General features: G+C 40.4%; 1 pseudogene; it reads left to right on the forward strand.

The window, feature by feature from the left end:
* Nucleotides 1–37,140: 37,140 nt before the first annotated feature.
* Nucleotides 37,141–97,154, forward strand: LOC136883153 (insulin receptor pseudogene; annotated as a pseudogene).
* The last annotated feature ends 39,281 nt before the right edge of the window (nucleotides 97,155–136,435 follow it).

Consider the following 136,435-nt stretch of genomic DNA (forward strand, 5'->3'; position numbering starts at 1 on the left):
GGGATAGTAACTACTTAAGGCCACGGCCTCTTCCTTATCTCCTCCTTATCTAACCCTTCCAGTGTTCCCATCCCCCCCTCCCCCACAAGACCCTTTTCAGCATAGCAGGTGAGGCCGCGTGGGCGAGGCACTGGTCCTCCTACCCAGTTGTATCCCAGGGTAAACTGATTAAGAAAGACGTACTTTGCGCTTAAGGCTTTTACAAAGAAATGATTTAAAAAATGGAATCTGAACATAATTCCCTGGCTTTTTCTCTGCTTCTTTTACCGTCTGTGATTAATTCCATGAGTTTCCTGCCTTTCCTAGCTGATTTGCATTATATGTTTGCTCCCATCTTTTAAGTCGATTTTCTCCAAATTTCGTGGCGCAGTCGAGTCATCATTGGCATTGTGAGCGCTTTCTCTTTGTGTTCAAGCCTTCCTCTCTGTTCTCCTTTCCGATCACACCATTTCAATATAAAAACGAAGTATCAGGTTAATATTTTTAAAAAATGCAGATACGTGTACAAATTCTTCAAAACATTATCAGGGTGGTCTCCATACTTGCAAAGAGACGATGTTATATATATAGATGTATATGTATGTTGGGTATTCAACCCGAAGGCTGGTTTGATCCTCCACAGCTCCGCCAGCAGATGTTATAGATAGCCTAGGTGTCATTGAAGGTTCATACTAGGGAAATGAGGAGTGAGGTAGGTTCCCGTTGCTTTCCTCACTGCCAGAAGTTGCTATTACATATCAGTCTGTCAAGCTCACTGAAATGCATGCACCAACCAACACTATGAGCGATATTTTCACACCATTCATAGCAGGGACTGGCTGCGTAAGAAATGTTATTACTAGCATTGCTCATACCCCGGTCACTTTCATATTCTCAGAGCCAAGAATGAGACTGAGACAGCTCAATGAAAGTAGCAAATTTATTCTATCCCATACCAGAAGACATAGTGCTCTGTAAACGACTACATCCTGCCAGCAAAGGCATGTATGGAGATATAATAATAATAATAATAATAATAATAATAATAATAATAATACCGGGTGAGTTGGCCGTGCGGTTAGGGGCGGGCAGCTGTGAGGTTGCATCCGGGAGATAGTGGGTTCGAACCCCACTGTCGACAGCCCTGAAGATGGTTTTCCGTGGTTTCCTATTTTCACACCAGGCAAATGCTGGGGCTGTACCTTAATTAAGGCCACGGCCGTTTCCTTCCCACTCCTAGCCCTTTCCTGTCCCATCGTCGCCATGTGTCGGTGCTACGTAAAGAAAATTATTTAAAAATGAATATTTTTGTACAAGTCGCTTTACTTCGCACCGACACAGATACGTCTTACGGCGGCGCACAGTGCGGCGATCAGACGGGAGTAGTGGACAAAAATCAAAATTAAGTTTTCTTCGCGTATTTATTGTCTATGAATGCGTTCATTGGCCAATTAAACCTAAACAAACATGAACTCTACAACTGTAAATATATAGAAAATACTATCACGTTCGAGAGTCCCTTATCAGACTTTACAAGGTTCTTGTAAACCTAAGTAATCATCATCATCATCATCATCATCTGTTTACCCTCCAGGTTCGGTTTTTCCCTCGGACTTAGCGAGGGATCCCACCTCTACCGCCTCAAGGGCAGTGTCCTGGAGCTTCAGACTCTTGGTCGGGGGATACAACTGGGGAGTATGACCAGTACCTCGCCCAGGCGGCCTCACCTGCTATGCTGAACAGGGGCCTTGTGGAGGGATGGGAAGATTGGAAGGGATAGGCAAGGAAGAGGGAAGGAAGCGGCCGTGGTGTTAAGTTAGGTACCATCCCGGCATTCGCCTGGAGGAGAAGTGGGAAACCACGGAAAACCACTTCCAGGATGGCTGAGGTGGGAATCGAACCCACCTCTACTCAGTTGACCTCCCGAGGCTGAGTGGACCCCGTTCCAGCCCTCGTACCACTTTTCAAATTTCGTGGCAGAGCCGGGAATCGAACCCGGGCCTCCGGGGGTGGCAGCTAATCACGCTAACCACTACACCACAGAGGCGGACAAACATAAGTAATAACGCTGAAAATATAGTGAAAATGAATTCATTGTATAACTTCAGCATGTCTAGATTTTCCTCCTATTAGTCATCACCATCACAGTCTACGAAATCATAGTTGTCCATAGAGGTATGGAGCTGGTCAGCATAATTTCGAAAATAAATGTCCAGATCTATCGTCGTTTTCTTCGCGTACTTCATCTCTGTGAATACAGTAGGGTCCGATACAATAAGCATACAGATAGGGTCCTAATAAGTGTTTCATCAATGCCTATTATTTCAGAAGCCTTCTTAGGATCAGCGAAGAACGTTCTGGCCGTATTACCATCATTGGAGGACCCAAAGCCTTGTTTGAGTCTTATCAACAATGAGGCCCATTTTCTCTTTAAACGCAGTTTGGATTCTCTTTTTTATTTCTTTCTTTCTCAAAATGGCTCTTTTTTTACTGGACCCCTAACCTGCCAGGATTTGAAGGGTAGACGATACGCAATATGTAATAAACATTCAAATGTTCTTATCATGGCACGAAGAGGAGATAGAGCGAATGAAAGGAGATCTTTGTTTGCTGGCTTATCACAAGTTTTGGTAGAATTCATTTCCGTTGGTTTCGAACCACAAATCGAACAATTTGAGGTTGCGGTGGTTCCACTTCGATTGTTACACACGTTGCCATCTATCATAGTTAAACGCAAATCAAAGATGACATCTAATGTACAGTCACCAATGACCAAGGTACAGTTCACAAGTTTTCATGTCAGATTCTTGTAAAACCAACTCCGACGATTCTTTCGAGAATATGAATGCAATAGGTCTACAATACGATTTTGATCCTGGACGATCGTTGCACAACAGAACTGTTCCCGCTATTACACCAATCAATTGAATAGGGACGAAGGCAATCCAAAATATGTATTCATCCCTATATTCCACACCGGAATAATTGAATTTCTGGTTGTAAATACTGTAACCTCCGCTGCCGTCAAATTCCCATGTACAGATCAATTTGGCTGTTACATCCTGTTCTAGATTAAGCGATTTGGAAATGCTTTCAACAGCTTTATACAAAACTTATTGTAGGTCTACCTGTGCATATGTTTCGGTGACTGAAATACAGTGGGGCAAAGGTTCTTCCTTTGCTTGCCTTACACTGTATAGGCTAGGGAAACAGTCTGCATGAATGCTGTTGACGACCGACCTCAAGTTGCTCTATTGCTTTTCGGAAAGATCGAGATCTACGAATAAGGATAGGGCTTTCATAACGGATAGGCATTTCAATTGTTCCGTATTTCTTGGAGTGTTTTCTTTCGCTGCTGCCTGTTTAGCAGCAAAGGAAAGTTACCTCTGTAGAGTTAGTCCTTTGTTTTTAGCGAAGAGTCCCTCGAACTGTTTACAGGGCCTACCAAGAGCACAGCAAGCTCCATTGGTCTTCACTTTACTCTAGCAGCGAGCAGTTATCAATGTTGTTACATAGTCTGGGAACGTATACGGACGATTGAACCACTCGGCATGTTTAGCTAGAAACACCGACGGAACCCTGCGAGTCATCCGCAAGTCACGTGCATTAATTCACTAAATTTACGCAAACTGTTGTACAAATCTTCCGTCCAGTTTATACAAGTTTATAAGCACTACCTAGGGATGGGCTTGAGCGCAGCTCGAGCAGCTCGAGCTGATGACGTCACAGCTCGATGTAGGTCGAGCAGTACTCGAGCAGGAGTATGGCCCGCCATCTATGAGTGATTTCCTTGCACTAAATCAGTTGTGTGGCAATCTTCTTTGCTCTTTGATGTTAAATACCGCATGTTCGTTGTAATAAAATAAGTTTATATCGAAATACATTGAATTATTAAAGACTAATCCACTAGAATTACAAGAACATAATACCAGCCCTATGTGTCCAGTGATGCATTTTCGCAACATGCAATATGTACGGATTGTGAGATGTAATTAAACAAATCCTGAAAGTTCAGTTATATCCTATCGGACTCAGGACTTCAGTTTTGTTCAGATTTTCTTATTATTATTATTATTATTACTATTCTCCTGTCCCTTTCCCTAATTAGCATATACGGCAGCAAAATAATTATAAATTGAATGGATACAAATTAAATATCGAAGGTCCCGTCATACAAATGGTGTATTGTATATAAACACATCTTCGTGCATTAGAAATAGTATCATAGCACTATAATACAACTGAAAAGTATGTTATTCAAATGATGCATCCAATGATCAGAAGAACCAGAAATGGAAGTAGCGACCAAATAACGACAGGAAAACCACAGAAATATTATCACTATGCAGAGCTCATCTTCATGTCGAGCAGTCAGTTAAATTCGATAACAAAAAATTATTCTGGGCATATATGGGTTTAATAAACTGATGCATTCACTACGACTTGTGGTACGTCCGTACTTCTCTAGAATGATCGCTAATTACTCTACTACAATGTAATGCCGGAATGTGAACACTAAAGGGAATAAGTGAAGGCGGAAATGTGGCCCGAGTCACAACACACACGTCCTGGTTATAGCGCATGCAATAGGGCTCTCTAAAGACAGAGGGAAGTCTGTGGAAGTCTGTGCTGCTCGATCTTGCTCGACCATGCTCGACACACCAGTTCGTGACGTCAGCACTCGAGTCTGCTCGAGCAGGCGATCGAGTGGCACATCCCTAGCACTACCATAATACCTTTCAGAATTTCCGCCTTCTTTCGACTAGCATCGGTAATTGACATCCAACTTTTAAAAATGCAATGGTGTTTCATGGTGCATTCTCTTTAAAAAAAAATGCGTCATAAAAGTCAAACTTGCGGACAAATACACACAACTTATTGATAAACCTAAAGAGAAATGTTAGAGAAAGATATTACTGCAGAGATCTCGAAACATGTTTTGGCCTTTTCAAGATATCCCTGATATACAAGATAAAACATGTTTACCAAATGGTCGTCGTCAAGGAAAGCACGTACCTGTACAGAAACCGTCCTCTTGTAACAAGAAGCCTCTGTCTTCACTGTGGTCTCAAACACCGATGCACACGCTGGACGAGTTGATTGACAAGTGGCAAGGTAATGACTCGGGTTGGTCGAATAGTGTCGCTTGGAGCGCTCACTCTGTTGACTGTGCGAGTTGCATCTGTTTGCAATGTGGGTTTTCTATCTTAGCAATCAATTGTAATTCATTCCGTACTACGCACACTTAAGATACAATTGTTTTTTTAATTGGTCGACGCACTGTGCGACGATCGGATAGTCAAAGGGAAGGATCTAAGTTACAAGTGACACTACTGTCATCACACTGTAGAGTGCGTGCAAGTCGCCCATCGTGGGCCAAGTTAATGAATATTAAATTTTAACGACCTAGACCACCATAGCTCAATTGGTAGAGCAGCCGAGGCGAAATCGGGAAGTCGTGGGTTCGGATCCCATTGGTGTCCTGTTTTCCACTTTTGTTCTGCACTTAAAATCTCTTGATCAAGTACTATATGTACTATCCGCACACTTTATCTTGGTGCATTTACATCCTAGTGCTGAATCGGTCGACCTCGGCGATCTTCGAGATTCATACTGGCAACCTTTGAAACACAAACTATGAATCGCTTAAGCATCGTTGTGCGACATCTGGCGTAAACTTTACGTACTGGTACTGTTGTTGTTCACACATCAAAGTCAAAGTATAGAATTCATGCTAGGAACAAGATTCACATCGAGAGATATGTTTTATAATGTTATATAATGTGTATGTGACATAGTTGTTGGCTTAAGATGATAACGGTTTAGAAATTTCATATCGATCGATCATATTCTCGATTCAATTCAGATTTCATTTTCATTCAGTTGGCAGCACCAGGCAGCACTATCGATACCGGGACAGCTCCCTCCTTACTGCGCACCCCGTACACAAATGCATCAAGATAAAGTGTGCGGACAGTACGGAACACGACCTAATAGGTTGAAAATTAATTTCGATTAAAATATAGTCGTGAGCATTCAAGAAAATGTTTTGATAAAACTCTTGGGCTCTCCCGCGTGGAGAAAATAAGACACCATCTGAAAAAAGAGGCCGCATGGCTCGGAAAGCAGAGGTAGGAGACAGAGAAGAAACAGGCGTATGCGGTATTAGTATAATTTTTCCACGATACTGTTCAGAAATGTGGAAGGTCTAGAGAAAAAGAGTGAGCCCTCATCTGTCTATATATATATATATTAACAGTTTTGTCTGTACTTCTTCTTCATTTCGAATCGCCTTTGGGGTACGTCAGATCAATCACTTCTTAGATGCTTGTGCTCTTTTCTTCTCCCAATAGTTCTTCATTCTAACTGATCTCCTCCTCCTTTCCTCCTCTGATATCTGAATCGGTTTTCTGGTGTTGTTCTTAACTTGGAACCTCTTAGTTTTGTCTTTGGTCCACGTTTTGGCTGTACCATTCTTTAACATGAGTTCGGTAATCTTAAGATCTCTCAGATCCTTTTCAACTTCCTTAAACCAATTGTTTTTTTCTTTCTTTTTTTCTTTTTGTAAAAGAAGCCAAAGATCTGTTTAGTTAATCTGTCAGGATTCGTTCGGAATATGTGTCCATAGAAATCAATCCTCCTTTTCCTCATGGTATCCGAGAGTCTCTCCGACTTGACGTAGATAGATTCGTTTCTATAAAAAAACTTGTTTGTTATTTTGGAATGTGGGACCCATGATCTTCCTCAATATTTTCCTCTCCTTGATTTCCAATTTCTCCATTTGCCCTATCCTCCCCATGACTAGTGTCTCTGTTGCATAGAGTGCTTCCGGCTTAATTACTGTGTTATAATGCCTTATTTTGGTGTTCCAAGAGAGAACTTATTGTATATGTTGTATGTGTTTCTGGTTTTCTGGAAAGCTAGTTCTATTTTGGTCCTTCTCGCTTCCATTGCTTTCCCTTCAGGGTTGTTCCATTCAATCCATTCACCTAGGTACTTGAAACTCTTCACCACCTCTATGTCCGGCTCCATGGCTAAATGGTTAGCGTGCTGGCCTTTGGTCACAGGGGTCCCGGGTTCGATTCCCGGCAGAGTCAGGAATTTTAACCAACATTGGTTAATTTCGCTGGCACGGGGGCTGGGTGTATGTGTTGTCTTCATCATCATTTCATCCTCATCACGACGCGCAGGTCGCTTACGGGTGTCACATCAAAAGACCTGCACCTGGCGAGCCGAACATGTCCTTGGACACTCCCGCCACTAAAAGCCATACGACATTTCATTTCATCACCTCTATTTTTTGAGCTCCTACTTTAATTCTCTTAGGAGTGTCAAGTATATTCGTCATGATCTTCGTCTTTTCGAAAGAAATCTTAAGTACTATCTTCCCCGCCTGCTCTTGTAATTCGGCGATTTGTTCTTTTGCTTCCTCCCACGTTTCTGCGAGCAGCGCCAAGTCGTCAGCAAATTCCAAACACTTAATCGTGATTCCTTTGTCTTTTGTTCCAAGTCTTATTCCCCCTCTCGTTCTTGCATTCCATTCCCTCATAACTTTTTCAAGTGCACAGTTGAACAACAGAGGGAAGAGACCATCCCCTTGCCGGACCCCTGTTCTGACCTCAAAAGGTTCTGATATTTCGCCCATGAATCCGACTTTAGAAGACGTATTCGTGAGCGTCTCCTTGATGATGTTTAAAGTTTTCCCGTCCAAGCTAAACTCCTCCAAAATATTGAACAACGACTCTCTATCTGTGGAATCGTAAGTTTTTTGGAAGTCTACAAAAGTCACTATATACGGTTTCGCCCTCTGCTTCTGGTATGGTAAAATGATTCTGAGGTTTAAGGTCTGTTCAGGGCAAGATCTTCCTCTCCTAAACCCTGCTTGATACTCCCCCAAGTTGGCGATCCAACTGAGGTTCAGCTCTTTGCAGTAATGCTATGGACAATATCTTGTATGTCACATCCACCAGTAAAATCCCTCTGTAGTTGTTGGGATCCGATTTCGAACCTTTCTTTGTGAAGAGGGTGTATCAGGGACATTTTCCATTCTTCTGGAATAACCTCATTCTTCCATATCTCTTCAAAAAGTTTTTGCATTTTTGCTTGCATACTTCCATAATTCAGCTGTTATCTGATTTTCCCCCGATGCCTTGTTATTTTCCAGTATTGTCTGGATCTCGCTTATAGATGGGGGTTTAGAGTCAGGGTTGGGGGGGTGACTTCGATCCACCATCGAACGCCATCTTTTGGCATGGATCTTCGCAATTCAGAAGTTCCTTGAATTTTAAAAGGATGTATTTTTGTACCAGTGGTGTCCACAGTAACAAGGAAATACACTTTTTAATTTTCCGTCATTTCCGTATGTCTGTCTGTCTGTCTGTATGTATGTATGTATGTATGTACCAGCATCACGAGAAAATGGCTGAACAGATTTTCGGTATGAAAATCGGTATGTAAAGTCGGAGAATGAGCCACTACAATTTAGGCTATAAATAATTTTATTCACACTGAGTGAAATGGTAGTGTTTCGGTAGATGTACTGGCACGTAAAAGAACTCCTGCAGGCCAACATTTCGGCACCTCAACTCTTCGAAAACGATCAGAAAAATAGTTAGTGGAATGTAAAGAACAGTAACATTGTTATTAATTGTTCATTTATAATTCCAAACATTTTTATTTAGTGAATCCCGTATGTGCAAAGAATCTAAGTCTTTGTGGAAAATTTTGAAAATTGATGGCAACTTCAGCAGATGTCAGTAATAATTCTACGACCTTTTAAACTGGGCGAGTTGGCCGTGCGGTTAAGGGCGCGCAGCTGTGAGCTTGCATCCAGGAGAGAGTGGGTTCGTACCCCACTGTCGGCAGCCCTCAAGATTGTTTTCCGTAGTTCCTCATTTTCACACCAGGCAAATGTTGGGGCTGAACCTTAAGGCCACGGCCGATTCCTTCCCACTCCTATCTTTGTCGGTGCTACGTAACGCAAATCGTTAAAAAAAAAAAAAAAAAAACCTACTTTGAAACATAAAGGAAACGTTCTAAAATAAAATCTAGTAACACTTCAAAATAGAAACTAAAGGTTTAACAACAATTCTTGTGTTTTGTACCATATATAGACCCAGTTAAAATCGTGCTACATAATATCACATCTGCACACTACACAACAATAATTGTCTGCAGAATGAAAGCTGTAGAACAGATGCAAATACAAACAGTAATGCCAACTTAATGTTTCCAGTTATTATATTTCTTCAAATGTACGGTAATTGTAGTTGTCACTGAACACTAATGGGTTAATATTAGGAATACTGTTCGTTTATTTGAAATTATTTTGTGCTAACTTATTAGGTAACCGTCCTGCTTCATGGCTAAATGGTTAACCTTCTGGCCTTTGGTCCAGAGGGTCCGGTGTTCGATTCCCGTCCAGGTCGGAGATTTTCACCTTAAATGGTTAATTCCCTTGGCTCGGGGACTGGGTGTTTATGCTGTCCCCATCATCCCTGCAACTCACACACCACACACAACACTGTCCTCCACCACAGTAACACGCAGTTACCTACACATGGCAGATGCCGCCCACTCTCATCGGAGGGTCTGCCTTACAAGGGTTCCACCCGGCTAGAAATTGCCATAGTAAGAAATAGATTAGCCCGCCTGGTGGCCATGGTCGTTAAGGCGTTAAGTCTATGTGGTCTGACACCGTGATTAGTCGCCCTTTGGAAAAATCACCATCAGAATGTTGGCCGGCAGGGTAGGAGAGGTGGTGGCATACAATTTCTAATCGCTCGATTGCGTGCCAAAAACCTGGATTCACTTCTCTCCGTTAGTGTTCATATGGAATGAGGGCATATGCAGCTGTTCTTGGTAATTCTTCCGTCGGATAGAGACATAAAGCCTTGAGCAGACCTCTTGGTGCTGTTCGACAAGAGCAGGCTATGTGCCGACACCATGTTTCACCCTCTCCTTTCTTACTATCATAAAGGAGAGGGCGTGTAAGTCTCTGGTAAGCCCCCAGTTAGAGTATGGGACACACATCAGGACTACTGGAAGAGATCTACAACCTGCGACAATAAAGTTCGGTGAATTAAGTCAGAACGGTCGATCCGGCAACACTGTGACACGCAACGCTGCACCTGCGTAGCGGCAGGTTTTAACCACCTGCTCTCAACGTTGTTCAGTTGACATCGTGTGTGTGCCGTGTAAGACCTGTTTGACACAGTGCGTGTTCAGTACGTTGGTTCTGAACTGCGAACAGGAACATGAACGACCAAAAGATCAATGTACAATTTTGTTTTAAGCTTGGCAAGACACCGAAAGAAACGCATGCGATGCTGGTACGTGTTTATGAAGATCAAGCACTGTCCTTGAAGTGTGTGTACGAGTGGTTCGCCCGTTTTGGGGAAGGCCGGGAAAGTGTTTCTGACAACCCCCGTAGCGGGAGACCGGTGACCGCTGTCAGTGACGAAAACATTGAGAAGGTGAGGACATTAATCACGAACGATCGGAGATTAACTCTGCGCATGATAGCGGATGAACTGCAGATTAACCGTGAATCCGTGCTACAGATCGTCACCCAGAAGTTAGGGAAGAGGAAAACGTGTTCTCGTCTTGTGCCATTTCACTTGACTGACGATCTGAAGCAGGCACGTTTAGAGGCTTCACAGGATTTTGTCGAAACGGCGGATGTGACACCAAATTTCTTGAACTGTATTGTCACTGAGGATGAAATCTGGTGTTTCAGGTACGACCCTGAAATGAAACGGCACAGCATGGAATGGCGTTCTCCGGGATCCCCTCGTCGGAAAAAGGTCCGAGCCGAAAAGTCACGCATCAAACTCGCTTTGAAAGGAAAGGGATTTGACGACATTCCTGACATCCAACGAAACGTGACGAGGCTTTTGAACACCATCCCAAAGGAAGCCTTCTTGCAAAGTTTCCGGGGCATGTATCGCCGATCTCAGCAGTGCATAGTTATGCGAGGGGACTATTTCGAAGGACAGTAAGGTCACTGTCGTGCATTGCTCATCTGTGTTGATAGTACAGGACTATTCACCGAACTTTATTGTCACACGTTGTGTTCTAAAGGAAAACAGCACGATTTGTTCTGGGAGGTTTCCGACAAAGGAGTAGTGTTACGAAAATGTTACAAACTTGGGGCTGGGAAGACTTGGGAGTAAGGAGACGAGCTGCTTGAGTAAGTGGTATTTTCCGAGCTGTCATTGGCGAGATGGCTTGGAATGACATTAGGAGACGAATAAGGTTGAACGAAGCTTTTAAAATTAGGAAGATAAAGTTTGAATTCAAAAAGATAAATTGGTTCAAACATTCATTTATAGGACGAGAAGAGTAAAAGATTGGTATAATTTATCAAGAGAGGTGTTCGATAAACTTCCAAGTTCTTTGATTTTTTTAAAGAAACGGCTAGGTAAACAGTTGATAGAGAATCTGCTACTTAGGCGACAGCCCCAAATGCACATCATTGATGACTGACATCACGTCATTCATTTCGCCTCATTAACTCCTGTGATGAGGTTGACGTCACGAAAGGCATCCAGTCGTAAGAACTCGCTACGAAGATTTATCTCTCTTCATAGCAGACCCCGTAGAGAAACGGCAAATGGTTTGGACATATTAAGAAACATGTTAAACACTTGTATTATTCATAGTTAAAAAATAAAATGGCTTTTAGTGCCGGGAGTGTCCGAAGACAAGTTCGGCTTGCCATATGGAGGTCCTTTGACTTGACCCGCGTCGTGATGATGATGAAGGCGACACATACACCCAGTCCCCGTGCCAGCGGAATTAACCAATTTTGGTTAAAATTCCCGATCCTTCCGGGAGTCGAACCCGGGATCCCTGTGACCTAAGGCCAGCACGTTGATCATTTAGTCATGGAGCCGAATTATAAGTAGTACAGAACAGTTAAAAGACGTGTGCTCTTCTAGAAAGTTAATACAATGAAGAAGCAAGAGATCTATAGGAGGGATTTTGAGTGTACAGGACTATACAGTTTGTACGTAAGTACAGGCAGAAACTCAAGGGATCGACTGAAGATGCCGGCTGGCAGAGACTGGCTGTGCGGTTTCACTGTGGCTAGTCCACCCACCCACTCTCTCTGGATCCAAAACGTGAAGGAACTAGGTGAATGTCAGAGTAGAGGTCCCGGTTTCTCTTTATTTAGTTCACGTTTAAATTGCGGACCATTCAGTGTAAGAGCATATTCCTGGAACGGAAGTCATGAAATGTGTGCCCCTTTGTGTGAAGGAGAGCTATTTGCGTTTCGTATACTCTATAGCTGTGCTTCCCACGTGTATGTGCCAGCTAAGTTTGACCCACTTCATTAGTGCTCATAAAAACAACAAGGTACTGACTTAGCACGTTTAATGTCGTGCTAACTGCGTGTTCATTAATGAACCACACTTTGAAAATATCGAGTGAAAAGCTTACTGTATTGCCTAGCTCAGGCATCGTCAACCCAGAGCGAAATGCCTTCGGAGCCAGTTTGCTCAGTCCTTGGGAGGGGTGAGAGCAGATGAATGAGGAACGGAGGGAGAGTTCGTATTTGAGTGACAGTACCATAGTTGAATAAGTACACACACACTGACTTCTATACTGATATTCCACAAAAGAGAAACCGTAGATTGGACACACATAATGCAAATATGTTAAACATGATCGAATCCACATATTTGTGCAAACAGCTGATCTTAATAATGAAGATTTGTAAATCTAGGCACAGGAGTAGTCTCTCCGATCTAAAGCTAAATCGCGCTTTGCGACTTGACAGTAGACAAACAGTAGTATAGAAGATTCATACAATACAATCTGAAAGAGCCCGAAGGTCCTATGGAGCAGACGTACATCAAAGATGAATTTTAATTTCTTTCTTTCTTTCCTTTCATTGTCACTAGTACCAAAAAATATTATGAAATGTATGTTCCTTTAAGAAGTATATGTAAACAAATTACATAAATTGTATTTTCTTGAAGTAAGTGCCCTAATACTTCGGTTTATAAACATAATGACGATACATTTTTTTCCGGAAATACTCGCATGATCTCTCCAACTCATCATTGAGGGAAAAATCCAAGGGCGAGCGACGATCTGTGAAGAGACTGCGAAATTCCTGGCTTAAAGACTTGTGCCAGTAGTGTGGACGAATTTCTATTGAAATCTTTCGAGCCGCTGTTCCGCGACTAATCATAATCACCAATCTTCGAAGGGAGACTGCGTCCGAAGAAGAAGAAGAAGAAGAAGAAGAAGAACTCCAGACAGATCCTCAGCCCAAAACCATATTTCTGTTAAAAAGTGAACAGTATTCGGGCATCCTTTAGGAAAGAATAGCGCCGAATTCAAGTGGTGCGTCCGAGGGTGATTTTTATTTTTTCCTTCGTCTGCGAATAATTTTCCCGTCCTGTCTACTCGTATACTCCATAATCTAACCTATTGATTCCACATTGGCCATACTTAATAATAATAATAATAATAATAATAATAATAATAATAATAATAATAATAACAATAATAATAATAATAATAATAATAATAATTTGGGTTCGGAAGTATGAAGTAAAAACGTACAAAATAAGCAAACAAATATGCCCTTCAAACGAGCTAAATATTACCTTAAAAGGGTAAAATATGACTTTATTACTTGTTACCTATCCCTAAGATATTAGAGTATTACTAAAATTTAGACGTGTCACAAAGTGATAAACCATAATAAAGCAGACACATTTAAACATGCAAACTGACGGGGCTACAGTGGGTAATAATAATAATAATAATAATAATAATAATAATAATAATAATAATAATAATAATAATAATCATCATCATCATCATCATCATCTATGGCCTGAGCTACCGTATGCAGACATTTCAATTTGACGCCATTTGACTGTCTGCTCGTCAATAGAGTAGGTAAATTAAAACTTTATACATTCATTCAGTATCATAGCTCTGAGGCTAAGTTCTCATTCTGTTACTCAAAAATGAAGTACTAGCTTGCTTTATGGTATCTGTCGGCGTACGTTCGTACAGCATATCTTTCTCAGAATCATCATGTCCTCTAAACCTGGTACCTATTTCTTTCTGGAAAGGAAAGAAACATACAGTTACTCCCATAAATATTCGGTCAGTCTGATTCTTCACACACTTTTATTGGGTAGTTATTCTTACACTATAATGATAACGTTAAATACAACTAAACATGTAGTAAAACATAGTAACACGTTCTACAAACATTGTGATGTCATTCAAAATCTTCTGACAGTCATTAGTACGCCCTCTGTCGTACATTAAATAAAAGCAATAATTCCAGTGCCACCTCAAAAATATTCGGCCACTATACAAAAAGCAACATAAACTCACATAATTCACAACAATGTTACAGATTCAGTACTTTGTAGGTCCACCTTGATGTTTTAGGACCTATCCCAGTCGATTCGGCATACTGGCGATAACTTTCTTGATATAATGCCGCCCATTCTTGTAGCAGTCTCCTCTTCAAGTCTCTGAAGAAACTTGGCCGTCGCAATTGCAGAGCTGCCTTCATTCGACTCCATACCTTCTCGATGGAGTTTCAAGACCTTCGGGCAGTTGTACAACAACCACTCCCTGACAAGTTACGACTTGTGCTTGAGGTCGATATCTTGGTAGAACTTGAAAGTACACTGTATATCAAGTTGTTCCGCAAATTGTCGCAAATTGTTTTTGAGGATAGCCAAATACCCCCCGCCCCTTTTTTTTTGTCAAAGTATCTTCAATGAAACTCCGTGCACCAACCCCGTTCGATGCTACACATCCCTACACGATTGCTCTTCCTCCACTTTTTTTTTTTTACCGTTGCTTCTAAATTGCTTGTTCTCAGTTCCTCGTGACGTTTCCTCCACACAAATTGCTTGCCATCGGACCCGAAGACGTTGAACTTTGTCTCATCAACAAATAACACATCCTCCCACCAAGCACTGGGTTTTCGTACGAAGGTTTTTTCGAACTCTAGTCGCTTGTTTTATTTACTGCACTAATGTATGGTTTCCTCCTAGCTCTTCTCCGAAATAACTCTTTCCTTCGCAGTGCTCTTCGCACGGTATCAGTACCCACTTTCTTTCTACACTCCTCTAAAACAACTGATGCCAGTTTCGGAGCACTAATTTTCGGATTTCGTTTTCCATTCTGAAGCACAACCGCTCCTCTCGTTGTGTTAGCGTTCTTCGTCTGCCTGTCTGGGGAATTGAATCAATTCTGTCTTCATTTTTGCATCGTCTTATTATATCTCCAATTGTTGTTCTGGTTATGTTAAGCATCTGCGATACCTTCATATGCAATTTACCTGGAGCACGATGGAATATCACGAGCCTGCGTTCTTCAAAAGTGGTATTGTGTTGTCTTTGCACCCCATTTGATACCATTCCGCAACACTGCAGCAAATGATTTCTGCACGACGTGTCTCGCGACACCGCACTCCTGAACTGAGCATTTTGCAACGCTATCTGCCCTGTCTCCGTCAATGAACACAACGGCAATCCCGGCCTTTTCAGGTGACCGAATATATTTGAGGCGTGTCATTTCACCCATGTCCACTATGGCCTTTCTTTTACAGCATACTGTACATCAATGTTCCCTGATTTCTCTTCGGCCTAAGCAACCAAATGTAGTTTCATAACTTGGACACATTTGGTTTCACATTCGGCTCATGGGTGCGTTATTGTCATCACTTTTTCGCGGATTTCATCAGTGGCCGAATATTTTTGGGAGTAACTGTACATCTACTACAGTATTTTGAAATCCTGTGTTTGAAAAACGACGCAGATAACGCGCACCTTGTTAAAAACGGCGCCTCAATTTAAACGAAAATGCTCTGAATATAACTAAATATGACCTTATGTCAATAAAATCAGCAAAATATGGCCAAAGCAATAAAAAAAACCGGAATATGCATTTATATGCAACATAAAATTGCTCTAAACGGGACCAGGAACCCATCATTTTTAGTTTTCAAGTTTCGGTTAAAATGACCTCAGGAATGAAATGACTTTTCCTTAACATTCGAACTTATAATAATAATAATAATAATAATAATAATAATAATAATAATAATAATAATAATAAACTAATAATAATAATAATAATACGAAAAAGAACAAACTACTTTTATAGCAGCATTATCCCCATGTACCGCCACTCTATCCTTGAAACCTGTCTGGTGCTCCGTTCTCCCTCGATAGCCAGCATTCACGAGCGAAACAATTAGTGCATGCTCCCTAGAGCAACGAGCTAATGACCCATGACCTAGCTCAGCTCGGACTGTGTGACAGTTAGGAAGAACTCGTGGACTAAACAGCTCATTAACGTCTTCCAAGATGAGTGCTGTCCAGCCAGTAGGCTGTCACGTGGTCTGAGTAACGACTTATTCAAGCAATTTTGTATGGATTTCTTGATCGGATTTTGTGTCTCTCGTAGAAAGTGATTCAAAGAATGGTGGTAAAACTTCATAAGGATCTTACTCCCGAGCCTGGCTCGGCGAGTTGGATTCGTGAGCCAGATTCGTATGTATATTTTACCACACATGCAAGAACCGACGACGGACTTAGCTCGTATATTTTAGTATCCACAATGAGCTCATCGAAACAAGTTGCAGCAGCAGTGATAGTTTTCTTACACAAGTGTGGTGTATTTGCGAGGACATACAAGAAAAAAAGTGGGTTGTGGGTTGGTGTATCTCGTGAAGAAAAGTAGGTCAGACGTATTGAAGTGTTTGCTTGTATAAATCACCCTCGGACGCACCACTTGAATTCGGTGCTATTCTTTCCTAAAGAATGCTCGAAAACTGTTCACTTTTTAACATATGGTTTTGGGCTGGGGATCTGTATGGAGTTCTTCTTCTTCTTCTTCTTCTTCTTCTTCTTCTTCTTCTTCTTCTTCTTCTTCTTCTTCTTCTTCTTCTTCTTCGGACGCAGTCTCCCTTCGAAGATTGGCGATTATGATTAGTCGCGAAACAGCGGCTCGAAAGATTTCAATAGAAGTTCGTCCATACCAGTGGCGCAAGTCTTTAAGCCAGGAATTCTCAGTCTCTCCACAGATCGTCGCCCTTCAATTTTTCCCTCAATTATGAGTTGGAGAGTTCATATCGTTCACATCTCATGGTGTGCCCGATGTACTTGAGCGTTCGTTCCTTGATGGTTCTTAGAGGCTCTGGAATTATTAACGTAATCAATTTTCCGACATCATTGTAACGATGGCAACCAGTGTTCGTCTATATAAACGAGGTCAGTAGTGACATATATATTTTGCTATAAGACCGGCCGTTAAATTTAAGTAATTAGGTGGTACTTTGACATTGACATGCTGGGAATTCCAAAAACCTGGAACCCGTCACAACAAAAGAATTGTTATACATAAAAGATCAGTGAACAGGAATAGAAGGGGAGGAACAAGAGCAGGTATTACTGCTGTGAAAGAAGGACTAATACTTAAGATGGCATGAAATGTACTCTACAGGGTGAAGCGAAAATCGCACGCTCGGGCGTCGCAGCGCGACTCCTCACATGCCAGCAATAAAAAAATGTCTCTCACAAAAGTTCGTCCTGCGAGTATATACGAGAGAAAAAGAACGTTGAAGAGTGGCAATCTGGCAACACTGTAACCATATGTAGGGTAACTACCTCTGTCAGCACACAATAGTCGTGCTGTACAGTTGGTGCAGTGGATAGAGTTCTGGGTTAGCATGGAGGAGGTCGAGGGGGTCGATCCTGGTTTGAGGCGTATGTTTTTTATTTCGTAAATGTAGTCCAGGTGGTATGGCATCTGGCAACTTAATCGTCAACAGCGATTGCAGCGCGTCCTCTAGAAACCATTTGCACTTACATATTACGACCCTAGAAATGGACGAACATTCGTTTTCATTGGTCAGCTTTGAAAGACGCCCTTTCCACGTCGTGGGCGTGAATTTGTTCGCACCTCTTCATCTACTAGATGCGTTACAACGTGTTCAGCTTTACTAAATTTTGTAAATGTAGGATACATGTGACCTAAGAAATGTTGTCTTACTGTATTACAGTATGCAGTGCCCGATGGAAATGAGCAAATAAAAAACTGCGCCTCAACCCAGGATCGAACCCTCGAGCTCCTGCATGCTAACCCAAAACTCTATACACTGCACCAACTAGTATGTGCTGACAGAGGTAGTTACCCTACATGTGGTTACAGTGTTGCCAGATTGCCACTCTTCAACGTTCTTTTTCTGCCGGATATACTCGCGGGACGAACTTTTGTGAGAGACATTTTTTTATTGCTGGCATGTGAGGAGTCGTGCTGCGACGCCTGAGTGCGCGAATTTCGCTTCACTCTGTATAGTGGCCTGCCTTCAGTGAGCAGTCGGTACTTCTGTATCAGTATGTGATACGTTCGGCGTTTATGTTTCAGCCATGAAGTAGTGTAACGTGTATCATAACTCAGATTGCATACAGGCAGCCCACAACAAACGAAGGAAGAAAGGTCCTACGAACATTGGTCGCAAACCCAATATCGGAGTTAGGATCCGTTGTCACTAGAATCAGTGATCACGATCTTCCAGTAATTTATGAAGGGTCTTTTTTCCCACACCTATGGGGTCGTGGGTGACATCTGTGACGCACGCGTGAAGTTGGTCCTGCTTTACGGCCGGATGCCCTTCCTGACGCCAATCCTATATGGAGGGGTGTAGTCACTATTGCGTATATCTGTGGTGGTTGGTAGTGTAGTGTGTTGTCTAAATATGAAGAGGAAAGTGTTGGGACAAACACGAAACACCCAGTCCCCGGACCAGAAGAATTAATTAAAGGCGATTAAAATTCCCGACCTAGCCGGGAATCGAACCCAGGACCTTTTGAACCGAAGGCCTCAACACTGACCATTCAGCCAGTGAGTCGGACGGGGGTCTTATGCAATAAAAGACGGAAATGCATTCCTACCTAAACATTGGCCATAAACCTGCTAGCGTGTTGTGTTATGGTCTTATGATGGGGCACCGGCCCATCTCATCGTAGGGTTAGGCGACACTTACACAGGTCTTCAATGAGCAATGGATTGGTCGGGGAAGGCCAGTACTTGGCCTGCCCGTTCGCCTGACCTTAACCCTTTAGAGTTTTGGCTTTGGAGACATGTAAAGACTAGTGTGTATGCGATCCTTATAAATGATGGCGAGATACTACGAGAACGCGTGTCCAATGCATGTGATGCAATCCGGCAATAGCCAGGGTTGTTCCAACGAATGCCTGATTCCATGCGACGTAGGGTGGAAGGCTGCGTTGCAATGGATGGCGGTCACATGTTGTGAAGAGTACATCAAAGCAATGGTGATCATTGATGGTAGCGGACTATACTGCGAAGATATTGGGTTTGAGACAAATGTTTATAAGACCTCTTTTCCTTCGTTTGGTGCGTGCTGCCTTCTCTGTAAATATTGGAACCTTTTCCAAGGACATCCTGTATAAATCTAAGGCAACAATTAAGTGTTCGCTGAAGTTTCGAAGTCTGCTCCTTTGTTGCGTATACAGGAATAATGTCACAGTGGTAGAGGATGGAAAGCACCATTGATTGTATTAGTTTGACTCTCATATCACATGGCAAAATATTGCTGTTTCTTTTAAGAGAATGAAGTACCGAGAATATATATATATATATATATATATATATATTTAATAGTATAACATCCGTGGTGCGCGATGTTATCACATCTACTGGACAGCTCTTATGGTCTTACAAATATGAACAGTGTGTTTCACAATCAGTTGTATTTCAAAATAGAGTAGAATGCGGACACATCCGTTTTATTGACATAAATATGTCTTATGACTGGGCGTCATCTCAAAATTTGCGTCATGAAATTAGCGATAGAGTTCCTACTTGCGACGTTAAAGCAAATTATAGACATATGAAAATGAAAACGTACAACCTGTTTTCTAGTCAATGACCGGGTCAGGGATGGAATAAATGAATAGGAATAGGAATTGAGCCGGCTGTTGAAACCTGTCGCACTCCTCTGGGGCAATGATTAATGACTGACAGATGGAATAAAATGATAGAGGAGAGTTTGCTGGACCACGGAACCCAGCGGGAGAGGCCGACGCGCTGCCGTCTGAGTCACGGAGGCTACTATAAAAATATGTATACTGTATATATAAGTCCAAAGCAAACTTAATGGATTGCAGTCGAACGAAGTCAGGTCGTGCAAAAATATTGAATTAGGAAATGAAGTCTTAAAGGAAGTAGATGAATATTGTTTCTTGAGTAGCAAAATAACTAACGATGGAAGAAGTAAAGAGGATGATCAAAGTCTAACTCGGTTTCATTAACATAAAGTGTATTGACAAGGAGGATCTAACCATAATACTATTTTGAATAGTTTTTAAGGATGATCAAAGTCTAACTCAGTTTCATTAACATAAAGTGTATTGACAAGGAGGATCTAACCATAATACTATTTTGAATAGTTTTTAATTAGTTTAGACAAGTCAATACTGGAATATGGTCAAGTTTATTAACCTACCTTTCGATAAACCATTCGTTAGGCTGGTCGCTCAACAAATACCCATCCGTTGTGGTTGCACCTGCTTCATTGGGACACGCAAACCGTGCAGTCTGGATATGTATCGCTAATTTCAGGTGACCCCAAGCACAAGACCATGGTGTATGCCGCCCCATAAATGATGTGGATATGTCGCAGGATAATAATTGTAACTTCAGCCTTTCTCTAGAAAAAATGTCATTTACTCAATCAAACTCAAAATTCTTGGCCTTTTTATAATAAACCTGAGGTATTGCAGCCTAATTGTAAAACGCTGTCACATGTAAATGACAGTGCAAAAAGCTCTGTACCTATGTTTGTGAAATGATGAAAATACCTTATTCCATATTAATTTGTATTTCATTTGTTGAAAGATGTATTTATAATCGTTTGCTTTTCCCATAGAAAAAAAATGTCTCACTTTGAACATTATAGGGATTAGAAAGATATTTTTGAAGACTTTTGCCTGAAGCGTGGCATTGTATGGAAGTGAAACATGGACGATAACTAGCTCAGAAAGAAAAATAATATAAGCTTTTGAAATGTGGTGGTACAGAGAAATGCTGAAGGTGAGATGGATAGATCGAATCACGAATGAGGAGATACTGAATCGAATTGGTGAGAGGAGATTGCCTAAATTTGACCAGAAGAAGAGATAGAATGATAGGACACATCTTAAGGCACCCAGGACTTGTGCAGTTGGTTTTTGAGGAAAGTGTGGGCGGTAAGAACGGTAGGGGTAGACCAAGGTATGAATATGACAAAGCAGATGTAGGATGTAGCAGTTACGTAGAAATGAAAAGGTTAGCACAGGATAGGGTGGCATGGAGAGCTGCATCAAACCAGTTTATGGACTGATGACTCAAATAACAACACAATAATTTTCATTTATTTAGCTTGAATTTAAAGAACTATTATGTCACCATTTATAATATCAATGAATATACAGTTAATAATGGTACATTAGGAAACTGCTGTCACATTACATTTTCAATATTGAGATGATGTTAAATGAGAATCACTTTTTAAATAAACTCAAGATCTTAAAATTTTATCTTCTTTTCTGCCCTAAATGATTAAATGCTAGTTTATATAATGGATTTTCATTTGTATTTTTTTCATTTAAACTATAATCCATTTTTTGTGTGCAAGATACGAGTAAATATCTACTTTTTCCAAAACGTTCATGGATTTACCTTTTTGGGTCGAATTAATTCCGTGTCACCACTAATGTCTGTGAATTTATTATTATTTTCTATCATGTGTTTCCCCATTGCTGAATATCTCTTATGTTTACAGCATTAATATGTTCCTTATATCTATAGCGATAGCCAGTCTTCTTCCTATTTGTCCAATGTATTGTTGCTTACATGTTTGGCATGTCAGTTTGTGAATTCCTGACTTATTACATATACACTTGCTCTCAATTTTATTTGAATTAAAAATTGTCTTATTAGTATTATTATTAGTTTTGTATGCAGTATGAATGTTTCCGTTTTTTAAATTTTAAGTTGGGTTAATTTTAAAATAAGCTTAATATTTCGCGAACTCGAACGCGACGCAATAACAATCAGAGGAATTATTTAGAAGGTAGATGGCAGAGTATTTCCGTGAGCCGTGTATGTTCTTGACGGGTGGTACCTTGGGTCGGGGGTTGGCGCATCATTTGATTGCAATTACGTAGCAGTTAAGTCTCAGCAAAGCAAGTTGGCCGTACGATTGGATTCGCGCAGCTGTGAGCTTGCAGTCAAGAAATATTGGGTTCGAACCCCCCTATCGGCAGCCCTGAAGATGGTTTCCCGTGGCTTTCCATTTTCACATCAGGCAAATTCTGCGGCTGTACGTTAATTAAGGCTACGGTCGCTTCCTTCCTACTCCTAGCTCTTTTCTATCCCATAGTCTCCATAAGACCTGTCTGTGTCGGTGAGACGTAAAGCAAATTGAAAGAGAGACAGACTCAGCAAAGTATAACATATTTGTTTCATTTCTCTAAATTAGATTCATGTTCATTTTACCAAAATTCGTAATTATATCTTCAGCATTCACAAATACGTGTTGTGTGGAATGTTTAAGTTTATTATTATTATTATTATTATTATTATTATTATTATTATTATTATTATTATTATCATCATCATCATCATTTGCGAATTGACCCCTAAGGATCACGCTACAATTTCATTTTATCTTTGTCTGAAGTTTCCTCTTCCTCCAGTACTCCGTGATATGGGCGCTATGCTGTTTTTTATATTATTATTATTATTATTATTATTATTATTTTATTCCTGTTCGTCTGTCCAGGCTCTTCCCGTCTTTGTTGCAGTTCTTTCAGCTTGAAACCCTACCAAATTTTAAATCATGGTCCGAAATGTTTTCCTATCTGACATGTGAACTTCCTGGATGTTGGACTTCTCTCTAGATCTTTATGAACTTCCTTAATCCATGCCCGTCGTTGTCATCTTGTTCCACAGGCAGTCGAATAACTTTTTGGTTAGTCTGGTTTTGTCCATTCTGTACAAATGTCCGAGAAATTATAAGCTTCTCTTTATCATGGTCTTATCATCATTATTATTAGGCTATTATTGCTTTTGGTCATAAGTGTACTTTCAAATGTGAAACTATCGAAGAAATTCAATGAATAATATTTATTCTCTACATAATAAAAAGCGGGTTTTATTTCCACCTAGTTCAATACAGTACGGTATTATTTAATCTTGTCCGCCTCTGTGGTGTAGTGGTTAGCGTGATTAGCTGCCACCCCCGGAGGCCCGGGTTCGATTCCCGGCTCTGCCACGAAATTTGAAAAGTGGTATGAGGGCTGGAACGGGGTCCACTCAGCCTCGGGAGGTCAACTGAGTAGAGGTGGGTTCGATTCCCACCTCAGCCATCCTGGAAGTGGTTTTCCGTGGTTTCCCACTTCTCCTCCAGGCGAATGCCGGGATGGTACCTAACATAAGCCCACGGCCGCTTCCTTCCCTCTTCCTTGCCTATCCCTTCCATTCTTCCCATCCCTCCACAAGGCCCCTGTTCAGCATAGCAGGTGAGGCCGCCTGGGCGAGATACTGGTCATACTCCCCAGTTGTATCCCCCGACCAAGAGTCTGAAGCTCCAGGACACTGCCCTTAAGGCGGTAGAGGTGGGATCCCTCGCTAAGTCCGAGGGAAAAACCGAACCTGGAGGGTAAACAGATGATGATGATGATTATTTAATCTTTAGGACTGAAATAAAATATCTAATAGCATGCATGTTTCGACCGTTTTGGAGCATCATCAGTGCCTAACTAATAAGGCAATGCATTTAAAATAAAAATAAAAACATAGTTAAGAAAATCTTAGAGAATTATAATTTATCACTTAATCTTAGATGAATTTAGATGAATTTAAAATCGTTCATTGAATAAGTCATAAGAATTGACCGTGGTGTTGCTTGGATTATTGTGATGTTATTTTAACAAGAGAAAAGCAAGAGCTTGTACAACAGAACATTATAGTGATAAGGAGATTCTCTTAACTAAGTTTATAAATTGTTTTAAAACTGCATTGCCTTATTAGGTAAGTAAAATGAAATGTCGTATGGCTTTTAGTGCCAGGATATCCCAGGACGGGTTCGGCTCGCCAGGTGCAGGTATTTCTATTTGACTCCCGTAGGCGACCTGCGCGTCGTGATGAGGATGAAGTGATGAAGACAACACATACACTCAGTCCCCGTGCCATTGGAATTAACGAATTAAGGTAAAAATCCCCGACCCGGCCGGGAATCGAACCCGGGACCCTCTGAACCGAAGGCCAGTACGCTGACCGTTCAGCCAACGAGTCGGACATTAGGTAAGTACTGATGGTGAACGAAAATGGTCGAAACATGTATACTATTAGATAATATTTTATATCTATCCTAAAGATTGAAGAGTAGTGTATTGATCTAGCTGGAATAAAACCAGCTTTTTACTTGTGCAATACAGTCAATATGGACCATCAGATGATTTTATTTATTTTAAATTTATTAATGTTAAAAAAGAGAAGTTCAAATGTCATGCGGCGGTTACCGCTCCACCTCCACCTCTAGTGTACGCCATTGCTTGTATAAAATGTTAATGCTCACTTTTGTTCTCGTTCTCCTTTACCCTAAAACTGATAAGGCTTCAAAATTTGTTGGAAAATTGTCCTTTGTCGACCGTTCAAATTCATTAATTCATTAAATGCATTCTTCCATTGTATATTGAAGACTAAAATGGAGAAACTGGGTGACTAATAAAAATGCAAGAGTACGTAGACATATTCTAGGTCTAGTGACACTGTTTATTAATCATCTTTGTAAAATATATTTCTGTTGAATCGCAAAGAGGCATAATTTGTCAGGATCTTATTTCTTGTCAGTTACTTCTCTGAAACAGTCGCTTGTGCCAAGTGATTTTGTATTTACTTTGTGCGTGAGAATATGTTTAAATAGCATGTGTTGTGTGTCTCGTTTAAGAGCTACTGTATCTAACTAGTTTGTAAATATACGCTGCAACATTTCACGTTGGCTCAGACGGCTCGTGGTTATTTCCGTCCTCGACAGGAGAATGTAAACAAGGTCGCCGACACTGAAGAGAAACCCGCCAATTGGGACAACAACAGCATAGTTGTACCCATCGTATCGTTCAAGTAGTACTACAAGACTGCCCTCCAAAATTGTATTCCATTTTCTTTCCGTCCACATTTCCTTCTGTTTTCTTTCTTCTTTTTTAATGGTCAGTGCGTTTCGTTCATACATAGACGAAAACCACCCAAATATGTCAGTTCCTTTGTATCCCGAGCCTGTGTCGAGCAGGCAGGAAAGCTGGTTTGAAGCCACCTCTACATTCAGTATGTTCACATTTAGACATCCTCCATTCATTATTTAAAGAACTGGATCGGCAGTTGCAGAGTGGGACTCGGCCTACAGGTAGTCACAGCTGGTCCGTGGTTCGACGGCTCTATCGTAGCTCTACGCCTCTGTATTCGGGAGACGAAGAGGGTCGGTGGTCCTGAGAATAGTTTTCCGTGGTTTTCCATTCTCTTGCACTAAGACGAATGTTGGGAGAGTTCCTGGTATAGGCCACGGCCACCAACCCCCACACCTTCTCCGAACATTTCCTTCGCCGTATGACATCTCCCTGTCCTGAGAGACGGCGTTACTGTCTAAGAGGCCCGCCGTCCCCTTCAGGGACGGAATTACAACGTTTACAATAGTAGTAGTGGTACACAACTGTCATAAAATCCGTCCCAGTGGCCAATTTGTTGTCAAAAAATGGAAGATGACAACTTTTGCGACTTAATAAAATTCCAAGCAGTATTTCGTTTTGAAAACTGTGCGCTTATTGCAGATGATATCTTGGAATTAGAAGTGAAAATAACCGAGCTGAAGAATAGGATTAATGTAATGTATTGTAATTAATGTAAGGTAGATGGCAGAAAACTATGGTAAATATTTCGCTTGTAAATCGGGGAATTGATGATTGAAATGCATTAACTGCAGCTGTCTTAGACATTTTGCAAAATATGTAAGATGCTTCAAGAATAGACTACAGCATTCTGTAAATCATGTGTACATTTTTATGTGATGCTGTCATGTGTTAGTGCAACCCTCAACCCAATGTAAATTGTAGTATTAAGGCATCTGAATTATTTAAGGTAGGTGTGAATTTGTATATGAATATACGTATTTACAATGCTAAGATAATAGTTAGTAATTGGACCGCTCAATCTACTATAAGTCATAGTGTAACATTTTGAAATACTTAAGGCGCGTGTGAATTTGTATATGACGGTGTTGTAATGTTAAGCTAGTAGTGAGCTCAACATATACTATCGTAAGCCGTAGTGTTAAGTACTAAAAATATTTAAGTTGTGTGTGAATTTGTATATGATGATGCTGGATTTAGAATGTTAAACTAGTAGTATTTCTTGTAATATTTTCTTTCCATGGAATTGCTTGTTGTACTGTTATTATTATTATTATTATTATTATTATTATTATTATTATTATTATTATTTATGGAGAATAATAAAAACTAATAATAAAAATTTGCTTCTGAAAAAAATGCTATAAAATTACAAAAGATGCCTACTTTTAAAATATGAGAACAGTCTGATATTAGTTTTTGAGGGAAGTGTATCTGGAATATGACAAGCAGATTAGAGCAGATGAAGGATGTAGTAGTTACGGAGAATAATAATAATTAATAATAAAAATTTGCTTCTGAAAAAATGCTATAAAATAGCTATAAAATTACAAAAATGCCTACTTTTAAAGTATGAGAACAGTCTGATATTAGTTTTTGAGGGAAGTGTATCTGGAATATGACAAGCAGATTAGAGCAGATGAATGATGTTGTAGTTACGGAGAAAAGAAAAGGCTAGCACAGGATACGGTGGTGTGGACAGCTGCATGAAACCAGTCTATGGTCTCAAACAACTACACAAAGAATGTGTATGACAGTGAGTACATAAATGTCCGCCTCTGTGGTGTAGTGATTAGCGTGATTAACTGCCACCCCCGGATGTCCGGGTTCGATTCCCGGCTCTGCCACGAAATTTGAAAAGTGGTACGAGGGCTGGAACGAGGTCCACTCAGCCTCGGGAGGTCAGCTGAGTAGAGGTGGGTTCGATTCCCACCTCAGCCATCCTGGAAGTCGTTTTCCGTGGTTTCCCACTTCTCCTCCAGGCAAATGCCGGGATGGTACCTAACTTAAGGCCACGGCCGCTTCCTTCCTCCTTCCTTGCCTGTCTCATCCAATCTTCCCATCCCTCCACAAGGCCCCTGTTCACCATAGCAGGTGAGGCCGCCTGGGCGAGGCACTGGTCATTCTCCCCAGTTGTATCCCCCGACCCAAAGTTTGAAGCTCCAGGACACTGCCCTTGAGGCGGTAGAGGTGGGTTCCTTCGCTGAGTCCGAGGGAAAAACGGAACCTGGAAGATAAACAGATTAAGAAGAAGAAGAGTGCATAAATATTAACACAATCCCATGATTACAAGTAAATCAAATTGGGGTTGGTAGAACGGTTTACTTATATCAAAAGCCAACATGGTACAGTATTTGAAAAGACCCTTTCCGTTCCAACATGCACATCATACTTTTTTAATTTTATACAGTGGAGTAGGTGACTATTGTAGAACCGTGCGAGGTGGCTACACGGTTCTGATCGCGTAGGAGTGAGCTTGCATTCGGTAAATGATGGGTTCGTATCCCAACGCCGACGGCCCTGAAGGGGGTTTCCGTACTCGTCACCTAAGGCAAAATATCGACGCCTTATTCTCTTTTTTAATGGCTCGTCACTGCTGCCGACTTGACTAGTTACATATTGAAATCACGAGACATAACAATAATAAACTAACGTCAATATAAGTATAAACAATGGAGGTTCCCTTACCAAGTAGCCAACGGCCGTAGCCGTGTTGAAACACCGGATCCCGTGAGATCTCCGAAGTTAAGCAACATTGGGCGTGGTCAGGAGTTGGATATGAGATGAACGTCGTCTCCTGATCCTCTTGTTCCGACAGAATCTACTTCATAAAATTAACTGTTTTAATTAGGGTTGTTTATAGTCGCTTTAACTCAAAGGTCTTATCGCGACTCTTACAGGTGATTACAGAGTAATAATACTGTAATTATCAGGAAATAATATAAATAATTGTATGTAAGTACACTAGTGTCCAAAAGTTAAGCATAAGTTACGAGTAAGCAGGGCAACAGGAAATAGAACGCAAATTGCACGACATATGCATCTAGCAAACTTACGTGTTCGCTCTGTATAGGAAAGGAGTGTTCCCTGCTTTGACTAGCGGCGTAACCGCAAGGTAAACACAGCCAGTACCTGCGCCCCATATTCCCTCAGTCGTGTTTGCCCTGTTATAGCGTGCGGAGTGTAGCCTCGTGGTGAACGTCTCAACATAATGGCACAACGACGCCATTTGGACCCCGTTTTGCAGGGTAGAATACTCGGCCTCCTGGAAGCAGGCCAGACACAGACCGAAGTCGCCGTATCCTTGAATGTGCAAAGTGTCATTTCCAGGCTTTGTGGACGATTTCGAGACACAGGAGATGTTAGTCGTAGGCCAGTACCAGATCGACCAAGGGTAACCACCCAACAGCACGACCTATATCTGGCCTTAATCGCCCGACGAAATCGGAATGCACCAGCAAGACAATTGTCGGCGGAGCTTGCAACCGTTTCAGGGGTTGCCGCTTCCCGGCAAACTGTGTACCGGAGGCTCAGAACAGCAGGCCTGTTTGCCCGACATCCAGCGGTGTGCGTTCCGCTCACTCCAGCACAGAGATGGGCCCGTTTACTGTGGAGCCGCCAACATCGAAACTGGACCATGAATGTATGGAGGCATGTACTCTTCACAGATGAATCCCGCTTCAGTTTGCAGAACGATTCCCGCCGCACATTAATCTGGAGAGAACCGGGTAGCCGATACAACCACAGGAACATCGTGGAACAGGACCATTATGGTGGTGGTGGCGTCATGGTGTGGGGCGGCATCATGTTGAATGGCCGTACGGACCTGTACATCTTCATGGGTGGTCCGAGGAACACTGTTAACGCTCGGAGATATAGGGATGAGGTACTGAGACCACATGTTAAACTCTTCAGAGGTGCGGTTGGTCCAGACTTCCCCTTAATGGACGATAATGCCCGACCGCACCGACAGAGCTCGATAGCTGTAGTCGCTTAAGTGCGGCCAGTATTCAGTAATCGGGGGATAGTGGGTTCGAGCCCCACTGTCGGCAGTCCTGAAGAGGGTTTTCCGTGGTTTCCCATTTTCACACCAGGCAAATGCCGCGGCTGTACCTTAATTAAGGCCACGGCCGCTTCCTTCCAATTCCTAGGCCTTTCCTATCCCATCGTTGCCATAAGACATATCTGTGTCGGTGCGACGTAAAGCAAATGGCAAAAAAAAATACAACGACCGCACCACGCTGCTCTGGTGGATGAATTTCTGGCTGGGGAAGACATTCATCGCATGGCCTGCCCAGCGAGCTCTGCGGATCTGAATCCTACAGAATATGCCTGCGATGCATTGGGGAGGCGAATTGCCCTTTCAAAGGAATGGGATCAACTGCTGCAAGAGCTCTTGGCCGTTAGGGGTAACCATACACCCTGTTAACAGAATATTTTGTTGAGGAAGATATTGCCAAGTTTTATTAGTTTTTGTCAAAGGTGTATCTTAGCTATCAGAACCTTTCTGACACTTTTTTTTTGGATAAGTTGAGTGACATATGGTGTGTGAGTAAGCTTCCGTTTGTTCAGCAATCCGTCTGACATTCCTGTCAGGCGGTATGGCCTCGTTTAGTGATTATGCTTAACTTTTGGACACTAGTGTATATTTATTTGATTTTGGAGTGCAAGCCAGTGTCCGTGAGGAAGTTGATGACTTGATTACTTAGTGCTGGAGAAGCCAGCGTCACTTCCATTTCCGTAGGCTAGGGCCACACTTGCGTCATTTCACGCTGCGTTTGCGTGAAATCTCGCGTCAAAAATGCGCAACACTAACTTGGACGGGAGCGGCCACACGCAGCGTGGAGCCCGCTCGAGAATGGGTTGAGGTCCATTTTGTTTGTGTGTTTTCCCGTTCACTGCGTAGCCACACTTGCGGAATGAACACGCTGCGGTATTGCGCCGAATATTGTGCGTGGTCCATCTGTGTTCGTTTTGCACTTTCACTTTGCAGAATAGAATTAGACAGTGAATTAATAAGTTTGGAGGCACAGAAGTACCCGTGCCTTTTCGATACAAAGAACCAAGAATTCAAAAACAGAGACGTGAGGAGAGATGCGTAGTTATCAGTAACGGGCTCTGTGTCGGGAGAGACGTTGTTTCATTTACTAATAGTATTTTTCAACAAACTCGTGTACTGATGTCATTCCACGCCATCTCTCCATGACAGCTCGGAACATACCACTTAGTCGAGCAGCTCGTGTCCTTTCTCCCAAGTCTTCCCAGCCCAAACTTTGCAACATTTTTGTAACGCTACTCTGTCGGAAATCACCCAGAACAAATCGAGCTGCTTTTCTTTGGATTTTGTCCAGTTCTTGAATCAAGTAATCCAGGTGAAGGTCCCATACACTGGAACCATACTCTAGTTGGGGTCTTACTAGAGACTTGCATGCCCCCTCCTTTACATTCTTACTAAAACCCCTAAATACTCCTATAACCATATGCAGAGATTTGCAGCCTTTATTAACAGTCATATTTATGTGATCACTCCAATGAAGATCTTTCCTTATATTAACACCTAGGTACTTACAGTAATTAAAACTAAGAGGACTTCTCGTATTTGTGAAACTCACAACCTGACTTTTAACCCCGTTTATCATCATACCATTGCCTTCTGTCCATTTCACAATATTATCGAGTTCATTTTGCAGTTGCTCACAATCTAGTAACTTATTTATTACTCTGTACAGAATAGCATCATCTGCAAAAACCCTTACCTCTGATTCCACTTGTTTACTCATATCATTGATATATAAGAAAACATAAAAGTCCAATAATACTGCCTTGAGGTGTTCCTCTCTTAATCATTCCAGGGTCAGATAAAGCTTCGCCTACTCTAATTCACTCTTTTGTCTAGTCCAATTGCACTCATTTTTGCGGGTAGTCTCCCATGACCTAACCTATCAAATGCCTTAGATTGATCAATCGCGATACAGTCCATTTGACAGAATAGCATTCCAAATGTGTTCACGGGCATTCTGTAATACTCAAAAATTTCTCTTCCTTGTCTTTTAGTTGATTGTGTAGGAGCACAAATTGTCCACTACAGAGCTCGATAGCTGAAGTTGCTTAAGTGCGGCCAGTAACCAGTATTCGGGAGATAGTGGGTTTGAACCCCACTTTCGGCAGCCCTGAAGATGGTTTTCCGTGGTTTCCCATGTTCACACCAGGCAAAGGCTGGGGCTGTACCTTAAGTAAGGCCACGGTCGCTTCCTTCCCACTCCTATCGCATCGTCGCCATAACACCTATCTGTGTCGGTGCGACGTAAAACAGCTTGTAAAAAATGTCCACTTAATGACCTGTCATTTATTATAGGATGGATCCAATTATTTTCTTTGACGACGACGACGAACAACCAACGCGGTAACGCACCAACGTTGGTTTTTTTAATGGAATTCCTTCCATATGCAGAGCAATGGCGATGCTTTGCTACTTTACAATATACAACACACTTGGATGGGTTGCCACGCGTTGTTGGTGGGGGGTAAGGGAACGGAGGAGCGGAAAGGAACTGGCCACTCAACCGCACGTAAACTCCGGCTCAGGAACACCTCTGCGGAGGTTCGGACCTGCCTTCGGGCAGAATAACCCTTACCTACCTACCAAAATCACGTCGTGCAAACACGCAAATGTGGCCACGCGCCCAGTCGTCTAGCTACGTGAAAAACGCGCAGAAATCCAGCTGTCAAAACGTAAGTGTGGTCACCCACCTTGCAGGTCATCCAGCTGCGTGAAAATCACGCAGAGACTTACGCATGTTGTGGTGTTGGCGCCAATGGTGATACCGTTGACATTCTGAGATGATATCCTTGACAGTGAGGGAACAGTTACATGTACTGTAGTGCAGGTGGGAGGTTGTTTCTTTTCAGTTGTGGGTGATCTTCGTGTATCCTATCCTTAGTCGGGTGATTAAAACTTGTTCATGTCTGGTGAAGTTTTGAAGAGGATATATTCTCGTAGATATCATTTTAATTTTTTGGAGGTTGCTAACGGAACTTGTAAACTAGTTCATTTTCCATCGCTCGTATAGTTTGATTTTCATGTAAGCTATGACAGAATGTCGAGTGGCAATTTGAGGGTCGTTGATTCATCAACTGATTCGTTGCTTGGTATACCTCTGTGAGATGGTATCCACATTAAACATTATTTCCTTCAATCTTGATCTTGTGGTACAACATTTGAATTTCTTTAAGAAGGAGGTGTGTATTGAAGTTAATGCACTTTTGGAATCAGAGAATATTATACATGAGTTATTGCACCTTGCTGATTGACAAATTATACTCCAGTTATGTTGGCCTAGTAACATGGATATGTTTTTGGGTTGCGGGTCTATTTGGAATTAGCGTCATCACTTGTAAGCATGGCGATCAGTATTCGTCATCTATGTATACTGGGTCAGTAGCGCCATCTATATGTTGCTACAAAAACGCAAGTTTCGTGTGAACGATTTTTGTTGAGAGCGAGTACTTGCGAGTCCCGGGACGAAAACTATGACCCTCTACTCATCTGTTTCCGCGACATGCCGATGAGTCGGAAAATCTCTATCATGTTCACTGGCGGGCGAAAAGCGATCTGTCATGGAGAAGAAATTTTTTTCTCCTCTTCGCTACTCTACTAAATCTACCAAAAGTCTAATCATGAGATCGGAATACATTTTGGGAAGAATAAGAAGAATAATTTGAGGAGGCGGAAAGCGTCTCTGCTTAACAAACGGGCCTTTTCAGGGGGAGATTAACTTAGATTTTTTAGAATTAAGGTGATTATATCAAATTAGGCCGAAAAATGGTGAGGTGACCAGTTAAAACAGGTCGTAAATTAGCCAAGGGCTATGATGTTTGAGAGTAGGAGTTTGAGAGTTTAAGAGTAGGATGCCCGGATCGGTAGAATTATTGAGGAGGATTCCAGACTTGGCCATCTTGACTATTGTATTTACCTGAGATCTTTTGAGCGGAATACTTAGTTCATTTCGTATATTTTTATTAGATCTCAGGATAGGCGCTTTTTTTCATTCGTCGGAGGGTTTTATTTTGGAAACGTTGAAGTTTTAGCACGTCGAATGCTACTGCCTTCGTAACATACAGGCCGTATGTAGAAGGTGCGCCAAGCCCATCCATTGATCAATTGAGGCGAGCTAACCGAATGTTACAAATTGTACTTGTGAATGTAATTCATAAGGACTGGGAGAATTCTTTGGATAATTGCGACATAACTTTATATTTAAATGTATTGCATATTTGTACTTCACATTTATCACATCAGGATTTACGTAAACAGCTGTTATTATGATAATTAGACCTCATAGTTTAGGTTAGGTATGGTATCTTCATGTGATGAGTCATATAAATTCAAGGGACGTAATGCTTCTCGTGGAATTTTTTCATTTGTTATCAGTAACACGTTTTTGTGGAAATATAATGCAACACATTGCTTTACGTCACACCGACACAGATAAGTCTTATAGCGACGATGGCATAGGAAAGACCAAGGAGTGGGGAGGAAGCGGCCGTGGCCTTAATTAAGGTACAGCCCGGTGTGAAAATGGGAAACCACGGAAAACCATCTTCAGGGCTGCCGACAGTGGGGTTCCAACCCACTATTTCCCAGATGCAAGCTCCCAGCTCTTGCCCCTAACCGCACGGCCAACTCTCCCGGTGAAATACAATGTGTTGCGAATTTAAATACAGTATGTGAAAGTTCGCAGTCCATGAGACTACTTGTAATTAGTACCATCATGCAGGGAACACCATGGGTCGTATTTACTTGCGCGTAGTACCACTATGTTAGGTACGCACTAGGTTTGTGATTAGTAGCGACAGTGTGTGAATCAGGATGAGGGGTCTTACAGTACCTGTGATTCGTACTCCTATATGAGCAACACCATGGGATGAGCGACACCATGGTTCTGCCTTGTCTATGCTTAGTTCCAACTATGTGAGGAATACCACAGAATAGTTCGGGTGCCTGTGGTTAGTCCACCTATGTGAGGAACGCCATAGGTTTGCGTTGTCTGTAAATAGCGCCGCAATGTGCGTAACACCATAGGTCTGTGTTACATGTGCGCATTACACTACCTGTGAATAGTACCATAATGTGTGGAATATCGCGAGTCTACGCTACTTTTGATTAGTACCGCCAAATGACAAATAGCATGGTTCTACTTTCCTAGCGATAAGTATCATTATGAGGGGCCGGTGATCTGGATTTTGGACTCGTTTCGACTACAAGCATAATCGATTCAGCATCGTGCTATAGAAGCAGTTCCGTGGTCAGTAATACTATTGTTTTGTGCCAGCCGTGCTGGCCTTTGGTCACAGGGGTCCCGGGTTCGATTCCCGGCAGGGTCGGGAATTTTAACCTTAATTGGTTAATTTCGCTGGCATGGGGGCTGGGTGTATGTGTCGTCTTCATCATCATTTCATCCTCATCTCGACGCGCAGGTCACCTTCGGGTGTCAAATCAAAAGACCTTCATCTGGCGAGCCGAACATGTCCTCGGACACTCCCGGCACTAAAAGCCATACGCCATTTCATTTTGGTTTTTTTTTGTGCCAGCTTCTGTGCATGTGAGGCACTGTGGGTCGGTTCCACTGATCGTTTTAAATTCATATCCATCCATCCATCCATCCATCCATCCATCCATCCATCCATCCATCCATCCATCCATCCATCCATCCATCCATCCATCCATCCATCCATCCATCCATCCATTCATTCTTCGTCCTCACACTTTGAATTCTGGTCAGTGGAGGATTTTGGACTTTTAATTTGTCATAACATTTCGTCTCATTTCGTACCATTAGGGGCCGATGACCTCGATGTTAGGCTTCTTTAAACAACAAGCATCATCATCATTATCATCATCATCAAAGTTCGCAGTTGCCACAATGCTAAGATCTTGTGCGTATCGCGGTGAAAATACAACTATACAAGTAAATATGCACTAATATTTTTATTTTCTTCGTATGGGAGCAGGTTACCTTTAAAAAAACGAAACTCACAACCGAAAATGTACCTGTTATGAAGAATAAAGCAGTATATTTCACTCATTTTCCCGAGCTGATGATGAGTTGTGCTTTTGACTTTCTCGTTACACAGATTTACAGCAGGGCGTTTTATTGTTGATACAGAACAAGCATAAAAGTGGACAGTAACCAATCGAACCTACATATGGTTATTTCTTAGGTTAGTAATGTTGAGTACCCGCTGCCACTTCTCTCCAAAATTAATGGGAGTAAAAACAAAACCCAGTCTGAAATTGTAGAACTAAATGCAATTTATAAAACCTCCCGCTAAATTATTTTAGCATTTTTATGCGTACATTTTAAAATTTTAAAATTAAACTATTGCTTATAGATAACATTTGTAGATGTTGGAAGCAATGCACGTTAATAATTAAGGAATTAGTCCTCGGCACTTTTCGTGAATGTGGAAAGTAACAGATGTTGCTGGTCGGTGTATTAATATTTGGGATAACGTGGGCTATTCTTAAACAAAAAAATGATACAAATGTTTGTGTAGAAGAAAGGGTCTCAAGAAAGTCTGCGAAGGATAGTGCCAAAAGTGCTAAGAAAAAAAAACCTACTGTATTATGGAGGTAAAGAGTTTATTCTTATTGTTATTTGCCTTACGTCCCACTAAGTACTTTTACGGTTTTCGGAGACGCCGAGGTGCTGGAATTTAGTCCCGCAGGAGTTCTTTTACGAGCCAGTAAATCTACCGGCACGAGGCTGACGTATTTGTGCACCTTTAATTACCACCGGACTGAGCCAGGATCGAACCTGCCAAGTTGGGGTCAGAAGGCCAGCGCCTCGTTCGTCTGAGCCACTCAGCCCGGCATTATTATTATTATTATTATTATTATTATTATTATTGTTGTTGTTTTACGTTGGTTGTCTCCATATTTTTATTAATGCATAATAATTATTATTTGTTGGGTACTTTGACAAATAAAACACTCAAGCTTTGACCGCATAGATCGCACTTCAAACCTACTTCTTTCAAAATTGCGAAGACCTGACTTACGAATTACGATACGAGTACAGGTGTTAGAAATCTCACCTTTTATATTAATACAATATTTGTGAATATTTCATTATTACAGGGTACAGACGTATCAAGTGTTTGCATTGCACGGGTCGGTCGGAGGCAACAGCTCGCCTCTTTGCGTGTCGTCATCGGAGCTACAGTACGGCCTGTACATTACGAAAGGAGTGCGGATACTGTTTACTACCTATCACACTTGGTGCTGATTTAAACATCGATCTGAAGTCAGCGCCTGGTCAGAGTTTCTTTCCTCCATGCGTGATACGCTCGCCCTCGAATTAAGCAAGCACTCAGCCACTTCCACTACGTTCACCGATGCTGTGTTCAATCACCACGTAAAACGCTTAACAACCCAAGAGTACGTTTAATACTTTTGCTATCATCGTCCATTACTGAGTATAACTAATGTATCCAAACCTATGTCTGTCCATTAATATGTAAATACATTTTTGTTGCACTCCAACAGTATTGTAATTTTTTTTCTTCGCGAAAAATACTTCATTCTATCTCTAAACTCCTGTACTCTATTATAGACACTCGCACTTCGCACACGGAGAAGCATTGAATTGTGGATATGAACTTGCTTTCTTGTCTTCTAAGTCCAAAAACATAGCCATGAACATACATATGCTTTTCCGTGTAGCGGAGAAAATGTACTTTTTTCTCTGTCCTAATTGAGTGATTTTCTCTGTTGCTGTGCAGGTCTTGTTCCTGGAGGTGACGGACCCTGAAGGCCAGTTGATAACTGGAGCAATGGCTCTCAAGACACTGATAACCAGCTACTGTAAGAAGTTCCGCAGCCGGTGAAATGCTCCGTTTTACGACAAGCGATAATTATTTTTACGAGGGGAAGGGTGTGGGGAGATGACGGAGGAAGCAGAAGACAAGAGAAGTTGCGTTGTGATAACATCAGTGTGTTCCGTGAGGGATTATGTGGAAGGCGAAACCTCCAGACCTAGTATGGCCACTTCATGTGGTAATACTTTGTTGCTGTCTGATTATTCCTTCCACATTAGCCAGTGTTGAACGCGATAATAAGGCGAGTGGCGGTAGAGTCTGTAACAGTGTCGACATTCGCAATTCTATTAGTTCCTTTAAAAATTTGGAAGGATGTCGTGTGGTAGAAGGTTTCGTCCAAATTGTCTTGTTTGATCAAACAAATGAGACTGATTTTGAGAACATATCCTTCCCAGAACTCAGAGAAATCACGTGTTATCTACTGCTCTTTCGTGTGAAAGGTTTGAAGAGTTTAGGACCATTGTTTCCAAATTTGGCTATTATACGTGGAAATAAGTTGTTCAAAGATTATGCGCTTGTGATTTACGAAATGTTTCAGTTACAAGAAATCGGTTTATGGGGGTTAACCTCTATAGAAAGGGGTGACATACGGATAGAAAAGAACCCCAGTCTTTGTTTTGTGGAGTCTATAGATTGGAGTTTGATTTCTAGTGGTGAAAGGGTGATTGCTATGAATGAAGATGAAAAGGTATGTCGGTCAAGTTCCGTGTGTGCCAATAGTAATTGTGAGGGAGGGTTGTGCTGGGGCAGTAACCGCTGCCAGAAGGTGCACCAAGAAGGATGTCATGAAATGTGTGTTGGAGACTGCACTGGACCCGGACCCAGAGACTGTTCTGCCTGTAGACACGTCCTGGTGGATGGCGAGTGCGTCAGCTCGTGTCCTAATAATAGGTAATGTATTATTTATGTGTTTATAAAGTCTTATACAGAGTGCTCGTCATAGTAAATAGTATTCATTTGCTGCACTACCCATAGTGCATATTTTTAGAGAATGAACGCGACATATTTGGCGGGAGTTCCTATTGGCTGATAGGTGACACCAAATACAGTAGAGACAATACGCGACACTTACGGATTTAGCCTTGTTAAAATGGGAGACAATTCGACGGTGGCGCTCCTGGTGACTTGACCTGAAAAGTCGCGCTAAATTCAAATATCAATGGAAATGCATATACGAAACTGGATAAATAAATTACGTCTAGAAAGAAAGTGTTATTGAGATATTAACTTCGAAGTTGCTAAAGCAATTCTGGATAAATGAATGAAGAATTATTTTAAAAGTTATTGTTTAAAGACTGAAATTAGACATATAAACAAGATGTGAAGTGGACTGCTGTGAAACGGCTTGATCTTTCATTTATGCATTACTTTTTTGCTATAGCATTCCTGCCTGAACTTTTACGGTTAGATTTGTCTTTTTTCTCATTTAAAAAACATTGTATCATCACATTAAGACACTTGTCAATACAAATATTGGCACAATCCTTACACACATGATGCAATGAATTAACGTTTAAAAGCTGGACAATCTTCCTCTTAACATGAAGCCTACTAACATAAAGAAAATCTATAAAATCCCGGCTTTAATCTGAGAAGAGGGATAAATGAAAGAAAAGTATGAAAATGTTGTCGATAGTGATGCTTTGAGTAATATTTACGTACAATTAGAGTAAAAATGTAACATACCCTTGGCTGTATAGTCGAGGATTTTTCAAGTCGCTGGCTTGGAAATGATCTGAACAGATCTTATAATTCTTATATAAGCGTAACGTCCCTTCTTTCTTATACACCTTATCCAAATCACTTCTGTGACATTTCAAAACCCACAGATCACACCTACAACAACACATCGGCATTGAAAGTTAACTGCTGCACTATACAATAAAATATGCGTGTTATATTTTAAGCCAGTTAAAATATGGGTCGAGCAGGTCAGAAGATTATGAAGTACTATAAAAGTCTCTTTGTCACTGGAAGAATATATATGCAAACACAATATTACTTACATTTTCTTGTCACGAGGTAAACGAAAGAAAGACCGCGCATTCTTCTCTACATCATAGTTACTGCAGACAAACACCGCACATATCTTTCCCCTTATGTTGAGAGGAGGTATCAAGGAATGACATACGCTGCTATTTAATTATGTCAACTCCCTGAAAACGCATAAATAACACCAAAAACTTCACACACAAATACACGTGCTCTTACGACAGAATCAGTAGTTCTCAGGTCTACCCGCTAGGGAGAGCTCTAATAGCTGTTACCAGCGTATATTTTGTTTGCCATCTCCGCGCTGCAACAATGGATCTCGTCATTCTGGGAATGGTGTTTCGGAACAACCCTAAAAAAATGCAGGAAATTGTTTTCATCAAGCGCTGGCCTAAATTTTGGTCATCTTGCTATTTAACAATGACTCACTGTCTTGGTCTAAACAAATTAATTATCTCGGCTTAATAATGGACCGTGGTTTCACGTGGTGCCACGGCATGCCTGAAAGCCTTGAGACCTCTGCTATGTACAATCGCGATCACAAGCATTCCGTGTGGAAAAGGAAACAGGTAAGGTTTGGGCTAAGATTTTGGCCAACCATGAGGATGAACTAGTAACCAAGGCAACGTCACATGTGTTCGTCTTCCAGGAGGTGTGGCTTGCGACGTTGCGCACACAGAGGTCACTCACTCCCACTGTTTTTTTTTGGGGGGGGGGGGAACTGATTAAGATGTTTCTATGGTTAAACATTCTGGCTACACTGGCTTTTCCTAATCAAGTTAAACAATTAATTAACTGTAATTTAATTGCGATGAAGTTTGCACGATGTAATCCCACCCCAATATATGGCATTTTTTTTTTTTGTACAGCGCTGACAATAACTTCATAGGAACGGTTTTCCAAACGCCATTGCGTCTCTGATAATCATAATTATTTAATGCCAGGTTATTTTTACTTTGGTTCTTGAGGATAAAAATTATTGTTGTTATTAATAGTAGTGGTAGTAGTATTTAACAGGGCCTATATTGACGACAATAAGAGTCATTCTTTCTTAAGTGGTTGAGCGCGATGCCATTTGATAATGAAGTCATAGTCGAGACCGCTAACATTTCAGCCAGACTTCGCACACAAGAATTACAAGGAAGCTGAAGAATTTTACCCTCAATGAGTTGACATACACATTACGTCTGTTGCCTTGAATGAGCCGTGTGGTTCCTTCCTTCATTCCCCTCCCACTTCATTGTCGAGCCAGTGGGAAGTGTGGGCAGGTGGGGAAGCAAGTACCTTCCCCGCCGTGTGTGTTTCGTTCATGCTAGATATCCTCGTACTTCGTTTTCTCCACCTCCCCTCACTCTTCAGATGTGTGCATGTGTTAACGCGTCTAATGGATGTGACCAATGAGAGAGAGAGTGTGTGAGCATGTATTGGGTGGTTCTGAGGGCTGTACTGATTTCTTGCCTCAAATGAATATTTCTGGCAACGAGATACTAAACATTTCGAGTGCACTAAATGCGTCTCTTCAAATATTAAGAAAAACATGTATTTAGCATGTGTCAGGAACATCCTGCTGTACGCTTGTGAAGCCTGGGGCTATATTCCAAAAATTCATCTTTCAAAATTACAAGTTTTTTGAAATAAAACTCTAAGAATGATGATTAGAGCCCCAATACTGAAATGTAATAAAATGGTACGAACTTAGTATACCGCTTATTAGATCTCAGATAAATAAAATGGTAAAGATGACCAAATCTAGAACTCTCCTTAGCCACTCAACCGACCCTGGCATCCTACTCTTAAAACGCGCCGCAAGAACCAGGAAGCCGAACACACGATTCAAACATCATGGCGCTTGGCTAACTTATGACCTGTTTTAAATATGAAAACAAAACCTTTCGGACTTTTTCAATTGCTATTGGCTTTACGTCACATCGACACAGATAGGCCTTATGGCGACGATGGGACAGGAAAGGGCTAGGACTGGGAAGGAAGCGGCCGTGGCCTTAAGTAAGGTACAACCCCAGCATTTTCCTGGTGTGAAAATGGCGCGTAAAAAGCTCCTTCGGGACAAAATTCTGGCACTTAGCAATTTACTTCTTTTTTTTTTTTACCTGACATTCAATCCAATAAGATTTCTTCCCAACGAACAACTTGTACCGACATAAAAAGTTCTACCCAATGTTAACATAAAAAGCCGCCAATAATCTGTTGCAGTGATCAACCGTAGGAAGCCGGGCTGAGTGGTTCAGACGGTTGAGGCGCTGGCCTTCTGACCCCAACTTGGCACGTTCAGTTCTGGCTCGGTCCGATGCTATTTGAAGGTGCTCAAATACGCCAGCCTCGTGTCTGTAGATTTACTGGCACGTAAAAGAACTCCTGCGGTACTAAATTCCGGCACCTCGGCGTCTCCAAAAACCGTAAAAGTAGTTAGTGGAACGTAAAGCCAATAAAATTATTATATTTATTATTATTATTATTATTATTATCCAACGGTAGGCAGTAGTGGCGTTTGACCGGGGGGGGGGGCGAGGGGGGACAGTCCCCTCACTTTGTGGAGAAAACTTAACTTGTATTCCATTTTAGCGGACTGAAACTAGGAATTATAGGAATTATTATAAAAAAATTGTACAAGCCCTGTTGTCTTATAAGCTAATTCTTTACTTTATATTCTTTAATTTTTAGCAGAAATACGCACTATTAAGAGGGGAATTCCTCAAGGCAGTATTATCGGACCTTTGTTTTCTTATATATATAAATGATATGAGTAAAGGAGTGGAATCGGAGCTAAGGCTTTTTGCGGATGATATTATTCTCTATAGAGTGATAAATAAGTTACAAGATTGTGAGCAACTGCAACGTGACCTCGAAAATGTTGTGAGATGGACAGCAGGCAATGGTATGTTGATAAACGGGGTTAAAAGTCAGGTTGTGAGTTTCACAAATAGGAAAAGTCCCCTCAGTTTTAATTACTGCGTTGATGGGGTGAAAGTTCCATTTGGGGATCATTGTAAGTATCTAGGTGTTAATATAAGGACAGATCTTCATTGGGGTAATCACATAAATGGGATTGTAAATAAAGGGTACCGATCTCTGCACATGGTTATGAGGGTGTTTAGGGGTTGTAGTAAGGATGTAAAGGAGAGTGCATATAAGTCTCTGGTAAGACCCCAACTAGAGTATGGTTCCGGTGTATGGGACCCTCACCAGGATTACCTGATTCAAGAACTGGAAAGAATCCAAAGAAAAGCAGCTCGATTTGTTCTGGGTGATTTCCGACAAAAGAGTAGCGTTACAAAAATGTTGCAATGTTTGGGTTGGGAAGAATTGAGAGAAAGGAGAAGAGCTGCTCGACTAAGTGGTATGTTCCGAGCTGTCAGCGGAGAGATTGCGTGGAATGACATTAGTACACGAATAAGTTTGAATGGCGTTTATAAAAGTAGGAAAGATCACAATATGAAGATAAAGTTGGAATTCAAGAGGACAAACTGGGGCAAATATTGATTTATAGGAAGGGGAGTTAGGGATTGGAATAACTTACCAAGGGAGATGTTCAATAAATTTCCAATTTCTTTGAAATCATTTAGGAAAAGGCTAGGAAAGCAACAGATAGGGAATCTGCCACCTTGGTGACTGCCCTAAATGCAGATCAGTATTGATTGATTGATTGATTGATTGATTGATTGATTGATTGATTGATTGATTGATTGATTGATTGATTGATTGATTGATTGATTGATTGATTGATTGATTGATTGATTGATTGATTGAAATGTCGTTCGTCGTGGCTAACCGATTTGCATAGCGCCACAGAAAGCAGAGGAGACTTTGCATATGTTGTGAGAAAGGGTAGCGGGGTTTTTTTTTTTTTTTTTTTTTTTGGCCAAGATTATGGACACTGAAGTATGATTCACCGGCTTGTTGCGTGTATTCGTCCGTGTGGCAGTCTCTTTAGTGTCTGTTAGTTTGTAGTCAAATACTAAATGTTTAATACACCCCTGTTTAATTGTAATGCATGTGTATATTGTTCCTTTGGTGAACGTTTTATTCTATAGTCTAGTATTGAATCAAAGACTCAAAAACTATTATTACCGCACTTAAGTTGGTAAAACCTTTACCTCTCTGTGGAAATTCGCCCAGAGGGCATACATTTTTTTTTACTACTTTGTAACTTTTCTTTTTCCAGTTTTTATGCACATAAACACCCCCTCACCTCCCCTACGACTTTTGTTTCCTAATCGCTGCTACTGAGTCCGAAGGAGACCATTAGTTTCGCCGAGAAATTAGCCATTAATCTTTTTCAAAAATCGGAGAATAATCAGGGTAGTTTACAAAGATGTGGTACACCCTTAACACAGTGGACGTGATGTTTATCTACTGCTCATAAGGTCGATCTACTATAGCTGTATTACAAGAACTGTTGCTAGCAGGTCTTGTGCTTAATCTGCCTGTCACCTTTTGAATTGCAAACGAGAGAGCTGACATGGAAGGTTCATTACATTCCAGCCATTATTTCATTTCAGCATGTATAATACTGTAATACATTCCGTCCTCTTAGCGTTACAGAGAAGCCGTTAATTTCATTAACAGGCTATATACGAGTTTGCCAACTTTTATTCATAAAGTGGTTTACATTTAACACGATTCCATCATGATTAGGCGTGCCAAAATTTAGTTCCTCTCTTTCCTTGCAAGGTAATGTTAAGTACCTCTTACAGTCTAATGGCTAATGAGGAATGTGGAGAGCCAGACTTCACATTTTCTTGACCTTTGCTAGGAAAGACCCGACTTTACTCCCGGAGGAAATAACTTCAGCACTCATTTGGCCTGTTCGCTGAGTCGGCTAGAGGCCACTTGAAGGTGATTAGCGGTTCGTAAGGTCTTGATCATCATGTTGTTTTGTCCCCGATAACGCGGGCACGCCGTGTGGGTGGAGGACCCAGACGAAGAATACACCCGCGGTATCCCCTGCCTGTCGTGAGAGACGACTAAAACGGGCGACCAAGGGGTGACGACGCTAGAACCATGAGACTACTTTGTGATTAGTACTATTATGTGCGGAACACCATGGGTTGACGTTACTTGCGATTAGTACCAGCTTGCGAGGAAAACCATGGGTCTACGTTACATAGGAACAGTACCATTATGCGAGAAACGCTATGGGTCTGGGAGTTGCTTGTGATAAATGTCATCGTGTGTAGTCCGCCGGTCGGTCCCACTGTGTTCAAAATGGGCCTGCGTTACCTATGAGTAGTACCACTTTACGAGAGACACCATAGGTCTACGTTGCCTGTGATTAGTGCCACTGTGTCAGAAACACCCTGGGTTTGACAGGCGGTCGTGATTAGTAGCACTATGTGAGTAAAACCATGGGTCTGCGTTGCCTGAGAGTAGTACCATTATGTGAGGAACACAGTGGGTTGCCTGTGGGCGTTACCATTATGTGTGATACACCGTGGGTATACATTACCTATAATTATTACCACTATGTCACCAACACCATGACTATATGTGGCCTGTGATACCGGCGCCCGTAATTAGTCCCACTATGTGAGGAACACCACGGGTCTGCTTTGCTTGTGAGTAGTACCATTATGTGCGAAACACCATGGGTTTGTGTTACCTGTGAGTGGAGTCATTGCGTGTGACATACCGTGGGTCTACACTCACTTAGCAAATGTCATGGGATAGACACCTAATAGTGTGTGGGGCCTCCTCTGGCCCTGCGAACTGCAGTGAGACGCCGTGGAAGTGAGTCGACAAGTCCCTGGTAGTCCTCTGGACGTAGCTGACACCAAATCGTTTTCAGAGCAGCCGCCAATGCTGGTCTGTTCGTGGGTGCAGGATCCATGGCACGGAGCCTGCGTTCCAGGACATCCGAGATATGCTGGATACGGTTCATATCGGGGCTCCTGGGTGGCCATGGCAGTCGTTTTGACCTCCGCTGCATGTTCCTGGAACCACTCCCGGGCAGCGTGGGAGCGATGTGGTGGCGCGTTATCATCTTGAAATACCGCAGAACCGTCTGGGCGCTGGAAGGCCAAAAATGGGTGGAGCTGGTCTCCGAGCAGCTCAACATACCGCGTAACATTCAAAGTCTCTTCCAGAACAACTAGGCGGCCCATTCCATACCAGGAAAACGCACCCGAGACCATAACAGAGACGCCAACGCCCTGGACCACACCTTCGTGGCAGGCGGGATCCATCGCTTCATGCCGTCTGCGCCATACACGGTGCCTCCCATCGGCATATTGCAATTTAAATCGTGATTCGTCCGACCATATCACGTCACGCCATTTTTTCAGTGTCCATCCCTGGTGACTGGCGACAAATGCGCGTTGTTGTGCCCGATGACGTTGGGTTAACAGTGGCACCCGTGTGCGGCGCCGGCTCCCATACCCCATAGAATCCATGTTCCTACGGATTGTCCACTGGGAGACGTGTCTAGCACGGACTGTGTTGAATTGAGCCGTGATTTGTTGCAAGGTTGCCCATCTGTCACTATTGACAATCCGTCCCAGATGTCGCCGGTCACGGTCATCGAGGGTGACTGGACGGCCGGTCGTTCGTCTGTTGTGGATGGTGACACCCGCATACAACCATTCACGATGCACACTGGGCACGGTTGATCGTGTGAAGCCGAATTCCAGCACCACTTCCGAAATCGCACTTCACATCCGTCGGGCACCGACCACCATACCCCATTCTAACGGTGTCAGCTCACGACGACGTTCCATGTTACACCTGTCACATGCTCAGCCACTGCTCACAAGATCTCCTATACAACTGCCGCTGGCACTGGGGGCGTGTGGTGCGCAGACAACACACCTGCACATCAGTGCTCCGCTATCCCGTGACAGGCAGATGTTGAGGAAAGTAGAAGAGAAGGAAGAGGGAAAGAAGAAGGTGGTAGTGTTTCACGTTGGTACTAACAACATAAGGCAAGCAGGTATAAGTACCAACATAGTTGGGGATGTGTGGGATCTGGTAAATGCAGCACGGATGAAGTTTAAGGAAGCGGAGATTGTTATCAGTGGAATACTCTGTAGGAGGGATACTAACTGGAAGGTGATTGGGGATTTAAATGAGACTACGGAGTGGGTATGTGGGAAACTGGGAGTGAGATTTCTAGATCCTAATGGGTGGGTAGGAGACAGGGATCTACGCCCAGATGGCCTTCACTTAAACCGCAGTGGTACATATAAGTTAGGAAACTTGTTTAAAAGGTTTATAGGCAGGTACATTCAGGGAGACGGGGTGGCCTAGGGAGCGGTGTTAAGCGAACAGGGAACTGGAAATAAAGTAGGGATGACATATATATGTTAGTGTTCAACTGTAGAAACATTGTAAACAAAGGAATCGAATTAAGTAATTTAATAGATATATACTTACCAAATATTGTAATAGGAGTTGAATCATGGCTGAGAAATGATATAATGGATGCCGAGATATTCTCACGGACCTGGAGTGTGTATCGTAGAGATAGGATAGGAATGGTAGGAGGGGAGTATTCATTCTGGTGAAAGAAAAATTTGTAAGCTACGAAAAATTTAAGGATGAAAAACGTGAAATTCTGGGTGTAAGGCTCTTCTCTAAAGATAATAGGCAACTTGATGTCTTTGGAGTGTACAGACCGGGAAAGGGTAGCGCTGACGCTGATTCAGAATTATTTGATACGATAATCAGCTATGTTGGAAATGATATGGAAAGGAATGTGATAGTAGCAGGTGATCTCAATTTACCAAATGTCAGCTGGGAAGGCAATGCGAACGATAGGAAGCATAAACAACAAATGGCAAATAAGTTAATATGGGAAGGGCACCTGATTCAGAAAGTGATGGAACCAACTACAGGGAAGAATATTTTGGATGTGGTGCTGATAAAACCAGATGTGCTCTATAGAGAAACCGAAGTAATAGATGGTATTAGTTATCACGAAGCTGTTTTTGTCGTAGTTAAAAATAAATGTGAAAGAAATGAAGGTCTTAAAAGTAGGACTATTAGGCAGTACCATATGGTTGATAAAACAGGCATGAGGGATTTTTTGAAAAGTAACTGGAAAACGGTAAATAAAAATGTAAACAGACTCTGGGATGGGTTTAAAGCAATTGTTGAGGAATGTGAAAATAGATTTGTACCTTTAAAGGTGGTAAGGAATGGCAAGGATCCGCTATATTATAACAGAGAAGTAAAGAGATTAAGAAGGGGGTGCAGACTGGAAAGAAATAGAGTTAGAAATGGTTATGGAAGTAAGGAGAAATTGAAGGAACTTACTAGGAAATTGAATCTAGGAAAGAAATCAGCTAAGGATAACATGATGGCAAGCATAATTGGTAGTCATACAAATTTTAGTGAAAAATGGAGGAGTATGTATAGGTAGTTTAAGGCAGAAACAGGTTCAAAGAAGGACATTCCAGGAATGATTACTGAACAAGGGGAGTGTGTATGCGAGGATCTTCAAAAGGCAGACGTATTCAGTCAGCAGTATGTAAAGATTGTTGGTTACAAGGATGATGTTCAGATAGGGGTTGTGAGTAACACTAAAGAAGTATTAAAATTTACCTGTGATAACAATGACATTTACAGTAAGATACAAAAGTTGAAAACTAGAAAAGCAGCTGGAATTGATAAGATTTCTGGGGATATACTAAAGGCAATGGGTCGGGATATAGTACCATATCCGACGTACTTATTTGATTATTGTTTCGTTGAAGGAGCTATACCAAATGAATGGAGAGTTGCTATAATAGCCCCTGTGTAAGGGAAAGGGTGATATACATAAAGCTGAAAATTACAGGCCAGTCAGTTTGACATGCATTGTAGCCTATGTAAGCTTTGGGAAAGCATTCTTTCTGATTATATTAGACATGTTTGCGAAATTAATAACTGGTTTGACAGAAGGCAGTTTGGGTTTAGGAAAGGTTATTCGACTGAAGCTCAGGTTGTAGGATTTCAGCAAGATATAGCAGATATCCTGGATTCAGGAGGTCAATTGAATTGTATTGCGATTGACTTATCTAAGGCATTTGATAGGGTAGATCATGGAAGACTACTGGCAAAAATGAGTGCAGTTGGACTAGAAAAAAGAGTGACTGAATGGGTGGCTATATTTCTAGAAAATAGATCTCAGAGAATTAGAGTAGGCGAAGCTCTATCTGACCCTGTAATAATTAAGAGGGGAATCCTCAAGGTAGTATTATTGGACCTTTATGTTTTCTTATATTTATCAATGATATGTGTAAAGAAGTGGAATCAGAGATAAGGCTGTTTGCAGATGATGTTATTCTGTACAGAGTAATAAATAAGGTAGAAGGTTGTGAGCGGCTGCAGGGTGACCTCGATAGTGTTGTGAGATGGACGGTGGACAATGTCATGATGATAAACGGGGTTAAAAGTCAGGTTGTGAGTTTCACAAATAGGAAAAGTCCTCTCACTTTTAATTACTGCGTTGATGGGGTGAAAGTTCCTTTTGGAGATCATTGTAAGTACCTAGGTGTTAATATAAGAAAAGACCTTCATTGTGGTGATCACATAAATATGATTGTTAATAAAGGGTACAGATCTCTGCACATGATTATGAGGGGTTTAGGGGTTGTAGTAAGGATGTAAAGTAGAGGGCATATAAGTCTCTGGCAAGACCCCAACTAGAGTATGGTTCCAGTGTATGGGACCCTTACCAGGATTACTTGATTCAAGAAATGGAAAAATCCAAAGAAAAGCAGCTCGATTTGCTCTGGGTGATTTCCGACAAAAGAGTAGCGTTACACAAATGTTGCAAAGTTTGGGCTGGGAAGATTGGGAAGAAAGGAGACAAGCTGCTCGATTAAATGGTATGATCCGTGCTGTCAGAGGAGAGATGGCGTGGGAGGACATCAGTAGATGAATAAGTTTGAGTGGTGTCTTTAAAAGTAGGAAAGTTCACAATATGAAGATAAAGTTGGAATTCAAGAGGACAAATTGGGGCAAATATTCGTTTATAGGAAGGGGAGTTAGGGATTGGAATAACTTACCAAGGGAAATGTTCAATAATTTTCCAATTTCTTTGCGATCATTTAAGAAAAGGCTATGAAAACAACAGATAGGGAATCTGCCACCTGGGCGACTGCCCTAAATGCAGATCAGTATTGATTGATTGATTGATTGATTGATTGATTGATTGATTGATTGATTGATTGATTGATTTGCTCAGTCAGTGTACATTACCTGAGATTAGTATCACCATGCAAGAAACACCATGAATCTACTATACCCGTTATTAGTACCACTATGGGAGGAACACCATGGTTCTGCTTTGCCAGTGATTAGTACCATTATGAGGGGCCGGCGACCGGGATTTTGGACCCCTTTAGATAATAAGTATCATCCCAATAATTAAGGCATTGTGAATTGGATCTACTGATAGTTTTGGTTTCACGATATTTTTTTCGTTTTCGTTTTAGGTTCTAGTCAGTGGATATATTTTGGCTCAGTTTGATGGTATTTGAAGGTGCTCAAATACGACAGCATCCTGCCGATAGATTTACTGACATTTATAAAAGAACTCCTGAGGGACTAAATTCCGGTCCCTCTGCGTCTCCGAAAACCGTAGAAGCAGGTAGTGGGACTTAAGGCCAATAACTTGAAAACCCTCTCTATTCAGTAGGAACCAAATGCTGATCCATATTGCTCTGAGTGGATAAATCTAAATACTCCAGGAATTGTCGTAGAATTTTCTAATCGATGACTAGTGTCATCTAATCTTTGTTCTGTGAGCACCCTACTCTGATTGTTTGATTTTTTTAAAGCTAAATACTTCCACTAGGTGACATTTTTCATTCAGAGGAAAGGTTGTTTATCTAGTAATCTTGCTTGAAATAGAGAATTCTGAGTAAACATGTAAGTTACTGTGTGGATAATGGATAGCCATCTTATTGGTAATGTTGTATTAAGTGGAAATAAATGAAATTTTACTTGGATAGCATCTCAGAGGACAGATATGTTCATTGCGATGTCCAGGAACCGACCATCCCGCCCGAAGAAGTACATTTACTTTTATAACCTAATGAAGACTCTTACACGTCATTTTCATTTCTCAAGTAGCTACTTGCATTCCTATTGGCCAGTGTGAAGTGGCACGTGATCTCGCACCCGTCAATAATGTTAATCATAATATTCGTGACCAACCCCGACCAATGGTCTTGTCCAGGTCCTATCCTAACCATCCGCACTGCAAGAACCAGTCCAGACCAAAAGTCTTGTCCAGGTCCTATCCTAACCGTCCGCACGGCAAGAATCACTCCAGACCAGTAGTCTTGCCCAGGTCCTATCCTAACCGTCCGCATGGCAAGAACCACTCCAGACCAGTTATCTTGTCCAGGTCCTATCCTAACCGTCTGCACGGCAAGAATCACTCCAGACCATTGATTTTGTCCAGGTCCTATTCTAACCGTCCGCACGGCAAGAACCACTCCAGACCAATGGTCTTGTCCAGGTCCTATACTAACCGTCCGCGTGGCAAGAACCACTCCAGACCAGTGGTCTTGTCCAGGTCCTATCCTAACCATCCGCACGGCAAGAACCACTCCAGACCAGTAGTCTTGCCCAGGTCCTATCCTAACCGTCCGCATGGCAAGAACCACTCCAGACCAGTAGTCTTGCCCAGGTCCTATCCTAACCGTCCACACTGCAAGAACCAGTCCAGACCAATGGTCTTGCCCAGGTCCTATCCTAACCGTCCGCACTGCAAGAACCAGTCTAGACCAATCGTGTTTCCACGCGAAACTAAAGGCCTAGGGCCGCTTCGCGGCTTCTAACCTATGCTTGTCCCTCCAGCTGTCGAAGCACCACTCACTCATTAGTTCCTAAGTGCAGAGATTGTCAGCACTGAGCACCGTTTGACAACATCCTTCCCGAGAAGGCCGCGTGCCTGTAAATACACGACAATCGTACCGCGGATATGAAAATCTTGACAGCCGTGCTGGAGTTATAATTGGATAGTTAAAGCACAGTTCAGTAGAAGACATATCGAGCCATATTTACACTGAGCGGTTAAATACACAAGATAAAACCGCACTGCTCGTAATGATAAACCGTTTCATTCAGCATTTTGGGTATGTTCTGAGCTTTAGTCCTCTCTTGTGCTCAAGCGGCTAGGACCATCCGACTGGTGAACCTTTGGAATGAACATTCTCACTAAGGCAGTGACGTAATCTCAATTCCATGTTCCTTGGAAATAACTTGGCGAATGAAATGGAATTCGATAGAGTGCTGTCAAATAAACATTTAGTTAATTCATAGAGGCTTGCAGACTGAACGCTGAGAGGCAATCTGTGATGAATGTGTGTGTAAACGTTGTACACTGCAAACCTTAGTCAAAATTACGTACACAAACACACTTCTTCTTCTTCTTCTTCTTCTTCTTCTTCTTCTTCTTCTTCCTCTTCTTCTTCTTCCTCGTGACGCTAACACTATGTCACAGAATAAGAAGCATACAGAAAGAAGGCTTCGTCCAATCCGTGCCCCAAATTTTACTGCGCAAGACCGGTGTCTGCCATATTGAAACAGAGTAAACCGCCATCAAACCTAGCTTTGAGTAAACTCCCGTTTTCACCTTGTGAGCTTTAATTTGGATATATTAATAATGATGTTATTGGCTCAACATCCTACTAACTACTTTTACGTTTTTTCGGAGACGCCGAGGTGCCGGAATTTAGTACCGCAGAAGTTCTTTAACGTGCCAGTAAATCTACCGACTCGAGGCTGACTTATTTGAGCACCTTATACCACCAAACTGAGCCAGAATCGAACCTGCCACGTTGGGGGTCAGAAGGCCAGCGCCTGAACCGTCTGAGCCACTCAACCCGGCTTGGATAATATATTATTTTTTTTCTAGTTGCTTTACGTCGCACTGACACAGATAGGTCTTATGGCGACGATGGGACAGGAAAGGCCTAGGAATGCGAAGGTAGCGGCCGTAGCCTTCATTAAGGTACAGCCCCAGTATTTGTCTGGTGTGAAAATGGGAACCCACGGAAAACCATCTTCAGGACTGCCGAAACTTGGGTTCGAACCCTCTATCTCCCGAATACTGGATACTGGCCGCAATTAAGCGACTGCAGCCATCGAGCTCGGTATAAGCAGAGGCTACACTGGCTGTAAAACGGTATCTGACTACTTACATACTTGTTTGTGTGTGCCTAGATTGTTAAGGAGTGTTAACCTTTTATAGGTTATTTAGAAGCTTCCTTTTACAGTCATCGGCTATCTTAGTTACAATCTCCTACCTCTATATCTGGCAAGTCTTGTACTTTGTAAAAATGTGTCGGGTAATTAACGAGAGAAACCTTGTCATTACTGAAACTAATTCTGCACCATAAACAGCAGTTTCTTTCACACTGTTATCGCTGGAAATGTCTGGTTATTCAAGCACTGACACAGGGATGCCCAACTTCTCCACATCCAATGGAAATGAAAAGATCAGAAACAACGGCATACAAAAATGCGTTCGACCATGCAAGTATATACCAAGCTAAAGAAAACGGAAAAAAGTTCATCTTATGTGGATACTGGAATTATATACAATGAGGCCGTAGACCAACTGGCAAAGCAGAGCATTACAGAAGGCCAGTTACAAGCACTACCCCTACCATACACGGACTTCCAAAGTCACATCAAGGAACAGGCTTACAAAGACTGGTCAAATTACTGGGCAACAAGTCAACTCATCAAAGGCAAACAGTACGCCGCTATCCAGAGACGCCTCCCACAGAAACCATGGTTCAATGTGCTATCTCTAACTCGCCGCCACATCACGTCCATCATCAGAAGGAGACTTGGACATGCATATTACTCCAGTCATCTGTTCAGACTCAAAGTTATAGACTCCCCAAATTGTCCCTCTGACCCCAATCAAGAAGCAGACCTCAACCATACAATTTTAGGATGCACTAGATACAAACCACAAGTAACCAATTTATATCAAACGCTTATACAACTCGAAGTTCCACTTCTCACTTCCGTTTCTTCGTTGTTAAGCAGCTATGATATCCGTATATATCAAGCAATAGCCAGATTTTTATGTGAAGCCAATTTAACATTGTTATACGTTTGTTCTACAGTCTGTATTTAAAATGTTCTCATCCAACCCAAGTTCCTGTACAGTGCCTTTCTATCACCAATTAGTCACAATGCCATGAAAGGTCCCATGTGGTAAAGATGTTGCTCTTTGACATTCCTGTTTTCTAAATGTACAGAGCTGGCAGCATGATCTTACGGACCAAATGTCAGAATGTATTTTTTAAAATGCGTTCGGAAGCAGCTCCATACCGAGTGACCTCGCCTTAACAGCCACAGATCGGTTTGTATCACTTGCCCGGAATGACGTGGGACAGCGAGTGTAAGAAGTATTTGAACATTAACGATTTGTGCTAAAAGGGCGATATCAATCAATCAATCAATCAATCAATCAATCAATCAATCAATCAATCAATCAATCAATCAATCAATCAATCAGTCAATCAATCAATCAGTCAATCAATCATCACTGATCTACATTTAGGGATGTCGCCCAGGTGGTAGATTTCTTATCAGTTGTTTACCTAGCTGTTTCTTAAATATTTTCAACGAACTTGGAAATTTATCGAACGTTTCCCTTGATAATTTATTCCAATTCCACTCTCCTCGTTCTGTAAATGAGTATTTGCCCCAATTTGTCCTCTTGAATTTCAACTTTATCTTCATATCGTTCCTACTTTTTAAAGCTCCGCTCAAGCTTATTCTTCTACTAATGTCATTCCACGCCAACTCACCACTGACAGCTCGAAACATACCACATAGTCGAGCATCTCGTCTCCTTACTCCCAAGTCTTCCCAGCCCAAAGTTTGTAACATTTTCGTAACACTACTCCTTTGTCGGAAATCACCCAGAGCAAATCCTGATTTTCCTTTGATTTTTTTCCAGCTCTTCTGTCAAGTAATCCTGTTGTGGGTCCCATACACTGGAACCATACTCTAATTGCGGTCTGACCAGAGACATTCCGTCTCCTCTGCATCCATACTATAACCTTTAAATACTCTCATAACCGTGTGAAAAGATCTGTACCTTTCTTAACAACTTCGTTAATGTAATTACCCCAGTGAAGATCATTCCTTATGTTAACACCTAGGTACTTATATTGTTCGCTGTGAGGCACTATCACCCCATCAACACAATAATTAAAACCAAGCGAGTTGGCCGTGCGGTTAGGGGTGCGCGGTTGTGAGCTTGCATCCGGGAGATAGTCGTCATAAAACATATCTGTATCGGTGCGACACTTTGGAAGAAAGAAATATAATTATTAGATTTCACAATCAATTCAAATCATTGCGAGGCATATCTAGGGTAGTACAGATCTATTTTCTAGAGTTTTTATTTCCTCCCGTAACATATCCGTCATTTTAGCCACTATATAATACAAATATTCCTTTAAGTGTGCAAATTAATTTTTACGGATAACTAAGCAGGAATATTACCCAGGCCGTGTAACAAGAAAATCCACATCTGCAGCATTATGTAGGCAAAATAAGTATTCGAACAGTAGAATTGTTCGCACGCTTCTCGGCACTTTACTCCCTTAAGTACGGGTTTTGCCAACGCGGGGGTATTGTGTGCGCGTGTCCTTGTACACGCATGCACAGAAATGGTGTCCCGATATAAACAATCAGTACTGGAAAGGAGGGGAGGTAGCGAAGAAGTAGTGTTGAAGGCCATTCCAGTACCGAAAAGGAGGGAAGGGAGTGAACTGCTAGTGCTGAAGGCACAGTGTGTGTATTGCTATACATCCACCACTGTGCCCATTTCAGTCACAACAGTCTTGTAACGGGCTGTCTACCTGCAGCAATCCGTTAAGCGAGGAGGTGGGTGCTTTGTTTATATCGGGACACCATTTCTGTGCATGCGTGTACCTGTCTGATGTTTCAGTTGTTGCGTTGTTAGCGTGTTATAGAGAACATCGCTCTAGAATGAGTCGAAAGGCGAAAGAAATTACTTCGGAAGAAAGAAAGGTAATTATTAGATTTCACAATGAATGCAAATCATTGCGAGATATATCTAAGAGTAGTACAGATCTAGATGTTAGGCCCCTTTAAACAACAAGCATCACCATCAGAGCTGTAAAAATAATCCCATAGGTTCAGCAAACGAAAATTGTTACAAATTTGCACGGATTGGACGGCCAATGAAGTAAGTGACGCTGATAGCCGAGCTGTTCTAAGAAAAATCAAACGATATCCAAAGATCTTTTTTTACGTCACACCGACACAGATAGGTCTTATGGCGACAATGGAGTAGGAAAGGCTTAGGAGTGGGAAGGAGGTAGCCGTGGCCTTAAGGGACAGCCCTAGCATTTGCCTGGTGTGAAAATGGGAAACCATGGAAAACCACCTTCAGGGCTGCCGACAGTGGCGTTCAAACCCACTATCTCCCGGATGCAAGCTCACAGCTGCGCACCCCTAACCGCACGGCCAACTCGCCCGGTATATCCGAAGATCAGTGCGCTCTCGATCGTAGCGGAGATGAAACCAGATTACAATATAAATGTATGTCACAGCACGGTTCATGATTTCCGTAGCAAGAGCGGCTGCAATGGAAGACTTCTTTCTCTCTCTCTCTCTCTCTCTCTCTCTCTCTCTCTCTCTCTCTCTCTCTCTTAATCTGCTTACCCTCCAGGGTTGGGTTTTCCCTCGGACTCAGCGAGGGATCCTACCTCTACCGCCTCAAGGGCAGTGTCTTGGAGCGTGAGACTTTGGGTCGGGGATACGACTGGGGAGGATGACCAGTACCTCGCCCAGGCGGCCTCACCTGCTATGCTGAACAGGGGCCTGGGTGGGGGATGGAAGTTTGGAAAGGATAGACAAGGAAGAGGGAAGGAAGTGGCCGTGGCCATCCCGGCATTTGCCTGGAGGAGAAGTGGGAGACCACGGAAAACCACTTCCAGGATGGCACCTCTGCTTAGTTGACCTCCCGGGGCTGAATGGACCCCGTTCCAGCCCTCGTACCACTTTTCAAATTTTGTGGCAGAGCCGGGAATCGAATCCGGGCCTCCGGAGGTGGCAGCTAATCACACTAACCACTGCACTACAGAGGCGGACTAATGCAAGACTTGCCCATAGAAAGTATTACGTCAGTGAGATCAATAAGAAGGGTTGCAGTCTAAAATCATATGGACCTGGGAAACAGTGTTATTTTTATTGATGAGAGCAAATTGGATGTTTTTGCCTCTGATGGGAAATGCAAGGCGTAGAGAAAGAACACAAAAAGGAGAACGTTTCTCCTAAGTAAAAAACGGTGGACGTTCCGTAGTAGTATGGGGATGCATGAGTGCCACAGTTGTGAGAGCCCATCATTTTAATGAAGCTGCGATACAATTTTCACAATTCATTTCATGGTAAGTTGTCATGGCTTCCTATCCACGAGAGTCTGTCTCCACATGTTGTCCCTTCTGCATGGAGTTCTAAATTCTGGTGTACCGAATCCTATCATAACCACGATACACGATCTGGCTCCTATTTATCTATATCTCAGTTACTCCATGACTTGCAACCCCTACTTCGTAGCCAGTGCCGCTAGGCTGTGGAATACCCTCCCTGCTTAGAGATTTGCGTTCTCATAGGAGATTTAAGATGGATTTCCGAAATAACTTACTGAATACTTCTAGCTGACTTGTATGATGAAGCATGAATGAGTATAATTTCTTAAAATTAGAAATATATTTACTGGTTATAGATTGTTAATGTATTTTCTTTTATGGTTACTATTGTTAGTTTTGTCATTATTATTATCATCATTTATATTGTCATGTTCTATTGTCGAGCTGAGTGGCTCAGGCAGTTGAGGCGCTGGTCTTCTCACCCCAACTTGGCGCAGGTTCGACCCTGGCACAGTCAGTTGGTATTTGAAGGTGCTCAAATACGTGAGCCTCGTGTTGGTAGATTTACTGGCACGTAAAAGAAATCCTGCGGGACTAAAATCTGGCACCTCGGCGTCTCCGAAAACCGATAAAGTAGTTAGTGGGACGTAAAGCAAATAAAATTGTTATTAATTATTTATATTATTACTATCTTCATATTTAATTTTTCATTATTTATTGTAATGTTTTTACTCTTTCTGTTGTTCTTGTTGTTTGAGTCATCAGTCCACAGACTGGTTTGATGCAGCCCTCCATGCCACCTTATCCTATGTTAACCTTTTCATTTCTACATAACTGCTGCATCCTACATCCGCTCTAATCTGCGTGTCATATTTAAACCTTGGTCTAGCCCTACCGTTCTTACCCGCTACACTTCCCTCAAAAAACAACTGAACGAGTCCTGGGTGTCTTAAGATGTGTCCTATCATTCTATCTCTTCTTCTCGTCAAATTTAGCCAAATCGATCTCCTTTCACCAATTCGCATCAGTTTCTCTTCATTCGTGATTCGATCTATCCATCTCACCTTCAGCATTCTGTAACACCACATTTCAAAAGCTTCTATTCTCTTTCTTTCTGAACTAGTTATTGTCCATGTTTCACTTCCATACAATGCCACGCTCCTGATGAAAGTCTTCAGAAACATCTTTCTAATTCCTATATCAGTGTTCGAAGTGAGCATATTTCTGGTTTTTTTTTTTTGCGTCGCACTGACACAGATAGGTCTTACGACGACGATGGGACAGGGAATGGCTAGGAGTGGGAAGGAAGCGGCCGTGGCGTTAATTAAGGTACAGCCCCAGCATTTGTCTGGTGTGAAAATGGGAAACCACGGAAAACCATTTTCAGGGCTGCCGACAGTGGGGTTCGAACCTACTATCTTCCGAATACTGGATACTGGCCGCACTTAAGCGACTGCAGCTATCGAGCTCGGTATATTTCTGTTATATAGTTTTTTAAACAGTGTGGCTGTGTAAAGGAGGGCCTTGACCCTAACTTCGTCTATACTAATATATAAAGAGGTAAAGTTTGTATGTAATGGCTAATCTCAGGAACTACGGGACCGATTCTAAAAATTATTTCACTAATAGAAAGATACATTATCCCTGAGTGATATAGGCTATATTTTAATTTCAAAACAATTCGAGAGGGTGGGTGGGGGGGGGTGCGACGTGGGAAGATATAAAAATACTAGGCTAATGTAGGCGAAATATCGAATTTGTCGTACAAGGACGAGACAAAGCTCATTTTAAGGCCCTTGACGCAAGGAACAAAACTCGGTAAGCCTTACGGGCCCGAAAACCATGTTTTAAGGCCATAAAACAACCGTGATTGAGATATTGGCGCCACACTACCCCTGCTCTAGGAATCGGATAAAGAAATGAACTGCCGTAACCATGGCTACATCAGCTCCAGTATGCTTGCAGCAGCGAGATTATCTGCAATATATCACAAAAATCTAACATGTTACAGACATAAAATTTCATATTTGGAATCTCCTTTAAAAATAAAAGAACACAAATTTTTGTTTTCAGAAAATCCACTTAAGGGGCGAGGGTTGAAAAGAAGTGAGGAAGGAGTTGAATTATTTATATGAGGATACATATATCCCAGAAAGGGAAGATGTTACAGACGTTAAAATTGGTAGGCCGTACTTGGAATCTCTTTTAAAAATAAATGAACACACTTTTGCTGGAAAATCCACTTAAGGGGGTGAAACATTTTTAAAAAGCGGGTGATATTTTAAAATGAGTGTCTTCTTCTCTTCTACCGGTTTTCACACACCTGTGGGGTTGCGGATGCGAACTGTGTCGCACATGTGAATTTGACGCTGTTATACGACTGGATGCTCTTCCTGACGCCAACCCTATGAGTAGGGATGTAATTACTATTGCGTATTCCTGTTGTGATTGGTAATGTGGTGTGCTGAGTGAATATGAAGAGGAGAGTGTTGGAACAAACACAAACAACTTGTCCTTGAGCCAGAAGAATTAATCACACGCGATTAAAATATCCGACCCTGCCCGGAATGGAAACCGGAACTCTATGAACCGAAGGCCTCAACGATGAACTCTCCGCCAAGGAGTGGTGCAATTTTTATAATTAGTATATCTACAGTATATGTCATAAACTTAACATGTTACAGGCGTGAAAATTGGTATTCGTGATCTCCTTTAGAAATAAAGAAACCCCTTTTTTGACTGTTTTTTTCACATGTAGAGTTCCATGTCGCATGTTCCAGATTTAGCGCTGCCAGCAGTTTGGTCATCTTAGCCCCAAAGGCAATGCCACAAACGTGGTTTACAAAGAGGTTCTGGCGTAAATGAAATGCAATTTTTCGGCGAGTTTTTATACTTTAGGGATTTTCAGATACCGTATTGTCTTGGTGCAGTACCGAGGAACAATTAATTTTTATCAACTTACGAAATCCTCGCGAGCGAAGCCGTGGGTAACAGCTAGTTAGGAATAAAGGCGAAATACTTACATTTTTATAAACATTCCTAAATATTGCCATTCGTGAACTAGTGGAATTCGAAAATATTATTTAGAGCGTCTTAGGCCAATTTATTATCAGCATCGTCATATGAACTTCATTAGAAAATATAATCAGGCTCAGCATTATTGAGGCATTCCGATTAGATAATCATGCCCTTATGAGGCACACTTTATAGACACCTGATTAAATATAGCACAAGGCATTGCTTATGGTTTGATGCGGCACATCTTTAGGCCAGCGCCATTAATGCCTCATTATGTCCCTATTAGGTGGTCGTTTTAACGCATACGCTATAAATAACATGCGATACTTTGAAAGAAGAAATCAAGAATGAGGAGTGAGGGCCAGTTATCAGATGCTTGCCCAGAATATCATAATGCCTAGATACGGCTCTGTTTCTTATGATAACACAAACACATAATAATAATAATAATAATAATAATAATAATAATAATAATAATAATAATAATAATAATAATAATAATAATAATAATAATAATACCGAGCTCGATTGCTGCAGTCGCTTAAGTGCGGCCAGTATCCAGTAATCAGGAGATAGTGGGTTCGAGCCCCACTGTCGGCAGCCCTGAAGATGGTTTTCCGTGGTTTCCCATTTTCACACCAGGCAAATGCCGGGGCTGTACCTTAATTAAGGCCACGGCCGCTTCCTTCCACTTCCTAGGCCTTTCCTTTCCCATCGTCGCCATAAGACACATCTGTGTCGGTGCGACGTAAAACAAATTAGCAAAAAAAAAATAATAATAATAACTCGTGTCGTCATCCCGAGTTGGTGTAGCTCTTTTGAGGTACAGCATCTTGTACCATTTTCGTTTCATTTTCACTAGCCTGAAAATGAGTCATTCGACCGGATCAGGAATGGAATAAATGAAATCCCCATCTAGCGGTGAGCATAGGAATTGTGACGGGTTCTAAAGCATTCCTTTGGGGCAATGATTGAGTGACAGACGAAATGAAATGATATTGGAGAGCGTTGCTGGAATGAAATATGGCAGGGTAAACCGGAGTACTCGGAGAAAAACCTGTCCCGCCTCCTCTTTGTCCAGCACAAATCTCTCATGGATTGACCGGAATTTGAACCATGAAGCCCAGCGATGAGAGGCCGGCGTGCTGATGATATCGTAGCATGGCCTCGCGAATGTACTATAGAAATATACCGAAATTTCAATTTTAAAATTTACATAAAACACTGTATTGCCTACTAAATTGAGATTTTGACAACATGAACAGAATTTTATGCTCTACAAACCTGTTTTACTAACACGTACAATGCTTAATTATATCAAAATCAAAATATCAGCACTTTAATACCTCTGAAAAAAAAATATTATGTATCAGTAGCGTGTAACCCTAGTCATCTGTATATAAATGCTATTAGTAACTTATTTTATTAATAAAAACGAGGTAACTGATGAATTCTAGTTAAAAATCACTCGTGTTGAAGCCAGTGTGATATCGGCAGGCATGCAGCGATATCTATATATTTAAAATAAGAGTTTTGTCTGTACATTGCTCACAGTTTAAAAAGGATGGTATTTCTGTATCAGTCGTGTTCACAGTAATAAGGAAATACACTTTTTAATTTTCCGTAATTTCTGTCTGTCTGTCTGTCTGTCTGTCTGTCTGTCTGTCTGTCTGTCTGTCTGTCTGTCTGTCTGTCTGTCTGTCTGTCTGTCTGTACACGTATCACGAGAAAACGCCGAGTCACGAGAAAATCGGTAAATAGAACTTAATGAAAATCTGTGTGTAAAGTCGGAAAATAAGGAACAGCAGTCTACGCTACAAATAATTTTATAAGACGCCCTAATATCACAGAGACGAAAGAAAACTAAATGTGAAGGCGTACAATATAGAAAGCTCATAAAATTGATCAGCAATAACATTTCATTGACCATTGTTTGTTGTGATGTGCTTTGCGTCGTCTGTTACCACTCATCTCCGATAGATAGGATTACTGTTGCGTATCGAGTTTTTTAAAAATTTTCTTTACGTCGCACCGACACAGATAGGTCTTATGGTGACGATGGGATAGGAAAGTGCTAGGAGTGTGAAGGAAGCGGCCTTGGCCTTAATTAAGGTACAGCCCCAGCATTTGCCTGGTGTGAAAATGGGAATCCACGGAATACCATTTTCAGGGCTGCCGACAGTGGGATTCGAATTCACTATATCCCGGATGCAAGCTCACAGCTGCGCGCTTCTAACCACACTGCCAACTCGCCCGGTCGTAAGGAGTGTAACAGCCTACCTGAATATTGGCGGGAAGTAGCTGGGGAGTTTGATAACTTTCTTCTTTAGCATGCCATTCCTATGGTTCATACATTTTCTGATACTACTGGTACTTAACACACCGGTTCATAGCATTCGAGCTATTCAATCCCTACTCTTAGGCACTGATTGGAATGAGTAGTGTGCATATTTAACTGAATAATGGCAGAGGCGTGTTCACGGCTGTATGCGGCCTGGTCATTCCAGCTCTGGAACTATGGACTGTTAGATCGGCACCGTAGTACTGTTCGTTAAAAGTGAGAAAATGTGCGGGTTTTCATTTGATCGAGTATTTTATATGATAACATTGCTTTTAGTCGCTACATTCCACTGACGTTTTTGTAATGACCTATGTTGACTTCTGTTAGGGAAACCACAGTCAGTCTTTCTGAGAATCCCGCAGCGAAGCACGGGTACATCAGCTAGTTATGAATATCTTCATTGATCATTCTGCCAAGTTTCATTGCAATCGGTGGCTTCCATGCATCACGCATTGGAAACTGCAGCAAAGACTATTTGCCGTCTTAGAGAAGGTATACAAGATGAAAATAAGCAAATCCAAAACAAAAGTACTGGAGTGCTGTCGAACAAAGTCAGGTGATGCGGGGAATGTTAGGTTAGGAAATGATGTCTTCAAGGAAGTAGATGAATATTGTTAATTGGGTAGTGCAGTAACCAGCGATGGGGTGTATTATTTTAACGTCTAACTATCTTGTGTTACAGTATATACATAATATATATCTCTACTGCAAGGCAGTGCCTTATTCTACTGTAATCTATATTTTCTATCATTTTATCAGAAAATAAGGCATTGCGAATTAGACCCACTGATTATTTTAAATTAATAATCTTTGTTCATCTTCATTTGTTTTAATTTCTAGTCAGTGGATACATTTGGGAGTGTTAATTATGTCATTTCATTCCATCTCGTACCGTAAGGGGCCGATGACCTAGATGTTAAGCCCCTTCACAGTAAACAAACATCATCATCCATCACTGACTATGGCAGAAGCAAGGGAGAAGTAAAATGCAGGCTAGCACAAGCAAATAAGGTTTTCGCTGGTGTGACTGTCACACATATGTGGATTTGGCCCTGTTTCACGGCCGCATGCCCTTCCTGATGCCAACCCCATAGGGAGGGATGTAATCACGATTGCGTGTTTTCGTAGTGGTGGATAGTGTAGTGTGTTGTCTGAATATGAAGAGGAGCGTGTTGGGACAAACACAAACACTCGGTCCCCGAGCCAGAAGAATTAATCAGACACGATTAAAATCCCCGTCTCGGCCGGGAATCGAATCCGGTACCCTCTGAACCGAAGGCCTCAACACTAACCATTCAGCCAAGGAGTCGGACAAGGAATGTCTTTCTTCTGTCTGTCTGTTAGGTCATCAGCCCAGAGGCTGGTTGGATCCTCAAATAGGACCACCAAAGGTTATGCGGTTATAAGGAAACCCCCCAAAACCAATGGCAGCACCAAAATGAGGCGTACTAGGCAAGATGAGGAGTTAGGTAGTTTGCCATTGCTTTCCTCGCTGGGTCAGAAAGTACTATTGCAGCACGACTGTCCCTATGAGCAGCACCTTTCATAACACTCAGATGCACTAGTCATGCTCTGAATGTCATTACTCAGCACTACCCATACCCCAGCAGCTTCCATATTGTAACAGCCATGGATGTTGACTGGGACTTCGGTGGAAGCTACACTTTACTCTGGCCTGTGCCAAGAGATGGATGCAAAAGTACTGTATCCATCAAGAAATGACAGCAGGCAGAGGTCTTTCTTAAGAAAATAAATTTGGTCGTTTCGAATATCGATATAGGTGTCAGACACATGTTTTTGAATACTTTTGTCTGGGGCGTGGCATTGTACGGAAGTGAAACATGGACGACTATCTTAGAAAGAAACAGAATATAAGATTTTGAAATGTGGTTTTGCAGAAGAATGCTGAAGGTTCATGACATAAATAAATACTTGCACTAATATAAGTTAATAAGGGTAAGCTACAAGTTGTCCTATGTTTTACAATTTTAAAAACTACAATTTAGAGATTGGGTGTAAATGGTGAGTAGGCTTAATAGCTATATTGATTTATTATTACATTCGTCAAGGTCATCTATGGAACACGTTTACACAATCCGCCAGATCTTATCTCTCTCTTAAATGTAATCCTTTTTTTTTTTTTTTTTTTTTTTTGCACTCCTTCCAGATGTTCTTAAGTCTTTGACTTCTCCTTTGTCGCTCTTCAACCTAGATGTTGCGTGACTTGACGAGTTTCTCCGGTGCATCCCTCATTCCCGCAATTTTCTTCCTAAAGGTTGTTCTTTCCTGTATATCTCCCTCGTGGATGCCCTCTTCTTCCAAGTCCTTGTGAACCTCCTTATGCCATAAAGGTCCTGGCTTCCACGTTTCTTGTAGACTAAGTATCCTGTGTGCCAGTCTCTGTGGATTCATTCTCTTAATGTGCCCATAAAATGATAGTCTTCTTTCCCTCATAGTTATTATCTCCTCAACTTTTTCATAAAGTTCTCGATTCGGTCTCGATCGGAACATGGGTTCTGAATCTATTGACTTCTTGGACCTAAGATTTTCCTAAGGAATCTCCTTTAGATTTTCCTAAGGAATCTCCTTTCTCTTTTTTCAATGACTGGGTCAGTTACTTTCGTCATGGTTTCCGCCGCATATTGATACTGTGCTCTGACCACCGTACAAAAAAACAAAAACAAAAAACAACTACAACCTGTTTTGCAGTCATTGACTAGGTCAGGGATGGAATGAATGAATGAAGCCCCATCTTGCGGCGAGAATAGGGATTGTGTCGGCTGCCGAAGCCTTTCGCACTCCTCTGGGGCAATGATTAATGACTGGCAGATGAAATGAATTGATAATGGAGAGTGTTGCTGTAATTAAATATGACAGGGAAAACTGGAGTATCCGGAGTAAAACCTGTCTCGCCTCCGCTTTGTCCAGCACAAATCTCACATGGAGTGACCGGGATTTGAACCATGGAACCCAGCGGGGAGAGGCCGACGCGCTGCCGCCTGAGCCACGGAGGCTTTCTCTGACCATCGTACAATAATATTTAAATTTTGCTTGGATTGATATGGATTTGGATTTGTAAGTTCTGCGATATAGTCAGAAAGCCATTTCCATATTTCCCACCATTCTATAGTTTCTTTCCAATTTCAATTCTGGGTGAGAATTTCTCCCAGGTACAGGAAATTCTGAACACGGTGTATTTCCCCAAATTCGGTTTTGATTCTGTCTGTGAGATCTAGGAATGTAGTAAAAATAGATACATTAATTTTAACAAGAAAATCATGCATGTAAAAAAATAATTTGGATTGCAATAAACGAGTACTCTCTCCCCAGTTGCTGGCGATCCAGAATGAGGGAATGAATTGGTAAGAGAAGAACGCACTTGTCGGGTTTTTTTTTTTTTTTTTTTGCCAGTTGCTTTACGTCGCACTGACACAGTTAGATCTTATGGCGACGATGGGACAGGAAAGGGTTAGAAGTGGGAAGAAAGCGGCCGTGGCCTTTAAGGTACAGCCCCAGCATTTGGCTGGTGTAGAAATGGGAAACCACGGAAAACCATCTTCAGGGCTGCCGACAGTGGGGCTCGAACCCACTATCTCCCGAATACTGGATACAGGCCGCACTTAAGCGACTGCAGCTATCGAGCTCGGTTGTCGAAATTTGATCAGAAGAATACATCTTAGGACACCCAGGACTTATTCAGTTAGTTTTTGAGGAAGGTGTAGGCGGTCAGAATGATCGTGGCATACTAAGACAGATTAGAGCAGATGTAGGATGTAGAAGTTACGTAGACATGAAAATTTTAGCATAGCATAGGGTGGCATGCAGGTTGCATGAAACCAGTGTATGCAGTGATGACCCAAACAACTAGTACGCAGAATGACTATTACTTTTATGGTGTTTTAATTCATCATCCTATTAAGTTCCATTGCCATAGCTCTGGTCCGACACAAGGTGAGACGAGCAACGTACAAAAAGCAAAGTCATCTCCGTACAAGCCATGAAGACCCTTGGAGGTGTGGAAACTACAGGTTAGCTCTGCGCCCGGCCGTTTTGACCCCAGAAATTAACCTCGTACTCATTTTGGTGTAGGTTGAGTGAACCTCAGGGCCATGTACGCCTCCAGAAGTGGAAATCTCGTTTCTTAAATTTTACGACTTCATGACGGGGGATCGAACCCACGTCCTTCCGAGTGAACCGAGCACGCCTTTATAGCCTCGGCCAGGCAGCCTCTCACGTACAACGTATAGTCTGTATAAAGAAGAATATCCGTGGTGTACGAAATGAAGTCCGCCAAGGAAGTCATTTTAATGCCCATTCAATTGCTGCAGATTAAAAAGGCACCAGTCTGGTAGAATTTTTGTCCGAAATCCAAGAATGCGGCGTTTTCTAATCCCGTTATGTCCGGCTCCATGGCTAAAAGGTTAGCGTTCTGGACTTTGGTCACATGGGTCCCGGGTTCGATTCCCGGCAGGGTCGGGAATTTTAACCATAATTGGTTAATTTCGCTGGCACGGAGACTTGGGTGTACGTGTCGTCATCATCATCATCATAATTTCATTCTCATCACGACACGAAGGTCGCCTACGGGTGTCAAATCAAAAGACCTTCATCTGGCGAGCCGAACTTGTCCTCGGACACTCCCGGCAATAAATGCCATACGCCATTTCATTCTTTTCATCCCGTTATCACTTTTTCCCTAACGTCATTTTTAAAGCCCTAAATCCAGGATTTAAAAGGCAGCATACGCCCTTCTCTCACATTGTCAGACAATATTTCATTCGATGGTCTTTCAGACTACGATTTCAATAATCCCGCTGGGATATATTTACCTTGTAATGGGCCTAGGCTGTGCATAAGAGGAGACGGTAGTCTGAGGAAGTAACTTACAGTCCAGAGCAGTTTTAATGCAAGTTTGTTTCTTAAAACTTTAAATTGCATTTTTATAGCTTATCGATTCATTAGTTTAAAAATTATTATTAAAATTTTATTAGGATCAACCTATTCAATACAATTGAGTTCCTAAAGTTAGGATTTACATCATATTATACTAAAATTGATGGGACATATTTCGCCCGTTATAGGGCATCACCAGCTATTTTACATTCATACCTAAAAGATAAAAATCAGGATTCTGATTGTTTTGGTCAAAATATAACATTAAGAATGAGTATTACACAATGTGAAATTGTTATAAGTTCTTAATTGATAATTTACAGTTAAAGCTTGTTTGAAATGTTTGCGAGGGCATGAATAATGTTGGTGTGATATTGCATTGGTGATTTAAAATATTTTATAAATAGACAACTAGTCCATATCTACATTATAAGAAGGTCTGTGGCTAAAGTTGAATCTTGAGTTGCAGTATCAATGTACGAGTGAAATTCAATTAAAAGCAACCCGATTTAAATTTGAAGAAAAGGTTAAAATGGACCTTTAGTAGCTTAATTAAGATGACATTGAAACTTTCTTATTGAAAACTTAAGATATTAAACTATAGTATGGCGCTGAGTAGCGATGAAGTTGTTGGATCCATTAATCTCGTTGTTTAAATAGTGGGTCCACGGTCTTCATACTTTTGTTGAAGAAGTAATAAAAAGTTCACAACTGAAAGTTGCCGTGTAGCTGGAGTGACTATTTTCTCTTATACTGATAGTTAAATGGAAACATTCTTGCTTGTTGTTGGCTGTAGCTTTAAATATAGATTGACTATTGAAGGATATTTAGTGAAGATGCCTCTTGATTTTTGTGGTGTGAACTGTTTGTCTGTGTGGTGTCAGTACGAGTTGCGAACTTTTTAATACTTCTTCAACAAAAGTACGAAGACCGTGGACCCACTTCGTAAACAACGAACTTAATGGATCCAATAACTTCATCGACTACTCAGGGCTATACTATAGTTTAATATCATAAGTTTTCAATAAGAAAGTCTTAATATTTTAAATCACCAGTGCAATATCACACCAACATTATTCATTTCTGTGCAAACATTTCAAACAAGATTTAACTGTAAATTATCAATTAACCCTCAAACACACGCGTATGGGGTGGAATCCATCCCACGTCATTTTATTTCTTAGTGAAATGTACAAATAACTTTTCTGTGCTCTCCTCGCTCTTGTACCTTTCTGGCTGGATCCCCGCAGAAAGAGTCATTCTTACATAATCCATCTTAAAATATCCAATTAATACAGTAATTCATATTTTACAATACAATGATATGTGGGGTTGAAAGCACCTCCACGCGTGTGTTTGCGTCCCAAGATCTGGCGCGTGTGCTTGAGGGTTAAGAACTCATAACAATTTCACATTGTGTAATACTCATTCTTAATGTTAGCCTATATTTTGACCAAAACAATCAAGATCCCGATTTTTGTCTTTTAGGTATGAATGTAAAAAGGCTGATGATGCCCTATAACGGGCAAAACATGTCCCATTCAAATTTTAGTATAATAAGATGTAAATCCTAACTTCAGGAACTCAGTTGGATTGAATAGGTTGATCCTAATAAAATTTTAGTAATGTTTTTTAATCTGATGTACATTTCAGTACGGACCAGACATGAAATTTGTAACTTGTAATATCAATTCATGGCCATGTGAAAAATGCTCCTTGCCACAGAGTTCTCATCAGATTCACCTGAAATTTTCTGAAAAGTTTCAATATGTACAGGAATTAAGATTACTAAAAAAAATAGTAGTAGTGCATTTTTGTATCAGCTGAACATTACCTTCATATTTTTGTTCCTAAAATAGCACCAAACTTTTTTTGCTAGTTGCTTTACGTCGCACCGACACAGATAGGTCTTATGGCGACGATGGGACAGGGAAGGGCTAGGAGTGGGAAGGAGGCGGCCGTGGCCTTAATTAAGGTACAGCCCCAGTATTTGCCTGGTGTGAAAATGGGAAACCACGGAAAACCATCTTCAGGGCTGCCGACAGTGGGGTTCGAACCTACTATCTCCCGAATACTGGATACTGGCCGCACTTAAGCGACTGAAGCTATCGAGCTCGGTTAGCACCAAGCTAGAGTTCTGCCTGTTGTATGAATAATGAAAAACTGAACAATTTTTATCTTCAATAGTTTATACTTGACTGAAAAACCCAGAGTTGTTATTAAGTATAAGATTATTATTGACAAGGCTGTCAAATTATAATCCAAAAATAATGAAAACAGTGCTGCAAGGAGCATTTTCCATCCAATACACAAAAAATAAATATTATTTGTTAATAACTTTGCAACAAGTTAACTAATCATATTCAAATTTTGTGCTGTGTTCTGCTAGTGTGTCTCAACCGGACAAGACTTCACAACATCACTTTCGCCGCAATACGAGGTTTAATAACCATACTCCGCAATCATGTAGCCTATACAGCATTTGACGAACCGTATATCATACCATATTCCAAATGTAATCCTGAGCCTTGTGGGTGTCGTTATTTCTACCCGGCACACTAGCAAATTCACCAGAGACTCGGAAGACATAATCTTGTGTAGTCGATATATTTTGTCCTTGTGGCAGCCTCCTCATGGTTATGATAAGTGGTGAATTGTAGACGTTCCAAATTTCAGTCATAACTCCCTTAAATGTTACCGCCCTCAGCCAGTATCGAACCCACGATGTTGAGAAAGGAAAGGCGACGACTTACCGATAGCGCCACTCAGGTCGGCCTATGAAAATTACTTGTCCCCCCCCCCCCCCAGTATTGTTATGTAAACAAGCGGACCTTTGGTGAATAGCCTCTCCCGTGTCCTTGACTCCTCAGTCACCTCATAATGAAGCCATTTGTATTCGCTGTTCTGGTAATATAGCTCGAAATCTGTCGTCATAAAATGTAACAAGATAGTAGCCACTTGAAAGCAGACTCAACATGGTAATTATCGACTAGCAAAAATCTTAACAAGCGCACAAATAACGTGTTACCACAGGCCCAATCGTTGAACTACTGACAGTCACCTCTTGTTCTCGTCCGACCACAACAGTGTTAGGTTTGAAGGCATCGGCAGACGTTCATTTGCAGTTTGCACATAGTACACTTCACGCCCCTTCCCTTCCGTGTGCGAAGGGTCAGACCAGGGGCGTCTCATGTTAAGGATCACATGGCACATGAACACCCTGCTAATCCTAAACAGTTGTAATTTACACGGCTTTGTATGACGAGAACAAGATTTTTGTACTTTGTGAACGTATTGACGAAGTTTTAAGTCCTGATTCACGTTCCGTTTTCATTTGAATGGCGCGCACGTCCGCTGATCACAACCCCGTTGTGATGTACAAAGTTGAGCGTATTGCATAGTTAAAGCTGGAAGGGGCAATGCTGTAGATACAGCGTATTGCGGCGATAGTGATGTCGTGACGGTATGGTGTCGTCCCATTTGCGATCAGTCAGGTAGAACGCAAGACTAATTTATTTTTGACGGATTAAGCATTGTCCCATTTGCGATCACTCTTGTGAAATACAAACAGTCAGGTTGCTGTGAGGGAATTCCCTACTGAAGGACTGGTACAGGAAGTAACTGGAAGTAACTGGCGAAACTACATACTAGGATTCTTACGAATCCTATGTCGAAACTCATTAAATTACTTGTATTTACCGTTTGAGACTGATGCGATAATACCGGGATTGACAGACAATAAACAGGAATCAAATGAACCTTTTATTTAGAGTTACCAGATGGTTGTGGGTGTAAAGGCGGTTAAATGAGTTTTAAGAAGTAGGACAAAAGATAGGCGTATTAAAACCGTCGAATTTTACACTTTCCAAATTCAAAACAAAGAAATTTCCTGTAACACTTTGCTTCTTCAGCAGTGCTACCCTTTTTTGAAGCAATTGTAGCTCATCTCAAACTTTCTTATACAATAGGAGGTACTATTAAATTACTGTTCAAACTGTTTAAACATCCATACTAACACGTTAAGTAAACAGCTGCTCAAAATATAATTAGCCTATTTTCATCTATATGTATGTATGTCTACCCCTTGGTCTCATTTCTTGATACTGGGGGGTCGGGGATGAGATGAGATTAATTTATACGGTATGTTTCTACGGCCTGGCATCAACCTCAGTTGTGGAGCTACTGAAGATGAAATGTGTTATGGCGAAGGAAATTGGGCAAGGGAGTGGGAGAACTCAGCACTGGCCTATGGATAGGTTTTTTGTTTTTGCTAGTTGTTTTACGTCGCACCGACACAGATAGTCTTACGGCGACGATGGGACAGGAAAGGGTTAGGAGTGGGAAGGAAGCGGCCGTGGCCTTAATTAAGGTACAGCCCCAGCATTTACCTGGTGTGAAAATGGGAAACCACGGAAAACCATTTTCAGGGCTGCCGACAGTGGGGTTCGAAACTACTATCTCCCGAATACTGGATACTGGCCGCACTTACGCGACTGCAGCTATCGAGCTCGGTAGCCTATGGATAGGAACTGTCCCGGCATTTGCCTGGAAGTGAAGATATTAAACCACAGAAAACCATCTCAGAACAGCTGATCGTGGACTTCGAACCCACGTGTTTCCCGAATACGGGGCTTGGTTTCAAAGCCGTAGCACGTTAAAACGCGTGGCCACTCAGTCTACTTTCACGTATATAAATAAAATGATAATTTTTGTCTGTACACTCAGATTAGATGTATAGATTCCAGAATTTAATGTTAAGAAAATGTGTAGATTAAAATAATTCGAAGAATTGATAATTCTATAATAATAACACGAAAATATGAGATTGCACTCGAGAAAAAGTGTCTTTGAAGCCCCTTGTCGGCAGCCCTGAGGATTATTTTCTGTGGTTTTTTATCTTCACAACAAGCAAATGTTGGCGCTGTGCCTTAATTAAGGCCACGGGCGTTTCTTTCCCACTCCTAGCCCTTTCCTATCCCATTGTCGCATGCGACGTAAATCTAGCGGTAAAAACATACCCATGTCACCAAACATCGCTGATTTTTTCCGTAAATTTCTGTAAGAGTATCCATTACCATATATAAAGCACAAGGTTTGCCTCTCTTCGTCTCAGTGACCTGCATGCCAGTAGTAGGGCTGGGCGGGTTCTAAAACAATGGGAGCTGCATCATCATTTCCCACGTGACCATGACGTCACGAGCACGTGGTCTTGTTTACAAGCACGTGCTTTTTACAACTGTCATCTTGACAGACCCTAACCTCACTTTTGTGTTTTGGTGCGGAATTTGAACAAGAAAACGTCGCTAACCACACTGCTGCCATCTTGACAGGTCCTAACCTTTTGAATAAGTGACAGCTGTCAAGATGACAAGTGAACGTGACTAACCTCAATGTTTCCATTTTGACAGGTCCTAACCTTACTTTTTGGCCACGTGGGCTCGGAATTTGAACAAGTGGACGTGGCTAACCTGACAGCCGTCGTCTTGTCAGGTCCTAACCTCGTGCACTTGTTTCGGCGCGGATTTTGAAAAAGTGTGCGTGGCTAACCTCACTGCTGTTATCTTGACAGGTCGGCGCGGAATTTTGAACAAGTGAAGGTGGGTAACCTCACTGCTGCCACCTTGACAGGTCTTAACCTCGTGCACTTGTTTTGGCGCATAATTTTGAAAAGTGAACGATCCCTAACCTCACAGCTGTCATCTGGACGGGACTTTGACGGAATTTTGAACAAGTGAAGGTGGGTAACCTCACTGCTGCCACCTTGACAGGTCTTAACCTCGTGCACTTGTTTTGGCGCATAATTTTGAAAAGTGAACGATCCCTAACCTCACAGCTGTCATCTGGACGGGACTTAGCCACGTGCTTTTGACAAGCTGAATTTTGAACGACCCTAACCTTACTGTTGTCATCTTGACGGGACTTAGTTATGTGCAGGCGTGGAATTTTGAACAATCCTAACCTCACTGCTGTCATCTTGACGGACTTAGCCATGCGCGACACCATCTTGGAGGGGCGTAACCTCACAGGGTTATAGCTAGATGCCCTCCCCGAAGAGGGGTCTAACCTCAGAGGGTTTTAATGCTAGCTGCCCTTCTCGACACGCCCCTTACCGACACCATCTTATAGGGTGCCTAAGAACTCTAGTTTTAAGGCTAGCTGCCCTTCTCGATATGTCCCTTCCCGACACCATCTTGGAGGGGCCTAAGGACCATAGTTTTAAGGCTAGCTGCCCGTCTCGTCATGCCCTTTCCCAACACCATCCTAGAGGGGTCTAACCTCAAAGGATCCTGGTTTTAAGGCTAGGTGCCTTTCTCGACATGCCCCTTCTCGACGCCATACCCACACGCAAAATAGGGAATTGATTGTTACAAAATATTTTGTACGACAAGCAAATGCTGCGAGCTAGCCTTTATACACGTATATTTTATCACTACACGTAAACACACACGAAGTTTAATTCTCTGCACACTTCATTCACAGATATAAGAATTTTAATTTTTTAGTGTTTAATTTTGAGTACCTGAGATACTTATATGTGAAAAAGGGGGGGGGGGAGGAATATTAAATAATATTTTAAGATTTGTATTTGTATGTGACTGTGTGCTCTGCGTGAAGCCATAGAAATGAACGAGGCACACTGCGAGATCCTGTCTGCACGTTGCATGACCGGATGCTGACACATCATACGCACGCAGCACATTTACAGTTCCAAACAGTAGTATGAATTAAAATACTTATCTCATATAATTTTAAAATGAAGAGCTACGCCCTTGAAACCTCACCGTAAAGATATTTTTACATGGTTTCGCATTTTCTCACCAGACAAATATGTTGAGACTGTACCTTAATTTAAGTCTACAGCCGCTTCCTTTCTACACCTCGGTGTGCGTAAAGCAATTTTCTAAATAGCCTCCGGAGAGGGTTGATGCGGGTCTTTTTCGATTTGACGACCGTAGGCGACCTGCGCGTCGTGATGAGGATGACCCGGGATCTCTGTGTCTAAAGGCCACGTCGTACTGCTCATTTCGGCAAGCAAGTTGCCACCGAGGTAGACACCCCATTTGCAATTAAAGAGATTTTACTTTGATTTGATTTGAATTGTTGAGATAGCCACCTCCTTATTTGAACGGTAATTGGATGTACAATAAGGCACACTACACGTTCGCTCCCATTTTGCAAAGACAAGCATACACTACACTAACACATAATAATAATAATAATAATAATAATAATAATAATAATAATAATAATAATAATAATAATTAAATGATAAACTGTAGAGTACTTTAGACAATTCATAATAGCTCAGTGGCTTCACCTAATCTATCGCATAACCTAGCAATACTTCCTAACATCAGGCTACTCAAATTAGAAAACACATACTATTGCTGAAAATACATCCTTTACTGATGCGTTTTCGTACAGTTATCACTGTAAACACGAACTAACACCTCTAATAACGTTGAAATAACAACAACGTGCTACGAAACCACCATGTACTATACGCGAACCTTTTCTTGAGCCCAATTTTTACGGGGTGAGGAGTGAGGAGGGAGCATTGCCGGTACCGGTTATACTGCCAACTGGATGGGAATCAAATCTGAATTGAATCGATAATATGATTGATCGATATGAATTTTCTAAACATTTATTATCTTACGTCAACAACTGTGTCACACATGCATTATTTAACATTATATAACATTTCTCGATGCGAATCTTGTTACTAGCATGAATTATATAGTTTGGCTTTGCTGTGTAAAGAACAACAGTACTAGTTCGTAAAATGTACGCCAGATGTCGCACAGCGATGAATAAGCGATTCATAGTTTGTGTTTCAAAGGTTGCCGATGTGGTTGTCGAAGATAATCGAGGTCTACCAATTCAGCACTAGGGAGCTCAGGGCTCAAGAAAAGGTTCGCGTATAGTAAACAGTACTCGTGCCTCCATATCGCTGCACTACAAGACTGACGTCATCACTATGGAACTGTCATGTGTAGCAGGCCGGAACTTCGAGTTGGCTGTGGTCGGGCCCGTCATGGTCAGAATTGTTTCCCTCTTTGAACTGCAGTAAATCTGTCGGTACTTAAGATGTTTTCTTCACATTCACTTGACTCACTGTTCGCAGGTTCAGGAGATAATTCAAAAGAATCGTCATGCTTTCTTTTATTGCGCATGGGTAAAAAATAATTAGTTATTTTATTTTCGCTTCTCTAAGTTGTGAACCACGTGCACCCCTTGCTTCTTAATAAATAACTATGAACTTGCATGCCTCGGCTGCACAAAACAAGTGTTTAATGCCTTTCACATTATTCAAAAACAAAGCAATTAACTCTAAAAACCCTCTACGTTGGTATTAACGGCACGAATTAAAATACGGATATAGTCAGATTGTCCTCGATAAGTTTGTTTGCTGAACGGTGAAAAAAACAGCCCCCTACTCTATTGTATTCCAGGAGCTAAACATGTGGAAGGATAGGAAAGGGCAAGACGGAGGTTATCTCTTTCTTTTTCTTTAAATCCGAACTGACGACTGACTCAGGATTGCCCCTTGTTAATGAACACAAAAACTGCCCATCACAGGAAATGCCGGAAACCGGGATTTCGATGCACCCATCGGTTGCTGTCACCACGGCTCAATATGTGATAAAGCCCCAACGGCAAATATTCATTCATTAATGTGTGTGCATCATTATCATCTAGGTATTATACCTTATCGCAGGCCTTGTCATGTGATTAACCTCTTCCACTGTTGCCTGTCCTGCGCCAAGTTTTTCATGTCCGAATATTTATTTCCTTTCTTATTGTCCAGCATTTGATGTTTTTCCTTCCTCTTCCTCGTTTGCCTTTCACCATTCCTTCTATTCCTTCTTTCAGTAAACAGTCCCTACTCAAACAATGCCCGATCCAGTTCAACATACTTCGTTCTTCTCCAACTCTTCGTAATACCTCTTCATTGCTTACCCGGTCTTCCCATTTCACTTGTTCTATTCTCCTCCATACCCATATCTCTAGTGCCTCCAATCTTATCTCATCTTCCTTTGTCAATGTCGAAGTCTTTGCGCCATATAGCGCTATGCTCCAAATACAACACTTAACAAGTATTTTTCTCAAATCTTTGTTTAGTGGTCCAAAAAGCAATTTTGATTTTTTTAAAGCCTTCTTTTGCTATGGCAATTCTTTTCTTAATTTCTGTCGTGCAGTACGTTATCATCTCTAATCATATTTCCCAAATACTTAAAGTTACTGACTTGCTCTATTGCTTCTCCCCCTATACTGTACCAGTAAAAGAGCCCGACTTTAAGATTTATTTTCAATGTAAGCATGGAATAGTTCTCAGGGCTAAACTGGATGAATATTAGCTAGGGCTTGGTACAGGAGGCAGGGTCCTATCTACAAGAAAAGTTTGAATCTGTTTTGATAAGAGTTTGTTCATGTAATGCATATTAAATTGCACATCACCTCATGGTAGATAGGGGTTGTCTTCCACATTGTCCTTTGAATGGCCCGGGTCTCCAGCTCACCAGGCCGCACCGGCTGGAACACGTTCCAGAAGATGCCCAAGTACTCCGTCAAGATGCGGACGGACCATCCAGGTTGGTTGCATGGAATACGCCTCAAATTCCCGATGCTCGTGATGACCTCCGCTGGTTCCTGACGATGTTGAGGGTAATCACATTACCCAAGTACAATGAGGTTGATGCCCACAAAACTCCGAAAAATGTGTTCTTCGTCACTCGCAGAATTGATAAGTCAAAGTTCATGAAAACCTTAAATAATTAGTTTTCACACCATTAGTAAAATCACTAGTCAATGCTTATAAAGACTTTCAAGAATTCACTCTTTAACACTCATGGAAATGACAAGTCCTTGTTCATGAAGACTTTCAATGATGTTATAGTTCATCAATGGCAAAATGTACAAGTCTTTAAGTAATCACTGGCAAGAATCACAAGTTTATGCTTATGGAAACTTCGAACAAATTTAGAGTTCATCACTCGTGAATATTCCAATTCCTTGAATAATCACTGGAGAAAAATTAGAGTCCAACACTGGTAAATATTACAAGTCTTACTGGCGAAAAATTAGAGTCCAACACTGGTAAATATTACAAGTCTTTGAATAATCACGGGTGAAAATCACAAGTCTACGCTCATGAAAATTTTGAATAATGTTAGAGTTCATCACTCGTAAATATCACAAGTCTTTGAATAATTACTGGCGAAAATTTAAAGTCCATCACTGGTAAATATTACAAGTCTTATTTATAAAGACTTAGAAGAATTCAAAGTTCCTCAACACTCGTAAATATTACAAGTCCCATTTATAAAGACTTAGAAGAATTCAGCACTCGTAAATAAAGACTTCGAGGAAATTCAGAGTTCCCCAGTGAGACTATAACCACACCGAGATAGCTTCCGACGATTATGGCAGCGAGTAGAGCCACGCTGACTACTCGGCTGTCACTGACTGACTGAGATGTCAGGCTATATTGAGCCCTCCTTATATTTGGTTTGGAGACATCTACGTCATATATGCCGTGAAGCTGGTTATCTCCTAAATCCCTCGACGCATTTTCTCGAAATTCAAGCATTGCGACGTTTATGTAATTCCCTTTAAAATGATATGTTGATCAAGTCGCTACCACAATTATTATAGGAGTTTTAAATTTTTTCTCCATCGAATGTTCCGGAAGGTGTGACGCTTGAATCTGGAACATACGAGTTCAGGCTAGCTGCACGTGGCATGACAGGCGGGTGATCTAACTAGCCCCTGCGGCTACGTCACGCATACAGCTGTTCTCGGCTTGCTCGCTCGTCCTGCTGAATGTAAACAAACCAGGCTTGCACGGAATAATACGCGTGGTGATAAAATACGATCAACTCTAAAAAAATATGCATGTACAGGTCGTAACCGGTACAATACTAATACAACTTCTACCTTTTCCTCCAATTATCATACTTTTGGTCTTCTTCTTATTAATGAAATATATTATCGGTAATGACATTCACTCCTTCTGGTCGGAAAATTATTGTTCTTGGGGGAGATTTGATAAAGGTTTTGCCACGTACTTTTCGCCAAACAATTATTTATTTATAATTGCATTAAACATCCCTCTCTTTTACTCTTCTTCAAAATACGCCGCTTACATACAAATATGCAGGCAAAACCACAAAAAGTAGAATTCGCTGATTTTTTTAGCAAGAAATCGGTAACTGTGACTACCTCTCTGTACATGGTGACGGATCAAATGATATTAAACTACCAGCCAGAATTTTAGCATATGATGATATCGTGATTTTAATTTATAGCAAAACTGCGAAAGATTTAATCATTTTCTCGAAAGAGTTGCCATTCTTAATTCATCTGAAAGTCATTGGGCTTATACCCGTTAGTTCCAAAACTTACACGTCAACAGATTAATAAAGATGAAACCTAGGTATTTCAGTTTCCTACATCAGTGGTGTGCGGTGAACATATTCATTACCCCAGCTGCAAACATTTAAAAAAATATATAAACAATCGTAGCTCCACTACACTCTCTAAAATCAACATTACTATTGTATATGGTTGCGTTTTTCGTGGAAAGGTCTACCTGAGAAAGTTCTCTCGAGACTATTTCCAACCACACGCTCGCACATACTTCCAAATTGATATTCACGGCAGTGACGACACCATCATAACTTAATCTATAGCAGATTTTAAACAATGTACTTACAGTTTCATTCGGTGACGCTTCGTGATAGATGTAGTCGTGCTTTTCATAAAAATATACTGGGACTAACTATCTGTTTTTTATTTAAAAAGCCTAATCTAAACTAATCAGCAAAAGTTCACTGGTATCGCTGAAGTGTTATAGTTTCACTCGCATACTGAGTGTACGTGCATCAACGACAAACGAAGGAAAATATTTGTCACGACGTATAACACGCGTTATATTCTTGCAAAATGTCACAGATCTCGCGAAACCTTTACCTATAATTCAATAGGAACACTGCACAAATTCAGTATATACCACCATCACAAACAACCATTCGCGCTTAACTGTGTTCATGCTGGGCAACTTAAATATTTTTCTGCGGCTATCGGAACACATACTCTACCCGTGCCATCAATGAATTGCTCGAAAAAAACTGTATTCATACCGAAACCCAGGACTAAAATATATTCTTCTGTATTACAATTGATTTCATATACTGGCTCTATTTTTATTAGCAAGACGATGTGCAAGTGGCTATACTGTTAAGATGTTGATATTTTTCTTGCAGTCTCTATGTTTGGAGCTGAAAACTTCGAGTGTCAAGTATTGAAACTAACATTACCTTACCTAAGCTAGCTGGCCTGTCGCCGTAAATTACTGACGGGGGAGGGCCTACAGCTCCGCCCCGCTGCCAGGACAAGGAAGCTTCAAGTGCATGCGTCACCAAATACAGTAGAGACAATACGCGACACTGAGCGAGATATCGACGGACAGCTGTTGGAACTCTCTCTAGCGAGTAGACCTGAAAACTACTGATTCTGTCATAAGAGCACGTGTATTTTTGTGTGAAGTTATCGGTGTTATTTATGCGTTTTCAGTGAGTTGGCATAATTAAATAGTAGCATGTGTCATTCTTTGAAATCTCCTCTCAACACGAGGGGAAAGGTATGTGCTGTGTTGGGCTGCAGTAACTATGATGTAGAGAAGAATGCGCGGTCTTTCTTTCTCTTATCTCGTGACAAGAAAATGTAAGTAATATTGTGTTTGCATATATATTCTTCCAGTGACAAAAATTATTTTTATAGTACTTCATAACCTTTTGACCTGCTCGACCCTTTTTTTTTGCTAGTTGCTTTACGTTGCACCGACACAGATAGGTCTTATGGCGACGATGGGACAGGGAAGGGCTAGGAATGGGAAGGAAGCGGCCGTGGCCTTAATTAAGGTACACCGGGCGAGTTGGCCGTGCGCGTAGAGGCGCGCTGCTGTGAGCTTGCATCCGGGAGATAGGGGGTTCGAATCCCACTGTCGGCAGCCCTGAAGATGGTTTTCCGTGGTTTCCCATTTTCACACCAGGCAAATGCTGGGGCTGTACCTTGATTAAGGCCACGGCCTCATCCTTCCAAAAGGCCATTCCCATCCCATCGTCGCCATAAGACCTACTGTGTCGGTGCGACGTAAAGCAACTAGCAAAAAAATAAGGAACAGCCCCAGCATTTGCCTGGTGTGAAAATGGGAAACCACGGAAAACCATTTTCAGGGCTGCCGACAGTGGGGTTCGAACCTACTATCTCCCGAATACTGGATACTGGCCGCACTTAAGCGACTGCAGCTATCAAGCTCGGTGACCCATATTTTAACTGGCTTAAAATGTAATACGCATATTTTATTGTATAGTGCAGCAGTTAACCTTCAAAACCGATGTGTTGTTGTAGGTGTGATCTGTGGGTTTTGAAATGTCACAGCTCACAGAAGTGATTTGGATAAGGTGTACAAGAAAGAAGGGACGTTACGCTTATATAAGAACTAGCTGATGTACCCGTGCTTCGCTACGGGATTCTCAGAAAGACTGACTTTGTGGTTTTCCTAACCTGAAATCAACATAGGTCATTACAAAAACGTAAGTATGAATGTAGCAATTAAAAGCAATGCTATCATATAAAATACTCGATCAAATGGAAAGCCGCACGTTTTATCACTTTTAACGAACAGTGCCGCGGTTAGATTGCGGTGCCAATCTAATAGTCCAAAGTTCCAGAGCTGGGATGACCAGGCCGCAGATTGCCATGAACACTCATCTGCCATTATTCCTCTAAATATGCACACTGTTCATTCCAATCAGTCCCTCAGAGTAGGGATTGAATAGCCCGAATGCTATGATGATCCAGTGTGTTACGTACCAGCAGTATCAGAAAATTTATAAACCAGGGGAATGGCATGCTAAAGAAGAAAGTTATCTAACTCCCCAGCTACTTCCCATCAATATTCAGACAGGCTGTTACACTCTGTACGACTGGGCGAGTTGACCGTGTGGTTAGCGGTGCGCAGCTGTGAGCTTGCATCCGAGAGATAGTGGATTCGAATCCCATTGTCGTCACTCTGAAGATGGTATTCCGTGGTTTCCCCACTTTCACACCGGTCAAATGCTGGGCCTGTACCTTAATTAAGGCCTAAGGTACTCCTAGCCCTTTCCTATCCCATCGTCGCCATAAAACCTATCTATGTCGGTGCAACGTAAATCAAATAAAAAATACTCTGTACGCAGCAGTAATCCTATCTACCGGAGATGAGGAGCAACAGAAGACACAAAGCACATCACGACAAACAATGGTCAATGTAATGTTATTGTTGATCAATGTTATGAGCTTTCTATATTGTAGGCCTTCACATTTAGTTTTCTTACGACTCTGTGATTTGTAAAATATTTTATACCATAAACTGTAGTTTCTTATTCTCCGACTTTACATACCAATTTTCATTAAATACTGTTTACCCATTTTCTCGTTACTCGGCGCTGATATGGACTTAGTAACAAAAATCCAAATTCATGAATATCTTTGTGATCATAGCCAGTACGGTAACAATGTATAAGACATGAATAATAGGAACTTTAATACTATATAACCTTAGTTATGTAGCATTCATCGATTACACCTCTAATAAGAAATATTTGAGAATTCCATTTTAGGCCTTCCTCTAAACTACCATTTCACTCAGCATGAATAAAATAATTTATAACCTAGACTATAGCGACTTATTTTTTGACTTTGCATACCGATTTTCATCAAGATAGGACTACTAATAACAATATTTGAGAATTAAATTTTAGGCCTTTCCCTAAACTACCATTTTTCTCAGCGGGAATACAATTATTGATAATCTAGAATGTAGCAACTTATTCCCCAACTTTGTATACCCATTTTCTTTAAAATACGACCACTGATAACATAAATAGTTGAGAATTCAATTTTAGGCCTTCCCCTAAACTACCATTTCACTCAGCGTGAGTAAAATGATTTATAGCCTAGATTGTAGAGGCTCATCCTCCGACTTCACATACCGATTTTCATTAGACCGCTAATAACATAAATAGTTGAGAATTCAATTTTAGGCCTTCCCCTAAACTACCATTTCACTCAGCGTGAGCAAAATGATTTATAGCCTAGATTGTAGAGGCTCATCCCCCGACTTCACATACCGATTTTCATTAAATTCTCTTCAACCGTTTTCTCGTGATGCGTGTACAGACAGACAGACAGACAGACAGACAGACAGACAGACAGACAGACAGACAGACAGACAGACAGACAGACAGACAGACAGACAGACAGACAGACAGACAGACAGACAGACAGACAGAAATTACGGAAAAGTAAAAAGTGCATTTTCTTGTTACTATGGACATGACCGATACAGAAATACCATTATTTTCAAATTCTGAGCAATGTACAGACAAAACTCTAATTTTATATATATAGATTATAAGATCTGTTCAGATCATTTCCAAGCCAGCGACTTTAAAAATCCTCAACTATACAGCCAAGGGTATGTTACAATTTTTACTCTTATTGTACGTAAATATTCCTCAAAGCATCACTATCGACAACATTTTCATACTTTTCTTTCTTTTATCCCTATTCTTAAATTAAAGCCGAGATTTTATAGATTTTCTTTCTGTTAGTAGGCTTTATCTTAAGAGGAAAATTGTCCAGCTATTAAATATTGATTCATTGCATCATATGTGTAAGGAATGTGCCGATATTTTTACTGACAGGTGTCTTAATGTGATGATACAATATTTTTAAATGAGAAAAAAGACAAATCCAACCGTAAGAGTTCAGGCAGGAATGCTAAAGCTAAAAAAGTAATGCATAAATGAAAGATCAAGCCATTTCACAGCAGTCCATTTCACATCTTGTTTATATGTCTAATTTCAGTCTTTGAATAATAACCTTTTAAATAATTCTTCATTCATTTATCCAGAATTGCTTTAGCAACTTTGAAGTTAATATCTCAATAACACTTTCTTTCTAGACGTAATTTATTTTCCATTTCCATACATACATTTCCATTGATATTTGAATTTAGCGCAATTTTTCCAGGTCAAGTCACTAGGAGCGCCACCGTCGAATTGTCTCCCATTTTAGCAAGGCTAAATCCGTAAGTGTCGCGTATTGTCTTTACTGTATTTGACGTCACCCAGGCGACCTTAAATTTCGCTGGGGTAGCTCTCTTTCGCGCCGGCAAGGAAACCCAGCTCGCTGGAGAAGCTGAACTGGGGTCGTGCGAGAGGATTGTTGAGACAGCGGTACTTCGCTTGGCTTCGATGTTCAGCTTCTTAACTTTATAAAAACCGTTCTATGGAATAATTAGAAAATGTTAATACAAAGTTCTTTACCCCAGCAGCGCTGGAGTAGATGGGGTTCAGTGCACACCACTGTCCTACACAATTTTTTTCCTAGGAATTAATGATTTGCTTCCACATATTCTTATTTAAAAATTGGAGCCATAGTTATGCTCCTTAGAAATCGGAATGCTTCCCAACGGCTCCTCAGCGGAACCAGATTAGGGCCTGATTGTAAGAAGTACTATATGTACAAGAATTGTTTAGATATGGAAATAATAGGTGAAGATAAAGCTGGACAGAAAGCTCTAATCCTTGGAATTGACTTAACAACATCTGATAAAACACTTCCATTTTCTTTCAAGCGTCATTAATTTCCAATTCGCTTGGTATTTTGTACCACGATCGATTAACCTCAAGAAACGTGAAGGTCTCTGTTTACCTCAGCCATGGCCAGTTAAATGTTGCAATGTCAAGAGAGCGATATTTTCAAATTGCAATTGTACCAAAAAGTTATTGTACAAAGGAATGCACCGAGCAAGTGGCTGCGTGGTTTGGGTCACGTAGCTATCAGCTTGCATTCTGGAGAAAGTGGGTTCGAACCCCCCGCCCCTGTCGGCAGCACCGAAGATGGTTTTCCATGGTATCCCTTATTCACACCAGGAAAATTGATGGGGTTGTGCCTTAACGAAGGCCACGGTCGCTTTCTTCCCACTTCTAGCTATTTTTCTCTCCCATCGTCGCCGTAACACCTCTCTGTAAAATTGTAAAACAAAAACAAAACAAAAAATTACAAGGAATGTCGGTATGTAAGGAAGTCCTTAAGTAAATATTTACCGTATTGACCGTCACATCTAGACGGGTTTCAGCTATTATTTTATTATGTTTGCTATCGGTACATCGATGTCAGAATTTGTTTCGCCGAGCATCTGGTTCCGCGCGCTTGCGGTCGAGGAGTTATTGACGTGAAACGGTCCCAGAGTTTATAATGTACTGGCGCAATTTGCACATTCTTTGAGGGGTTTAGAGAGGTTGACCCTCTACATTCCTGCGACCGCTGGCGCAGTTTACTACCGACCAAAAGGAGGAATGATCATTTCGTATTTTCCCTTTAGAAAATAATGATCACCATACCTTTAAAGGGCCTGCCTGGGTATCATGAACTTTCAAAGTTAACTTCTGAGAAATTTTAAGATATTCTGAAAAGGTTGCGTCATATTGCACACAAGAGTAATTCTGTGATACAGTCTACTATCCCACCCCTGTCCAAGGCAGAAATCATTCGTTACTTACAAGGAAATCCTTCCATCTGTTAATCTGCGATCTGATTGAGATTTGTACAACAACTTCAGTAGGAAAGTTTTATTCAGCTATATCAAAATTAAATGACCAGTCATATATTTTGCTCATTTAAGCACCGCATAGACAGGAGTGAGCGGCAGGAAGCAGGTAGAGGCGGAGCGGCCGGCCAGTTCATGTGTCACGCTCTCTCTCTTTCTCTCTCGCACACACATTACTTCCCCACCTCTACCTGCTTATCAGCTTACAATGTTAGATGAAGGTAATAAGTTGCTGATTTCGGAGTTTTTGCCAGCACATTGGCCGGGTATGAAAAGGAAGTTTGTTCAAAAGGAATAGGCCTAAATGAATTCATCTCTGACTGTAGTTCATAACAGTTGATTACAAAACCTCATTGCCAGATGCGTATATTTGATAGGGACATTCTGCGGATAACTGATTAATATAATTTAGTGGTGGATAATTGAAAGGATATAAATCAGAGATTAAAGATTTTCAGGAGAGCAAAACCAAACTTTGAAATGAAGTTCACAATCATCACGATGAGATGCCTAAATATAGCCCTAATGGTACACTAAAATGAATGATTGGTACTGCTTCTCTCTCAGATTGGAAACTGGTGACTACTTGTTATTGCCAACAGTGGGTGGGGGGCGCAGACGGAGCCACGGTAGCCTCTGTCTGTCGTAAGAGGTGACTAAAAGGGGCGACCAAGGGATAATTGAATTAGAAGCATGAGACTACGTATAATTAGTACCATCACACGAGGAACACCATGGATCGCCTTCACTTGCGAGTAGTAGCCTACCATTATGTTAGGCACACAATAGGTTTGTGATTAGTAACAACGGAGGGTAAATCAGTATAGGTTTTACAGTACCTGTGAATAGTACCACTATATGCAGAACAGCACGGGCTTAATTTGCCTGTGGTTAGTACCGCTGTGAGAAACAGCACGGTCTGGGTGTTGCATGTGAATAGTACCACTATATGCAGAACAGCAGGGCTTAATTTGCCTGTGGTTAGTACCATTGTGAGAAACACCACGAGTCTCGTCGTTGTCTGTGATTAGTACCATTATATGAGCGACACCGCGCGTCTGCGTTGCCTATGATTAGTACCCGGTAGTGAGGAACACTACGGGATAGTACGAGTCCCTGTGATTAGTACTCACTATGTAAGGAACACCACGGGATAGTACGAGTCCCTATGATTAGTACTGAACCCTTTAAGGTCCTTCGTAGGATACCTACCTTCCTTACCTCTCAGCAAATCGGCATGAGACCTTTTTCTTGGGTCGTTGGCGGGTTCTTCGTCACTTGCTTAGGTAAGAGGCGGGTTTCAGTAATTTAAACTAATGTCTACAATGAGAGAAGTCGAGTCAAAAGAAATGGATTTTTATTGAACATGTGCGACAAAGTCGAAGAAACTTGTGACATTACATTGTTTATGCTCAAAGGTTTCTTCAGCTGGAAAGCGAAATACATTGTCATAACTAGCAGTACCATTTATTTATTTCATGACGTCACTCAACAAGTTTACATTATAACACTAATAATTATTAAGAAACTAGCTTGGATAACCATAACCTTACATCCTATAATCTGCATAAATTTATACACAACGCAAAATAAAAAAACCCATGTCAAATCGCTTGTAACGCCTACGGTTATCCCTTGGACTAATTCCGTCACCTCCTTCGATATGATTTCAGGCCGATGAGACTCAAGTGTCGTAATGCACCTCACCCAACTCTAGGGTGGATGGACTACTGTGCCCCATGTGCTCCACAAGCATGACCTCATATAACATGATCCTACATTTGTGCCTTGGATACCAACAACAACACAATCATCCATCACGAACTCTATGGATTGACAGCTATCGTGACGTTCAAATAAAATAATCGCAAAACTTTGGACAACCTTCAACAACACGAAACATCATTACAGATTCCCAAATTTTGACATCCCTGAAAATGGTTATTTCCAACATAACATACCATCATGTAATTTCCGTCGCTTCGATAATGAATCTCAAGCCTCTACTGAACGACTCCCTTCTAAAATAATGAAATCTAATTCCAAACATTTACTACAAATGACAAAATCTCAATTATAGTTTCTTTCTAACAATAAATTGGTTCGAATGCCCAACAGCTGGCTTAATAACGGGAACACGGCCCCTCCTCGGAAGCTCTTAAAAAACACATACGTTATATTGACCTGTATCAAGTGAAAACCTCACCTCACTGACAATTCGCATGGAATACGATTCTTGACCAACATAGACTATGCGAAGAGATTTAATTTAAAACGTCACTTTAAATATTCTTACCCATCACGGTCCTACGGTTTCACGTGGACTCCTAACTATGGAATGACCCTACTCCTTTGTCATTAAATTACACAAAATAAATTCTCGAGTTCCCTACAATGAATATCCCGGCATAAAGTCTCTTCAACATTATAGGATTTCAACAACCTGATCCTCATTCCTTCCTATCTTTGAAACACTTGTACCACTTGCTACCTTTCATCAGTTGCTACCACAAATTCTCTACACGACAATAATAAGGAATATATCTCTTGTGTGATCCACCATGTTGTTACATAAAACACTCTGTGACAAACTAACCATTTCTTCTCGCATATCTGAGATTGACAACACAATATTTCCAAAACCGAAGCTCACAACTTGACTTACAGAAATGTTTACCGTTATTTTCCTCTCATCCTTTCTACACATATTTTCACAGACTTTTGGAATAGCACTCCCCTTTCACAAATCACGCACCGGTCTCGCCTAGTACCTTCCCTTGACAAAATTTTGAACGTTTTCAGGAGAGCAAAACCAAACTTTGAAATGAAGTTCCATCACGATGAGATGTCGAAAATGTGTTATTTCTTGTGTATTTTCAGCCTAAGGCCACTGAAAAAACTACAGGGCCATATTACTACAGTTATAACTCATTGTCAAAATCTTTAACTACACGCATTAATTTCTATCAGCACTTCGTGATGTAAAAATCAGCTAGGGTTGGGAACGGAAACGTGGGAGAGAGAAAATATAGTCCAAAATGCTCTGTTCATCTGAGAGATGTTATATTGTTTAGTTTTGCTAAGATGGGTTCTTAACGCGGTATTGTAGGGAGTTCAAGAGAGTTTACGTCTTGTCTCCCCTGGGAGTCAGGAGCCGAGTGTGCGCCGAACTGTTAACAAGGAGTCGACATCTCTAATCCTGCTCTCTTCTACCTTGTTTACAGCAAACCTCGCACGCAGGTGATATTCTTGTCTATAGCACGGGTGCCCAATGAACAGCATCTCTACCACTAAGAGTATGTAACTCGGTATTCGACAACATTGTGTTTTTTTATATGTGCATAATAAGACACAGCGTTTTGTTTTATCACAGTTGCATTCTAAATGCCCTACATTTGCATTTTGAATGCCCCTCCCTTATGGAAACGCCAACTCTCCTCTCGATTTCGAGAGAGATAAAAGCCCCAACAATGCATCTGGGAGTCATGGTGCACAATGTCCAACTCGTTGGCTGAATGGTCAGCGTACTGGCTTTCGGTTCATAGGGTCCCGGGTTCGATTCCCGGCCGGGACGGTGATTTTAACCTTCATTGGTTATTTCCAGCGGCTCGGGGGCTGGGTGTTTGTGCTGTCCCCAACATCCCTGCCACTCACACACCACACACAACACTATCCTCCACCACAATAACACACGGTTACTTACGCATGGCAGATGCCGGCCACCCTCATCGGAAGGTCTGCCTTACAACGGCTGCACCCGGCTAGAAATAGCCACACGAAATAATAATAATTATTATGGTGCACAATTTAGCCGGTGCGCGTTTTGTGATTTTCTTTGGACGCTCGATATATTAAACTGGACGATAAAAAGGTGTTGATATTGAAAGCTAATGAAGAAAATAAAAGAGCAGTCGAAAGTAGCCTGGAGCACGAGAAGGATAAGATCATGTAGCACGGGGTTTCTAAGGTTTTATTCAGGCAAGATTTAAATCAAGAAAACTTTAAAGTGATTTTATCAACTTTTGTACATTGTTGTTAAGTACGTGGAGCAGTACGGTGAGTGGTACGGCGAACCAAGGTAAGTCAGCACCGTGGGGAAGTAAAAGCCGACTGAGGGGAAGTGACTTGCATTCGCGTGCACAGGTAATTCTAACACGGGCGGGCAAGCTTTGACACCCTTGGTCTATAGAGTTAGTTACCTGCTCCTGGACTTCAAATTTCACACGACTGCCACTGACATTTCCCGTATATTTGGTTGTATCGGAAGAAGGTATAGAACGAAAAATCACCATGAGGTATTTTCGTATAAAACTATCCGTTGAGTTTTATGCTTTAGGCCACTTCTGAAGCACCCTCTCCTGCTGACATTTTTGAATAACTTATATATATATATATATATATATATATATATATATATATATATTGCTATTTGTTTTTCGTCGCACTGACACAGATAGGTCTTATGGCGACGATAGGATAGGAAAGGCCTAGGAATGGGAAGGAAGCGACCGTGGCCTTAATTAAGGTACAGCCCCAGCATTTGCCTGGTGTGAAAATGGGAAACCACGGAAAACCATTTTCAGGGCTGCCGACAGTGGGGTTCGAACCTACTGTCTCCCGAATACTGGATACTGGCCGCACTTAAGCGACTGCAGCTATCGATCTCGGTGAACCAAGGACCCTCTGAGGCCAGTACGCTGACCAAATCTCATGAGAGCGAATAAATCGAGGAGTTTCGGACCTTAATTTATTTTGAAACATTCAAAATGCTGTTAGAAGTATCATTTTAACAGTTTTATCATGTATTTTCATCTATCCAGCGAAGTGAAATCTAAGAAAAAGCGTTATTTGACGAATTGAAACTTCTAAATAATCAGCGTGTTGGTCTCTTTTCTAGTAGAATATATGTGATTCTTGTTGGCGAAGCGTTTTGATACGTGTAAAAGTGATTTTCCCTATGATGTAACTTTTATCATGTTAATTTCCCTATGATGTTACATTTATCATGTTAATTTACCATCGTTTATATAACATATATGTGATATTTTCGTGTTAGCCAATACCAACAATCCGACTACTTCGGCCGCCATGTTTTTTTAAAATTACGGTCTGAGGATTGGAGTCGGTCTTGGCACGTATAATCCGTTGCTTACGCAATTATACAAGACTGGGAAATGCAAGGCCTCGCTGGTCGTGAAAGTGGTTCCTGCTCGGGCTTGTGAAACGCGTCGTTTTGCCGCTAGGTGCGCTCTTCTTAGTCATAAAATTGCGCGGGCGAAGTACTCATTCAAACATTCACGAGCATGCCAAGACGTATTTTTGTACTGTATGAGCTTTCTTATGCTAGTGCAGGTGATTATAATTTAGTGACTGAAATCAAAGACGTATTTTGCGTAATGCGAACATCGGATAAACTTAAAAAAACATCGTGTACTGCAGTTTGTCGTCAAGGAAATAGACAGATCTCTATGGAAACCTAGCGTACATTCCACTGTTTGCAGTAGGCATTTTAAGGACTCAGATTATACACAGCAATAAAAATCCTACTTCCGAACGTCATTCCATCCGTATTTCAAGATATTCGTCGACACAAACAATCACATACAGAAAGACCAGATAGGAGGAAGACCACAGAAGACGGAAATTAAGAAAATTGAACTTCATGTGGAACCAACAATATCTACAGCCAGTGAAGAGAATGACCTTCCACCTGTAATTTATCAATGAACCATTAGGCCTATATAAAACCACAGGCACACAGTGTTCTATTAAACTTAAACTATACTGCACTAAAGTAGGTTTGAAACTGAAAAGGATAGTCAGAAAATGTAGGAACAAGGAGCACTTGTAATGAAGCAGAAAAATATTATTACCACTTTAAAAGAAAGGATGCATCAACTCAAAAATGAAAAATATCAACACGGACTTGACAGTCAACTAAATAAAATCACAGAACTGGCTGAACAAGGTGATTTGGAGTAGATTCAAGCTTTTTGTAAACAAAAGTGTAAATTCACAGACAATACTATAAAGGTCTGGAGCTCATCCAGTTCCGGTTCCTAAGATCTCTACATGCTTTGCACCTACTACACCAAAAACTTTAAAAGCTTATATTGGTCATTCCAGAGGAGACAGGAATTACTCCCTTGGTACGAGCTCGTCTGATTACAGAAAAGAAATCCTTACAGCATGATAATGAAAAGGTGGGTTCTATCATCATAGATGAGATGGCAATAAAATCAAAGCTGGTCTATGACAGGAATTTGGATAAGCTTCTGGGAATGAATTACAGTATGTAGAGGGAGATGCTGTCGTTATTGAAGATAAGCTTGCTAATAAATTGCTCTGCATTATGTTCAAAGATGTCTCCACACATTACAGGATTCCTGTGTCATATTATTTTACACAGGCTTACAGGAGATCAATTAGCCAAATTAACACGTAAGACCTTGTGCTGATAAAGATTGTGTACTCCAAGTCGTCCGAATTGTAATTGTGACGGACAATTGTCAAGTGAATTTGGCCGTGTTTCACTCCTTGTGTGGAAGGGAGGCAGACTTTGTACATCAACTTCAGCTCCCATTAGATCCCAGCAGTCCTATATTTTTCAGTTTTGACCCTGGCGATATTTAAAGAAATTTAAATTCACAACACGTGAGCAGGAATTTTAAAGTAAATGGTAACCTAGTGACTGCAGAGCATGCGAACAAGCTGTATCACCTGAAAAAACGATTGGTAGTGAAACCTGTGCGGAAATTAACTAGGAAAGTAGTATACCCTAAAAATTTGGAAAAGATGAATGTTGCAAGGGCTGAAGTAATATTCTTGATAGACACATTTGCTGGCCTAAGAATTTTGAAGAAAGTAAGCCCAGAAGAAATCAGTACCAGGAACAGCTTCAATGAAACCATAAATTTTCTTAAAATGTTTCAAACATGGCATGATATTCATGATTATTTGCACTACTACAACAAAAATGGATGATAAGCAACATTCAGAACACGTGGTTTCTCCGTAAGTATCATAATTAGCTGTACATTAGCAAATTTTCACAAGCACTTGTCACAAGACCCATGCTGAACATACGAACACATTCAAAACTTATGTCTAAGAAAGGCGATCCTAGCGGGAGAACTGAAAACTAACTTCTGTGACCCTACTTCTCACTGCCCATTTCCCGGCCTTGTATAATAGCGTAAGCAGCGGTATAATCACACCGTACTTCTATTTAATTGCAATACATGTGTGATATTGTTCCTTTGTATAGTATTGAATCAAAATATCAAAATAAAATAAAAACTATGATCACCGTACTTAAATTGGAAAACTGTCAGCTTTTTGTCTCTCTGTCGAAATTCACTCAGAAAGCATAAAAAACTTACCATTTTGTAGCTTTTTTCAGTGTTGATGTACATATACCTCCCCCCCACCCCCGCCCGCTATATTCCACAAACCCGGGTACTTTTTTTATCTGTAAATTTTTCCCTCCCTCCCCCCTCCACTTCTAATTCGCAATCGCCGCTACTGTAGTATTTTTTTGAGACTGAGTAAATGAAAGTCCCAGGGTGAAAACTATATACCCTTCTACTCATCTGTTTCCGCGACGTGCCAATGTGGCGATTTTACCCAGCGTGAATAAAAATATAGAGAGCCTAGCCATTAGTGCCTTATTATACGACTTTATATATCGAGTTTCATTAACTTTTGTTCGGCCATTTTCTCGTGGCTTGGCATTGATATGGACTAAGCAATAAAAGTTGAAGTTTATGAATATCTCTGTTATCATAGCGGGTATGTTCAAACTGCATTAGACAAATGATCGAACATTGTATTTTCTGTAACGTTTGTCATGTAGTATTTATTGATAGGTCCAATAGCATAGATATTTGAGAATTAAAATTTTAGGTCTTCCCCTAAGCTCCCATTTCAGCGAGCGTAATTAAAATTATTTATAGACTGGATTACAGTGCTTTATTCCCTGACTTACGTATTGATTTTCATTATATTCTGTTCAGCCGTTTTCTTGCGATACGTGCGTACGTACAGACAAAACAGACAGATATGACAGAAAATTTAAAAAAGTTTATTCCCTTCGTAGTGTTTACACGGCCGATGCAGAAATACCATTCTTTTTATTATTATTATTATTATTATTATTACAGAATCGCTAAATGACTTGGCTTGCAATACATTGCTAATGCAATAATTAAGAACAAGTTTGCTGTACCATCTTTGTTGCATGTCATAAACTTTTTTTTTTAAACTGTTATCCAAATCAGTAACACATTCTTGTTCTAATTTGTTTTGTGTTTTCTGTTTCAGCTACAAGTACCTGAGCCGGCGGTGTGTGTCAGAGGAGGAATGTCGTAACATGCATTCTTACGTGTCGTCGCTGGATACCGTGATGTTTTCCCATGTACAAGAGGACGCCCCGCTTCGTTGGTGGACCTTTAACAACACTTGCGTGGAGCAGTGTCCGACAGGGTATGAGGAGAAGCACAGGGAAGATGATTCGGTGACTTGTGTTGAGTGTCAGGGAAATTGTCGACGTGAGTGCCATGGAGCCCTTGTGGATAGTATCGCTGCCGCAGAAAACTTGCGAGGATGTACTCATATCAACGAAACTTTGCAAATAAAGATCCTTCGTGGTGGGAAGAATATTCACAAGGAACTTGAAAGTAGCCTGGGCATGATTGAAGAAATTTATGGCTTCTTGAAAATTTCACGCTCTTTCCCACTTCTCTCATTAAACTTTTTGCGTAATCTGAAAGTCATTCATGGAAACAAACTTGATAGTCATAATTATGCATTGGTTGTAATTGAAAATGACAATCTTCAAGAACTTTGGGATTGGAGTACAAGATCAAATACTAGTTTTAGAATAAATAACGGCCGTCTTTTTTTTCATGCGAATCCAAAATTGTGTCGATCACATATAGATAAACTTCAAGAAATGGCAGGATTGAACTATAGTGAGGTAGAAGTCGGGTGGGTGTCGAACGGTGGTCGAGTGGCATGTAATGTCATCGATCTGCATACAAAAATATCAAGGAAAGGTTCCACCTTCGTCTTTCTTAAATGGGAACCTTGTATAGTCCCAGATCCTTCGTCCGTCCTAAGATATTTGCTTTACTATATTGAAGCTCCATTTAAGAATGTGACGGCCTCTGATGGACTTGAAGCGTGTGGGGGTAAAACGTGGCAGGTGATTGATGTCATCCCAGAGCGTATTAAGAATGCAGATTTCTTTCTTCCAGGACTGAAACCCTTCACTCAATACGCTTTCTATATTCTGACATATTCTGTTACAAGTACTGGAGGTCAGAGCAATATATCATACTTCATCACTCTTCCAGACAGACCTTCCGTGCCTCAATCATTTTCTGGGGTTTCTCACAAGAATTCAGAAATTCAGCTTCAGTGGCTTCCACCAAAATATCCAAATGGTATTCTCGAACATTATATTGTGTATGGCATACGTCTTTCGGATGATAAACAGTATCTTGGGGATAGAGATTATTGTCTCTACCCATTAGGCCCAAAAGCAGAGGATTACTTTGATCGTTATCCTCAGTCCAATATTCCTCCTCACGAAGAACAAAATAACTCTACCTTTGAATGTGAAAGTAAACATACATTGAAAGTGATTGAAAGTAAGGAAGATTATGATAAATACTGTAAAGGGTTTGTGCCTGGTCCTTCAAAACCACGCAAAAACAGTGACTGGGACGAAGCATGTGATCAGTATATTTACAGCCTCTTTCACACAGATCTTCCAAATGGCAAAGGGATGAAAGGGATGAACAAAGAAAGTTTTAGTGTGATATCAGATGAAAATAAATTCCCTGAATCTGTTCCTCACCCCTGGTCTACCTGGGGACATTCTGTTTCCCCAAGTTTTGCTTTGAAGAGTAATGGTTTCTACGAACGGTTCTACGAGCAAGTTGATGCTAATTCTACATCACTGGTGATCAAAGATTTGAGGTACTTTTCAAAGTATACAGTTCAGCTAATTGCTTGTAGGGAACGAAGCAGAGATGAAGACCCCAGGGAGCCCATGAACGAATCAAGTTTGTGTAGTTTTTCTAGTCTCATCACTGTTCGAACTAGACCTCTTCCCTCAGCAGATCTCATAAACTCAAGTTATATATACGTTGTAATTCTGAACAAAACTTCGGGTGCTATACATCTACAGTGGAAAGAACCACCATTTCCTAATGGTCTTGTGATAAGTTATCACATTGAATACAGGAGGACTGATATAGAACATTTTAAACCAAAAGTGGAATGTGTGACTAGGAAACAGTATGAAATGGGAGAAGGAGGATATATATTAAACAATCTCCAGCCTGGAAAGTACGGATTCAGAATAAGAGCGAACTCACTTGCTGATTTAGGTCCCTACACTGAAATGGTGTATATTGAGATAGATAAGCCGGGAAGAGAGCTTTCTCCTCAAATAGCAATTGGTATTGTGTTAGTGGGTGCGGCACTATGTATTGTAGGGCTTGTAGTTTACTGGAAGAAATGCCATACTTCAGAACCAACAACTCTGTTTGCTACTGTTAACCCAGAGTACATTGGTTCACTTGGAACTGTATATGAGGAAGATGAGTGGGAAGTTCCTAGGGAGAGAGTGGAACTATTGAAGGAACTTGGACATGGAACATTTGGTTGTGTCTTCGAAGGTATCCTGCGGCCAACTAAAATAAGATGTGCCGTTAAGATGGTCAATGAGAATTCCTCAACTCGGGAACGAATGGAGTTCTTAAATGAGGCTTCCGTGATGAAGTCTTTCGCTGGCGCACACCACGTCGTTCGACTTTTAGGGGTAGTTTCTCGCGGCCACCCACCCCTAGTTATAATGGAGCTAATGGCTCGAGGTGATCTGAAAACTTTTCTGCGAGCAGCAAGGGATACTCCATCAGAACAACCAGGTTTGCCTCGAATGCTGCGCATGGCTGCTGAGATAGCAGACGGAATGGCATATCTTGAAGCTAGCAAATTCGTTCATAGAGATCTTGCTGCAAGGAACTGCATGGTAGCCGAAGATCTCACTGTTAAGATAGGTGACTTTGGTATGACCCGTGATATATATGAGACTGACTACTACCGTAACGGTACCAAAGGTTTGCTTCCTGTTAGATGGATGGCTCCAGAGTCTCTTGCGGACGGTGTATTTAGTTCTCAGTCTGATGTGTGGAGTTACGGGGTAGTTCTGTGGGAAATGGTGACACTTGCTGAACAACCTTATCAAGGACTCGCTAATGAGCAGGTGTTGCAGTTTGTTTTGGGTGCTGGTTTATTGGATCGACCACAGGGATGTCCTGTTTTTCTACACGAATTAATGCTTACGTGTTGGCAGTGGCGACCATCAGATAGACCAACATTCTTACAACTTCTTGCCAAGTTAGAAAATACTGCAAAATTATCTCCCTTGTTTCGAAAGCTTTCCTTTTACCATAGCAGTGCTGGACAAGAACTGAAAGCCAATCGAAGGCCAGATGAGTACATGGCGATGGCAGCTTGTCCTCCACATGTGACATTCTTCCACAGTGAGGTTGACAACGAACTTGCAGCGCGCTGGACGCAGCAGCCCACAGTACCTGAAGAAGATGAAGAGGACGATGCAGAAGAAGACAATAATCTTCTTAGTTACCAAGGTCCAAGTATCAGGGCTAGGAAGAGGACAGAATCTCAGTTAGATGAGATTGATATTCTAGACTCACAGACGCAGGTTCGTAATTTGAATTGTGATAGTGCTGGAAGTTCCAGAAATAGAGGATCTTTTCCTGATATAAACGGATTTGTCTGTCGTCCATCGGATTAAAAGATGTGTTGAGTTTTTGAATAGGGTAGTATTAAGAATGTTGTTGTACTGAAAGTGGATCTGAACAGATCAGATTAGTGAATGGGTTATACGAAATAAGCATTTTTGCAGTACTGATGAGCCAAAACCTTATGAATACATTCTTTGTAGTTGTCACTTCTAATCATCATCACCATTCATCCATCCATCATCATCATTTAACTGTCTCCAGTTGTGTGGGTGCAGTGTGGGAACACTCTCCACTCTTGTTTATCTAGGTATATCAGTTGCCGGGCCAAGTAGCTCCGATGATAGAGCGCTGGCGTTCTGAGCCCAATTTGGCAAGTTTGATCCTTCCCTTCTATATTTTGCAATAACTGAATAATGTACGGTTGTATCCCTATGTCCTGTTGTTTGGATTCTTTCTCTATTCTTGGCAGTCCTCTTCATTTCTGCTTAGCAACCACACTCCTATCTCATGTTTCTCAAGTAGGACATCGTCGATCGCCCCCGCCCAACATCTTACCTTCAAGGATATTCTGCAGGAGGGTGTCATGCTTGAGATGTCCACTTGGCTCCATTTTACTCTCACCTATTTCCTTCCATTTCTAAATAATCAGTAGTTCTCTCTTTGCTTCTATTTCTTCCTGAATTTCCTCATTGCTTTTCCATTCTGTCCATCTAGTTCTGGTGAGCCTTCTGCAGAACCACGTCACTGTTGCTTCAAGTCTTGCTTTTTATAAGGTCCAAGTTGTCCATTCACTTGCTCAGACATGTCCGTAAATATTCCTTGCCAGAGTTGGGAAGTAACTTGAGTGAAAGTAATCGAATTATTAGCAAGAATTACATCCTTAGAGATTGTTACTTGTAATTGTTACTTTTAATAAAAAATAATTGAGTAAAAGTAATTGAATTGCTAGCAACAATTACATTCTTAGAAATTGTTGCTCGTAATTGTTCCTTTTAACAAAAAGTAATTGAGTAAAAGTAATTGAATTGCTAGCAACAGTTACATTCTTAGAAATTGTTGCTTGTAATTGTTACTTTTAATAAAAAATAATTGAGTAAAAGTAATCAAATTACTAGCAACAATTACATTCTTAGAAATTGTTGCTTTCAACAAAAATTAATTGAGTAAAAGTAGTTAAATTGCTAGCAACAATTACATTCTTAGAAATTGTTGCTTGTAATTGTTACTTTTAATAAAAAATAATTGAGTAAAAGTAATCAAATTACTAGCAACAATTACATTCTTAGAAATTGTTGCTTGTAATTGTTACTTTTAATAAAAAATAATTGAGTAAAAGTAATTGAATTGCTAGCAACAGTTACATTCTTAGAAATAGTTACTTGTAATTGTTACTTTTAATAAAAAATAATTGAGTAAAAGTAATCAAATTACTAGCAACAATTACATTCTTAGAAATTGTTGCTTTCAACAAAAATTAATTGAGTAAAAGTAGTTAAATTGCTAGCAACAATTACATTCTTAGAAATTGTTGCTTGTAATTGATATTTTTAACAAAAAGTAATTTATACTTGTAATTTACTTCTTGAAATAAAATTGTAATCGTTACATTCTGGTAATTGATATAGGTCTACATTGTGCGGAAGCAGAAATATGAAAAAATAAACGATGATGAAGGTAACTTTTTCAGTTCCACTACAGCAGAACCAGTGCAGGACGAGGAACTTTCTTACTCTCCTATAGAAACAAAAGTATTGTTACATGTTGGTGGGGTAAATAAATAAGACAGAACCTGGTAGCATCTAAAATGTATTAACTGAGCACTAAAATTATACACTTTTACACACACATGTGATTGCGCTGAGCTTTCAACTTATACAACTACACAGGATACACACTTGTATGGTTCGTGCTCTCTCTCTCTCTTTCTCATATTTTATCTAAAATGACACACACATACAGAGTCTTTAATCAGTTACAACACTACACTCACTCAGAGTCACACTCATTAGCGCTGTCACGGTTTGCAGTCTACATGTCAGTCTCGCAGCTCGGGATAGTATCCGCTGTTCACTCCATCCATCAAACTCCGTTCGCAGTCTGCACACCTTGGCACCCAGTGTTCCCTTTGCGCTGCTCCAGAACACCCAAGGTTCTTCTACAGCAGCCGGCCCCAAGAGACTCACGTACGACGTCAGGGAACCAGGAAGGAGTCCTCGGCTCCAACAGACTGAGATCTCAGCCCAGGCTGTCACTGACTGCCTCTTCGCTAACTCACACCAGCTGAGCTACAGCAGCTAACTCAGTCTAACTGCACTCTGTAGGCCGCGATTGACTTAAATACCTGGGTCCACGCCATCTGGATGCTTCCAGAAGGGACAGGCCTCCAGAGTCTTCCCGAAGGCGAATACTCTCTGCGCGCCATCTAGATTCTTCCATAACGCCGGAGGCTTCCAGTTCGCGAGCAGGATGATCCAGATAGCAGCAGCGGAAGCACCTGTCCTCCGCGTGGTGATGAGAGTAGGAAGAGGGTGGTCCTTCCTTGGTGATGAGTATGCAGTTGGAGCTGGCTAGCCTGTGCCACCCCCAGCGGCTGCACACTGGCATGGCGGACACAGTGGGTCACCCTGCCACAGTATTCTGCAAGTTTTAATAACCTTCAATTACAGTCAACGCGAATAGAAATACTTTGCCCATTTCTGACTACAGGGTACTGTAACTTGTGAAATTCAGGATCATTTCATTACTACTCTCATTCAAGAATTGTCTGAAATTGCAGAACTGATCAAAAGATTTCACATGATCAGTTTGAAAGGATTTTGACTTAGCTTGCAAATACAGAAAAAAAAAAATGTTGACGTCACAGTAGTCAGTAGGCCTATCACTTTTCAGCGGTATCTGGTTAAATCAGATTTCCTTCAAATCCTGATTATCTCCAACTGCTTGTCACGTTGTCAGCTATCACACAATATTCTAACAGGGTACTTCTAAGAGAGAAGCATACAGTATACAGAGTGCTAAATATGATCTATTATTACAATACAAGGCATGCATAGAATAATCATATGTACTGTATATCCATAATCACATTTCTTATATCAAAACAATATTGATGATGCCATCGCGTAACGAAGAATATTTGTGAAAATGAAGTAGTAAAAGAGATTACCCCAAAATAAGCAGATTGACAGAAAAAGGACTTTAAAAAAATAATCCACCTGGACCCCGGACAATATTCTAAAAAGGAGGCCGTGTCTGGATAAAAGAGGACGTCTGGTCATCCTTTTCCCTTCACTATTCCTAGCAAGTATTGATACATCAATACATCAAAATCATACTTGATTATGCCTCTCTGTTATACATACTAGATTGTACAGTTTTTGTTCACTAGACAGTGTGGACAACCTGTTGGTAGTTCAGGGTAACTTTCTCTCTGTACAGTGTTAATTATTACCATTAAGTGCCAGGCTGAGTAGTCCAGATGGGAAGCATTAGCCTTCTGAGCTCAACTTGGCAGGTTTGATCCTGGCTCAACCCCCTGTGGGTGGGGGACGCAGACGAAGAATTCACACACGGTATCTCCTGCCTGTCGTAAGAGGTGACTAAAAGGGGTGACCAAGGGATGATCAAATTAGAACCATGAAACTACTTGTGATTAGTACCACCACACGGGGAACACCATGGGTCGCTTTTACTTGCGCGTAGTACCACTATGTTAGGTACCAAATAGGTTTGTGATTAGTAGCAACCGAGAGCGCGACGGCTTGGTACCTGTGATTAGTAGCACTATATGAGCTACACCATGGGATGAGGAACCCATGGTTCTGACTTGCCTATGATTAGTACCTAACCATATGAGGAACACCACAGGATAGTACGAGTTCCTGTGGTTAGTACCCTTATGTGATGAACACCATAGGTTTGCGTTGCCTCTAAATGGCGCCGCAGTGTGCGAAACAGCGTCGGTCTGTAATACATGTGCGAATTTCATTACCTGTGAGTAGTACCATAATGTGTGGAATACCGCAAGTTTACGCTACTCTTGATTAGAACCACAACATGACTAATACCATGGTTCTACTTTCCTAGCGATAAGTACCATTGTAAGGGGCTGCTGACTTGGATTTTGGACCTCTTTCGACTACAAGTATCATCAATTCAGTATTGTGCTATAGAAGCAGTCCCTTGGTCAGCATTACTATTGTTCTATGCCAGCTTCTGTACATGTGAGGAACTGTGGGTCGGTTCCACTGATCGTTTTAAATTCATGTCCATCCATTCTTCCTTCGTCCTCATGTTTTGAATTGTGGTCAGTGGATGTTTTTGGGCTTTTAATTTGTCATTTCATTTTATCTCATTTCGTACCATTAGGGGCCGATGACCTAGATGTTAGGCCCCTTTAAACAACAAACATCATGATCTCGATCTTGGCTCAGTCTGGTGTTATTTGAAGGTGCTCAAATACGTCAACCTCGTGTCGGTAGATTTACTGGCATGTTCAAGAACTCGACAGGACAAAATTCCGGCACCATGGCGTCTCCGAAAATCATAAAAATAATTAGTGGGACGGAAAATCAATAACATTATTATTTACCCATTGAGTACCGTACAAATACCAGCTCCGGGATGTAAGGGTAGCATGTCTGCCTCTTAACTGGAGGTCCCAGGTTTGATTTCTGGCCAGGTCAGCGATTTTTTACATGGATCTGAGGGCTGGTTCAAGGTCCACTCTGCCTACATGATAACAATTGATAAGCTATCTGATGGTGAGATAGCGGCCCCGGTCTAGAAAGCCAAGAATAAGGACAGAGAGGATTCATCGTGCTGACCACACGACACCTCATAATCTGCAGGCCTCCAGGCTGTGCAGCAGTCGCTTGGTGGGTCATGGACCTTTGGAGCTGTTGCACCATTTGGTTTGGTACAGTACGATTACTTTACTGGTCTTTGTATGAGCCTCTCTACCTCTTGTGTTTAACACATTCTTTACAGTGTATGAACTTAATTGTATGAAACCATATTGACCATCACTCAACTTTGCTTGAGAGAGTGTTTCTACCTTTCAGTACTTTTATTTTGCCCAACACATATATAGGATTAACACATTATATGCATATGCTAATTTAGGACATGTTTCGTCTCGTTATGACATTTTCTGCTAACAGATATCTAAATTTGACACAAAACATATAAAGAACACTTTTAAAAGTCATTAAAAACATTTATGTCACTAGTATTTTTCTTATTCTTAATGTTTATGGAGTCTTCTTCGTCTTCTAACTTGAAGTTTAAAGTTCTTATAGCCTTGACGCTGTTGCAGTAAAATGATGAAATGTTTCTTTCTATATTTGGTATTCAAAACCTCATGTATAAAGTGCTGCTGCTTTTTTTGTTGTTATTCTAAAGTAACTCTCATTTTGTTTGGTACTGAAAGGTGGAAATACACTTTCAATCAAAGATAACATATTATTCTTCTTTTCTCTTTTCCCAATTCATTTGGGGTCAGGTATCCTCGTGCTGCAGCACAACGTTGCTTGATCTTGTATTACCACAGGTTAATCTGGTGATTCTGATTAATTTTTCTGTGTTTTAACAACATAGGAATCACCTCTCCTCATTACATGACCATAAGGTAGCAGGGCCAAATCCCATCCCCGTACTTAATTTCTTCCCCCTAGGGATTTCCAGTCTGCACATGTTTAGCCACATGCACATGCCTCATCCCATTATCTTGTTAGGTGCACCACATTCAGTTTCCATATATAAGAGTATTCATTTTTCATCCTGGCTGTGTTAGTGCAACATTCAAATTAAGAGCCTGTTATTCCTAGAGTGAGCACTGGTATGTGTATGACATACTGGACTGAGTTACTGTAGCAGCCATTATAATAAATCCCATGTTGCAAATTAGGTTCTCAACTTCTTCTGATCAGGGCAGATTAGTTGAGTCATATGGGAGATATGTAGAGCCTATGGTTATTTCTCTGCATCCCTCCCAACTTCCAAGTTTAATCTTGGCCACGGTTAAGTCCCGTGAACAGTGTTCCTGCAACATAAGACATTTTAATTTCCTGTTCACAAGAAGACATCTTCTGGGTATTTTCGATGTTGTATCGTACATCAGCTTACCTCCAGATTCCGCCAGTCCTGCTACTCTGCGCTTGACTACCCATGGTTCTTGAGTAAGGGCCACATCAACAACCTCAGACTTGAATTTCCTGGCAAAATTGGCCACAGCTGCTTTTTTATGCTGAAGATTTGCCTGAAGGACCTTCAGCTACATCTTTATCAACATTGGGTTTCATTTTTCCCCTGATGACTTGAAACTTGATCTGCTGAAGTCTGAGCTTAGCCTTAAGGCTTCTCTTTCTGAGCTCTTCAAAGTCTCTTTCACCAAAGGCTAAAACGACTTTCCTTCCTGTCTTATCAAATGAAGTGCCATTCAGCACTCTCCACTCTTGTGTTAGAAGTTTGATATCGTGTTGATTGATTCTGATAGCACTCTGCTCTACTGGACATGGGCTCCAATGCCCCCCCTCCCTAGCTCTCAGGAAAAGATAAAATGTAATATAGTCAGGTGTTTTTCTTTCAAGAAAATGATTTTAAAATTGGCATTACGTAGAAGTGGTAGGTGATACTGTGTGTGGTATTCTACTGTGGAATACAAGTCCCCATTTATCTTCTAAAATATTAAAAAGTACTACATATTCACAGGTCTAGCCCCCACTTACAAACTATCCTATGGATGCCCTTGCTACTGGAGCTTCTGTTGTCATTTCTTATTTTGAGTCGGCGACAGCCTGTCTAATTGGGACTTCTGCTTGGGTTTGCTCCCGGATCTGCTCTACTGGAGCTTCCTTGGCTTCCCTTGATGTCAAAATTTTTGAGATGGGTTCTTTATAAGCATCCATATTTCAATCAGTCATAGAGTTTTTGCCCCTTCTAGGGTCCTGAGCGTTGTTCTCACCATCCATGGTGAGGCATACAACCAGACATTGTCCTCCCGCAACTCAGGCTCTCCGCAGCAGAGACCATGCCCCTCAGTCGTCCATCCAGTGATCTGCCCCTGGCCTGAACCTGGCCAGGTTTGTTCCCCCTTCAGTAGGCCTACTCACGTGGTCTCCATTTGGCATTATCATGACTTTCTCCCTAAGTTGGGATCGCCCCTTTCCCAAACCGCGGCTCGTCCAGGGTACGTAGGGCAAAGTGATATGTTGGTTCCAGCACCCTGCAGTGAGCCTTCACCTCAGTCACCAGCTCCACGTTACCTGAACCAGCGTGTCACCCATGTGGAGGAACCATGGATGCCTCTCTAGCATGTGTGGGTGAGGCCTCCACTTCCAGGCCTTGACTTGAGCTAGTAACAATGGGATTTACATACATACATACATACATACATACATACATACATACATACATACATACATTATCATTATAGACTGTTATGCCGTTCAGCATTCAGTCTGCAAGCCTCTGTGAATTTACTAAACGTCGCCACAATCCTCGATTTGCAACTAGTGTTGTGGCCTCATTTAGTTCTATACCTCTTATCTTTAAATTGTTAGAAACCGAGTCTAACCATCGTCGTCTTGGTCTACCTCTACTTCTCTTACCCTCCATAGCAGAGTCCATTATTCTCCTAGGTAACCTATCCTCCTCCATTCGCCTCACATGACCCCACCACCGAAGCCGGTTTATGCGTACAGCTTCATCCATCGAGTTCATTCCTAAATTAGCCTTTATCTCCTCGTTCCGAGTGCCCTCCTGCCATTGTTCCCACCTGTTTGTACCAGCAATCATTCTTGCTACTTTCATGTCTGTTACTTCTAACTTATGAATAAGATATCCTGAGTCCACCCAGCTTTCGCTCCCGTAAAGCAAAGTTGGTCTGAAAACAGACCGATGTAAAGATAGTTTCGTCTGGGAGCTCACTTCCTTCTTACAGAATACTGGTGATCGCAACTGCGAGCTCACTGCATTAGCTTTACGACACCTTGATTCAATCTCACTTACTATATTACCATCCCGGGAGAACATACAACCTAAATACTTGAAATTATCAACCTGTTTTAGGTTTGTATCACCAATCTGACATTCACTTCTGTTGAATTTCTTACCTACTGACATCAATTTAGTCTTCGAGAGGCTAATTTTCATACCATACTCATTGCACCTATTTTCTAGTTCCCAGATATTAGACTGTAGGCTTTTGGCACAATCTGCCATTAGGACCAAATCGTCAGCATAGGCCAAACTGCTTACTACATTTCCACCTAATTGAATCCCTCCCTGCCATTTTATACCTTTCAGCAGATGATCCATGTAAACTACGAACAGCAAAGGTGAAAGATTACAGCCTTGTCTAACCCCTGTAAGTACCCTGAACCAAGAACTCATTCTACCATCAATTCTCACTGAAGCCCAATTGTCAACATAAATGCCTTCAATTGCTTTTAATAATCTACCTTTAATTCCATAGTCCCCCAGTATAGCGAACATCTTTTCCCTCGGTACCCTGTCATAAGCTTTCTCTAGATCTACGAAACATAAACACAACTGTCTATTCCTCTCGTAGCATTTTTCAATTACCTGGCGCATACTGAAAATCTGATCCTGACAGCCTCTCTGTGGTCTGAAACCACACTGGTTTTCATCCAGCTTCCTCTCAACGACTGATCGCACCCTCCCTTGCAAGATGCCAGTGAATACTTTGCCTGGTATACTAATCAATGAGATACCTCGATGGTTGTTGCAATCGTTCCTGTTCCCTTGCTTATAGATAGGTGCAATTACTGCTTTTGCCCAATCTGAAGGTACCTTACCAACACTCCATGCTAATTTTACTACTCTATGAAGCCATTTCATCCCTGCCTTCCCACTATACTTCACCATTTCAGGTCTAATTTCATCTATTCCTGCTGCCTTATGACAATGGAGTTTATTTACCATCCTTTCCACTTCCTCAAGCATAATTTCACCAACATTATTTTCCTCCTCCCCATTTGCTTGGCTGTTCACAACACCACCAGGATGATTTCCTTTTACATTGAGAAGATGTTCAAAATATTCCCTCCACCTCTCCAGTGATTCCCTGGGATCTATTATGACTTCACCTGAATTACTCAAAACACTGTTCATTTCCTTTTTCCCTCCCTTCCTAAGATTCTTTATTACTGTCCAGAAAGGTTTCCCTGCTGCTTGACCTAGCCTTTCCAAGTTGTTACCAAAATCTTCCCAGGAATTCTTTTTGGATTCAACAACTATTTGTTTCGCTCTGTTTCTTTCATCTACGTACAAATCCCTGTCTGCCTCGGCCCTTGTTTGGAGCCATTTTTGATAAGCCTTCTTTTTACGTTTACAAGCTGCTCTCACTTCATCATTCCACCAAGATGTTCGCCTTTTCCCATCTTTACACACAGTTGTTCCTAGGCATTCCCTTGCTGTTTCTACTACAGCATCCCTGTATGCCACCCATTCACTTTCTATATCCTGAACCTGCTTACTATCTACTGTTCGAAACTTCTCACTAATCATATCCATGTACTTCCGTCTAATTTGCTCGTCCTGGAGATTTTCTACCCTTATTCGTTTGCAGACAGATTTCACTTTCTCTACCCTAGGCCTAGAGATACTTAGTTCACTACAGATCAGATAGTGGTCTGTATCATCGAAAAATCCATGGAAAACTCGTACATTCCTAACAGATATCCTGAATTCGAAGTCTGTTAAGATATAGTCTATTATGGATCTGGTACCCGTAGCCTCCCATGTGTAGCGGTGAATAGCCTTATGCTTGAAGAATGTATTCGTAACAGCTAAACCCATACTAGCACAGAAGTCCAGCAAACGCTTCCCATTCCCATTAGCTTCCATATCTTCCCCACATTTACCAATCATCCTTTCGTATCCTTCAGTTCTATTCCCAACTCTCGCATTGAAATCGCCCATTAGCACTATTCTATCCTTGCTGTTGACCCTGACCACAATGTCACTCAATGGTTCATAAAACTTGTCAACTTCATCCTCATTCGCACCCTCACATGGTGAATACACGGACACAATTCTAGTCCTAATTCCTCCAACCGACAAATCTACCCACATCATTCGCTCATTTACGTGCCTAACAGAAACTATGTTCCGTGCAATGGTATTCCTGATAAAGAGCTCTACCCCAGACTCTGCCCTTCCCTTTCTAACACCCGTGAAGTACACTTTATAATCTCCTATCTCTTCCTCATTATCTCCCCTTACCCGAATATCACTTACTCCTAGCACATCCAGATGCATCCTCTTTGCTGACTCAGCCAGTTCTACTTTCTTTCTTCCGTAAGCCCCATTAATATTGATAGCTCCCCATCGAATTCCATTTCGTTCGCCAAGTTGTTTCCAAGGAGTCCCTCACCTGTCAAATGGGAGTGGGACTCCGTTACTCCCATAGGTCCGAGGCTTGCTTAAAATGTTCTGAGCTCGGTAGATTCATGAAGCAGGATGCTACCCTACTTACACATAGTCCAAGTGAGGATCTCTCCTCTAACGGGTTATGGACCACCGGTGGATTGTATAGTCCTAGCCGCCTGAGCACAAGGAGGGCCAGGACTCAGAATATGTCCGAGATGCCCACTCCCATTCCATAGTAACTCAGCCGTTGCCCATGGTTCACGAACTAGGACGTGACTACAGTAACCCACAAACATGAACCATCAATGGGATTTAGTATAATAATTATCCATATTTTGCTGCCTGTTCTCTCCCTGCCACCAAGGCACTGCCTATGTGTCAGCCGCACTAACTACTACAGTATATCCTCTGCTATTATAAAATAATTGTAGTTGCAGAACAGGTGTCTCTTTAAGTTTCTGTGGCTGTCTTGAATCCTTAATATACCTTGTTCTTTGTGATAAATTGAGTTGAAGATGTCTGGAATTCTTTTAAAATATACAGTCCCTGTTAAGGAATTTTCAAAACGAACAGTTACATATATTACTTGCAATTCCTTCGTTAACAACTGCACGCTTTTGAAGTTCACGCTGGAATCCATTATTTATTTATTTATTTATTTATTTATTTATTTATTTATTTATTTATTTATTTATTTAGTGTATAGCTTTTTGAACCGGGAGTGTTCAAGGGAGGACATGTTCTGCTTGCCTGCTGCAGATCTTTCTGTTTGACATCCATGGGCGACCTGCATGTCTGGATGTGGGAGGATAATGATGATGCAGGGAGAGTGTGAAACCCAGTGTTGGAACATAGCCTACTCCTATTGAATAAGACCAAGGGTCTGTTCAGATCTTAATGTCCCCCTCTGATGGATGAATCTCCATCAACAGTGGCATATGTCCTCGCTCCATATGAACAGTGTGGAGAGGTTTGCCGTATTGACTAGTAAACCTGTGTAATAGGGTTAAAATATGGTCCACCTGTCAATACAAATAATATTCAATAGTATACATTTACTTATTTACTACATCGTAGCATTGTACGTGTTTCGAGAACAGATGTATTCTCTTCTTCAGTAACTAATAAAATCTCAAAATCGCTGAAGAGAACATAAATCTACAACGCATAATAACGTCAAAACAAACATTCACATGAAAATAAATTGTCCATATAAAAATCCACATTAAAATGCCAACAGTTCTGTTCCTTGTTGTAGTCTAAAATCTTCTTCTGAGAGAAAAATTGTTCATGCTAATACCCTAAAACTTATTCATTACAGTTCCCATCACTATTCCTGGTATAGTAATTATTTTATAAGATTATATTACGAGCTGGTATTTGAAATGTTGTTTAAAACATAATTCAAATTGATATTTTAATAATAACTTAAAAATGCCTATGTTTATATTAATAATGCTGAGTCCTTCTTCTTGCTATGGTGTTGATATGATGAGGCAAAAAAAAAAAAGTTCACTTGTATGCCAGCCCCAAGACGATCTTCTTAACCTACAATGAAAAACCCATGAACTGTTAGTGAAATCATGTTCTTTTTCTTTTATGCCTCATTGGACAACTTCAGTCAATCATTTTCTGGTCATGTTCTTCGATAAGTTTTCTTTCCAAATTGCACTGTAGCTTTTCATTCGTTCTGATCTTTTCTGTTGCTCCTCATCTGTAAATACCCTTTTGGTTTAAATCTTATCTTTGTTTTTCAGTTTCTTTAAATTTTCTGTTTTGTTTTGCAAATCATCCAGAGTTATTTCTAGTTCATCTATATCCTGTCTAATTTCCTTAATCCATCCTACGTGTTGCTTCAGATTCCAGAGTCCCTCTCTATAATTTTTCTTGATGATCTGGTTTCTGGTGTTCTCATAATGTGACCAAGAACAACCAGGAAATCCTCTTCTTCCATTTAGTATCTATGATGGGCTCCAGTTTTCTGTACACCACTTCATTTGGCACTATACACCACTGTCCATCTTTTGATATTTTTATTTATGCATCTATCTTTTCTTTTACTTTTGTCTTTTCTTTTAAAGTATTGAGATGCTAATTCTCTTCTGTACTGTTTTCTATTATTCCTTTGTGCCAGATAAATTTCAAAACTCTCAAGAACATTCATAAATCTATCTTGCTGGGCTGAATCTGCAAGTTTCATATCATGTTCTATATCTGTAAACTTACAACTGTTGTCTTTCATATGTTCCCTATTGCTGAATATCTTTTCCGTTTAACCGGACCACCAGACTCCTCCCTGACTGCCCAGTGTATTGTTGTTTACATGTTTGGCATGTCAGTGCATATATTCCTGATTTTTGTGATTTTTACTGTTAGTCTCTATGCTATTAGAATTTTTTTTTACTGTTGTTATTAGTCCTGTATGCAATTTCATTATGTTTGTTTTTCGATAATTGTTATGAATGCTTATTTCTAAACATCAAAACTGTGTATTTATTTTTCTTTTCTTTTTGACCTTTAGATAAAGTTGTTCTTGGTCTATTATTAATTTTATTCATTATTCTAGTAATGAAATGAATGAAGTATCCATTATTATAATCAATTTGGTGGATTATTTTTATTTCCTTATTAAAATTCTTCTTAGATACAGGAATCTTCATAGTGCTATTATTTATTTATTTATTTATTTATTTATTTATTTATTGAGAAACTCAATGACTTTTCAGACATTTTGGATTGCCACAAGGACAAAGTTTAACTACATCAAAAAAATAACAAAATTAAATTTGAATAATTAATAACACAATATACCATTATTAGCATGAATCATTGGTAAATACAACAAAAATTAAAAAACAATACATTAGGACATTAAATGGAGCTACTGTGAATACAGATGTGATTTTAAAATTGATAAAGATCTTCATAAAGTGACGATTACCAAAAGATTGATTCTGGGCTTCTGTAAGCTGAATCTGTTCCAGAAATTCATAAAAATCCTACTTATAGAGCCACATACCCCTACCATTAAGCCCAATACTTCCACCTCTTCTAAACGGTACTTGCCCATTTAAAATTTGACTGCAGATCTTTAGATGTTCCTCTTTTCAGCGATAACCTCCTCAGGCTGATCAGTAATGTAAGACTTGTTTTTTACTATTTATTTTATATTCAAACTGGTTGTTACATCTAATGACCATTAAATCGAAATAAATTTAAAGTTTCATTATCTTCCTATTCTAATGTGAACTGAATATGTTGATCTAGAGCGTTCAACTGTTTTAAAAGTTTATCAGGTTTTACTTCTTGTTCATTGATGATCACAAATATGTCATCTATGTATCTAAACCACTTGTCTAGTCCCTTTATTTACTATTTTTACACTAAGTTGTAATTTGTCCATATAAATATTCACCAAAATTCCAGATGCCAGTGAGCCCATTGCTAGTCCTTTTGACTGTTTATAAATATTATTATTGCTAAACATAAGTAATTGTTTTCCAATATGGAAGTCAGTATTGTTATAAATTCTTGTATTTCTACCTTATTTAATCTGCTGTGTTGTGTTAAATTCCTCCTTACAATGTTTATTGTTTCATTAATTGGTATATATGTACAGTATACATATCCTCAACATCAAAGCTATGTGTTGTGTTCGTGTCCAATAATTTAATGTTTTTTGTTTTATTACAAAAATGTACAGTATTGTCCAAACCTGATGAGCTATTAAATTTGAAGTGTTCCTTTAAAAAAATGTATATACAATTTGCCGCTATATAAATCAGACTATTCCTGAAATTTACTATGGGTCTAATCAGGATATCCTGTTTATGAATCTTAGGTAGCACTCGCAGTGTGGGTAACCCTGAGTTCATGCTAATTAAATGATTTTTGTCTTTAGAATCTAATAAAAAAAAATTATTATTGCAAATTTGTTTGAGTTTCTGTTGTGTTAACATCATCATCATCATCATAATTATGTACTGTACTAGAAGTATTTGTTTCTATTCTTTAAGATACATTTGTTAGTTTCTTAAGCAGTTTCATTCATATTGAAATCGAAACATTGCTGTTTATTTAATCTTTTACTTTTAGTCATAAGGAAATGAGAAATAATAAAACACTAAACAGGCATAATATGGGTTTTTGGGTTTATGCCGTGTCAAGAAAATAAGGTGAAACTCTTTACGTTTCGCATAGAACTTTGCTGTGTATCTTCAGAAGAAAATCTTGACTGTTCATCAGGAAGACACAAAGAGTTTCACTTTGTTTTCTTGATGCGGCATAAACCCAAAAGCCCATTTCATGTCTACAAGTACGGGCCATGAAAGCATCAATGTCAAAACACTACATGTTTGAAAGAAGCAAGAAATTATACAGTCCCTCAAAAAAGATGAAAACTAAATGTCATATTACAAATACTGTCAGAATCTTTAAATAGCATAGATTAAATTAGATAGATTCTAATTATATAAATGTATGAATGTATGTATGATCTAAGGTGTCACAACTGTCTAAAATGAATCAATAACAAATCCTTTATAAATCTGAATTTGTTCTTGGTGATGAAGTATATACTATGGTGTTTTATATCCAGTCTCATATAGCAAGATTAATCCATAATCAGATCTGCTCATATCCACTAAGAAAAAGCATTTTGCATATTCCAGAAACAACAGATGGACAACTATCTTGAAGGAAAAGTTCCAATTTTTCTCTGTATGCAATATGTCAGAGAAGTGTGAAATATATTTTTCTGTGCAGAATATTTGTGTTATTTCGTAACCACCTCTCAAAGATGCTGTTGCTAATGATGATGAGGCAATGAAATGAAGAGAAAGCGATGTGTTTAACAAAATGAACAGGAAGAGTTGGCTGTGTGGTTAGGGTCGCGCAGCTATGAGATTGCATTCAGGAGATAGTGGGTTCAAATCTCACTGTCGGCAGCCCTGAAAATAGTTTTCTGTAGTTTCCCATTTTCACGCAGCCACATCTTCCCAACCTTACTACTTTTCCATCGTTCGAGTCATTGAGAAACCTTCGATGTGTTAGTAAAAATATGTGTAAAAAAAAAATGATTGTGTCTATATCAAAACAAAATCAATTATGATTTCCTGAAGCCTGGATGTTCAAGTAACATAGCATCAGTATTACATTAGAACACTCAACTCTCGATTTACCGTAATCAGATCAACCGCGATATCAAAAACACTAAAAATGCTTGAGTGTTAGGAGTTACAGTAACTATAATACAGAATTACAAAGGGTTGGCATAATATTACCAGGATGATGCTTTCATCACCGAAATACTCGTTTTGAGAAACTTGAGAAGCAAAATAAAGAAAACGTGTTTCTTGGTACAAAAGCAGAAAACCATGACTGATTATCTTCAGAAACACTAAAGTTAGGTACACTGAATATTTTTCTTTGCCTTATTAGTTTCAACAAAAAGTGCTGTTTATTTTTCCATTTATTAATTGTGCTAGGTGCTACTTTTACTGCTACATATTGTGTAAGTTAATAAAAAACAATACAGTAGTATCATTTTAACTGTACTTTCAGTACACCTGTTCTATTTTTAACTTTTTGTGGGTTAACCATGATTTTACTTATCTGGGAAGCCTTAACGCTACATTATTCCGGTTAATCGAGAGTCGAGTGTAACTTACTGGAAATATTTGTTCCTATTCTTTAAGATATTTTTGTTAGTTTTTTAAGCAATTTCATCCATATTTATTTTGTACTCTTATAAAATCATTGCTGTTTCCTTTTACTTTTAGTTATAAAAGAATTAATAAAACAATAACAGTTATGTGAAAGAAGGAAGAAATAAGGTTTATTGAAATCACAAAAGATATCTGATATTGTCTTGTTTTCTAATTAAGTTTTGTGTAATAGGCGCTGCACAAGAACTTTTCATAATGGAAATTTCCAGTTCGGAATTTGTCTCATATGAACAAAATCAAGAAGAAGAATTGTGTTCAAAAGTTTCTTTGAGACTCAGGAATTGGTATGAATATTCACCTTTATAAAGTATATAACATCATAACATCCAAATAAGATCATTCAGGGCTGCCATTAGTGAGGGAAGGACCGAGCCAGTGGCCATGCGGTTAGGGTCGCGCAGCTATGAGCTCACATTCGGGAGATAGTGGATTCGATCCCCATTGTTGGCAGCCCTGAAGATGGTTTTCCATGGTTTCCCGTTTTCACACCAGGAAAATGCTGGGGCTGTTCCTTAACTAAACCCATGGTCACTTCCTCTCCACTCCTAGCCCTTCCACATCACTTTATCGCTATTCTGTGTTGGTGTGATGCAAAGCAAATTAATTTTTTTTTAAAGGCAAGGGAATGGAAAGAGAAGCAAGTTGTATTTTCCTGAAATCATTGAGTGTTCTTTAGACAGCACAGGCTAGGTAGATTATATGGGAGATACAAGGAGACAGGTGATCATGTATAACTACTGTATAAAGAGGCCTACTGGACAGGAAGAAACAAGTAACAAATCAAGTCATATGTAGAGAATTGTTATTGAATTATTATTATTATTATTATTATTATTATTATTATTATTATTATTATTATTATTATTATTATTGTAACATGTTGGCTGGGTAAACAAATGAGTGCAGAACCTGGTAGCGTTCTACTTCTAAGATTTATTACCGTAACTACCATCTCATAATCTGCAGGCCTTCGGGCTGAGCATTGGTCGCTTGGTAGGCCATGGCCCTTCAGGGCTGTTGTGCCATGGGGTTTGGATTTTTACTAGTCCATACATTATTAACACACAGTCATACCAAGCTCACCACTTACGCTCATAGTACACGTTACACAATTACACATTTCACGCTGTCTCTTAATTTCACTGTTTATTCACAGTGATACACACAGACTACAGTCACTAACGCTCAGTAATACCAATATACAGTAAATGGTCCGTTATTGGACATTATAAATTTTCCAGCCAACTCATTCCTGGTTGCCAGCGTTTCGCCCCCATGTGCTAAGTTGGACTCATCAGTTGGTACTTAGCACACCCACCAAGATGCATGGCTAGTGCATACCGTGGAGGCCACTGTGTAGTCTACTTGGGGAAAAATATTTCAGGTTCCCTATGGGAATCAACATCTATATCATAACACTCAGTGGCAGCTGATGCAGAAAATCAGTTGTGTGCAGTAACCCATCCTCCCTCCAAAAAAATCAATTTAGTGTAATTTGTGTGGCGTATGTTTTATCACAAATAAACAAGGGAATTATAGAATATTTAGAAACATGCATTTTTCAGGAGGCTCTCCACCGAGTTTTCAGTTCTGAACAAACACGCAAACAACCCCAACACGTATACACATTCCTCATACAAAACTAATTAAACACACAGTAACACCCTGCAAAGACAAAACATTCACAAACTCAGAAACACTTGGTGTGAGCACACAAAAACAGATCTTCTCAATGTTACCAAAATCATTGAAATAAAACCAGCAATGTCGTAATCCAAAATTACATGTAATGTTGTTATAGTGAAATTTGTAAACTAGATATTTTGTAATTAAAGAAAATCACCATATCATGTCCTCATTTTGACAATATCAAAAGTACAGTTTTTATAGTTCATCGATTTACAAATGTGCCTATGGAATAGGTAAGTTGGGAGTATTAGAAGACCTGACAGGAACAGCAGATGGCTTCCTCTACAATGTTTTGTTTTCCTGTTTGCTTTGAGTGATCCCCTCTTAAATACTACCACTGAGTCGATAGTGTGCCTCATTCTCATTTCGGTCGAAATGCAATTGAGATCAGTGCTGTTGTCATCTCGACACTGCTGTATGGCTGTGAAACTTGGACACACTATTGCCGTGATATCAGAAAACTTGAGCGCTTCCACCTACAAAAAGTGAGATACATCTTGAATATTAATGGGAGGACTATGTGACCAACACGGCAGTTCTTGTCAAAGCGCAGCTAAATAGCACTGAGGTAACAACCATCGCTCATCAGCTGAGATGGTTAGGCCATGTTCACCGCATGGGTGATGATACCAGGCTTCCCCGCCAAATTCTTTATGGTGAACTTTGCTCCAGCAGTAGACCTCACGGTGCCCCTCTTAAGTGTTTTAAGGACCAGCTGAAGCACATCACGAAGACAACTGGTATAAATATACAGACATGGGAAGAATGTGCTGTGGACCATTTACTGTGGTGGAACAGTACATCCACCGATGTCAACTTGTTTGAAAGACAACACTGCAGACATCAAGAGGCCAAGCGACAAGCAAGAAAACTCCATCAATTACAACCCCGCCCTCCTGAATCAGTTTAGTGTAATTTGTGTGGCGTATGTTTTATCACAAATAAACAAGGGAATTATAAGGTCCACCTATTCAATACTGAAGAAAATTATGTGATAGATTCTACAAGTCTGTTAAATCTTCACATTTCATTTATTTAGTCATATGGGACTGGTTTCGACAAAATTGTGTGTCATCAGCCAAGAAAAGAAAACAAAGACATAAGAAATACAGTAAAATTTACATCTCTAGTAAAAATATACCTATAATTTACAAAATTATTCATTATTAGGGCTAAAATGTTTATACAAATGTGAACTGGTAATCGTATTACATCGGTGTATGTTTTATATGATGAGGTGTACACCATAATAATTGTAATTGAGAGATATGCTAAAAATCTTTTTACAATACACTTTGTAGTAAAATGTGTTCAGTTGTCAATTTTGGGTACTAAATAAGTGTAATATTTTTGTTTACACACAATTTAATACATTATTAAAAATAGATGGGTAATTGTAATCAAGTTTCATGAGGCATATCTCTCAATCTATATATTTAAAAAAAAAATTGAAAACTAAAGTCAGTCAGTCCGGCCATTCTATCCGGTTGAGTTCCTTCATTTTTTTAACTGAAAGGTATTCATGCACAGATTTGTCATCAAGTACTATAAATCACTTAACTTCCGCCTTCCTCAAGTTATTTGATTTTTTCAATTTTTTGTCTCTTTGAAGCAATCATATATTTGGTTCTGTTTGAGGTACAGAGTTCGTTTTGGCCTAAGAACACTCAATGGATCAAACTCTTTCATTTCAGCTCTTAACTGTTCAAAATGGTTGATTCTGAGGAAAGTTATGATTGCACATTCAATTTGACGTCTCATTTCTTCAACATTTTTTCTCATTGAAGCAATCATATCTTTCATTCTAATTGAGGTATGCAGTTTGTTTTGGTCTAAAAACACTCAGTTGATCAAGCGCTTTCTTTTGAGGTAATAACTACTTAAATTGGTAGATCCTGAGAAAAGTTATGAGTACATTTGTCTCCATGACGAAGATCTTTGAAGGACTTTTTAACATTTCGGCGCGTAGTGTTGTTCCAAGGAACATTTAATTCAGTTTCTTTGTGCGATGTATTTTGAAGTGTTTTGTTGACATAATATTACATTCTATTACCACAGCAGATCATGTGCTTTATTTCATTAACTCGAAACTTTGCAAATACATCTGTGAGGATAGTAACGAACAACACCATACTTTGTACATTGCGGGCGGAGCCAGCGGGAAACTGCTAGTTACAATTATTATGGTGTACACCTCATCATATAAAAGATACACCGATGTAATACGATTACCAGTTCACGTTTGTATAAACATTTTAGCCCTAATATGAATAATTTTGTAAATTATTGGTATATTTTTACTAGAGATGTAAATTTTAATGTATTTCTTATGTCTTTGTTTTCTTTTCTTGGCTGATGATGACATACAATTTTGTCGAAACTGGTCCCATATGACTAAATAAATGAAATGTGAAGATTTAACAGACTTGTAGAATCTATCACATAATTTTCTTCAGTATTGAATAGGTGGACCTTATAATTCCCTTGTTTATTTGTGAATCTCGATTCAATACGGAACCAATAATCAATAAATAGCGTATGTTTTATGCCAGGATTGGTCTGTTAGGTCATCGCAAACACATGCATAAACTGAGTTGAACTGGTCAATGTATGCAGGAAGAAGTTATATATACTTGAATCGAGTTACAGCCGACAACGATTGTACTGTATTTAAATAATATATTATTCAGGTGCACCTTTTCAATACAAATTGTACAATGTTTTAAATTACATATATGTTCAGAGACTAGTTTCGACCTAACAGTAGGTCATCGTCAGCCTAAAGCAAATCAACACAAATGTACCGGTATCGAAGAGATTAAACAATGTAAAGACACAAAGTTCTTAAAAATGTACATACCATAAGAATTTGTATTGAAAAGGTGGACCTGAATAATATATTATTTAAATACTATTGCAATCACAGTTCAATACGGACCTATCATAATGAAATTTGTTTCTTTTAAAAATGAAATTTATTTCTTTTAACTATTGTACTGACCAAGGTGGAATAATTATACATTTTTCTTCATAATATTTTTAAAAAGTTTTTCTCTCATTTTATTTGCATACATTTTGTATCTTGAATTTACAATTTTTGTTCCCCTATAGTTGTCTAGGAACACACAAATACAATGACTTGTTCCTCGGGAGAGGAACCAGTAGAAAGAGGAGGTAAAGACCAAGAACGTACTTCACATCTTCATACACTGCTGTCTTCGAGTATGCTGGCTCTTTTCTCATTAATCCCATTTCTTCCATGCACATCTGCGTGTTTCTATATACGACTTCCTTGTTTGTTTCTTTCTGTAATTAATTGTATTTGAAGATTTCTTTAAGGCTTTTTGGATTGATCAATGCTTTTGTGCACATTGTCTACCTTTTTCAATAAGCAGCTGCTAAACAGCCTTTTATGGTGGAAACCCGAAGATTCAGTCCATGGCACTCCTGTAATCAATCCCTGATTTCCCTTGCAGATTTCTTGGGATCAGCAACTGGTGGTTTCCGAATTATTCTATCCTCCCATATGGTTGTTTTCAGAGGATAACTCAACGTGGGTTTGTTGAGTAAAATTACTTCTTGCTGTTGAACATCAATTCCATACACCTACCAACTGTTGGAATTTTCAGCCTGTCTTAGATCTACAGAATATTCCTCCTGTTTTAGCATTTTCACAACAATCTTTGAAAATAAAACATAAATATAACATCATCTTCATTTCCCGTTTCCAGTCTTCTGGGTTGGGTTGTGAATCAAGGACCTCTACATATCTCTCTCTCTCTCCACTATTCCCTTCCTTTTTTAACATCACTTTTTTATATGAGAAGCTTACAGAACAAGAAAATCTATTGTCGTTAAGTAATGAACTATATTCTTATTAAAACAAATATATTCGGCAGTTAAAACAGAAAATAAGAGGCTAATTATGCAGTATAACTACAGTTATTCTTACCTCTCTTGAATTGAAAATTTCCCTTTTTTTCATTGGTGTATTGGCAATATTGTGGGTGGACTGGTATGGTGTGCCCTAGTAGTGTGGAAAAGAAATGACCATTCGTGTTGCCTCTAATCTTGGCAGTTTCTGAAATTAAAAATGCACTTACCAAAAACCAACGCATCGGAAAACTCTCTAAACGAAAGAAGAAAGAAACGAGCAAGCATTTGGGAAGATTTCTATTGTACTGAGGCAAAGACGAACAATGAACGAAACTAATTACTACACTATCAGGCACACGGTGATGCAGTTCACAGTTCATGGGTTCCATTACCAAATATGCAAAACTAAGTCTTTTGACTTACTGGATAACAAGTGCATTTGTGAACTCTGTGAAAATGAGTGTGGTAGATATGATCTGCTCTACTACTCGAAAAGAACTAGATCTCTCGTGAACTATAGTGAAGAAAATTAAATTGTGTCTATGCTTTTAAATTGGCTATTGGCTGCAGGAAATCTATTATTGAAAGAAATTACCATTGCAAGAGGAGAGAAAGCAGGCAAGAAGTCATCTCCATAGAGTGGTGCAATCTAACCGGCACATTTGGAGTTGTTACTCAATAGGGAATTTACTGGTTCTGTGCAACACCCAAGGACCGATACTGGCAAGCATGCTACCTGATGCTACGTACAGGCTTAGGCTTCCCGTTTGGGAGTTGCCATAGGAAAGCAAACCTCCTGTGTTTGATTGGAAGCTGCCAGTGTTTATTGGTCCATTACAAAGCCTTAGTACATCAAACGACCAAAGATGGTTGATATTTTACAATATATGTTAGATGAAAAATGACAAATGAAGTTTAAACTTATTGGGAGTTGTGCAACACTACAACAGTACTATGCAACCCCCCTGATTTATTCTACTTTAACTCCTCTCTTTTCTGTACTGTCCTTCACTGTATCTGTCCACCTCTCTTTGGAACTCTATCCTCTTCCATTCTCATCATATATCCATATCATTTCAGCTTACTGGTCTCTATCTTGTCTTACAGTTTAGGGAATCTCTCTGATTTCTATGTTTCTGATTTTATTCCTTCGTGTCTTCGCAATTATTCTTCTAAGGAATTTCATCTCAACTGCTTGGATTCTGCTTTCATCAAGTTTTATTGTTGATCATGTGCCCACCGTGTACGTCAAAATTGGTGTGTAATACAATGAGTACAAAATTTTCTTGCATTTCTCTGGAATGTTCCGGTTCCACACTTTATCCCTCACACATTGGTAAAACCCATCGGCTTGTAGGATTCTTTTTCTAATTTTTTCATTTATTTTCCCATCATCGGTGAGTATACTCCCTATATATAATATAATCCATTTTAATAGCATTATACACTTTTTGGAAAATTTTGCAAAATACTCGCAAACCGAGGTAAAATGTGTTTCAGTACATACCAGTTAAATATACCTGTATCTTAAATAATGGCTTTGTACACCTGTATGAACCTTTGACTGTGGTGTACAAATTGAATCAAAAGTAGAATACAATGATTCTAAAACAATTATCAGTACAAGAATTAAAAATTAAATATTCCTTCCAAGGAAGGAGAGTAAGCGAACATCCCCATGACACTTGCAGGATTTCTTGTCCGAATAATGATACCAGTATGCTGCCAGAGATTTTCAGTAGCATGGCAATCACCTGTGATATCCTGTAGCAGTTGCCCAATTTCAAAGACAAGGTTTTTTTGCTTCGGAACACCATGGCCCAAACGCTTCAACAGCAAACACAATGAAAATGTAATTATCCGCTTTAAAAGAATGGTGTCCTCTGCTGCTGACTCAGCTACTTTAGAGATGGTAGGTAAATGTGTAGCTGCAACAGTGTCCATGTGAGACAAAAACTGTGGCTTCCAATTTAGCTGTCTCAATTGGAAGCCATATTTTTGGTCATGCTAGCCAGGGAGGGCATGTATAGCAAGTGGAGATGTAATTCTCTCCTAGTACGTCAGCACTGCATTGTGTTTATCACAGGATAGCTTGTGGTGGTAATACTACCGGTGTGCTAGGCAGCCAGTGCCTTGGGAAGGTGCAGTATCCAACTGATGATCCCACGTCGCACTGGGGCGAAACAGTGGTAATTTTTGACAATTGAGTTTCCTAAATTTTATTTACTGTCCATGCAAGTTGCAACCCACATTAAGAATGTCCAGTTTTTCCAATGTGTGATTGATAGCCTAACAGGATATTTGCCATCGGACCAACTGGTTTCTATAGGTTCCAAAATACCTGGAAAATCTTCCTGACCTTTTGTGGCAACTTAAACCATGGTCTTCTAGTTAGTCCACAATGGCACCACAGACGTAGATGTACTGTAGACATATTTTGCAGCCCAAGCGCAAGATGGATGTGTTTTCCATAAAAGTTCCTAAGTTCCTATATTGACTGTAAGCTAAGAGGTAGCCTTCTCCTCTTGGACTGCACAAAACCTCGCTTGATCTACAGCTGTATCATGGGATGAAACCAGTATTTTATGTATGCGTGCAATGTTGATCATAACCCAGTTTTTCTGGACACCTAAATGTGATGAAGGAAACTGATATTGACCATTCCTGGAGAGCTTCTGGCAAGTGGCACACCTCAACTTCATCACCGTGAAAAGAAACTTGTGGCTTGACAAAGTCAAGAGCTCCATAAGCCGAAGCAATAAATGCAGATAAGCATATCGTCGTTGCCGGGACAAAACCTCCTATGTGATAATATGTTTGGAGATATACTGAGCCGCAGCACATACAGTATGAAGAGCGAGAATGCCTTGACTACATTCACACAATATTGTACCTTAGATGACTTAACCTTACCGGCCAAAGTTCTAAGCTAAAATATTTCACATAGGAGGTTTTGTCCCGGCAGCGACGATACGTTGGTTGTATCTTCAACATGCAAGCATGTCACTGCAGTTATACAGCTCATGACTGCGCTGAGGGCTCTTCCATACTGTGCCTGCATGTAAACAGTGCTGACAGCTGACAATACCTAGCTACAAAACACTTTTGTGCACTAGTGGACATATAAACCCGTTCCTACTGTACATAAGCAGTCTTCAGCCTGAAGGCTAGTTGAATGTCAGCTAACATAGAAAGCCTAGGTGTCGCTGAAGAGGTATACTGGGTAACTAAGAAGTGAGGTAGTTTTCAGTTGCTTTCCTCACTGAGCCACAGGTTACTATTTATAGATCCCTTTCAGACCTGAAAGAAAACTGGAGGTGTGAATTTTTGTTTTTATGTCAAAAACCGACTAAAATGCTCTTAAATACATACACATCTGTATAGTTTGTTCTACAAAATACAAATTAACATCTGAAAACAAGCACCTACACAATTGTGCATGTCAAGACCTAATTCATTCCTTACAAAAAAAACTCAGCTCAGTAGATGTGAATATACATAATCAAATGTTCTATTTTACAGTGTGAAATGATTTTAAATAATTAAAATCTTTGTTTAAACACTAGTGATGGGACATTCGATTCATTTGATTCCGTTCACGTTACTGAATCAATACAGTGATCCGATTCACGGCACATTAGAGTCACCGCTCCTACTGCATCTGTGTAGTATGTAATGGTAAGTCAGCAGCAACAGCATTCATTGTTCGCTGCTGCCACCTGCTCTTCATACTATGAACTCCTTTCTTAGAAAAAAATGCTAGTCACTCTAATACATCGAAGGTTTCCGGCGACGCAGGATGGGAAAGGTCCTGGATTAGGAAGGTAGCAGCCATGGCCTTAATTAAGGTACAGTCCCAGGATTTCCTGGTGTAAAAATGGGGAAACTACGGAAAACCATCTTAACGGCTGCCAACGGTGGGATTCGAACCCACCATCCCGCGAATGCAAGCGCAAAGCTACGCGATACTAACCGCACGTCCAACTCGCCAAGTCATTTTTTAATATATGTACTGTATTTTTCTATCAGCAGAGGATTTTTTTAAACGGTCATATTTTGTATAGGCTACCCGAGATGTACAGTAGCCCACTGGATTTCTGATTCAACATACTGTTGGTTAAGTTATTGCATCAGTCGGCTTACTTACTGTCCACATATTATTGAAGTCTTGTGCAACGATGTGACAAACGAACTGAGACAATACTGAGCCGTTCTTCCCAACTTAAGACAGGTACTTTTGAGTGGTCATGAGCATGACTCATACTCATAGGGCAGGTTGGAGTCGAGTTTAATTAATTGTCTAATGTCAACTAAGTTATAATATTAAGATTCATTAAACTAATAAATAGTTAACCTAATAACATATCAGATGTAAGGCTTGTCAGGCATTTGCTCTATTAACCAGCGTTTTGTCTTAGGTCTGACACTAGACTCGTCAGAGTGGGATGTCAGACCCTACCCACTGACGCTGGGTGTAGCAGGTGAGCTTATCAGAAGCCTATTTATGAGGCACAGTCTGATAACTGCATACGGGAGATAAATCTCCACAATGGAAATATTGCCCGCCTAGCAATTCCAAATGGAAAATTCGAAATTCCCATGGAGGGAATTAGATATTTTTCACCAACAGAGCATGTCAAAAACATACCAGATGTAAGGCTTTTCAGGCATTTGCTCTATTAACCAGCGTTTTGTCTTAGGTCTGACACTAGACTCGTCAGAGTGGGATGTGTCAGACCCTACCCACTGACGCTGGGTGTATGCAGGTGAGCTTCCATTGTGGAGATTTATCTCCCGTATGCAGTTATCAGACTGTGCCTCATAAATTTCTGATAAGCTCACCTACATACACCCAGCGTCAGTGGGTAGGGTCTAACACATCCCACTCTGACGGGTCTAGTGTCAGACCTAAGACAAAACGCTGGTTAATAGAGCAAATGCCTGAAAAGCCTTACATCTGATATGTTTTTGACATGCTCTATTGGTGAAAAATATCTAATTCCCTCCATGGGAATTTCGAATTTTCCATTCAGTTAACCTAATAGCCTACCTACTTACTGGCTACTTAACAATTATGTTTTGACTACCTTTTTAACACTGGAAATAAATCCATCTCTTATTTAAACCTCCCTGTAAGAAGAGGGCAGTAAATGCAAGTGGGTATTATTTTCAAATGAGCTGAGCTCGGAAATCCATTTAGCATACGATTCTTTCAGTGTACCATGGCTATGTATGTACTGCTTCAGAGGAAGCCCGGCTCTTCGCCAGTGTCCACTGTCCAGCGTTCCGATAAGGAGCCGTGTGTATCTTGTGTCTCACTGAGCCGTGCTCGTTCATGATTCTTTCGGTGTGCCATGGCTCACTGTATGTCTCGCTGCAACGGAAGCTCGGCTCTCCGCCACCCACCAGTGTCCTGTGAGCCAATAAGGAGCCGTGTGTATCTTGTGTCTCACTGAGCCGCGCTCATTCACGATTCTTTCGATGTGCCATGATTCACTGTCTAGCTGCAGCGGAAGCTCGGCTCCCCGTCAACGTCCAGTGAGTGCGCCACTCAGCACTGTCCGCTGGGAGTGAGCTGAATCGTGTGCCACGAGCTCGCCGTTCCTGTGAATCTATTCACTCGGACACTTGAATGAATCGATACACTGCTTCGAATCATGCATTCAGTAGCCAACACTATTAAACACAAGTATATATTACATTTCGTACAAAGAGTACCGAGTTCTGCTTTTACAGTCCTTTTGGCGGCAGCACCCAGCATTCCTTATGCATTGCCTGTACGGAAACCTAGTCGCACAATTGTGCATGTCAACATTTCAAACCTCATGGTATTACGTACAATGTTGTATCTTCACAATTTACATTCACTAACCAATTTACACACTTCATTGATTATATTCTGACATTCAACAAAGGCTTCTAGATTATTAATAATAAGGCAATAAATACATACATACTTTTGGTATTACTGCTTCCCACCATCTTGCTGATCAACTGTATTTTATTAAAATCTTCTTCCTGCACTCTGGTAGTCAAGCACTAACTAAAAACAACCAAAGTACATGCTATGTATCCCACACAAGCACTGCAGTCCTGTCTAGTGCTAAGGAAATGTCAAATACGCTCAGACATAAACAAAATATGAACCTGCACAATTATGCGTACACGGTATGGAAGGGATATCAGTCACATCAATTATTGCAGAAACTGGCTGTTTGAGGAATGGTACTACTGGCATCGCTCATACCCAAGTCACTTTCATATTGTCAAAACCAAGGATGAGACCGAGCTAGATCAATGAAAGTAACCTGTTCTAGCCAATACCAAAGGCCTGGTGAAGCGTAAATACTGTTTCTCACCAGAGGTGGATCTGGATGTGGCATTTCCTGATTTCAATAAGAGAACATTTTAAATAGTCACGATACTGTATAGGCTTTTGGGCTTGTGCCGTATCAAGAAAATAAAGTGAAATTCTTTACAATAGATATTTAAGAAGTCTTTCTCGTGGACAGTTGAGATTTTCTTCTGATGACGCAGAGCACAGTTCTCTGCAAAACAAAGAATTTCACCTTATTTTCTTGACACAGCATAAGCCCAAAAGCATATACAGTATCATGTCTATAAGTATGGGCCGTGAAAACATCATTGGCAACATTTTAAATAGTGTTAGCTTTTATTTGTTTTTACACTTAAAATATATTACAGTAAACTTCCAAGAAATATAATTCATTTACATTAAATTTCAATACGTTTTCACATATATTTTTTTAAATTGGACAAACAAATATCTACCAAGATGATGAAGTATTGTTAATCAAGAATCAGACATGAATTTTGTGCTACATTTGCACTGTGATACAAGCTGGAAGACAAAGAAACATCTACATCACTTAAAGAAAACATTAGAATGAATCATCATCTTCCTAGTGTTTTCCCGCATGTGCAGGGTCTGCTGTTCCAATCCTGACTCCCTGCTCTGCATGGTCTTGGGCATCGTGTGATCGTAAGTCCAGTCTTCATATCACTATTTACTGTGTCATGCCACCGCTGCTTGGGACGCCCATGCGGTCATTGCCCGTTAATTTCGACGGTGTACGGTGTCGTTTTTTACATGATGCAGGAGTGCGATGCCCGTCAACCAACGGAACATGCCCATTTCCACGTTGTGTAATTGGCGCTGTGTAGCTTTGTCAGCTGGTCGACATTCAATACCGTATAAAGTAACAGGACATACTATCATGCGGTATATTTTGAACTTCAGATGTAGTGGCATCCTTCTGTTGCAAAGTGCGCCTGTGACTTCCCTCTATCTCATCCATACTGCCTTTATACCACTTCGCACTTCACCACGTATTCCACCGTCAGTCTGTAGGCGAGATCCTACATTCCTGAAGCTTGTGGTCTTCATTAAGGTCTCTCCATCAACTTTGAATTGAGCTGTTGCTTGCGATGGTTTCCAGGTGTTCGGTCTTCGTTTTGAAAACATTAGAATCTGAATATTACAGCCTTAATGCGCCTTGGCCTGCCAAGCAACTGCTGCTCGGCCCAAAAACCTGTAGATTATGAGGTGATGTGGAGTCAGTACAACGAATCCTTTCTGCCTTTATTCTTGGCTTGCTAGAATGGATATAAGCTTCATGATTTTGATCTGTATTGAATTGTTATCACAATAATAATAATTATTAAATTAATGTTGTATGTTCCACCTTTTTCAATACTACTGTATATTAAGTAACATTATTGAATTACATTACTAAACTAGGGACTAGTTTCGGCCTTGGCTGGCCATCTTCAGCCTTAATGTAATGCATCTAATAACTAAACAAATGTAAAAACACACAATTGACATGAAAACTAATGTACAAACACACAATTCACATTAAAATCTGGGATGAACTAAGTGTAAAATCTGAAAAATAAATTAGGTTCTAAGTTCTTAGCATCTGGAGTACATATGCTCATCATTCAGACTCTTTCTTATATTGATATTCGTAGAATTGTTAGTTTCATTACTGCTAATCATTAAAATTTCAATTGCAAAATGGGAACTGGTAAATGTTGATTCTGTAGTCAGATCAGCAATCACCAAAGCTGCTTGAGTGGTGTTAGCAGTATGCAAGCCACTGGATGCCACTGTAAATAACCACCAGCTGATGCAGAACTGCTAGATGATATTTCCACATTGACCAACATAAATAAAATGAAATGTTCCCATAGTGCTTGTTAAAAACATGCTGAAATGCTGTTGGACATTGTCACGATAGCACATGAAGATATGGTTAAAACTGACACATTCTTAATTTGTGGCTGGTATAAATTCGCAATTCATTGCGGTGTGCATGAAGTTAACCTGAATAAATGATAGATAAAATTAATGAATGGAGAGAGAGAGAGCGTGTTAGTCAAATGGTATAGGTTATATGAGACTTACCTCTCGTTGCGACATGTGGTGCGTGGTGTATTGTGCGTGCTTCATACTAACGGTTGTGAGATTCAAAGGAAAAAGAAGGGGTGGGGCCAGGAGAGAGAGGGAGAGCAAGGGTCGACGGGGTGGGGCAAGGGAAGAGGTCAGAGAAAGGAGAGGGGGTGGAGGGGAAGGGGGAATTAAGACGGGGCCAAAGGATGTGGGGAAAATAGATGGCTGCTGAGGAATGTTGCTGTGAATATTATGAAAAACTGAATTATGACTTGTTGGTTTGATGTTTCTGAAAATAGGAATTAGAAGGTCAAATAGGATATTTGTCTTTTCTGAAATGTCATTAAGATTAGGTTTTGGGTTAAGATATTAATCTATATATATGAAGCAGCTTTCAGTAATGTTAAGGAGAGGTCCTTTGTTGATGATTTTGAGAATTTCCATATCTTGTTTATATCTGTGATTATAGTCGTGCATATGCTGTCCTACAGCTGAAAATTTATTGTACTTCAGGGTACTGACATGTTCAGAGTATCTTATATTAAAATTCCTCCCAGTTTGTCCGACGTAAGAAGAATTACAACTGTTGCAAATAATCCTGTATACTCCTGGTTTTGAAAACTACTTTTACATCGTCCTTTTTAAAGATGTTGGTGACTTTGTAAATTTGTTCATTGAACGTAAATATAGAAAGGAAGGAGTTATTTTGCTTATCTTTTTCCAAAGTGGTAGAGGGGTGATATTTATATTTATCGATTATTTTTTCAATAAAGAAACTGTTGTATCCATTATACTTAGATATATTACGAATGGTGTTCAACTCAATTTTGAGGTCTCTTTTAGACATTGGAACATTGAAGGCTTGGTACACCATGCTGTTATACGCTGCTCGTTAGTGAATTTGGGGGTATGAAGAATCTTGATGGATTGTAGCGACGTTTGGGTGGGTTTTCTGAAAATATTATATTTTAAGTAGCTTGGGTGTTAAAATACAATAAATTTTCAGCTGTATGCAGGACTATAATCACAGATTCACAGACATAAAACAAGATATGGAAATTCTCAAAATCATCAACAAAGGACCCCTCCATAACATTACTGAAAGCTGCTTCATACATATAGATCAATATTTTAACCCGAATCATAAACTTAATGACATTTCAGAAAAGCCAAATATCCTATTTGACCTTCCAATTCCAATTTTTAGAAACGTCAAACCAACAAGTCATAATTCAGTTTTTCATAATATTCACAGCAACTTTCCTCAGCAGTCATCTATTTTCCCACATCCTTCGGCCCCGCCTTAATTCCCCCCTTCCCCTCCACGCCCCTCTCCTTTCCTCGACCTCTCCCCTTGCCCCGCCCCGCCCCTTCCTTTTCCTTTGAATCTCACAACTGTATGAGGCACACAACAATACACCACACACCACATGCCGCAACGAGAGGTAGGTCTCATATAATTTATGCCATCTGACTAACATGCTCTCTCTCTCCTATTGATTAATTTTATCCATCATTTATTCAGGTTAACTTTATGGACACCACAATGAATTGCAAATTTATACCAGCCACAAATTAAGACTGTCAGTTTTGACCATATCTTCATGTGCTATCCTAACAATGTCCAACAGCATTTCAGCATGTTTTTAACGAGCACTACAGGAACATTTCATTTTATTTATGTTGGTCGATGTGGAAACACCATCTAGCAGTTCTGCATCAGCTGGTGGTTATTTACAGTGGAATTCAGTGGCTTGCATACTGCTAACACCACTCAAACAGATTTAGTAATAGAATGGCATATGGCTTTTAGTGCCAGGAGTGCTCGAACAGATTTGGTGATTGATGATCTGACTACAGAATCAACATTTACCAGTTCCCATTTTGCAATTGAAAATGTAATGATTAGCAGTGATGGAACTAACAATTCTAAGAATATTAATACAAGAAAGAGTCTGGATGATGAGCATACGTACTCCAGATGCTAAGAATTTAGAGCCTAATTTATTTTTCAGATTTTACACTTAGTTCATCCCAGATTTTAATGTTAATTGTGTGTTTGTACATTAGTTTTCATGTCAATTGTGTGTTTTTACATTTGTTTAGTTATCAGATGCATTACATTAAGGCTGAAGATGGCCAGCCAAGGCCGAAACTAGTCCCTAGTTTAGTAATGTGATTCAATAATATTGCATAATATAGTATTGAAAAAGGTGGACCATACGACATTAATAATTATTATTGTTAGACTGGGTTGCTAACTCACCATCAATTGTCCTCGCATAAGCTGAGCGGACTTTGAACCATCCTAAGATCCAGGCAAAAAATTTCTGACCTGGCCGGGAATTGAATCCGGAACCTCCAGGTAGGAGACAGGTTCAATACCCCTAGACCGTGGGGCCAGCCAAATATTGATGGAGCCTATTCCTGTTATTAAGGTTTGCTTTTCATCTTCTGAGAGTTCAGTTTTTATCATTTCAGTTAGTTTCTAAAGACAATGCCTTGTTGATGCAACCACAATCCGGTCTTCAGCTTCGTGTTTCATTTTGTGGTAGGTTGATCTTCCTTGCCCTCTCTTTCCCAGAACCTTCCCCTCAATATGGTCAGCAAACTCGTGTGACTTGAAAGGTTGTGTCCAAGGAATTTGGCTATCCTTGTTTTGTGAGTAGCTCTCTCTTGCCTTGGATTTTGTTCAGGATATCTTCATTGGATCTCCTTTCCATACAATAATTCCTGGTAGAAATTCAGGAAGTGCAGCTGAAGTTTTATAGCATTATAATGGATTTGAAATAGTACAAATCATACATGGAATAACTTATAGAGGAGAGATGTGTTCACTGCGACAGCCAGGGACCAACCCGCCAATGCCCAGAAGTACATTTACTTTTATAACCTAATGTACTTTAGCACACACCATTCTTCATTACTACCAGGCGAGTTGGCCGTGCGCGTAGAGGCGCGCGGCTGTGAGCTTGCATCCGGGAGATAGTAGGTTCGAATCCCACTATCGGCAGCCCTGAAAATGGTTTTCCGTGGTTTCCCATTTTCACACCGGGCAAATGCTGGGGCTGTACCTTAATTAAGGCCACGGCCGCTTCCTTCTAACTCCTAGGCCTTTCCTCTCCCATCGTCGCCATAAGACCTATCTGTGTCGGTGCGACGTAAAGCCCATAGCAAAACAAAAAAATAATAATAATAAAAAAAAAATTCTTCATTACTAAAGCACGCAGTAACATATTCCATTGGTTGTGATATAATCAGATATGTCATCCCCAGCAATCAAGACAAATACAGTCTATTAACAACCTGCGCACAATAAAAACACAACTAAATGCAACCTGAAATCTCCCTATGGAATGCTAGAGGCCTAAAGCCGCTTACGCCCCCAGGGCCCTATACTAACCAATCCAGACCATTGGTATTGTCACTAGCCAGACCTAACCAATACAGACCAATGGTTTTTGTCACTAGCTGGACCTAACCAATACAGACCAATGGTTTTGTTACTAACCGGCCCTAACTAATGGCTTTGTCACTAGCCGGTATACTTTCACCTAACAAAACAAATTGTTAATGTCTTTCTTTGTTCTGACACTCACTGCTCCTCTTAATGTGAGTAAAATACAAAAATGCAAAATGCCTACTGTTGTAAAACACACACTTAACCCAGGCATTGATTGCACATTACAACAGAAATGTACCATGGGATATCTTAAGAAAGTTTCTGCGTGGTTACAGTTTGTAACATCAAAAATTATAACCGTCAGTCCTAGTTATTGTTAGTAGGCTACTAAACGTGCCACATTTGACGGGAACTGACTGACAGCTGAATACCTCTTAAAAAGAAAGACAAAGGCAGTTCGTTTTCTCCATTTTAAATGTTGTGTGTTCTAGAATGTATTTTAATCTCCGTATGTATCTTTTTTTTTTTACTGGACTTTTTATTTTTATTATTATTTTTTAAATAATTTGCTTTATGTCATTCTGACACAGTTAGGTCTTATGGCAACGATGGGATAGGAAAGACCTAGGAGTGGGAAGTAAGTGGCCATGTCCATAATTAAGGTACAGCCTGGAGTGAAAATAGGAAATCATGGAAAACCATCTTCAGGGCTGCTGATAGTGGGTTCAAACCCCACTATCTCCTGGATGCATGTTCACAGCTGTGCGCCTCTAACCACATGGCCAACTCGCACAGTATTATTATTATTATTATTATTATTATCATCATCAATAATGAAAAATGTGCAAATCGTGCATACAATTACAAAGTTGAAGAGAATTTTGTTAATGACACAGTTCTCTTAGCACTGGATAGGACGTGATATCTATCACACTTCCTACCACACAATTCACCGATACATTCCGCTTTTCGTACATGAAATACTGTTGTGAAACACATTCGGTGATGAAAGCCACGTATTGCAATTCTCGTCACGAAGTGCCTCAATTCATAATTGGCATTCATCTATCCTGCAGATGTCATAACCTCAGTGGTGTAGAAATCCCTATATTTGGCTTTTTTCGAACTTGAGCTCCGGTTGTAGGTCTTTGTAAGCTGTGGTAGTCAGAAGGATCATTTGTAGTCGTAGTTCTTTCGTATAGGATATAGGACTCTTCTCTCTTGGATATGGTAGGCAAGGATGTTCTCGAAGGAGGACGAAACATTTATTACTACGACTGTGAATGACATTTCTGCCTTTTACCCAGAGGCCCCGGATTCGATTCCCAGTGAGGTCAGGGATTTTTACCTGAATCTGAGGGCTGGTTTGAGGTCCACTTAGCCTAAATGATTACAATTAAGGAGCTATCTGACAGCCCCGGTCTAGAAAGCAAAGAATCATGGCTGAAAGAATTCATCATGCTGACCACAGGACACCTCATAATCTGCAGCGGTCGCTTGGTAGGCCATGGCCCTTCAGAGCTGTTGCGCCATGTGGCTTGGTTTGGTTTTTTGGTGAATGACATTTAAATTTAGTGGATATCAACTAGTATTGAAAAGTGAAATCTTGAGTTATTTGTCAATACAGATGTAATCATGAGGTTCAACTGTAGATACGTCAATTATTGTATCAAGACAAAATTAAATGAGCAGGGTGAGTATCCATACTTTTCTAGTAGTGAGAAGACTAGTGGTACCGTAGTGTTAGGTATCTCTTCTGAACTTTGCTGGTCCACATTGTTTGAAAAATCTCATCTCTTGCATTCACCTGATGACATAAGATAACAAATACGATGTCGTGTATTAAATATGTTGCTAACATAATGAACTCTGCTGATATGGAATTTTCAAAATTTAAATTTTATACAGCAAAATATCCAAGTCTGATTCTTTCAGTTATCTTGGAATAATATTGTTTCCCCCCCCCCCCCCCCTCTAAATAGTGTGTTTCTCATTGGTTTGTACAAGTTTAATTCTCTTTCCAAATGTGTAATACATGAATAAAGCACATGAAGGCACAGGGGCTAGAGAGTGAGACAATGCCATGCAAAATGAGTAACATCGCAACAGCTGTGAATAACAAATTTAAACTGTATAAACAGTGTAAATGCTGGCCAACAAAGAAAACATTTTTATAAAAATATAGCAACAAAATTCTGCACCAAAAACATGAATTATAAATTCATAAAAATTCCTTTATAATGTATTCTTGTTTCTTTCAGCATTGATATTCAATAACTAAATTATTTTACTAAGCAAGTCTCGTAAGTAAGCATGTTCTAAAACACTTGTCGGCAGTGGCATTAAGTATTTTCTAGAACCTTCTCTTCGTTTGCAGATATCTTTGAAATATCTTGTATCTTGTCGTATAGATGAAACGACACTACACTGTTCTATTAATGAAAGCTCACAGCTACGTGGCCCAAACTGCCCGGCCAACCCACGTTTTCATCTTTTCAACCCGACCTTGCTAAGCCTACTCTTGCATTCATCAGGCTGAGAAAACTACATTCTGATAACCCTACGTTTGTGAGCAAATCTTGAGGTTAAAAAAAATTATCAATGTAGTAGGTTCATTTTTGGTTCCAATGCCACTGCACACCTTACAGTATAATCATACAGAAATATTTTATGTACATGAATTATTTTACTTATATAAGTTATATATTCCCAATGTAACAATTTAATATTCTGTTATATATGTACACAATTTATAATATATCTTTTCTGTGATAGCAATTACATTATTCTATATTTACAAATGACAAGAAATGATTCAAGATGATGGTTATTTCTGTTCTGGTAAACAATGATGTAATGGAGAAAGGTGATGTCTTCTGGGCTGTTACACCATGGTTGCAGTTTAACTAGTGTTGACATCATTACATCTACTCTGTTTCAGAAACAGGTGGTAGCTCAGCTATAGTGCTATTTCTCCAGAAATGAACATCACCGGTATCTGTATTAGAAGAGGCTAGTTCCATCCGCCTGCCGCACTGTCTTGACAAGGTCCAAAATATCAACGCTCGTGAAAGTGTGACCTTGGCCTAGTAGCCCAGAAGACGAGAGTTGTCTGGTAGATACAGGCATAGAAAGCCTGCAAAATTACAATGACACAGTACCTATCATAGTCGACCGAGGTGCTTATTTTCAAAATGTCTTCTTGCCCATCGACACTCGAATCAGAGTTACTAGCTCCTTGGTGATCACATCAGGTTATTCCCTATGTGAAAATATGTATTTTGTTACAAAAACGGTCTCCATACCGACAAATTGTGCTTGAATATAGCACTTAGTTCCAAAGAGTCTCAGAAAACAAAGTTGTCAGATAGCAGATAATCAATAATCCCATGGAGGAGGGCATCATTTGCCTTCAAACTGTCTCTTGTCTGGGTCCTAGGAACATAACCACAGGGAAACAACAACCAAAATATTTTTCTCAACTTGATAAAAATTGCACTTTATGGATGTTTTGGAAATAAGCACCTCAATTGTTTAATACTACCATCTGATTATTGCCTTGTATCACACTTATGTATATTCAGGAGGAAAGATGATGAAGAGTAGAATAAAAAAAAATTATATTGAGGAAACATAGGGAGAGAAGTAACATGTCAGGTAAGTATGCAGTTGATAGCACTCGCAAAGAATGTAAAATAAAACATCACATTAATTCAAAATTTTCTTTTTAACCTCCATCAGGAGAGGTGTGGAGATTCTATAGATGCTGTCGTATCCGAATGCTCCCCGGGCCGGAGGAAAGAGACCGGCAAATGAGAGCAGTTTTCTGATGTTAAGGCTGGGTCCTTCCTTTGTTCTGAATCGATCTGATGTCTAATCTCAGTGGTCATTTATAATTTATAATATATCTTTTCTGTGATAGCAATTACATTACTCTATATACACAAATGACAAATGATTGAAGATGATGGTTATTTCTCTTCTGGTAAACAATGATGTACTCCAGATGGAAAAGTGCTTGTCTCATCACTTAAGACGATCTTGAGCTCACTTTGCTATGAAGTTGAACGTTCCAATATGTTCTTGTCCGTAGAATCTTGAGAGTTGAAATCTGACAGTTGTACTGGAGTCCAAACAACAGAGGATTAGCAAAAAGAAAAAGAAGATTTAGTGCGCTGGTCAAGAAACTTCCACCAAGAAAAATTCTGTCACTCTCACTTTTCTTGAGACTTACAGTAGTTGAAGGAATGTTTAGGGGAAAAAGAGAAAAGAAATTAACACATAAGCATGATTGCGATTGTGAAATAACAGGTAATTTAATAGTTCCTATGGAAAGCAGTTGAACCAGAAAATAAAATACGGCTGTCTAAGAAGGAATCTACCAGAGTGTTGAGGTCGCAAGTGCAATGTCTAGTTAGGACCATTCAAAAGTGTCTGTACTAGGAATTTGTTAAAAAGGAAGCCATTGTTTCCAGTGTTGACTCAGATAAATGTAACTTAAAAGCTTTCCAGTCTCTCAAACACACAAATTAAATATAAATATAACATACCACACCTTTAAACAAGAAAAAGAAAATCCACGCTATTAAACAAAGAATGACGTGTTTCGTTCTTACAAGAACATTATCTTGCTAGGAGCTTTACGTCGCACCGAGACAGATAGGTCTTATGGTGATGATGGGATTGGAAAGGCCTAGGAGTTGGAAGGAAGCGGCCGTGGCCTTAATTAAGGTACAGCCCCAGCATTTTGCCTGGTGTGAAAATGGGAAACCACGGAAAACCATCTTCAGGGCTGCCGATAGTGGGATTCGAACCTACTATCTCCCGGATGCAAACTCACAGCAGCACGCCTCTACGTGGACGGCCAACTCGCCCGGTAAGAACATTATCAGATTCTACCAAGTCACGATCAATATTTGGAATATTTATGTATTTCTGTCCAGACACATATGAATTTCAAATTTGGAACTTATCTTAATGAAGTCCTGCCTTGTTTCAAATCCAGCATACATATATTTCCAAATATTGAATGTGACTTGGTAGAATCGGATTAAGTTCCTTGAAGAATGAAAAGTGTCGTTCTTTGATTAATAGTGTGTATTTATATTTCTTGTTTAATAATGTGTTTTCTACAACGTTACCTTTATATTTAACTTGTGTGTTCTACAGAATGAAAATCTCTTAAGTTACATTGACATGTACTAAGAATGGTCTGACAAAGTATTAGCCGCAAATGACTACCATGCGCATAGGAGAATTATGGCGATGCTTGTTGTTTAAAGGGGCCTAACATGTAAGGTCATCCGTCCCCATAGGAGAATGACAGGAAATAAATACAGTGGAACCTTGGATTGCGAGCATAATTCGTTCCGGCAACATGCTCGTAATCCAAATCGCTCGTATATCAAAGCCAATTTTCCCATAAGAAACTATTGAAACTCGGATGATTCGTCCCCAACACAAGCCCACAAAAACATTTATTCGCATAACATTTCTAAAACAAAATATAACGTAAAACAATTAAACTGCACTTTACCTTACAATAGAATCATTGTTGGTGTGAGGGAATCTCAGCTGAAGTGAGAGATTCCATTGACTTTTCCTCCTCCTCCTCCTCATCCTCGGACGAGATCTCCATAACCTCCTGCTGTAGACGTAGACTTGTTATAAAATCTCGCGATGTCAGCCACTCACGCGTTTTTCGATCATTTCCTTCTTAAATTCCACTGTAATCATCTCCTTCGACCGAATTCCTTTTTAGCCTTCTTTTCGTTCACAGGGCCCATCGTTGCAGAACAAATATATATTACAGATGACAGAAACAAAACATGTACACTTGTACGGTGTTGACTATGTGAGCGAGGCATGCCAACTGAAGTCCAGTGCAGGAAATGATTACACACAATTTCCCAGGAAAGAGAGTGGCAGGGGGAGGGGAAAACAAAGGCACAGGGGAGGTGGAAACGTACGTACACGTGACGCTCGTATTGCGAAACCTCACTTGCTTATCAAGTTACAGTTTGCCTAAAATGTTTGCTCGTCTTGCAAAACACTCGTAGACCAAGTTACTCGCAATCCGAGGTTCCACAGTATATGGGTGGTGGAGAGAACAACCTTCTACAGAACGTATTTGGTACACTTTACAAAATGGACATATTATAGATGTTCACAGAATGTTCCAGAACAAATGTTTAATTTGCATTACGAGCAGCAAATTAAAAATAATGTGCCACAGTGATCGTAAAAGTTCATGTTAGCAGATCAAAGGTGAGCTCCTTGGGAGTTGCAAGGCATTCAGGAAAATCAGCTAGGTATACACTCTTATAGAATGCACAGATAATCACAATGGTGTAATGTGGTAGCGTGACCTATAGCTGGTGATAACTTGCTGATGCTTGACTCCTGGTCTGCGACTCCTGGTCTGCGTATATAACTATATGGTTTTTGAGGAAAGTATCCCTTGTGGAAAGAGTGAACAGTACGTTGAAATTCATACACGAACCACTGGACAAATTTAGCTTTAGGAGGTCGGTTTCTTCCAAGCCTACAAAATGTATTATTACACTATGTGCTGCTGTGGCCAGAAAGGATAGCCATTTTCACAATAAACTGCATGACAGAGTGGTTCGCATTCAGTTGTGTGCCATCACTTTCCGTTAGTTCATGTTACCACATTATACATCTATGATTATGCATTACACAAGGAGTGGATAGCTGAATGCTTTGCTACTGCCTTTGATCTTGCTGTTGCAAACTT

The sequence above is a fragment of the Anabrus simplex genome, chromosome 11, assembly GCF_040414725.1.
Source record: "Anabrus simplex isolate iqAnaSimp1 chromosome 11, ASM4041472v1, whole genome shotgun sequence".
NCBI classification, from domain to species: Eukaryota; Metazoa; Arthropoda; class Insecta; order Orthoptera; family Tettigoniidae; genus Anabrus; species Anabrus simplex.